Below are 137190 nucleotides of genomic sequence, written 5' to 3'. Positions count from 1 at the left end.
GTCTCCAGCACAGAGTTTGTGCAGTTATTTTGCACATTTCATTTAATTTTGTCCTTACAGTTTTATAAAGATGAGTGGAAAGCTGGAGTAGAAAGCACAGATCTCATGAACTTAATATAAATGAGACAAAGATAGGAGTCCTTAGGCACACCCAAGGAAGACCAAAGAAGCCACAGTCAGATGCTCACCAGAATTAGGCTGATTGTGTTCAAATGCATGCCAGGCACGTTCGCGCCTTAGGGCCCTGTACCCAGAATGCCCTTTCCTTGATTTCCACGCGGCTCACTCCTTCACCTCCTTTCCAAGTCATCGCTCACATCTTAGTGTATCAGTGAGACTTTCCCTGATCCTCCTGTTTTAAATTGCAACCTGCACTCCACCCTCCACCTGCATTCTGGATCTTCTCTCTTTGGCTCTGTTCTTTTCTCCCTTTTTTTCCTCCCCATAGCACTTATCACCATCTAACATCTATGATGTGAACTTTTCATTATCCATCTCCTTCTATTATTAGATTGCACGCTCCATGAGGGATATATTCTGAATACCTGGAATGGTGTCCGGTACTAGGAGGTGCTCAGCAAATACCTGTTGAGTGAACACATGTTGAATTGTAGCAGAAGTAAATGAATGAATATGTTCAAAATATGGTTAGTATATTGCAAAAATTATGCATCGAATGTGGGTATAATTACAATTTTACAATCTTTTTTTAGATCTCTGGGAAAACACACCCCTATGCCATATAAATCTCTGGTTGTGCTTTTGAACGTTTGCTTTTGGCTCACAGTTCGAGAAACACACTAGCCGTGGTTAGTAGGGAACAGCTTTTGGACAAGCTGAACCCAGGGTTAGAGGAGACACAGGGCACGGGCAGAGTTCAAGGCAGGGCAGTGAAATCTGGAGAGGCTTCTCAGAAGAAGCAGTGTGACCCGTCCTTCCTGTGATTGACATTTGGCACGCCCGAGGGCAGATTTTGCCAGATTTAGCAGGGAAAGCATAGGAATTGCGGCCAGGGTCTGTCTAGAACTCTCTAGGTGTTTCCTAGCTGACCTTTGAGGCAGGTAAAGCCGCCTCATACACTGCCAGGAGGGAGCCGGAGCCAGAGGAAACTCTCTCTGATGGCAAACAGGAGACAAGACGTCTGACTGTTTCCCAGGCCAGAGGAGCAGAGGGTGCAGCTCCCAGTGAGGCCTGGAGAAGAAAGGAGTGGGGGAGTTGCTGGCGTAAGGACAGGGCCCTTGCCCCCTCGAAGTTTCCTCCAGTTCCGTGCATCAAACCCTTAATAAGCAGGTTCACTTTCCTGTAGTGAACGGTTATGAAGTGCTAGACCCTGTACAAGCCCCTGAGCTGCAACGACTCAATTCCCACAACTCCCACGTGCTGCCCATCACTTTTCCTCTGTTTCACTGATGAAGAATGGGAAGAACGGAGGGGTGAGTTTGTCCCGGGACTAGGGTAGGAGGGAGTCAGTGTCAGAGCCCAGCTGTTTGGTTCTGGTGCCCACACTCTTAACCACTGTCAAGCCCATGAAGGCCCCAGGCCATGCTGGGGGGGCCCAGTGGGATTCTTCTCACCACCTCTAAGGATTCCATCACCCTGCATTCCGTCCCAGAATGCAGAGGTTCTGTGGGGAGTGGATAACAGAAAATAAACCCTTTAGGGCCAAAGTGATAAAAAGACAAACAAAAACGCCTTACACGCAAAATCAGAGAAAATCTTGTTTTGGTGAACCAGAAGGCTGGTTGCCCACAGACAGCTCCATCTTGGGTTGAGGAAGTTGTTTCTCTCTTTCTCTACGTACAAACCTAGAAAATGTGCATAATTTCACCTTATTCTCACCTCATTCTCAGAACTTTGCTGCAGCCTGGGACCACGGGTCTGAAGAGTGGGTGTCGCTGGCTGGGATGAGTGTGTACAGCTGGAAGTGTCTGTTGGTTCAGTTCTTCTGAGCCCCACCTCCAACCTTGACCAGGGTTGACTTGCCACAAAGCTAATGGAGCTTGAGCTTCAGGTTTCTTCACTTGCCCCTGCCCTTCCAAAGACTGCAAGGCATCCTAGCAAGGTATTTATGTGGTTTATTATACGATTTAAACAGTTCTGTGGAAGTAAGGTTAAAATTATTCTCATATGAAGAAACAAATTGTAACAAAAAATCTTAGATCATACTAAAAATATTAATTCATTAAGAGGAAGACATACATTTCCAATCATTATGATACATTTCCAATGGAAGTAATAAGTAGGCTCTTGGATTGTAATATAACCCAGTTAAAGGAAAGGAATGAATTATACGCTCACGTTGGAAAAAAGATTTTCCTTTTTTTGCTGACTCAACGTGAAATCAGAACATTGACCAGGATAGCATAACTATGGGGCAGACATTGGTGACTGACTGGTTAATGAGTGTTAGCAATTCAAAGAGCATTTAAGATTAATCACTGCATTAACAGATAATGAAAATGTCCTGACATTTATCAGCCCATCTATGAAAGAAACTTGATAGACATTTTCCCAAATTTGGTACCAGTTCTGAAAATGTACATGATGTTACTGCTGATAAGTTGTAAACTTCAGACTTTTCCATATAGGAAAAAAATCTGATCAACCATGTTACAAGAGAAGTTAAATTATCTTTCTCTTTTCTCTATGGAAAAGAATATTATAAAACTTTTGTCACATATGAAGATTATTCAGCCAAAAATGTGGGAAGTAAAGTGTGATAGAGGTATGCCAGGTAGTTAATGCAGCTATGAATATAACGTTATTCCTCCATATTTCCAGACTTTTCAGTGGTATCTATCAGCTTTTGAGGTTTATAATTGGTTGTGATTTATTTTATCTCTAGGTATTTGTACTGGTTTGCTGGGGCTGCCTTAACAAAGCCCTACGGACTTGGAGCTTAAACAACAAGAATTTATTGTCTCACAGTTCTGCAGGCTGAAGTCTGAGATCAAGGTGTTGGCAGAGCTGGTTTCTAAGGGATCTGAGGGAAGGCTCTGTTCTAGGCTTCTCGCCTTGGCTTGCAGATGGCTGTCTTCTCCCTGTGTCACCACATGTTCGCCTGTCTGTGTTTGTCTCTATCCTAACCTTCTTTTTCTTATAAAGACACAAATCCTATTGGATTAGGGCCCACTCTTACAATCTTGTTCTAATGACCTCTTTAAAGACACTACCTCCAAATGCAGTCACATTCTGAGTGGTGGGGGGAGGGCTCCAACATACTCATTTTGCGGGGAGGGCTCCAACATTCTCATTTTGGAGAAACACAGTTTCAGCCCATCAGGATACCTAATCTAGTATTTTTTTAAAAAGAGGAGTCCACAGTTTTTGTTTGCTTGTTTCAAGCACCAGAAAATTTAGACCTAGACACATGGAAGTCTCTTTTGTTCTTAAAATCACCTATTCGGAAGTTTATAATCTCTTGTGTACAAGACAAGAAATCTTTCCAATTCAACACACATTATTGAGGGCCTACTCTGTGCCAGGCATTACTGACCCAGGGACTTCACAAGGAAAGCCAGGGATGGTGAGTGCAGGCGGGGAAGCCCCCGCGAAGGGGTGGAGCCACTTCATGGGTGTGGGACCTGGGCGGTCCCGCTGGGTGCTGTGTGTAGAAGAACCCTGAGCTTGGGGTTTAATGTTTGCTGCCACCATGTTGAAAGTCTCCATCATTTATGAATGACCCCGCCTGCATTTGCATTTTGGGCCCTGCAAATTATATGGCTGGTCCTGAGGAGAGGAATTGATTCAGCTTATGGTTATAGCCCAAGTTAGCCAGAGAAGCCTTTTCCTTCAGAGAAAGGGAGGGCCACCAGGAAGAGGAACAGTATGTGGCGAGACACGCGGGCAAGAGTCAGGGAGCACGGCTCATGTGTCATCTAGCGCTCTCTCCCTCTGCTGAGGGAAAGGAAACATGCTCTTCATGGAGAGCGTAGAACGCTGAAGCTGGAGCGCGTGGATTTGAATGCCAGCTCTCCTGTTTCCCAGCTGTGCCTTCAGGCAGGTTGCTGACTCTCCCTGGAGTCCAGCATCCTCATCTGTCAAGGGAGGAAAGTCATACATTCAAGACTCAGGATTTGATAGGTGTGCATCACTTTTGAGTCACAGTAAGGAGAGGCAGTTGTGTGGGTTAAAGATGGTGGTCAGGAAAGGATCTCTGGAGGCATGAGGATGGGGAGCAGCCCACGTGGAGGCTTGGAAGTGGGGATGTGCAGGTCAGGGATGAGAAATACAGAGGAAGGCAGTGGGGCCGTTCTCAGTATCAGTGAGGGAGAAACAGCCAGAAAAGAGGCTGGGGCTACTTTGTCAATGACCCCAAATGCCCAGCCAGGAAGCCTGGACTGTGTGTAGACAGCGGGGAACTCCTGAAAGCTTATGGGTTGGGGTCTGATGAAAGTGGTCTTTGATGAAAATCCCTGTGTGGGAATGTTCTCGTTCAGCTCCTTTAGAAAGCCAGGTCTGGAGAGAGGAAAGCCAGCTATGCCGGGGGCCTCCTGAAGGATAGGTGAGATCCCACTTCTGGTCCCACCAGGCGTGCAACACAAAGGCACACAGCGGGCAGCAAGGAACCTTGTGCTCCTAAGGCCAGCGGCCCTGTTCTGTCTTCCCAGCCACTTCAAGAATTGCAGTGTTGTTGCCAATTATGGTTGCTGGCCTGGAACAGGGCCTGTGGGGCTTGGAGGCTGAGTAAGGCCGCAAGACCCACCCCGAGTATGCTGACTTCATGGGGGTTGACAGTCACACTGACACGAAGCAGGGCTTGTGTCAAAAGTTCAGGAGGAAGCGTGACAGGATAAGAGGGAGAGGAAGCAACGTGGACAGCTCAATTATCCTGGGACCAAGATCCAGCATCTGGATTTCCAGCTGCAAGAGACCAGAAAGGGCAGGGATGGAGCTGGTCCTTCCACCAGGGCAAGGGGGTGAGTGAAGGTGCAGGGCGGTTCTGAGCAATGAGTCCCACCCAGATGAGGGGGAGGAGTGATGAAGCTGCCCCACCTTCCCCAAACCTGCCTTTCAACACAGCAGCATGCCTGTCCAGGTCGCTCCCTTCCATCTGACTTTGAGCATGTCCATTCTCCAGAGGAGACGTCACAGAGGAGCCTGAGGTCTGCACTGGAGGTGCCACATCTTCTCCCTTGTCTTCAGGCAGACCTGGGTTGGTGTGGCCACAAACAAGCAGCAAGTGTAGATAACGCAGCACACCAGAGGGTGGAGAGAGAAGCTCACAGCCCTTCTTGACAGATGAGCCACTGGGACCTATGGTGACCTGTCTATGAAAGGCCACTCCCCCGTGTCACTCCTGCATGGCCCAGGCTTCCTCTCTTTTGCAGGACTAAGTCCAAGCTCTCTAGCACGGCACATGGGCCTCTGTGTGCTGACACTTGCTGTCTTCACTCTTTAAGTTCCAACAATATAAACATATTTGTCAGCTCCCTTGTACTTTGCAGTATCTGGACTATCCTTCTCTTGTTTCCTCACAGGCATCATCAGCTCCAGGGAGATTTCCCATCCCCTGCCCCACTTGGGTGAGGCAAAGAACCCTTTATCTGTGCCCTAATAGCAGGCCTTCATGAAAGGAATGAAAACATCAATCACATTGTATTATAACTGTTTGTGTCTCTCTCTGCAGGAGACTGGGCTGCAATCTGCATGCCCAAAGGGAAGGGTAGGAAAGTCTGACACACAGCTGGTGCCCAGGAAGAAGGAAATGGATGTGGCCCAGAGATGCTTGACTCCCGTGAGGTCATGCAGTGAGACTGGGCTTCTAGGATTCACATCCACGGCACTTGCTGGATACCAGGCTCCTGCTTGTCTACATGATATTTCTCCCAGCTCTTGCTATCCTGCAGTGGCTGATGGGGTATGTGGGCAGTCAGCAAATTAAAGAGTTCAGTGGCAATCAGCTCACCCAGTCTTCACCAGGGGCTGGCACAGACTGGGCCCATGTGAAGCTGAACTGAAAGGATGAGAGCAGGGGGCAGTGCCTTACTCAGGGGTAAGGGCAGGCCTGAGCCCTGCTGAGGCCACTGTCTGCCAGAGCCCCAGGAGGACGCAAGGTTGATGTTGCAAAGGAACCCCATAGAAATCAATAGTCCTCTGCTTTGCGACCTCCTTTCCCATCCAGTTGGTGCCATGCTTTTGGAGCAAAGGGTATTTTTGCAAGCATTTAAGAAAAGTTCCAGATTTAGCCTGGACTTGAAAGTCAAAAGCACTAGAACTGACTTGGGCTACCCTGTAACGAATTTCGGCAAGAAACCAAGAAAGTTCCCTGGAAGTGGAGGTGGCACGAGCAGCAAGGTGTTGCGTGTGTCCGCACAGTGGGGCCGGTGGGCCATAGCATTTCTTCCTCTGGGGGCTGCGGGCACAGGCTCCGTCTCTCACGGGGAGAAAGCCAATGTTATTGAGCACTTCCCAGACGCCAAGCATTGTGCCAACAGCCTTACGTGTTTGTCCTCCATCCTGACAACCTCCCTGTGCAGTAGGCAGGCCAGATGTCAGGCTGGAAGGTGGGCCAGTTAGCGATCATGGCTGTCCCAAACCCTTAGGTGATCTTCTACTACCTGGCTGCCCTGGCCCTTCCCCTGGAGACCTCAGGAATTCCTTATGATCCAGCTCTCCCTGAAGGCCCAAAGGAGGCACCCCAGGACCTGCTACAGCCTACCATGCTCTGCTGGTGTCCAGGTCACTTGTTCCAGCTATAGACAATGTAACTGTCACCCCAGGACCTGCTACAGCCTACCATGCTCTGCTGGTGTCCAGGTCACTTGTTCCAGCTATAGACAATGTAACTGTCACCCCAGGACCTGCTACAGCCTACCATGCTCTGCTGGTATCTAGGTTACTTGTTCAGGCTATAGACAATGTAACTGTTACCCCTGGAGGTAGGTATTATTATCCCCATTTCATAGTGAACTTGAGAAGGAACGAAACCAGGGAACTTGCGCCAGGTCACATGATTATCAGTGGTGGGATCGGGGTTCAAACCCAGCTCTGCCTAACTTTGGCCACTGCATCACAAACATCACAATGTGTTTCCTCCATGGATTAACAATATGTGAATGCAACCTCCTCCAGAGGTTGAGGGTCTGAGAGCCATGAATTAAACCTTCCATGTGCACAAATCCAGGTTTCTGAGAAGTCCCTGGGAATGTAGAGGCACGTGCTGGCAGAGCAGATGCCGGGGGAGGTCTGCAGGGCACTTACAGAAGCTCTTCTGCTGGCCCAGGGGAGGTATCTAAACACCTCCCGTCACTCATTCCTGCAGTTTCATGTCGAGGGTGTCTCTTATGGCCGTGTGGCATAACGCAGGGAGTTCTGGACTGCAGGACAGAAGCTCTGCTTCTCATTCCAGCTCTGCCCCACATATAAGCTCTCTGAAGTCAAGCTGGCTTAGTAGGTTGGGTTTGGAGGTGGTTCTAGTGGCCTTTTGGGGGGATTCTTGGAGCCCCTTCTGTACAGTCTATACTTGATTGTACAGATTCTGTACTTGACTCTGCTTCTGTACAATTGCAAAGCTCTCATCCTTGTCACTCATTTTTCAGGTAGCCGGGGTGAGCTCCCAGGATACATTTTGTCCAATTAGAAATGTTTTTATATCCTCTTTTAAAGCAGAAAAACTGATGGAGGGTTGTAGAGTACAAATGACTCAATTATAGTCCCAAGAAAAGTCCCAAGAGTAGTTTTCTTGATGCAGGCCTGAGATGACAAGAAAGTTCCCTTGGGGTGCCAGAGGCAGAAACCCAGCCCTGGGTTGGGCAAAGCTCCCCACCTCTCCTTGTTGGGGAGCTGCCAGCAAGAGCCAGAGGCACTGGAATTCAGAGGGAGTGGCCCTGCCCATCACCTGCTCCCCGCCCCACCCCCAGTCCCCAGGCCTTTCAGCATCTGGAGGGGAACCAGAGGGCCCACCCCTGACAGCAGGACAGAGTGACTGCATCTCGTTCCTCTGGAGTGAAACAGGTTTGACAGGGTGAAAAGCCCCTGGAGAGACAGAAGCAATACTCTGCATAATGCCCGCCTCTGTTACGGGGAGAATGTGGCTTAACGTCTAAGGTCTCCGATAAAAACGTGTTACCTAGTGCTGAAGACCAGAGAAATAATTTGTGGATTGGGCTATGTGTGCACTCTTGCTGAAACTTGGCTTTTGAGTTTTGGCTGAAGATCCTCTGCTTTAATTACAGCCATTAATTGCTCAGAGTTTATGAAAATGTGTTTGACTTCCCTTAGGCATACTGAAATTTCATGCCTCGAATTTCACAGGAGCAAGCATTTTAACCATGAAAATATACAACATGCAACACCAGCCCTGCCCTCCCCCAGCCCCGCTTACTCATTCTCTACCCTTTTACCATATTGTATTTCTTCTAGGCAGTTACCACCACCTAAATCATTTTATCTACACGTTTGCTTGTTTCTTTCTTCTTCTTCTTTTTTTTTTTTTAATTTTTATTCCTGTCATACCCTCTACAAGGTAAGCTCCCTTGAGGCATGAGCCTCGTCTGCCCATGTTTGTCATCGTACTAATCAATACCTGAGAAGAGGGCTGGTGCATAGTAGGTTTCGATACAAATTAGTTGAACGAATGCATGCCTGAGTGGATGAATGACAGCTCAATCAAGACATGATGTTCTTAATTTAAGAAGTATAAGCATAGCCCTGGTTCATGACCTTGTATTTTGTTTCCTGTAACTCCACTTAAAAGTTTTCTTTCAGTTTGAGTCCTTTCCCCAGCGTTTTGCCAATGAAATAATGGAGCCGCCAATCTTTGGACTAGAACAGACGTTATGATTCTATACTGAGCCTCTTGCCTGCCCTGACTCTCCGTGGATGTCTAAATAAGTAAACAGCAACCAACGTCCCTCCTCGCTAATCCATTCTCCCTGGGGCTTGACCCAAGTCCTTCTTCCTGTGGTAATCCCCGTTTATCAAGGGGATTCATTCACTCATTTGTACAACAAATTGTTGTTGTACAACAAATTTGTACAACAAATTGTACAACTCAATTTGTATTGAGTGCCTACTGATGGCATAGGCATTGTGCTCAGCATTTGGGATAAAGTTCTGACGAAAATCAGCATGACTTAGTGACTCATGTAGATGACAGCCAAATGGGGCAACAGAGCAAACAAGAATGACACAAATAATCCCACAGCTGTAATTTCAGTTGTGTTATGTGATAGGATCATATAAATTGTGAGGAAGGGTCGACCATAAGTAACGCAGGAGGCCTCAGGAAAGATCCCCTGAGGAAAAGGAAGGCTGAGCAGGTGGGAATCAGACAAACAGAGCCTAGCAGGAAAGAAGAGCATTGAAGGCAGAGGCAACTCATGCCCGAAAGCTCCGTAGCAGAAAGGTGTTTGCCTACTTCCAGGATTTTCTTAAGAAAGAGAAGTCTTTTTTCCTAACAGACCAAGAGGCTTTCAAGGAGTCAAATTAACAACTGAGAAAAGTTCTAGCCCAGAAAATACAACCACGATAAGTTCTTTTTTTGACAAGAATCTTTCGATCTCAGCTTCCCAATAGCTGGCTTTTTCCTTTAAAAGATAACCTGAAAAGTCTCTGAGGGTGGTGTCTGAAGCTGGCTGCTAAGGCCTACAGCCATGCGGTGACACTTCTCTGGAGATGCAGATCGCGTGAGCCTCAGAATGGTCATTTATTTCTCCTCAGCAATTTCCAAGCATTTTTTTTCCCGCAGCTTCCAAAGTGAGCAAGTGAGTGAGCACATAACCCTTCTGAAAGGGAGGCCAGAACCATAGATTCCTACTGGGAGTCCAGTTTCCCACACCCTGATTCGCTGATGGGTTTATGATTTGGGCTTCTACTGAGCTTAGACTAGAACCATTTGTACATGGAGAGACTCATCTGTGCTGGATTATTTCCAAATGAATAAGAGGAGTTCTTTTCATAATTCCAAGCATACTTCTATCTTAATAACCCGCTGTCTATTGGATACCATTATTTTGATGTCCTCTGAGAGCCTCGTGCCCAGTGCCTACAGTTCCCGTCTTCCAATCCACTGTCTTGCTATCTTCATGCATTTGATTTAGAACCATCATGCTTCGAGAAGTGCCAGAGTCATCTTCCTAATGCCTTCCTCTTTTGCCTTCCACATCTACTTGGTTACCCAATCTTGTTGACTGCATCTCAAAAATGCTTTTCTAATTCGATATAGCTCCCTACTCCTATTGTCTTCTCTTTAGTCTAGGCCTTCACTTGTGATCAATATGATTAGTCTGTCCCCAGTCCATCCATCAGTTATACTGCCACCAAAATATCTTCTTACAAAAATGCAGAAAAAAGCCCTTGTTGACTCCTCATTGATGAATAAATCAGTGATTCTCCAAGCGTGTAGCAGTTGCAGTATCCCTGGGGAACTTGTTAGAAATGCAAATTCTCTGGCCCAACCCAGACCTAATGAATCAGAAACTCAGGTGATGGGCCCCAGCAATCAGTTTGAACAAGCCCTCCAGGTGATTCTCATGCAAGCTCAATTCAGGAGTTCCCAAACAATCAAATCCAACTTCATAGCTGTTCCCCTCAGCCTTGAATAACTTGGTCTCAATGTCCCCTGTTCCACAGTCCTAAAGTCCTCATTACCCCAAACCTTTCTTTTTTTTTTTTTTTTTGGGACGGAGTCTTGCTCTGTAGCCCGGGCTGGAGTGCAGTCGCCGGATCTCAGCTCACTGCAAGCTCCGCCTCCCGGGTTTACGCCATTCTCCTGCCTCAGCCTCCGGAGTAGCTGGGACTACAGGCGCCCGCCACCTCGCCCGGCTAGTTTTTGTATTTTTAGTAGAGATGGGGTTTCACCGTGTTAGTCAGGATGGTCTCGATCTCCTGACCTCGTGATCCGCCCGTCTCGGCCTCCCAAAGTGCTGGGATTACAGGCTTGAGCCACCGCGCCCGGCCTACCCCAAACCTTTCACTTTTCTCTGCATACATTAGGCCCTTTCCCCATTCTGCACTTTCCCCCCAGGCTGCTCCTGTCTAGAAATATTCTCTCTATCTTTCCCTACCAAATTCCTACTCATCCATGAATAGCCAGCTAAGAGGTCACCTCCTCACGGAGGCTTTCCTTGACTGCCTCAGGCGAGCATTTAGTTAGTTGAGCTTTGGTTGACAACCTAGTTATAGCTGTTTTGTCTGTAGATTTGGCTTTAACATTGGAAGGGGCTTTCTATTATATGGTAAGAGCTGTTTCACATTAGAGCCAGCTGCCTGGTGAGGAAGTGCTTATTAAGAGACGGTGGGAATTATCTAAGCAGCTATCTCTTAAGGTTCTTAAGGTCTCGTCTTTTCTACTCATTGCTCCTCCAGGAGGGATGACTCCTCAGGTGTAGAGCCCATAGAGTTGAGAAGAAAGTCTGGGGCCTAGTAGGGACTTGACGATGTTCTTTAAAAAGTATCAATGAATAAAGAGAGATCTCTGCCTTGTAAGGAAGGTTAGATTACTGGATCTCAATCAAAGATCTTGTCCAAATTTGAAATTTCTGTCTTCTATCTATTTGCAAAAGCCCCAAAGGGATATTCCAGATGTGCTGATCCTTATATTTTAGGCAGAAGCACAACCACCTTCCCCCTAGCACAGTGATTCTTCAGTTGTTAGGTGGGGAAGGAAGGGTTTGGGGTAAGAGACCCACTCCTCCTCCCTAACCTGCTGAAAATGTCTGCTGCAGGCCGGGCGCGGTGGCTCACGCCTGTAATCCCAGCACTTTGGGAGTCCGAGGCGGGCGCATCACGAGGTCAGGAGATCGAGATCATCCTGGCGAACACGGTGAAACCCAGTCTCTACTAAAAATGCAAAAAAAATTAGCCGGGTGTGGTGGTGGGCTCCTGTAGTCCCAGCTACTCAGGAGGCTGAGGCAGAAGAATGGCATGAACCTGGGAGATGGATCTTGCAGTGAGCCGAGATGGTGCCACTGCACTCCAGCCTGGGCGAGAGAGCCAGACTCCGTCTCAAAAAAAAGAAAATGTCTGCTGCAGTAAGCCAGCTACCCACGAGTCTGGCATCTCCCTCAGGTAGAACAATTGTTGGTATCACTATGGCATTGATCCTGTTCTCTCTTCCTGTGTGCCAAGTGCATGCCACCCTCCTCGCTCCCTCCACCCTACTGCAATTCAGCTGTCAAGGCCCTCTGAAGCACTTAGTGTCCTCTCCACTGCTGTCTTGCTCACATAGTTAAGAGCATGTGCTTCCCAGCCATGTAGACTTCTCGGGTTCCTATCTGTGCATTTCCTCTTACCAGCTGTACAACTTCAGGCCAAAGTCCTCAGTCAAAAGTCCTCAACTGCACAAAAGGCTTGAATCTGCGAGGCTTGTCACTGCGTACCCATGGAGATGTGTACACAGGGCCTAACGTGGAGTGAGCAGCCACCAGTAAGAATGTTTATTATTATTTATTCCTTGGTCTGATCTCATCTCCACCCCTAATCCCAGCACCAGCTTCGAATGCTTTTCCACCAAGTCAGAGAGCGCACAAACCCAACTCCTGTTTTGGCTGCTTGGAGTCTGCTGGATGCCTTTTTTGTCTGTAAATCCTCCACCCCATCAGCCTGTTTTCAAGCCCCAAGAATGTTCACTTTCCATATGCTCCCCAGCTGGCCACCGGTGCAATCTCCTAGAGGTTAACCTTGTGTTCAGGAGCATTCTTTTGCAGGCATTACCTTTCCTTAAAAAAATGCAATGCCTCCGTGGTCAGGATATCAAAGCAGCCATGCACACACACACACACACGCACACACACACACACACACACACGCATGCCCACCCATTCATATGTCTCATGTGAAAATCATCAAACTCATTAGGCTGTGTTTCACAATTTCCCAATAAACGTTCACATTTTCTTGTCACAGAGACTGCTATAATTTACCTGGCAGTGTTATTACTGAACTCTGCAACAATTCAACCCGGCCCGACTCACTGGTGGTAGCCGGTTCCTAGGAGGAAAGACTTTTGACATCCTTGGAGTTTTCCCCTTCTCCACATTTCCTTGCTCCTCCCATCCCTGGCCCCTGCAACAGGCACATCTGTGCTTGTTTCATTGGCCTGCCGTACCCTGCAACCAAACACAGGCCGAGGATTGTAGGAAACAAGCCCATAGTCCCTCGGAGGGCTTCTAACCTGCTCTGCGGCTCTGCCCATTCGAGCTGGGCCAGTCTCCACCCGAACCAAACAGAAACCCAGGGGTCTGTGTCAGCACAGAGGTGTCTGCATCTCAGCTTGCTGTGAAACGGGTGTGCTTTTTGAGAAGCCCAGTCGCCCACTGTAACGTGAGCAGGGCACATGTGAGGAGTTTGGGTCTCCTTAGATTTGGGGGTGGGGTTTTTGAGAAAGAAGGTTAGGCTGGAGAAGGTTCCGGTTGAATCCATCTTCAGTGACTGCAGCTGTTCCTAGTTGTGGAACAGAGCATGTGCGAGGCCCTGGGGCCAGGGTTGTGGAGAGTGGAGTGTTTGTGTGGACAGTTGGCCGCTCCCCAGGCTTCAGAGCACCCTCACTGAGGCAGAGCCTATGGTGCAGCTGAGCAGGGCAGGAGCTTAGTGAGGAAAAGCCGGGCTTCACCGAGGAGGACCTGGCATTTGCTTTGCCAGGTCCTTCAGAGTTTGAAGCCTGGGCAGGAGGTGCGTCTTGCTGGTGAAGCCAGACAAATCTCCAGGTAGCAATAAACTGACTACACAGCCTTCATTCCTGAACACGTGTTCAAAAGCGATAAAATAAATGCAGATGGCTTCTCCAAGCCTCAGTGGAGGATTTTTACATTGACTAAATGAACTATAAAGCACATATAAACACACATGTGCTCACACACAACACAGGAAAGGGAACAGCCACAGAAAAGTCCTCAGAAATACCAAATCCTAAAACACCAACACCAGCCTATAGGAAGCATTGTTGAATACAAGAGAGAGACAGAAACTGAGAGACAGAAACACAAGAGCAAAGCCGTGCTATAATTTGCAAGGAGGAAGCAAAACATACATGCACACTCCTCACACTCACACATGTGCATATCAGAGAAGCACGTCGGAGGAACTTCTCGCAAAAAATTACGTTTCCCTGCTTGGAAGGGTTAGAAATACCTTCCCTGGTTTGTCAACTGAGGATTAAAGGCCTTGTCAGTAAGACTGGGCCAGTGGTTTGGTTGACGAGACCTGCAGAAAGGAAATGCGTAAATGTCACCCTAAGGTCCACCTCCCATAAGGTCCATGATTAATACATGTTAAGTATGACTAATCCTCCACTACGGAGCTTGGAAAGTCCCACCAAAATTCCAGAATGAGGGGTCCTGCAAACCCTGCAAAAGCTCATCGTCGTCATGATAATCAACAGTGAAGGAGGCTTGTTATGTGTCAGGAAATGGATGATTTTCTTAGATTGCCCAACAATCTTATGAAGTAGGCACTATCCCCACTTTACAGTCAAGTAGACAAAGGCTCAGAGAGATTAGGTAATAAGCTCAAGGTCACAGTCTGTAAGAGGGGAGAGAATTTTAGAGACTCACATGTGGCTGAAAGGAGTCCCATCAACAGGCAACAGAGTTTCTCACCATAGCATTCATTAAGGAAGTGAAGGTTATCCACCTGGACTCTGCCCCTCTCTGCAATAGAATCTCATGGTGCTGAAAGCCCCAGTTAGGACAAGGGAGTTATTCAAGGTCGTGCAGCTATTGGCAATAAAATTGACCCACAACCCATTTTCTCCTGTGCACTCGAGTTCTTCACACTGCAGTACACCTCTGCTTAATGAAGGCCCTGTAAGAAACTAAGCAATAAGGGAAGATAAGGAGAGAGTGGAGTTTTCCAGGAGCCAGATACTAGCTTTCCAAGCTTCTCCTATCTCAGAGATGGGTTTAATCTTCAACTAACCCCAATGGCAAATGTGTACCTTGGATACAAATAGGCCTCCTATCCACCTGGAGAAGGCTCTGCCCTGGGCCCAAAGCTAACACTTTGACTCTGGCAGCATCTGAATAAAGTTACTGACATGGAACTGGGTAATGCCGCATTGCCCTGGCCTTCCGAATGGGTGAAGCTGAGCCATCAGATGGCCTGCAGCCCAGAGTTCCTTTTGGGAATATTTCTGTCTCATCCCCAAGTCTCTTCTCCTCAGAGCTGCACCTGCCCAGAAGCATGCTGCTCCAGACTTGCTCTGGACAAGCCAGCAAACTCCTTGCATTCCAGGCAGAGCTCAGGACTCAGCTCTACTCTTTAGGGTCAGTGCCTGGCAAGGCTGGGCTCTGGGGTCCTGTCACTGAAGACCATCTCCCTAATCAACCAGACCACCCTCTACCATTCAGAAGTTCCAGAAGAGGACCTTAAGGGCACCTCAACCGTAGGCCTGAGGATAGAAAGGCCATACGATACGCAGGTGAGGTAGCATTTGCTGCAACTCCTCAACAGGTTTCTCCAACTTTCTACAATCCACTGTTACCCAGGGCCATAAAACTGCTTCTTTACGTTTCTGTCTTGCTCCCGCAGTGCTGGCTAAAAAATTGAGACTCAAGCTTTACAGACATGCCTCAGCTGTAGTTCCCTCAGCCTGCTGTTTTAGGGGTGGAGGGCTTACTAGACGCCCAGGGAAAGGGTCACTTTGAAATGACAAGCTCCTGATAACTAGGCTTGGGCTAGTCATAAGACTCTCCTTGTCCTATCAGCTGGTTTATTGTGTTCTTGATGAAGGCTCAGTGAAACAACAGGACAAAAGTTTCCCACACAGAGGGCTGTGTTTTTCATATCTCTAGGACTATAATACCCACTCTGAAATGTGATGCTGCTATGTAGGAGAGGGGAGACTAGTGACGAGGAGTTAAGACTGTGCCATCATTGCCACGTAGATTACAATCTCCACTCTGCCACTTACTTACTAAATGACCATGGGCAAGTTGAACCCACCAGCCTCAGTTTCCTCACCTGTAAACTGGAGATGATACTGGCTCCCTCAAAGGATTTGTGACAATTAATGGTGGCAGGGTTTGAACATGCCTGGCCCGTGATCAACTCCTTATTTCCTTCCCCCATATTTTAGGCATCCAGGATCAAGTGCAGTGTCATGATGTTCCTAAGGCCACTGCTATTTGCTGAGTCTAATTCCAAAGTTCATATCCCATAAAGGACACCGTCCATACAGGCGTGTGCTAAGGAGATGTCAGTGCGTAAGCTGCTTGAGGTAAGAGCATGCGTGGTCCCTAATGAATGCAGGGCAATCCAGGTTGGGCAGAGGGCGGGGCTTCAGGGCAGTACTGGATTAGCAGACACCTTGCACCTCTGCCAAGATGGGAGATGAGCGTCCTTATGTTCCAGCCCCAAGAGGACAAGCTGCTTCCCAATGGGAAATGGGCATCAACAAACTCCTCGACGGACATCCCTGGTGTCCCCTCAGTCCTGCCTGCGCATGTCAGGTGATGCCATCCCCACGGTGACCCCTTGGCTGTCATGGACTCCTGTTGGGACTCAGAAGGCACCAAGAAGGTCCCTTCCATTTGGACGTTTTATATCTCAGGGGGATGGAAGGGAACGGGTGAGGGACTAACATTCTTGAACGCCTGCTCCATGCTAGAAAGTTTCAGGGATTATAACCTGACTCTTCAGGATTCCTCGGACGTAGGCAAGGACCCTTGTCTGACTCTGACCCTAGGAAGCACAGGCTCAGAGAATCTCTAAAACCTGGACATGCTCACAGGGGAGGAGCTGGAACTTGAACCCAGGTCCGACTCCAAAGCTCTAGCACTTTCCAACTCTGCTCACAGCTCTAGAAGGGGCTGCCAGAGGAGGAGGGGTGGTCACAGGCTGAAAGTCGGTCATAAGTAAATTTATCCTCTATGTGTAGATTATTCACGATCCATTTCAGTTTGCTTCTGGGTAGTCATGCAACTCTTCTGTTACAAATAGTTAAAAAAAATTCTTTGTGCCTAAAGATGAAACCACTTGCAAAAAGCAAAACAAAAACCAAAGCCAAAAAAAAAAAAATTAAACCCTTGAACAACTTCAAACCCCAAAACAACAAATTGTGCTGCAAAGGAACTTCCAAAACTGAAATTGCCAGGGTTGTTGTTATTGTTCCAGGACCACAACATTGGAGCAAATCATAATTCTAATTTTCCAAACAAATAGCACAGAATCTGATAGAGAGCTTGCTGGCCAGAGCTACACGGTATCATTTTCAGTGGAGGCCATAACAGTTCTTTTAATTCATTAACCCAACATTAAATGTACCAGAAGAGGGATATAACTGTGTTTATACACAACTCTGACATCATCTGATTTTAACAAGTTTACTAAAACGACAGTCATGGCCTTGACAATACTGAATGCAAAATACTGGTGTACACAGATTTTACAGAGTGACTCCTGAGAGCCAGATCACAAAACAAGTTTCAACAGATGGGAGAGGCCTGAGGGAAGGCAAGCACACTGATTTTATTGAGAAAAAAGCTTATATACTGTAGGGTTGCTGAAGTTTAATAAATAAAGGTCAACTTATAATATATAAAAACAATATAAACATTTATATGCTACATGCATATCATATAATTTAAAGTAATAATTTATATATGGGGAGAGATGCCAATTCATGTTCTTCCGATTTTTCTCGACAAGGCACACACACAGGACGTGTCTATCCGTATCCACCGCCAGCCCACGAGTTTATTGTTTTCTGAAGTCAGTGCTCGGACGTAGGTTTGGGACGTTTTGCACTGAGAGTTCCAGTGTTTATCATCAATGCCCCTGCAACCGTTTTTGACTGGCCTGGCTTCCTTACATCGCGTTTCATAAAAATATTGTTTGACGGGAGAGTTGCCCGTTTTGATCTCCCCCAGCACCGTGACCTGGTGTCCCCGAATGTCGATGGCCGATGACTTGTCGGTCACCCACAGACTCTCACTGTCACATACCGAGTACTCCCCTCGGTGACTCTTATGCTCCGCGTACCGTTTCCGCCGTGATGTTCTGTTCGCCACCACGGGGTTGCCCACGTAATCCTCCATGAGGTACAAGGGTGGGGGCTCCAAGGGGGTGCTGTCGCTCAGCAGGACCCGTGGTGAGTTGTAGCGTCTCTGTTGCCGCAGCAGTTCGGTATCCATTGCAATCACTGGCTGGAATTCTGACTTGGCGGGCTGTCCCCGCTCCGGCTCTCGGGGGGCCCCTGCTTTCGGCAGGGTGCTCTGGTAATTTTCCTTAACGTCCACCATCTGCTTGGAGAGCTTGTTTTTCAAAATATCTGCCTGGATCAGCTTAATAATCAGGGAATTGAGCGAGTCTTCTGGCAAACTCCTTTGATCCATGTTGTTACCTTGGATGCCACGGAGATAAGCGAGAAATATCACATAAAACAAGATGGACATCACCTTGTTCACCTGTAAGATCTGAAAGGGAAACACAGGTGTTAAGAGCAGGCCGTGGCAGCTGAGTCTATGTTATTCTGGCACCAGCTACCTAAGGCTGAGTATCCCTGTGGGGCCCGAGAGAGGATCCCGCCCCCCAGGTAAGCAACGCAACTCCCCTCTGGACATTCTGAAGAGGCAATTTCTTTCCCCCACCCCCAGGAAATACTGCAGAATGCACTCCAGGTCTGCTGACTCTGCTTTTTGCACGGGTTGTATTTACATTGGATGTCTGCTTTATCCTGCAGCCTCGACTTGTGGGTGGATGATGTCCTACCGCTTCTTTAAACATCCCTTGAGCCTGCAAAGATGCATGATTCACTCTAGTCTGGCAAAGCATGGAAACTTCAAACCCGAGAATTGTAAGCATGGAGTAACTTCCCTTCAGCAGCAGCAGCAGCGGTGGCCTTGTAATTGTCTCAAGAAAGAGTTCGACTGCTCCCTAGCTGCAGCCCCAGGAACACACTGAGGCTGAGGACTGGTTCAGTGGCCCCCCATACTGCAATGTCAGATGTGGGGTCATTCCTGGCCAGGTCGCAGCCGGAGCGGTCTGTTCTCCTGCCCTTGGAAATGAACATGTAGGGTCACTACCCACTGTGCGAGAGGGCCTGCGTTCCAGGGTGCTCTGCCGAGCTTTCTGACAGACACACATCACCAACCGATCTGCTCCATCCCCAGGGACCCTCTCTGCCAAACAGAGCCCTGCCACAGCGCGACTTGCGGAAGACAGAGATGCAGAATAACTACCTCACATAAATGGGCTGGACTTGCCCAGAACAGAAGAGTCATTGTTGATTCACTTTCCTCCTTTAGATTTTTAACATTTCTGCTACAAGATGTTCCTGTTAGTGGTTATGCTCCTTCTAATGCTACTATTTCCTTGTTTAAACGGCATTGCAACCCATCGGCGCCCTCATTCTGTTGCCATAGTAGAAGGTTAACACCGGGCTCCTGAGGAGTCCTGGTGGAATTACAGTGCTGATCTCAAGATACCTTCATTGCTGGTCTCTCCCTCACTAGAGCAAAGGAAGCCCAGATCTTCCGAGGGTTAGCACTGGAAGGAGATGCTCCAGGTGGAGAGGGGCAGCTGAGCTAGTGATGCCCCTGATTCCTCCACCTCCTTGAGATAATCACCCCTTAATTACCATCGCCACCACCTCACCGCCTCCCAGGGTGTACATCATTTCCTATTTAAAGTTCTGTCTAAACATGGAAAATGAAAACTCTTCCCCTGGTTCACCTTTGGTATTTTCGGAAAGTCCAGGGGGAAAATAGGGAGGAAATAAACAAAGCCGACACAAGAAACAGAAGAGCAGTCCTGCTAACCAACACCTATGTCTGAGCCCGCCAGTGCTCCCTCGCTCCCAGGACCCACAGAGAGCCTCTTCCCAGCTTGTCTGAAATACGGCTGGCTCGCTTGTCCCTAGAGGTCAGCAACAGTGACGCACTCTGCTCATACTGCCTCCTCTTGTCACTGTGATAAGGAGACCATCTTCTTTCCATGGGAACTAGTCTTGGGAACAGCTGACCCCTTCAAGGTCAAAGCCAAGAGAGGGATTCTAGCTTTGCTGCTCACCCTTAGAGGAAAATGACTATCAGGAATTGTACTATCCTAGGAAAACGGTTCCTCTATAGTGTAAGGAATCTCCCTCCTACTCTGCATACAAGTGACATTATCTTCAATATTACAGGCCCAACAAAATGCAACTTGAACAATACAAAGAATATGGCATACAACTAGGATTACCTTCCCTACTCCCCCCAAAAAGAACAATACAGCTGCAATAAAATCATTTAGGACTGACAGTCTATTGAAAAACAATTTATTAAACCTCCCAAAAGCTCAGCCACCGTAAGCTAAGAATACACAGGGTATCTGCTCTTAAGGAAATAAATCAAGTATGGTTAGTGAGGGGAGGTCCCGGGTAGAATAAGAGTCAAGGTACAGATTAGTGAGGTAATGACCAGGGTGAGCTGAGAGGGAGAATGCTGGCTGATGCTGATGGATTGAGGAGGAAAAAGTAAGAGTCTTTATGGGTGGTGGCTGGAATAGGGAACCAAAGTTTATTAGAAGTAGACAAGCCATATAAAGAGGACATCTAATCTTATTCCTTCATCTTATAGATGAGGAAAACCTAAATGCAGTTTAAAGAAGAGGAGAAACCCACAGGAAAGTGAGAGGGGTTCTCTGCACTCCGGCCCTCACCTCCCTTTTCCATGTGATCATTGAGCTCACGGGCCCCTTGCTCCAACCCCATTCACTACTCACTGCTGCTTGAATCACGACCCACGTGCACTGCCTCTCCTGTTGAAATTTCACCCATTTTTCAGTGCCTGGTTCCAAAGCTGACTTTTCTACAATGCTCCCCCAAGATCCCAACAGCAGCACCTGCCACCTCCTTGCAACCCTAGCCTGCTCTCCCAGTGGCTGACCATTTCTTTCTTACTTGCCATGATACTTTGTAATAAGTAGTGGGAGTAAGTCATCTGCAGGTTGGTGTTTCTAAACTCTTTAGAAGCCTGTCTTAAAGCCCTGAAGACTTCCTGTGGACTCCATTTCAAGAATCTACTTTTAGCTTTTTTCGTAGAGAGCAAGTCCAAGAATGTTGCCACAGAACTCCCCAAAACACAGAGGTTTGCAGCTGGGAAGGACCCTAGACAATCCCCTCATTTATACAGATAAGGGAACAGAGACCTACACTGGTGGCGAAGTGAGCTGTCTAAGGACTGCTAAACAATGGCAGAGAGTGACGGGGGCATTTGGTTCGTAGGTTCAACAAAAGTCACATGGCTTGTGCACCATCAAAGTTATTGTGAAGGGTAAACAAAGAAATCCACATGGAAGCACCCAGCATAGTATCAGGGACAGAGTGAGCACACTAGAAATGTTAGAGAACATGAACCTGAACGGCCTGTGGCCACGGGAGATGGTGCACCTCTCTGCCCTTGATGCACACGGGCGAGGGACCCAGCGTCTGGAGAGCTCCCTTCTCTACATCTGGCTCACAGCAATCTGTACCAACACGGTCCCAACAAGGCTTTCCCCCAGATGCCACAGTGCCCGAGTGCTTGGATCTCAGACCACTTACACCAGTTGCGGGAGAAGAAAGGAATATTATGAACTGGAAGCCCAGAGAACAGACAAATGATGAAAGCAAACATGGGCAAGGGAGAGGTGGCATTTCTGAATACGCTGGGGGCAAGAAGAGATGCATTCTGATCTCTGGTCACTTTTTGGCCACGAGTACCTTCATTTTTCACTCCATGTCTGGGGTGGGAGTCCCCCAGTGGGCCAGTTCTCTGGAGTGGGGAATGGAAACAGGAAGGCAGTGCTAGCTCCACCCAGGCAAGGCACAGCAGTGAGTTCTTCTATTTAGGGGGATGTCTATGCTCTTTCTCTAGGGGTCACTGTCATCTGCAGAGAACTTCATTTAAGCAATTGTCATATTGTGCTATTATTGTTGGTGTGTCTCCTCTTGGACGACAGGGACCGTGTCCTTTCCATCCACACATCCATCCACACAACGCCCAGCACAGGGCTGGACACGCTGCGGAGTTTCGATGTCAATTTACTGAATGAACGCCGGCTACGATATAGACCTACCCAAGGCAGCGCTTACTGGCTGGAGAGCCTGCATGGGCTTTTGCCAAGCCTGGTTTTGGAAGCCAATCAACTCTGCCTTCTTTTCCCAAAGAAAATACAGGCCCTGGCTCTGAAGTCGGCCATGGTCCCCAGGCTCTTCTTGGCTATAATTAGAAAAAGACCTGTTAAAGACCTCAGTAAACCCCCTTTCTACACTCTCCCCGGTGCCCATTTCCCCTGCTCAGAGTTTTCCAAGATCCTGACCGACGTGCATGTGCGATTTTCCTCACTTAGAAACGCTTTCCCACATATGGTGTTTTCTCAGTCCCTGGAGCAACATTCCTACAAGGTTTCACCATCCCTCAAAATACTCAAAAGAGAGCAATTTCTGATTCCTCCTTTTTGGCTCAGTTAACAGCATCCACAGAGGGTTTGGGGGTATTCAAGAAGCAGCGGACATGGAAAAGGAAGCTGGGGTAGAGAATGGCACAGAATCTGAGCCCCCAGCAACCTGCGTCTGCCCTGTCACATGCAGAGACGGGGCTGCAGCCTTCAGGTTCCAATTCACCTCTCCAGGACCAGCTTCCTTATACAGGAGCACCTCCCGACCATGTACCTAAAGACCCCTCTTGCTGCCCATGTGTGGAGTAAATTTTTAGACTGCTTAGGGGTGAGATCATCCAGAATAAAAATGCAAAGTGCCAGGTACTGGCTTATATAAATCTTAAATCCTGGTGACAACCATCCTGAAGTAGGTGCTATCATATTTCTCATTTTGGATGAGGAAACCAAGGCAAAGAGGGGTTCCACAACTAGCTAACAAGCAGCAGAGCCAGGATTTGCACCTTCTGGCTCTAGAGCTCATGTTATTAATGATGACACTGTGCTGCCTCTCCGTCCATCCCTGCTCTCAAACATTCTAGAGAGTTTACTTCCAGAGGAAGCCCAAGCTCCAAGCCTGGAGCCAGGATGGCTGCTGTCAGCAGGCTGTGCCCTTCCCCAAGAAGCCTCAGCTCTAAGCAGAGTTTGCAGAGATTTGAGGCCATCACTCCTATGTCGTCCTCCCCATATTCCCTACGAAAGCACCCGCACAAAAGTAAACACAATCCAATTCCCTCCTGGGCCTGACGGTCTTCAGTGCAGCCCATCTGCAGGTCACCTGTGCCTGCAGAGGCCCTGTGTTGTAGTGGACAGAACACGGAGTGCACCATCTCACATCCAGGGTTTGAGACCAGCACGGAAAATCTGGGCGACTTACAAAGAAAGCAGAAAGGCTCTGTTTTAGCTTTCCTCAGAGAGGAGAAATGAGAGCAGAGGTGAAAGCAGTGTTTAATTTGCCAAATTTTTAATATGCAAATTCAAGAGATTTCATTATTTCTGGTATAACCATATCCTCTGGAGGCAAATTCATTCTCTGGCTGGGGTCAAAGAGGACGCTGGCCAGCTGTGTCCAGAAGGGTCTGACTCTGGAGAATTTCTTCGGCCACGACATGGTCTCTGACTAATGCTACGGGCTCAGGAGACATCCTGCCAGATCACCCTAATGTCTTGTTCAGGGACTGGAAAGGCAGAGAGGTGGGAAAGTGATAGATTTAAAGTAGCATGACAAAAGGGAAAGGAATGTGGTGGAAATATTAAACTAAGGCCATATATAAAAGACTGGCTATGCTTGTTCCCCAAATCTTAATTGCAAAATTAATTCACACTGGCTTTGTTCTGAACATAGGTCTTGAGGCCTCAGAATTAGTCAATGGGGCCACACGAAGATGTTCTGACCCATGGCAAAGCTGGGAGCTGGGAGAGAGAGAGCCTGGTGGAGCCTCCACTGGGGATTGGTCTGGTTTTGGTTAATCTCTTTATTAATGATCCGGAAGCAGGAGGGAGGAAAAAGTGGCAGATTAATTAAAATGCACAGATGACGCTCAAAGGGAAGGTGCTGCAGACACCAGTGAGGACAGACCAATTAGGCTGAAGCACCCGTGGGGGTTGGCAACCTGGAAATAGCATGATTAGATTCAAACTAAAACATGTAGGTTAACTCACCGGGGGCACGGTGGATCCAAAACCAACAAGGGAGGGAAATTCTTGGAAGGGGATGAAGCGGGGGGGCGACTTGGAATTGCTACAAGGAGTAAATGAGAAATGAGCTCACATGAATAAAGCTGTGTGGGTTTCCACGGCACCTTCTTCCCTGCTAGCTCTGCGTCCTCCACCTCATTCACTTCAGCACCTCTCAGGTAGTGGCAACCATGAAACTCCCTGTCTTATGGAGCACAAAAAAGACATAAATTGAGGAACAGAGCCAAGATCACAAAGCAGGCCAGAGATGGTCCCCAAAACCTGCTGACGCGCATGCTCTAAAGTCACGGAAAACCAGAAGCAATCAGGGAGCTAGAGGAGAAACAGCTACTCTCTCTGTTGGTAATTGGTGAGGCCTCATGAGACAATCCCTGAACTCTGAACAGGTCTGCATCTATGTAGTGTCAAACCAGGTGAGAGAAGGGGCAGGTGTGGATTCCTATCCTGTTCTTTAAGATACCTAATTGTACTGTTGTTCCTCTCCTTAAAACTTAGTACTTAAAACTCAGGGCTCTGAAACTGACTAACACACATGGTCAATCCTCGGCCCAAGATCTGAAATAGGACAAGGCCCTCAGTTTTCAGGAGATGCTGGCTTCTCAGCAGAAATGAGACAAGACACACAGTCAACAGTGAAGGCATGCTCTAGGATAAAATAAAATAAAACAGAGAACCTCAGAAGGTTGACTCGCCTCCCTAAGAAAGGAAGTAAGGAAACTGGTCCTTTCGAAGGCCGGAAAGTGAGGAACAGGGACCCCTGAACAGACAAGGAACCTATATCCCAAAAGAAAGCCAAGTGGACCGAGATGGAGGTAGGAAGCTGTGAGTTTCCTTTGCACAGCTGTCAGGAGAGGAATTTCACATTGTTTAAAGCATAGCCTCCTCTGGCCCCGGGCTGTGAAAGATGGAAGGCATGGCACACGTCAAAACTGTGCACCAGCCGCTCCAGGGAGGAAGGTACGACAGTTATTCCCCAGGCCAAGGAAGCCTCTGGCTTAGCCCCGTCTTGGCAAAGAGAGATCTTAAAGGAGCTTGGTATGCCGACCCAAGCCCCAGGAAACTCAGGTTTACTTTATCCTTTGCATATCACAAACTCCCATGTCATGGAGGGTGGACTAAGAAGGATCTTCAGAGAAAATCTGAGTCAATCTGGCTACTAGCCATCATGGTGTTATCCTGCATTTAGTCATCTTTGTTTTGGTAATTCACACTCATCCACCTCTGTGCATACAGGTGTGCATGCATGGGTTGATGGGCCTACACACACACACACACACACGCACACACACCATGTAACTACCTGAGGTGAGGATGGACTCTAGTTGAACTATTTTCAAAGTTTTGAATTTTGAAAAATTTGAAACTATTTTCAAATTATGGAATCATTTAATGTTCAGAAACATTTCAATTTTGGTATCATTTTCTGTGTCTGGATTACTCCAATCTGTAAGTGTGAAAACACACAAGGGGAAGTTGCTTCAGCCACATAGACAGCTGAAAGTGCAGCTGGCATTAAATAATAACTTTGGCCTCAGAGAATAGCTGCCCACGTCAATGTTTTTGTTTTAAATTTATGATTATGTTCAAGTCGAGTTTATGGTCAAGCGTACACGTTGTCTGCAAAATGCTATACAACAGTAAATGATACCATTACAAGGTAGGGGCTGCTGAGTAATTGATTTTCAATAATTATAATTAATAATAATGATGACAATGATGAAAGTATTTATCTTATCCACCCAGACAAGCATGAGTCTCCAAATGGCAGAAGAAATAAGTTGGCTTCCTCTTGAGGGTTGGAGGCCAAGGGAAATCCCAAAGCATCCCTTCCATTCAATTCTTACTCTTCCAAACCAAGACCACAGCTGGCTTGGCAATGGCCAAAACTTTTTTGTGTGCATCAACCATAGCAGCAAGTCCGCGATAAACTCAAACCATACTGGTTTGGCCCCCAGAGGACTTGGTTGCAGAAAGTGTGGTCAGATGGCAGGCTGACTCCTCTAGACTTGGCCATCATGCCTGTGTCAAATATGGCCCCTCATGTCTCCCTGCTGCCACACAGCCAACTGCCTTTCACAAGGATGAGGAGTATTGACTGGTGGTCTGCAGCTGTATTGATTGCTGGTCTGGTCTGGATCCCTTGTCCGGAAAACCATGGTGTCCGAAGACTGTGACAGCTGGGACTGTCTTTTGCTTCTCCAGGTTCCCTCTGTTCCCTGTGACCGTCATCATGCTTCTGAGTACTTTTACAGACTAGGGAACTGAGGCAGAAGAAACATGTGTCTGGTGCTTTCCTGAGTCTCTTCTCACCCACTCATGTAGTGATGCGGCGATGTGCACACAGGAAGAAAACCAATCTTCCATCAAAACTGGAGTGTGTGATAGACACTTAACAAACACAATGACTCCAACCCAAAACACTCCAGTGACTCTTTCTGGGCAGCTGGGCAAGACTGAAAAACCAACCCAGAGCTTGTCCTCTGAAAGCAATTTTGGCACAAACACTCTGAACCCCAGGCTGTCTTTAATCACAGATGCAAGTCATAATAATCGCTTGTAAGAACAGCTCACATTTATTGAGCCTCACCATATGCTAGACTGTGCGGAACACTTCACAGGGATGATCTCAATTAATCCTTGTGGATACGATTATTATCCCCACTTTTCAGCCGAGGAAACTGAGGCTCAGAAGGATTAAGTACTTTTTCTCAAGATGAGACATCAATTGAGAGGCAGAGCCCGGGAACAGACCCTGTCTCTGTGATCCCACAGGCCTAACTCTTAGCTGATATTGCAGAAGATCTCTCAATTCACTCCAACGTCTAAGGCACCCGCCACTTCATTGCAGTGAACTAGGTAGCAAGCAGCATGCTGGTATATGTTTCTTTCTTTGTAGAGTAAGAGACATTCAAGACAGATCCTCTGAAACATAAAGGGGAAATTTCCAGTCTAAGGCTTGCCTCACCGATTCACAGTAACTGAAGAGCATATGTATGTGATATGGGGCTAGTGGAATCAGTTGTTTATGGTTTACTTTCTCCAAATGTAAAGTATTCCTTTCCTCTTCTCTTAGTTGATGGTTAAAAACAACCAAGAACCCAAAGATTCATTTTAAAAAAATGGCTGGAGCGTTGAAGTTGGGACAGATTTCTGATTCTTTTGTTTTCATAGATTGCAGCATATTTGTAGCTGATGATGAGAAACAAAATAATGTAGGCTCTTGGCACATCCCCTGTTTTGATCTGTTAATAAAAACCAACTCTGCCACGAATGAGCTTTGTGGCTAAGGGAGAATCACTGTGCATCTTGGGGGCTCAGTTCCTGAGCAGTGTTTCTTCACAGGGGTGCTACTTGGATTTTGAACAGGACAGTTTTTTTATTGTTCAGTTTTATCCCCCATGCATGCAACTCAAGGCCACACCTACTAAATATCAATCGTGACCCCAGTCATGGTGACAACTGAAAAAAAGGACTCACACCTTTCCAAATGCCGTCTGCAGAGACCCCTCAGTTATGAATCACATAACATGATGCTGGGGTGTTAATTGTTCTATGATCACTGGCCCTTTTACAACATAATCAATGTTAAGGAATCCTTCTGCTAAAACACCACACATGTGCCCATAAATAAATAATATTGCAAACAATTTCAAGGTGATTCAAAGAGTCCGTAAAAATCATCCTAGTGTCCCACAGATTTTAGGTTTAGAATTCTTGAACTAAAGTATTTCAAAGGTTCTTTCTAGTTGACATACCCTATGCTTCTATTATCCTGTGCCAGCCCTGAGTCATTTCTTCTCCAGACCAAATAGGGAAGAAATTATTATTATCAGCCGAATTTTCTGGTCCTCTTTGTTTCTCTGTGTCCCTGTGAAGCCAGGGTGCCAGCAACTGGCATCCAACTCTATTAGGATTGGGGTACAATGGAAAGGTTATGGGGGGAAAGTGACTTGCCCAAAAGTCAATCAATCAATCAATCAATCAATCAGTACAAGAGCCGGAACCAGGCCCAGCCCTCCAGATGACCAGCCCTACGCTGCTCATCCACATCCACACACAGAGTAGTCAGTGTATTTAAGGACACATGGAGGGAGGCCTGCCCACACCTATCAATAGGGCTTCCTGGGGGAGGCACAGGGGTCCCAGGTGAGCCTGTCCAACACAGCATGTCTGACACTATGTGTGAGAGGCCTGAGGCCCCAGCAGCCCTACTCAGCCCATGGAGGCAGCCCACGGAGGCAGACTCTTTCCCTTCTTCCTTTCACAAGTGTCTGTGTAGCACCATCTATTGGCATCCACCTTCCTTATGGACACCAGGAATCAGAGCATTTTCCTTTCTGTCCATAAACCTGCCATCACTCTGGGTGACTTCTTCACCTCCAACCTGATGGCTTTTTCATTCCTTGGTCTCCCTGTTCCTGCACATCCTCAAGACCTGTGTTCTCCATGATGTTTGAAAATGCAAATGCGATTCCTCAAAGACCTAAGCGATTCTTCAAAGACCTAAAAACAGAAATACCATTCGACCCAGCAATCTCATTACTGGGTATATACCCAAAGGACGATAAATCATTCTCTCATAAAGACACAGATGCACACATATGTTCATTGCAGCACTGCTCACAATAGCGAAGACATAGAATCAACCATCAATAAGAGACTACAGGGTGTCATCTGGTAATGCCACCAAGGTCATTCCATTAAGTTTGCTCAAAAGGGGCTGATTCAGTACCTCGGTGAGGAATCTACGGTGGATCTCCAGGACGATTACTGGGTTTACCAACTACTCGGGGCTGGAACCCTGAAGAACATGGGAGTGGCCTGGCACTGTTGGTCTCCTGAAGGTGTGCGCCAGCAGAGGGTCTGCAAGCCCCGTGGGTCTGACTGCAAAGTGGCGAAGCAGAGAGGCGAAGCCACCCACTGCTGATGGAGACTTCAGGTAAGTGGGTGAGTGAGTGCTAGAGAGAGACAGGTAGAGACAGAGAGAGTCATAGGCAGACACAGAGAGAGACTGGGAGAGAGAGAGAGACAGATACAGCGATACAGAGACAGAGAGAGGCTGAGACAGAGAAAGAGACAGAGACTGAGGAAGAGGGAGACAGAGATGGAGGGACAGAGAACAAAGACAGAGACACAGAAAGGATAAAAAGAGAAAGAGACAGAGATATAGAGATTGAGAGAGATAAAAAAAAGAGACATAAAGACAGAGAGAGATGGAGACAGAGAAACACAGATAGGGAGAGAGGGAGACAAAGATACAGAGCCAAGAGGAAGGGAGACAGAAACAGAGATGCAGGGAGACCAAAAAATAAAAACACACAGAGAGAAAGACAGAGGGAGAGACAGAGAGAGAAAGAGAAAGGAGGAGAGACAGATACAGAGATTGAGAAAAAAAGGCGATACAGAGTGAGAAACAGACAGAGAGAGGGAGGCAGAGAGACAGAGAAGAGAGGAGAGAGACGGAGTGAGGGAGACAGAGAGAGAGACAGTGAGTTGGGAGGAAGAGAGAGAGACAGTGAAAAGGGGGGTCTCTTATTGAGCAGGGGGTTTCAGCTGAGCCCAAGACTCTGGGCGGTGGCTCTTCTACCTGGCTGGGGAAAAGTGGAAAGGTGGCAGAGAAGGCCCCTCTGAAGCCAGCATTGCTGCGGGTCCAGAGGACATGTGCACTTCCATTCACATTAGAGATCACTCCACCCTGCCATCGTCCCCAAAGCCAGTGACCTCCCTGCACTAACCTACATTTCTTTCTACTGCCAGGGAAGTGAACATGCGGGTGCTGTAGATGCAGCAGGTGGCCAAGTCCCAGCACCATGGGAAAGACGAAGGCACGGGCACTCAGTGTCACAGAGCACTTCCCGGCTCAGGAATAGGCGCTCAGAACAGGCCGTGATCACACAGCCACCTGTGCCCCGTCCCAAGAGGGGTGGCAGTGCCTGGCACCCCGGCCAACACAGGCTGGGACAGGAGGGCTACAAGCAACAAGCCAGTACCCGTCTTGTGGGAAACAAGTCAGGCAGTGTGTGTCTGTGTGTGTGTGTGTGCGCGCACATGCATGCTCACGCACACACGTCTATGCGTGTCTGTGTGTATGTGTTGTATGTCTCTGCGTTTCTGTGTATGACTGCGGATGTGTCTGTGTGTAGTATGTGTATGCGTGCATGTATGCCTGTGAGTGTGTCTGTCTCTGCGTGTGTGTTGTGTGCATATCTGTATGTTGTGTGTGGTGTCTGTGTATGCCTGTGAGTGTGTCTGTGTGTTTGTCTTTGTGTGTGTGTGTTGTGTGCATATCTATATATTGTGTGTGGTGTCTGTGTAAGCCTGTGGGCGTGTCTGTGTGTTGTGTATATGTATGCATGTGTGATGTCTGTGTATGTATGTGCTTGTGTGTGCATGTGTGTAGTGTGCATGTGTGTGTCTGTATGCATGCGGTGTATATGTCCAGTGGGCATATGTGTGTGGTGTTATTCTGTGTGTGTGGTGTGTGTGTGGTGTTATTCTGCCTGTGTGGTGTATGTCAATACATGTGTGTGCATGTGTGTATTCTGTGAGTATATCTGTGTGTCTGTGGTGTGTGTATGTGTGTGTATGTCTGTGTCTGTATGTGTGTGCGGTGTTATTCTGTGTGGTGCGTGTATGCATGTGTGTGTGCATATGTGTATTCTGTGAGTGGGTCTGTGCGTGTGCATGTGTGTCTGGTATTCTGGGTATCTGTGTGGTGTGACTGTGTGTGCATGGGCGTTATGTTATTGTGTGTGTGATTTATGTCTGTATGCATGTGTGCATGTGTGTCGTGTTATTCTGTGTGTGTGTGTGGTGTATTTGCGTGTGTGTGGTGTTATTCCGTGTGTGGTGTATGTCTGTGTGTGTGCATGTTTCTGGTGTTATTCTGCGTGTGTGGTGTGTGTATGTCTGTGTGTGCCCATGTGTGTGTGGCGCTATTCTGTGTGCATGTCTGTGGTGTGTGGTGTTATTCCGTGTGTGTCTGTGGTGTGTGTATGTGCATGTGTGTCGTGTTATTCTGTGTGTGTCCGTGTGTGTGTGGTGTTATTCCGTGTGTGACTGTGGTGTGTGTATGTGCATGTGTGTGTGGTGTTGTGTGTGGTGTGTGTGCGTGTGTGTGGTGTTATTCTGTGTGTGTCTGTGCTGCGTGTATGTCTGTGCATGTGTGCATGTGGGTGTGGTGTTATTCTGTGTGTGTCTGTGCTGCGTGTATGTCTGTGCATGTGTGCATGTGGGTGTGGTGTTATTCTGTGTGTGTCTGTGCTGCGTGTATGTCTGTGCATGTGTGCATGTGGGTGTGGTGTTATTCTGTGTGTGTCTGTGCTGCGTGTATGTCTGTGCATGTGTGCATGTGGGTGTGGTGTTATTCTGTGTGTGTCCGTGTGTGGTGTTATTCCGTGTGTGACTGTGGTGTGTGTATGTGCATGTGTGTGTGGTGTTGTGTGAGTGGTGTGTGTGCGTGTGTGTGGTGTTATTCTGTGTGTGTGCGTGCTGCGTGTATGTCTGTGCATGTGTGCATGTGGGTGTGGTGTTATTCTGTGTGCCTCTGTTTGGTGTGTGTGTCTGCGTGTGTATGTACATGTGTGCGTGGTGTGCTGGGCGAGGGATGCTGAGAAGGGGAGACGCCAAAAAGCTGAAGGGTCAAGAGCCTGCATCTACTCCCAGCCTCCCCTTTGGCCACTGTGAGTCCCTGGACAAGTCTGTTTTCCAGTCCCAGCCCGGCATCAAATTGCTTCTCTAGCAAGGGCAGGAACCGGAGTAAATCATCCGGAGACCATCCCGGTGTTAGCAGCCTGCTGTCGTCCACAGGGGTCTAAAGCCAGGCAGGGCTCTCGCTCTCTGCGTCCCTTTCAGCACAGAGGAGCGAGTCAGCTCTGTGGGTCCTCCTTACCCACCGCCCACACCCCCAGTGTGGTGCACGTGGAGTCAGGCACAGGGCTCCAGTGGCCTTCCTGGGTCCCCATGAACTGGAAACACGTGAGGACAGGCAGGGGAGAAGCCGTGAGATGGAAGGAGAAACTCTGGGTCAAGTTTGCATTTCTCATTATTTCTCCAACCCTTCTCAAATTCCTTTTGTTTAGAAACCTCCTTGAGTTTCTGAAGGCTTCCCCCTCCCCCACCCCACCCCCTGAAAATCTCTAGGAGCTCCTCCAGCCTGTAACCCTTCCGGATAACACGTTCCATATGTCGGTCACTCTTGGCATGAAACGTTTGCACTCACTTTTCTGGTCACCTCCTCCGTGGTCTCCCCACATTGCCTCTCCCCAGAGTGACCCCGCCAACCTCCTCTGTAGCCCTCTGTTCAAGAAGCAGGGACTGGGATCAGGTTGGAGGGTCCTTTGGTCTCCCTCCTTGGTCCACTCCCATGCAATATTCCTGCAGGTTCGCCTCCCGAGTGCCCCAGAGTGCTCCTGCCTTTGCTCCAGCCCGCCCGCCGCCAACAGCTGCAGGGAGACCCTCCTTTAAGCACTGGGGCTAATTGAGCAGGGCTCTGACTGAGCTTGCCACATTATTTGCTTAGAGCAAGCTTTTACAGCAAGGCAACACAGCGTTCTATTGTCTTCCTTTCCCACCCAGCTCCCCCTCCTGCCGAGGCTACCCACTGTGGTAAATAAAGGCCGGTGGGATTTTTTTTCCACCCTAACTTCCAATGCTCCCTTTGCGAATGCAAATACAAACAGACATTCTAGCCTTCCTTGCTTGACCCTCGCCCCAGGCGCCACCCCCTCCACCCTCCTGATGCATCTTTTGATGACTGAATTTGATGCTGGAAAACCACACAGAGCACAACCCCATGCAAGGTTTTGTGGGTTTCCCCAAAGAGGAAAAAGGTGGCGTTCAACAGCTCTGGAGGGGCTGCACAGGAAGTGATGAAGATGACTTTGAATAGATCAAGGAAGCCTGAGAGCTGCTACAGTTCTTCCTTGAGAGCACAGGAGTCCTTAAAGGCCTCAGACTCCCAGGAATGCTCTGGGGATCAAACAGAGGCCGCCTTGAAACAGGTAGTGAGGCAAGCCCACAGCCTAACACTGGAGTTAGGAACAAGTGGGAAAACGTGAGGCCTAGAGACCAGCCTGAGAGCATCAAGGCTTTCAAAAAAGACACAGAGAGCCCTGTCCAGGACATACATGGCTGAGCCATCAGCTATCTTGAAGGACGGAAGGATGAGAGATTGAACACCTAATCTGTGCCAAGGACTGAAATTTAAAACTTACATCTCCAGCTTTTTGGGGAGAGATGGAGTTAGGAAAACTATAAAGAGAGGCTTTTGCTGTGTTAAAGCCAAGAAATCCAGGGCATAGAGTAGGTGAGGGATGGGCTCAAAGTTGTTACTGCTAGATGTAAAACTACAAGCAGAATCTCTGCTTCCCGACTCCTGATCCCACAGTCTTCCTAACGGATAGCCTTCTCTATTTTCGAAGTCCTAGAGCCCAGCAGGGTGGGCCACATGCCTGTGATCACCAAGTAAGTGGAGCTCCTTCATCCGGCTGTAAACCTAAGGGAGAGCCCTCATATCTACCAAATGCAGACCACGCTTGATCAGCATCTGTTAGATACTCTAACAGTATCTGTGATGCACCAGTTTACACAACATAGATCGTTTCCAAAGTGGAACCACCTCCGGCTGGAAGAAGATCCTCTTGACTAGGGGAGACGGACGGATCCATTACTGGCCCAAGTTCTGCATCCACTTCTTTCTAATTCTAACCAGAGGGAAGCTTCACCAGCCTCACCCGCTATCTCCTCTCTCCGGCAAATCGTGGCTCTATTTAGCCTATAGATGGATTGTGTTCTGGAGATGAAACAAGTGAGGCAAAATTGTATCTAAAACAATCCTCTTTCAACAAGACTGGTATTAAGAAAATGACAACAATAACGAAGGAAAATCTATTTGATGATGAGTTTGGATGATGCACGAGGGCTCATGAGACAACTGAAGGAATGTAATTGAGGTCTCCGACTTCAGAAGCTCCGAGTGTTCTGATGGGCTTGGCAAAGAACCCTGCAATTGGCACAAACGAATGGATTAACACGGAGGATCCACTGGAATCCATTCTGCAGAAATGTGCCCTGACATTGTGCTGGGCACATATACAGTAGGGGACAACGAGGACCTGATGAGCTGAAATAGAAAGAGATTAGAGCCCTCCTAAGAGGCAACAGACGAGCTCCTCTGCAAAATGTTAGAGTCGTTTATTTGGGGATTTATTTCAATTTGCTGCTAACAATGCTGTAATGTTTCTAGACGTGCAGTCTAAACGGCCACGTTCAAACCGGGTTTAATAGAGGAAACTCCAAAAAGTTCCTTCAAGACCTGAGGGTCTGTGATCCTAAGCTGGTGTTGAAAAGGCTAAATGCTGCCCCACAGGGAGGCCTGTCGGGCCACAGGCCTGTGTAAGCCACGAGTGACCCTCACCACAATGGAAGTGAGTCACATGGCTGCTGGGGCGGGGATCCCTGCTGACTGTAGTCAGACGGAAGGGTCTGGACATTCTTTTTATGCTGGCAATGGTTCAGAATGTGAAACTTTTGATCCTACAACATGATACATTTTAATTCCTCCTGGTGATGTTAATAATGCAGTTGGGGGATGCCACACGAACAGAATTTACAATGCACGGACGCTTCCAAGCACAAGGAGGAAGAAATAACTGTAGTCTTGCAGGTGGGCCTCAGTTTGCCTCTATTTAGGCTTCTGAAAATCGTGGAAGGCAAATCAATTTTTGTGAATTGAATAGCATTTGAAAGATACTAGGAGGGTTTGCAATGAAAAAATCTTACTGTGGATTCCTATGGAAAGCAGTAAATAGCCACTTTTCAATTAAAAACACATCTGATATAAGGCTAGTTTTAGCTTAAAGCACAGTAAACCTTTAAATGTACAGCAACTATGGTGTAAATACATTCCCATTTTATGATGAACACATGTGCTTTGAGACTAAAGCAGTCACCAAGGGAGTAAGGCTTACTCTTCCATTAGCTCCTCCAGTGTTTGGGTGTCCTGTTAATGTGCAGTATGTCCTACAGCTAATGCCCCAGAAAGCGAGAAATCTGGAATAAGAAGCAGGAGAACGTCTCTGCTGGAAGTTGCCATTTTTGCCCTCCCGTGTCCTAAACAACAGCATCCTAAATTCTCATTATATGTGATACTTCCGTCTTCTCAAGCATCCTAAGAAAGAAAGAAATGGAGGGAAGAGAGGCGAGCAGCAATCACACACTCCTGAAGGCTCACGAATAATTATAGCACCAATAGTGATGATAACTACCTCTGTCAGTACTTACTCTCCGGCAAGAACTGTGCTGAGAACCCTGCAATCACAACCCGACTTCATTCTACCATAACCCTGTGAGGCAGATCCTGCAGTTCACAACTTACCTGAACCCTGCATATCACCTCACACCCTCTGTAAGATCTGAGCGAACATCCAATGATGAAACCTGGTAATATTTCCACTGCAAAATTATATTCACCGAAGTGAAACCAAGACCAGCTCAATTCAGGTTAGGCTTTACGGCCAAATGAATTTGCTGTCACTTTAAGAAACGACTCTGGGTTTTCAGGGCTTTTTGGGTTTTAGAATTATAAAGAAGAGACTGGGGATGTGTATTATTCTATTTCGTAAATAAGGGTAGCCTGCTTGAGATCACACCATGGCAATACTATAGCTCAGCTTAGCAGAGCTGGAGCTGGGATTCAAACCCAGGCATGTCTGATTCTAAAACCCGTGTTTTCAAACACTAGGGCCATGCTGCTCATATTCCCCGCCCCGGGGAAACTAGAGAATAAAAACTCTCCACAGTGGTTTTCTGAGAAGGCCCAATTAAACCGTGATTACATACACCCTTTTTTATGTTTATTTTTGCCTTAAATAATTTTTCCTAGAGAGATGATTTTTCCTTATTATAAAAGTAATATGATGAACTTGTTGAAGAAAAATTTAAAAATACAAAAATATATCGTGTATCGGCTCCCACAGGTATCATTATGGAATATTTGTGCCCAACCTTTTAAAAATACGTCAAAAATTTCTATGCATTATAGTCGAGATGGTTTAATATACATCATTCTGTAACTTTCTTATTTCACTTACTACTACAATCTAGGCTTTCTCCCCTTGTATTACAATTCTACCTAAACAAAATCCTGATGGCCACATAATATTCCATCACATTCCTTTGCCATAATTTACTGGATGACACCCCCTTGTTGGACATTTCCTATGTTGAATCCTCTGCTCCCATAAACGATGCTGCAATAAGTATCTCCACGTGCGAAGCTTACTATGGGTGTGCTATTCTCATGGTCCACCACTCCAGCCACTTCCTTACGCTCTGGCCACATCTGCCCTGTGCAGCCCCAACCTCAGATCAGTTTATACATCTATTCTCCCAGCAGACACCCAGGCTGCTAAAGACGGGGAAACGTGGCCTATGAACTATTTGGTGCCCAGCAAATTGATGTTCTCAAGGGCTGTCTGCTCAGCCCTTACTGTAGATCAACAATTGGCTCTTTTTCTCATTTTAGGTCTTCCCTCCCCTCACAGCAGCTCCCATCTCCTCAAGCCTCTTGGAACATCAGACAGAGAATCCTGCCTCCTGCTGCACAGAGTCCTTCAGGTAGGCGCTCCCTCAGCTGTCTGACTCTACCTACAAATCTCCTTAGATGTATTCTCTTAAGGTGACCAGATACTTTATCACCTAAACTTTCGAAAGTGAAAAGGGGTGTAAGCAATAATTTTGCATGGTAGGACTGCCCTGGGTCAACCAGGAAGTGCGATTGCTGTGAGTATAACCAAAATTTTCTCTGAGTGGCAGGGCCGACCCTATCATACCCGCTCTCCAGCAGGCCCTGTACCAACACTCTGGGCTCCACACCCATTTCCTCAGAAGCCTTCTTCCATCAGGGCCTCCATCCCAGATGTATTTTCTCTTTCTTTTATTTTGTTTTTCTTTTCTTATCTTTTTTCCTTTTCTTTTCTTTCTTTCTTTCTTTCTTTCTTTCTTTCTTTCTTTCTTTCTTTCTTTCTTTCTTTTTCTTTCTTTCTCTCTTTCTCTTTCTTTTCTTTTTTTTTTTTTTATGAGGCAGAGTCTCATTCTGTCGCTCAGTCTAGAGTGCAGGGGCATAATCACAGCTCACTGCAGCCCTGACCTCCTGGGCTCAGGTGATGCCTCCTACCTCAGCCTTCCAAGTAGCTGGGACCCCAGGAACGCACCACAAACCCAGTTAATTTTTTATATTTTTTGTAGAGATGGGGTTTTGCCATGTTGCACAGGTTGGTCTCAAACTCCTGGGCTCAAGTGATCCTCCCGCCGAAACCTCCCAAAGTGCTGAGATTACAGGTGTGAGCCACCGCGCCTGGCCCAGACATATTTTCAACCTACCCCTCCTTAAAGGTTTTCCTTCTTCTGTAGATAGTGTTCAGATGTTGCCAGTATGAGAGACATAAAATAAAATAGTTCTCCTTTAATTTTGTAATTATCTGATCCCAGCCACATGCTGTCTTCCAGAGAGCAGCATTCCCTATGTCCATCATCACCAGGTCCCTAAAGAAACAGCCCCACCTAGAATACCATTCCTCATTTCAAAGTCAGGCAGGTGTGCCACAGCCCCTCCTCCCTCGTGCTCTCTGAATCACTGGACACCCCGATCCCTCCTCCAGACGGCACCTCTCCTGGTCTTCCTACTGCCACCACCAGCACTTCCCTTGCATTCTTTCCATATTCTTCTCTGACATTCTGCTATCCCTTCTCATCTGAGGATATGATTGTACAATCTCATCCACCCTGCTGATGTGTGGATACGTCTACGCTCACATCTCCAGGCACAGACCTCCGTCCTACACTCCAAACCCATAGACACCCATGGGACATCCATGGCCCACTAGACATCTCCACTTGAACTGCAGAGGAATCTCAAGGGTGCTATATCCAAAGCTGAAGTCACCATCCTCCCCCAAACCCTGCTCCTCCTCCGGCCTCTTGGATTTTCTCTCTTGGGAAAAGGCAGTACCAGAAATCATGTTTGAGTCCTCTTTCTTCCTTTCTTCCCTGCCCCTCACATCGAATTGATCTTTAATAATTCCAGTTGACTCTGCCTCCTCCTATTTTTCAAAAGGCACCCTCCTTTTCTCTATAGCCCATGCTACCTCTCTTGCCTGGATTACTTCAATAGACTCTTAAATGCTTTCTGAGACCCTATTTTGCCCTCTCCCAGCCTTCCCTATCATTTCTTCCCCGCACTGGAATGGAATTGGGTCATTCCTCAGCTGGAGAAATTTCTGTTCTTCTCTATAACCTCCAAGATCAAGCTAAAATTCCTCAGTATCGTCTGCCCCGCATTGTCTGGTTCCTGGGTGCCTCTCTTGCCAGCCTCATCTCTGGCCAGCCCTCCTCTCTCTGTGCACATCAGCCTCAGTGAGGGACCTGGGTTTTCCAAACACACCATGTACACTCTCACCTCTGCCAGGGCTCCCCTGACAACTCCCTGTGCCACGAAGGCAATTTCTCCCTCTCCTTCCCTGGCTAACTACTATGTAACTGTCTGACCCTGTTCATACATCAGGTCTCTGAGAAAGACTTCTCAGCACTTACCGCATTCTTTTACAACCATCCTTTTTCTTGCCTGTCTGCTCCACTTAACTGTACGCTCTCTTTTGATGTGTTTTGATATCCTTAGCACCTGCAATGGTGCCTGGCTCATGGTAGGTACTCCATAAAAGATTCCTAGAAACAAAGTCACTGCATCAAAGGGATGAAGCTCTTAAGAAGCCTGAAATATGCTTTTGTCCTGGAATCATTATTGTCAGCTCGCCCTTTCACTCTCAAGTGTCCCACTTTGGATAATAAATTCCATGCTCACTCTTCTCCGAAGGCCTTCCACATGGATACCTATACCCTTTAAAGATATTTATCCACGGCCAAGAGCAATAGACCAACTAGGGTGAACCAGAAGGGGACCAAAGATGCGTATGCGAGGGTGAGAGAGGTAGGAGGAGGAGTTTCTGGGTGTCCTGAAGATGATGGATGACATGGGTGATCTCACACAAAACTGCATGTCAGCAACTGCAAAGGAAGGATGCAGGTGCCAAAGAGAAAAATAAAAATCTCAATTCCAGCAGCCCTTGCCCACTGCCCAGAAAGGCATGGTTGCCTCTCTTTGGGAAGGAGAGACAAGAAGGAAGGCAGCTCAGTAGGACATGGGGAAGGATAGCTGCACTAGGATGGGAAGGGACTTCCTCAGAATTCAGAAGCCGCTCTGGACCAGAGTCTCCTCTCTCTCCCGCACCACCTAGTAGACCATGATTCCCCCAGCAGGGCTTCCTGGCCCTACCGTTCTAACACAGGATCAGCATTAGATTGGAAATTTTTAGGAATAAGAGAGAATAAGAGAGAATGCGTAAGACTGGAGAACCTGCAAATAAAAGAAAGTAGGAGTTAACACCCAGGGACTTGTAAAAACTAGGGCAGGGCCAAAATGCCCCTTAACCACCTCTGTGAAGACAGCGTCTAAGCACGGACAAGGCCCTGGGAGGGCTTCCTACCACGTCAGGGAACTCAGTGTGGCCCTAGGTAACTAGTGGATTTCAAGTTCCTGAGGGCAGGGCCCACATTTCATTGCTATCCACAGCTCCAGTGCCTAATGCGGTCCTAGCACAAGTTGCACAATTATGTGTGTGGAGTGGAAAGAATGTACTTCCTAGGAGATGCACAAGGATCTGGGGAGGGCTGGGCAGGCAAAAGTCAATGAGAAAAGAGGCATAGGTCTCTCACAGTGGCAGAAAGAGAGGACAGCAGTCTGAAGCTTAAGTTCAGGTCTGGATGGGGAGGAGATGTTTTTAGCAAGACCATTCAGAGATGGGCGAGGAGCTGTTTTTGAACTAAACAAGACAGGAACTCTGCTGCTGGAGCCTTTCAAGAATATATCTAGCTTGCAAGTAAAACACAGAGAAAGTGCTCTCCTGGCCCAAAGAAAGAGAATGCTGGAGAATGTTTTTCCCCTTAGGAAATTCACTGAATAATGGCTCTGGGGATAAATTAACACAGGCGTCAACATAGATATCTGTGATCACCGGTTCCCTAGAACAATGCCAAAAGGCTAGCTCTGAGGCCAACTCCTGCAAACTTGTGGTCTCTGACCCTGCCACTTCCCTCTACCACAGCTTTCTCCCTCAGTGTCACCCTCCCAGGAACACTGAGCCCAGTGGGGAGAAGACAGGTGCAAATGAGAAGAGAGACCAGTAGTGGCAGTCAAGCCAGCCTTGAAAACCCTCCTTGTCACCCGGCTTGAGGCAGGCCCAGGCTGGAGTAACAGAAGCTCTGACCCAGGAAGAGGAACAGAGAGTGAGTGGCCACTGGAGGGAGAAAGTGAGGGTGGCAGTGGAGGTCCCGAATGTCGTGTAACTCCTGACATTTATACGGTTCGGTGTATTTTCAAGTTGATCCATGACAGTAACCCAATTCATTTCAATATGAGGACAGATATTTTCTTTATTTTAAATATAAGAAAACTGAATCTCAGGAAGGGTAAATAATTTGTCCAAAAACAAACAGCCAGTAGGTGACAGAGCTAGAATTAGGCCTGCCATTCTATAATTTCTGCTCTGTTTCCCAAATGCTCAGGTGCACTAGCTGCCTGCTTATAGTTTCCTTCCCCGTCACACCAACCACTGCCCTTCTTTCATCCAACAAGCCTTGAGATTCTTATCCATTCCATGAGGGAAATGTCAGTGTGTAGAAATGTCAAATTATTCCCATGAATAAATTTACAAACAAAGCTTTACGCAGCCTAATTACATAGAGATGGTAACCTTACCATTGGCCAAATACACTTCTTGCCAGGTGATGCTTTCTCGCCCAGGACCTCAGAACACATAATTATCAAAATGAAACCACGTGAAAATGGCCGATGTGCAGAGGAAGGTCTTGGAGCCGCCAGGCCTGCTTTCTATGTTGAACGTAAGACATCTCTGCATGAGACTCGCAGGCAAGATGCACATGTGGGAGATTTGATTCTCCTCTCTCTCCAAGCCTTTTTATTACCCACCAAGAAAGACAAGTTCCAGGATGCCTGAAGCCCACTTTCTACTGTCTGCTAGGAAGAGCTCTGTCTCTGGGAGACAGCTATGCATGGGGAGAGCTGTCCCTGAATTCTACAGAGATCCAGAAATAAATGCCCAGTGAGCAAAGTCAAGCCACTGTCCAGAAGCCTTCCCCTCTACACAAACCTCTTCATGTCAGGTTCTCACTGTTCTTCACGGCTCTCCATCCAGAACCCTTTCCTTATCTCCAAAGAAGAGCCCCTGAACGCACAGACACAGAAAGAGATGCATGCAATCCACAGCCAGCTGCCTCTTCTGAGAAGCTCCAGGTAAGGGCCTGGCTCCCCTCAGCAAACCCTGCTCCAGTGCATCCAGCCATCTCCTCAAAATCTTCTTGCAATGTCAGTTCCTTTGCTTGATGTATTCTTGGAGGGAACAGAATATCTGTGCTTTAATATTATTTTGTACATTTCGACATAGTATTGGTTTCCCAAACTCACGCAGTGCTTCTGTGTGACAGATAAGGGAACTGAGGCCTGACAAGGAAAGTGACATTTCTAAGGTCACCCACTAGTTGACGCTAGGAGAAATATGAATCCAGGTCTCTGGGCCCCCTGTGGATTGCTGTTTCTAAAGGCCGTCTGTTCCACATTAATAGCCCATGAAATAGTCTATAAAAACCGGAGGAATTTCTAGTGCTAGAAGAGACCCAAAAGTCGGTGAGCCCCATGTTTCTCAACAGAAATCACACTGTGGACAAATAAACGATTTCAAATGTTTATTGTAAGATCTAGTAGTAGGGGAGAAGAGAGGAGACCAGTAATGCAGAAAATGAATGGAAACTTGCATTGCCAAAAGGAAGGGTGGGAAGGAAAGGAGCTCAAAGCAGGTGTTGACAACATGTGCAGCTTCTGCGGGTATCAGTGGCTGAGAGACATACATATGGATTTCAAAATAATAGACTTTATCAGAAATCATCTGGGCTACACGTTTGTCTTACGAGCCGTATTTTATTGGAGAGAGCCTGCAGGCTGGGTGGCATGTTCCACACATGCATTTGACTTCATAGGTAAGGGGAATGCTCTGTCTTCTGGTCTGACTGCTCTGCTGGACAAGTACGGGCAGGTCGAGCAGAGGGGAAGGAAAGACGGTGCTGAATCCCATGTGAAGCCACCGGCAGTCCCCTTCTCCAGCCGCCACAGCAGAGACCTGGGGGAAGGCAGGGGGCACATTCACCCAGGGACAGGAAATAAGGAGGAGGGCATGGCCCCCTGCCCTGCAGCCATGAGAAGAAGAGGTGGCAGGAAAGACTTAGCAACAGGAACTACATGGATGGCTACAGCCAGGACTGCAAGCGGAATGCCCCAGGAACACGGATGTCCCCACTTCTGCCTCAGCATTCAGACTGCGACACAGGATTCAGGAATCAAACTTCAGGGTGAGGGGGGTTTTCCTGCTGCAAAACGTGGACGTACTAGGCACTTGCTGCTTGTGGCAGTTCATCCAGCTTCCTGCTCTTGGCGGAGATGAGTGAGAACTCCTGTCCTCATAGCAGAGAAAGGGAAGAATCCCAGCTGTACAACTTCTTCTCATTCAAACCTGTACTCCAGAAGTGTCTCTTAAAACGAGTTCAGGAACAAGTAACAGTGTCAAAGGGAAACGACGTCCCTCTCCTCGCTTTTTTTTTTGTTGTTGTTGAGACGGAGTCTCGCTCTGACGCGCAGGCTGGAGTGCAGTGGCCGGATCTCAGCTCACTGCAAGCTCTGCCTCCCGGGTTCAAGCGATTCTCCTGCCTCAGCCTCCCGAGTAGCTGGGACTACAGGCGCCCGCCACCTCGCCCGGCTAGTTTTTGTTTTTTTTTTTTTTTTTTTTAGTAGAGACGGAGTTTCACCGTGTTAGCCAGGATGGTCTCGATCTCCTGACCTCGTGATCCGCCCGTCTCGGCCTCCCAAAGTGCTGGGATTACAGGCTTGAGCCACCGCGCCCGGCCCTCTCCCCTTTTTTTTGTTTCAATACGGGGAACCTTACTGAATCAAACATGTGGGTAATTAAAAACACAGTGGATGCCATGAGTCTAAAATTATCTCAAAATCAAAAATTAAATGTTAAAAAATACATAGTTCAAAAATTGTTATTATTTTGAAATGTGAAAGAGAGACGCATTCCGTAAGATCTGTGACCTTCGAGGAAGGTTTGGTCAGGGTTCCTACATTTTTTCTACATTTGGCCTTACTGGTCAGGGTTAGTTCTAGGTTAATCATGAATTCTTACGTCCATATGTCACCTATATTTAAGTGAAGCTGTGCAGTTTTCCCCATGAGGCTGTGTACTGTGACAATCACTGTGCCCTGGAGACTGTCCACCGGCCCCACATGGTGACCTGGGTCCCTAAAGATGCCTGCCAGTGCAGGTCTGTCTTTCTCATGGGACTCTACACAGGCCACCTTCCTGCCCCCACTTCTCTCCCCTCCCAGCATGTGTCTAAGCTCTGCCGCCACCCATTCCAAGCCCTCCCCTTCTAGTCTGCTGTTTGGGAAAATGGCTCTCATGTCGTTATGGTCTGACTCCTCCTGACTTCAGTGTTCAATGAATACAATTACATTTTTGGAATTCACAAAAAGACTTTTCTCTCTTAAGTGCCCAGCTCTGGCAATTAAAAGCCACAACTTGCCATAATTTTCTGTTATAGATTTATAAGATGGATTCGGCAACTTCTCTCTCTTTTTTTTTTTTTTTTTTTTGAGACAGGATCTCACTCTGTCTCCTAGGCAGGAGTTCAATGGCATAGTCATGGCTCACTGCAGCCTCGACCCCCTAGGCTCAAGCGATCCTCCCACCTCAGCCTCCTGAGTAGCTGGGACCATAGGTGTGCAACCCCACGCCAGGCTAATGTTTCTGTTTTTAATGGAGATGGGGTTTTGCCATGTTGCCCAGGCTGGTCTCTTACTCCTGGGCTAAAGCAATCCACCCGCCTCAGGCTCCCAAGGTGCTGGGACTATAGGTGTGAACCACCATGCCCAGCCGCTTTCTCTGTTCTAGGTGGTATCCCCCCTCCCCTCTGAGTGATGAGTGTTGATGACCCACCTGGTCGGAGGAGATCTTCCCTATTCCCCAGCACAGTGTCCTGTGTCACTATATCCCAGCATAACCCGGGCAGCATCGGCGTCAGGCTGGTAGAATTCAGCACGTGGTGAGCATCCTGAGATGCTACCATTAAGCTCTAAGCTACCATTTTTTAGTTTACATTTATATTGTCTTTATAGCCTCCATCAGAGCTTTCCTGGGCTACCTCATATCTTTTCTTTCAAATACAAGAAAGGACTCGTAACAGCATAGGCATGAAGACTGAAGAGAAAACGCCATGGTACTGGTGAGGAGTGTATCAAATGGAGAAGCAAATGTCCCCTCATTGGATACAACTCCATTACCTGCCCTCACTTGATAACTAGTTTTTGGCCCAGAATTAGATAGCTGTTCTTGAAAAGTAAAAAAAAAGGCATCAGTGTTCTCAAAACGAATCCAGTTTAGGTGATATGCATTAAGATACTGATTTGGAGGAAGATAAAAAGTAATTACAGGCACGGTAGAAAATGTCTCTCTCAATACATCAAATACATACATCCTATGTAATATATACACATATATATGTGCACTTAAGTGTGTATATATAAAACAGCCTGAGGAGGTGGAGGACGCAGCATGAATCTCACAACCAAATCAAGGCAGAGTTGATATCATCGAACAGACTGTGATTATGTTGATTGAAACCAGATTTAAAGGACCTGGGGAATTTGTTTGGGAACAGAGAACAGGACCAAAATATTCCCTCAGAGAGGAAATCTCATCAGAGGGAAAATGTGGGGGGTGGAGGGGCAGGCGTGGTAGGGAGGTGGGGAGTGGTGCTTTAGGACAGAGTTTGGGGAAAGGGAATGAGAACTGTTCTCTCTCCACTTTCAAGGGTGTCCAAGGAGTACAGCAGGATAAATCCAGGGGAGATGCTGATGGGACAAAGGGAAGGAGGGAGGAGAACAGGACAGGCAGCTGAGGAGGGCTGGTGTGTTTGTCGCTATGCTGGAGTGCTGGGAAATACATTCATTCCGATTTGGAAATTGGACAGTGAAACATACCTCATCTTTGTCGGAATTCAAGGATGGACGTTCATCATGTGTAGGTTTGAAAGAGGTAAGATTAATGGACAGGTCTAACAGGATGCATCAAAAGAATCTCTTTAGACACAGCCATGTGAGGAGGGGTGAGAGGAGGGAGATGGAAACATCTGGCATTTGGCCCATCCCTTGGAGAAGAAACCAGCACATTCAGAATCCCACCCTCGTGAGCTAGCCAAAGCCACTGGCAGCTGTAGGAAGCACAGTCTTTCCGAGTGGCATGACTAAACCTCTCAGATACAGCACAAGGCCACATTCACCTCGGGGATCCCCATGTATGTGTTTTGAAATGACAGTGGCATTTAAAAAACAATAATCACAGAGAAGCAAGATTTTAGCACTCAGAGGAACCCTCAACTTTCACTTTATAGCTGAAGAAACCATGGTCCCAAAAGTGCAGGGGAGCTGCCCAGGCCACACAGCTGGTTAATACTCAAGCTGGAACTGGCTTTTGTGCCCCCAATTAAATAACAGTTTCTACCTGTTTTATCTTCCTTTCAAAATTTCTGCTGCTTTTGTAACAACTTCGTAACCCTCAATTAATCAACAAAATAATAGAAGATACTCAAGGGAATATGTCCTAAGAACAGGTAAGTTAGATATTGGGAGGAACCCCCAGCACTCTAAAGACGTCTGCCTCCCAGGCACTAAGATGTCCACATCTGGGGAATCACTTCTCTTTTAATGCAATGTTATCATTCCCATCGCTGACCTGTGGGCAGGACAGAGGAAGAGGTCTGATAAAGATCACAGAAACCAGCTCTTAAAATTTCCCTGCCATTGCCCCAAAAAGCGAACTTGGCAAGCCCCCGACTTTTTTTTGTTTTGAGATGGAGTCTCGCTTTGTCACCCAGGCTGGAGTGCAGTGGCGTGATCTTGGCTCACTGCAACCTCCGCCTCCTGGGTGCAAGCAATTCTGTGCCTCAGCCTTCTGAGTAGCTGGGATTACAGGCGCCCGCCACTACACCCGGCTAATTTTTGTATTTTTAGTAGAGATGGGGTTTCACCATCTTGGCCAGGCTGGTCTTGAACTCCTGACCTTGTGATCCACCCGCCTCGGCCTCCCAAAGTGCTGGGATTACAGGCGTGAGCCACAGCACCTGGCCAAGCACTTGACTTTTTAAGGGTAGGAAGGAGAATTCATGGGGTTAGCAGGTCCCTGTTGCTTCCTCCCTTCCTTCACCCCTCCCATAAACAACACTAACAAGTACACAGAGTTCAGATTCGACAGTCAGTCTCAGGGCAGATGGCTGTCAGTCCCCCCCGGGAAACACAGCCTACAGCATTTCTTGCCTGTTCATTTTGAAGTAGAGGAATTTTCATTTTCAAGTTTGAACAGGAAATTCTACTCAGGAAAGAATAAAAAAAGCAAATAGTATTTTGGTGAGTAGGCAGTACTTTCTGGATATATTTCTTTACCACATTTGAGCAGATTTCGAGTTCCCATTTCCCCTCTTATCCCCTTTGCTTGTCCCCCCTCAAGCATGAGTGTTTGCACACACATGCCACTTCTGGAATGAAATGATGGCTAGGAAAGTCTGGATCAAAAGAAGAATTTGTCAGAAGAATTATGAGGGAACAAGAACTTGTTGTAAAAGACACCCTTGGGGCTGGCAGGACATTCTTATAGCATTATCCTTGCAGGCTGGTTTTAGAACTCAACGGTACAAAATGGGACAGGCTGTAGTTTCATTTATACTCAGTTTACCTCTGGAAACAGCACGGAAGCAGAATGCCAATAGCTGCTCTCACCACAGTGCATCTCACTGTAGGATGCAGCAGACAGACTTGGGTTAGCCATTTAGGAAGAAGTTCCTCAATGACACTGAGAGGTCGTGGAGCTGGCCTCTCCCAAGGCTGGACGTAAAGCTCTGGTGAGATGACAAGCTGGAGGCAGCTCAGCCTGAAGACTGTGCCATGGGCTGCATGACACCCACACATCCCTTCCAGGTTCCTCTTCTGGCCATCTTGGTCTGGATATTCCTCAGGGATGCTGAGACACATGGGCACGAGGGAGGCTGAAAGTTGAGGGACCTGCCTTTTAGTCCCAGCTCTACCACTTATAAGTTGGGTGGTCTTGAGCAATTCCTGTCAGCTCTCCGAGGCTCGATGGGGAGCTAGAAAGAGAAATTTCTGGTGGAAATGTTTCTTGGGTAGCTACTTCTGGCGCATGGTTCCATTAGACAAGCATGGATGCTGCAGTAAGATAGATGCCAAGTCCTTTGTGGAGCTGTTACTGCTATGGTTTCCTTGATGGAGGAGCACAGTAGGATCCCTGGCCTGGGACTCAGAGGATCCAGTTCCACCAGGTGAGCTGGACAGCACAGTGTGGTGGGGATGGGGGCCTGGAAATCAGACAAGCTCAAAGCCTTGCGTGGCCATCAGTAGGCTGAGTGCGCCTCGGGTTTGCCAAATGTAAAATCAGGCTACAGTTATGAGGAATAAATGAGGCATTTCATGATATATGCCTGCCGTGCACACTGCTTGGCAGATGGGAGGCATCCAATAAATAGTAGTTCTCTTCATTTAGGAAAGTCCTACCTTTGACCTCAATTTCCCACTGGTAAACTTGTGGGAAATAAACTACCTTCTCTCGGCTACATGTGAATACTGTGCAGATGAAACAACACAAACACACGTTGTCATGGTGTTACTACCTGAGAATCCAGATATAAAAAACCTCATTCTCAGCAGCAGGAATCATTCCAGATCAAAGCTGTGTCAGCTGCCCTATTTTTGGCAACAGCCTGCAGCCAAAGTTCTCTACTGCCTTGAATCTGGCTATCCCTGAAGCTGTCCCCTACAACCCAGCCCACAATGGCCTCTCCCAGCTCCAGAGCCTACTGTTCTGGGGAGGAGGATGCTTCTCCCATGAAGTGGGGAGAAGCCCTGGACTGAGGACAGGAGATGTGAGCTTGAACATATGGATTCACCTCTCTGAGCCTCAGTCTCCACATCTGGAAATAAAGAGATAACAACACCTGACCTGCCTGCCTTAGGTGACTCTTTTCAGTCTCTAGTGATAAAATGTGAGTCTTAAATGAATGCCAAAGAGAAAAATGAAGAAGATGACCATGATGTCATTTCACACGTGAATGACTTGCCTTCCTAAGGAGGCTGCCAGTTGTTCGGGTGCTCAGAAGTGAAGATCTTAACATAGTCTGGCTTATATTCTTCATCTCTACCCCCCCAACTCTGGGATGTAAACACCTATATCAAGCACATAGGATACTCAATAAATTCATATAATCATAATTTACTCATGCAATACCAAATTCATATGAATTCATGTAAGTGCAAGTAAGAGAGAACATGGTCACTCTGAGCAGTGATAACTGAGAATCTTCTCTAGATCAAAGGTTCTGAAGCTTGGCCCTGCACCACACTCACCTTCAGCAGTTAGTATGCAGATTCCCAGGCCCCAGCCAGGCTCACTGGATCATCACCATCAAGGGATGGGGCTCAGGAATCTGCACAGATACTCTTCAACCTATGACCTCTCCTAAGTTGAAAATACTGTAAGTCAAAAGTACATTTTTGATCGACAGTATCTTCAGTTAATGATGGGTTTATTTCACATAACCTCATTGTAAGTTGAGAAGCATACTGGATGCACATCACTTTGGCACCATTATAAAGTTGAAAAATTGAAAGTCCAACCGTTGTTAAGTTGGGGGCTGTCTGCATTCTAAAAAATTCTTCCACGGTGACTCTGAGAAGCATCAGGTCTGGAAACCACTTCCCTGTCTACCTGTTAGCCTTAGATTGGCAGGCATCTCCACCCCCACATAAGCCCAGCACAATGCCTAGCACAGGAGCCAGTCAAAAGTGTTTGCTGAACTGAGCTGAAATTCCAAGTTGGTGGTCCTGCAATGTAGAATCTATTCGGGCCTCTCGGATAGGAAGGGACAGTCGTGCTGTCTATCTGCATCCCTTTCGATGGAGTTAGTTACACCAGTGTAAAGGGTACTGGGCCAGTGCAGAAAAACAGACAAAGCACAGCTCAAGCCAAGTCCAGAATTGGCCCCCTGGCTTTTATTTTCATGTGGAAACAAATACGACTTTATTCCCACTCCCATTTCAAAGAGGCATGATAAAGAAGTAAAAATAAATAAGTGATTTATTTTTATTTCCTTTTCATTATTATGCAAAGTCATAATTCAACCTCCTAATTTCATAGATATGAAAACTGAGGCCCAGAGAGAGGCAGTTGCTTGTCTAAGGTCACTCAACAAGTGGGTATCTCAGTAGTGTGGTTGAATGGAAAGATGGCCGAGCCATCTATGCAGTTACCTAAGCATTCTGCAGACACCATACTGGGGTCATTTTAGTACTGGGAAGCACCAGACTTTTGCCTCTAAAACCTAATTTCCTTAAAGAAGAGTCCTTCTTAGGCCACATCCTTTACATAAATCCATCCTTAATGATTCGCACCCTTCAGTGCTCTTTGTCTCCATATCCTCATTCTTGTGGTTCCTTCTGTCTGTCCCTCCTACCGCCCACCCCCAACCATCTCTGCCTATCCACCTATAACCCTGCTGCAAGATGGATCTCAAATGCCACAAAGGCTACCTCCTCCATGAAGCCTTTTGTTATCTGCCACCTTTGAACTCCCAGGATATTTTCATGATCTCTTTTGTAGTCTTCTATTTTACCTTGTCCTTTGTGTATTTGTTTACCTCTCATGACAGTTTCTAAGCTGTGTGAGGGCAGAGATTACACAGCTGAACAGAAAAAAAGATAGTTGATTCAGCAGGCACTATATGTATATTTTGAGAAAGGCATTTTGAAGTCACTGATATCTCAGGATGTATGAATTCATTATTTTAAGGATTTGATTTGCTCAAAACATGTGCTCTGGTGTTGCTGCTCTGAAAATAACCCTTTAGTAGTCTGGAGGCAGGATCCAATGCTAGTCTAATATTGTCTTGAAGAAGGCATCCCATGGGATACTCTGCAGACCACTTTCCAGTCTTCCAACCCGGGATTGAGGTAATCTATGGTGAAGCCTCTTCCAAAGAAGCATGTCCTCCTGCCTGCAAATCATCCTAGCTTTCTGTCATCTCCATCAGTGAGAAACATTCTGAAAAGCTCTACCAAGACCTCTTCAGTCACAGTGAAGCTGCTCTGAAGAGCCAAAGAGCTAAGGCAGGCCTGGCCTTGGCACATGGCTATGCATGCAGTGTGCACATAAAGAATATCCATCATGTCATAATACATGGGTGTTAACTCTGTCCTTTCAGGGTAACAAGGGAGCATTATACTAGTTCAGGAAAGAGAGATTTAATAAGCATCTTAAGAATGTGAAATTAAAGTCAGGTAGAATTAGAGGGTCCAGCTGTTCTCCATCTGCCTTCACTGAGGATGTTAAAAGCAGCAAAGGTGAATGAAATCCTATCTATTGTTCCATACCTGGGGTGTGGCATGATGGATCCATGCCACTGTAAATTCATACTTGGCTATCACTTGCTGGGTGCTTACAATGCACCAGGTACTATTCTAGGAACCATCACAGAAATTATCTTACATGTTATATATTATCTTATTTAATCCTTACCTTCAGCCTCTGTGGTAAACATTATTTCTTATTATAGAGAAGGAAGCTGAGGTTAGAGAATTATTAAAATTAATTATTAAGTAGTAGGTCAGTAACTTGAATTCAGGTATTCTGACTCTAATCCTAATGTTCTTCCCATTAAACTAGAGATGGCAAATTGGTTACAATCCAAGTTCTAAATCAAATTAATTGGTATATAGCTACTTAGAGACCTATGTTGAGGATTAAAAAACCTTCTAAATTCAATGGGAGAGAGTGCTGTGATTGATTAGTGATGTCTGCTGTGGGAAAAGGCATGAGGGTGGAAAAGAATGTTGTAATTGATTAGTGATGTCTACTGTAGGCAAAGATGTGAGAATGGCAGCACAGGTGCTGTATTTATTTGTCATCCCTGCACTAAGACATAATTCAATGAAAGAACAGGCTATCCTGTGACAACATTTTACCACAAATCCAGTTTTCTACCACATTCTTTTAAAATTTCCCATACACAACATACACATAACCTTTGGACATTTTCAACATTCTCTAGTTTTCTTTTCCAAGTCTTATGAGTTCTTCACATTTCTTTTTAAATAGCTATTCCAAAATAAGAGTTTTGGATCAGCATGGTTTATGGCCACAGGTTTCCCTTCTAAGGGCTTCTTCCTGTAGGTTGTCCCAGTTCAACCTTCCTCATTATCCAGAGAGCTCCTTTGGGGATAGAAAATCTTGTCAACACACAGAGAGGACATGTTTTATATGACCCTTGAATACGCTTCCCCGGGACAATCATTACTGACAGAGGGCTGTTGCTGATGGAGCATGAGGAATGAAGTCAAGGAGAGGCAGGTGTATGAGGACATGGCAGGAGGGTGGTGAGTAGACGGGGACTGGCGTGGGCATCAAAAGGCAGAAAGCAGGCAGCAGAGAAGTCACTTTCAGGGCTTAGGCAGGCCAGTGCAGCCTGTTTTGAGCAGAGAGCTGAGGAGAGCACAAAGAACATGGGGAATGACCAACAGCCCATGTAGTCAACTATTTAAAAACTAATAATAAGAGGAAAGAATAGGGAAAAAAATCTCTTCCTCACTTTAAGTCTGCTGTCTTAATCATCTAAGTCATCTGGATGTTTTGCTGCATGGAGGATTGACCACAGCTGAGAACCTAGAGACCAGATCCTACCCAGGGCCTCCTTTAAAGCGATTAAACTCGTATCAGACTATGCTGCACCTCCTGACAGCACAGACGTCATGCTTGGAGCAGCAACCCTGGGAAATGCTCATTGGGCAAATCAAGACCTTAAAAAATAATTACGGTTCACACATCCTGAAGCAATAATGACTTCAAAACCCCCTTCACATGTGATTTATACATAAGTATAGTTCTCCCTTGAACCTTCCCCCCCAGTCCCACTCTGCACACTCCACCCAAATCCAAGTGGTTAGAAAGTCAATATTCATAGGCCTTGCTAAAAGGCCCAGATGGAAAAACCCTGGTCTGTATCAGGAGGAAAAGAACTGCTAACACCACCTGCCATTAAAATTCTCATACACCCAATTGTGCATAAATGCGAATATGTGTGTGTGTTCCAAGATGTTCAAAGAAAAAAGGAGAAAAATTAATTAAGCCTACACCTCTCTGCCAAGGAATCAAATGCTCTCTGGGGCCTGGTATTAAGGCAAAGAAATGCAGTCTTACAGAGCTGCTGGTTCTGATCCAGTTTATTGTGGAAAGAGGGGAGAATGAGGTTAAATCTGGGATGGGGGCTCTGCTATTGACATAGCTGGTTTTGTTTTTTCTATCCCTGGGAAGGTGTCCCAGGTGGTGAAAGGGAATGTTCATTAAATGGGTACCTATTCTATGCCAAGCAGAGGCACACACAGAACTAGAAAGGAACAGACAGAGATGGAGAAATTCCTTGGATGACTGACCTTGTGGTGATAAAAGGATGAAAGCAAAGTTTCCATAGAAGAAACTTAAAATGCATATTGCTAAGTAAAAGGAGCCAGTCTGAAAAGACTGCACACTGTATTATTCCAACTACTATGATATTTTGGAAAAGATGAAACTCTAGACAGTCAAAAGATTGGTGGATGCCAGAGGTTCGTGGCAGAGGAGAGAGGAGGGATGGGCAGATGGAGCACAGGAGAGTTTTAGGGCAGTGAAACTCTTCTGTATGCTATAATGGTGGATACATAACATTATGCATTTGTCATAACCCATAAAACTGTATAACACAAAGAATAAACCTTAATGTAAACTACAGACTTGAGTTAATAATGATGGGCTAATATTTGCTCATTAATTGCAACAAATGTACTGCACTAATGCAACATGCTAATGATGGAGAAAACTGGGGGGTGAGGAAGAGGAGTTATATGGTAACACTGTAATAGCTGGTTAATTTTTCCACGAACCTAAAACTGTTCTAAATAATTAAAGACTATTAATTTTAAAAATTGAAAAGAGACTAGTTCTGCCTCTGTGAAGCCCCAGTGGGAGGGTGCTGAGGTGGGACCAAGAAAAGTGAAAAGGCCAGAGGACAATCTGGCCCTTTAGGACAATTTGCAAATCAGGATGAGCATCTGGAACGGCAAATCAGATATTTGTTCAATGTCAGACTTAAAGGCATGAACTAAGAGCACAGATCTCACATGCTAGAGAAGAAAGAACTGGAGGTCAGAGACCCCAAAGAGAAAACAGCTAAAGGAACGCAGCCCCTCAAAGGTCCTGCTAATAAAATCTGCTCTGGGACCAAGGCCCTTTCTGGGAAACAACAGCCACAGCACCTTGATAACCTGCGTCTAGGACATCCGCTGAGCCCTGGCCTTTTCTCTCTCATATTGCAACTGCAGGTGTAAAGAAATGGAAATGAAATTTCACAGCCAGGCAATGATCCAATATGCATGTTCCTCCCTGAAGATAACTGAAATAAGAAAACAGCACAAGAGAAGATGAAATCTGCTTATAAGACCCCCGGGAAATAGCCTCTTGCTGGGGTGTGAAAGGAAGGAGCCAGTGCAGTATATCACCCTAGCAGGGGAGCACTGGCAACATCTTTGAGAGTGAAGGACAGATGTGTCTTTAACTGGGGGACCTGGGGACAGACACTGAGCCTTGAGCTTCCCAAGCCCTCTTTTCAGACACTCTTCCATGGGTAAGAATTGGCTGCCTCTCGGTATAGGGGTTTCCAAGAAACTTTATCGGGGTCAAGGAGGAAGGGTGTGGTTGGCCTCCATCCTCTGACGTCATCTCATTTGAGAATCCAGCAGAGGAAGAGAAGATGAGCTCTCAGTACAGAAAGAACAGGTTTTAGTGAGCCAAACCAGGCATTACTTTGGGAGGAAGGAGAATACAACTGCAGCACTCACAGGGGAAAAACGGAGACAGAAAGGAAAGTCAATCAGCAAAGGGTAAGCTCCAGGCTTCGTTGGTATAGTCAAACCTACCCGGCCCCCAGTTCTAAGGCGAGTGGGATTTTCCATGGCACGTCAAGAGTCTAAACTAAAGAGTGAGTTACCATCATATAAAACAGAAGAAGGGTTTAGGCATGCCCCTGTGAGTGAGCAAGGTTATCTGTCAATGTGTGTGTGCGTGTGTGTGTGTGTGTGGTGTGTGTTATGTGTGCTCGCTTTCCCTACTTACTGGTCACAGAGAAATGAGGACCAGTTTGTCTACCTGCCAAAATCATTTCAGAGCTTGTTTAAAGGACTTTCAAAGAAGGAATAAGTTCCATGTGGGAAGGGATTAAACCTCATTCAACTTTTTGCCTGGTTGCGTGGCATAGGATAAACATTTGCCAAAGTGAATGAGGGTTAGTCACCTGTTCTGGGAATTCATAGGGCCACCCCAAGGAAGTTTTTTCCTTAATCCCTGTTCTGATCTTTGATCTCATTCCAGATTTCTGCTAGGCAAACACCTTTTGTTTTCAGTCATTCATTCATTCATCAACTCTTTATTGGCTACTTATTATAAGCCAGACACTGTCACGTGTGGTTCGGAATGCTACTAGGAACAAGTCAGAATTGTTCCTGCCTTCAAGAAGTCCAGAGTCTCTTGAGAAAGGTGTTGAATCAGGAGCTACAATAAGGAATGCTGGGTGCTGGGGATGCTGCAGCATGCAATGGGAGTGTGTGACAGGGAGCCCCAGAATACGACAGAGGACTAGGGACAGCCTCCCAGAGGCGGTCATGCTCAAGTGGCCACTGCTGGGTACTAACAGTCAGGCAAGAAAGGTGTGGTGGCAGGGAAGAGCAGAGCTGCAGTAGTGGAAGCAAATTCCCAGGTGCTGTGACTCAGAGGCCAGAAGGTGCATTGTGCATTCTGGGAAACAAAACCAGCAAAACCCAAGATGGCTGGTACATGGGGTATGAGTGAGACAGAGGTGGGGAGAGTGTGAACAGTTGAAAAAACAAGGACTCAGAGGCACTGGAGAGCCATTATAAGATTTCAAGTAGAAAAATGACCCAATTAGCTTTGCAAAGTGTGGAGGATGGCAAGAGATGATGGTGGCTTTGATTAGCGTAGCAGCAGTGGTGATGAGGAGATCTGGACAAACTCCAGAGGCATTATGAAGGTTAGAATGATGAGGACTTGGAGGCTGCCCGATCCTGCGGATGACAGGGAGACAAGCTGAGGTGACTGGACCACACACTAGAGTCGCAGGTGGTTCCATTTATTAAGGTGAAAAACAATGGAGACAGACTGGAGTTGAGAAAGTTTGGGGCACAAAAGGAGCCCCTGTTCAGCTTGGCATACACTGAGTTTTAGGAGACTACAAACATATTTGGGGTATCTATAGGGAAGCTGGATATATGGGTCTGTAGCATTTAACACAAAGTAATTGTGCATTTGAGATATAAGATATAGGAGACCTGGGATGCTTGGAATTGGCTACGGAGAGTGTACAGAGAGAGGAGAGCCCAGGTCAGATAAAGGAGCAAAAGTCAGCTAAGGAAAGTATGCAGAAACAGCCAGAGAGGGAGGACAAAAACCAGGATGTCATGGTATCCTACCAAGGAAAGAGTTTCAAGAAAGAAGACATCATGGAAGCGCCAGGCAAGACAAAGCCAGAGAAGGGTCTGTGATAAGGCGATGGTGGAAGCCAGACTGCAGGGGGTTTAAGCACTGAACAGGAAATGAGGAAACGGAGCCTTCACTAAAGAAGTTAGGTGTGAAGAGGAGGAGAGAGTCAAGGTAGGAGCTGGAATGGAGGAACAGAGGAACATCAGTGGCCACCAGTCACAGAACCCCGAAACTTCCTGGCAATGACAAGATTCGGTTAGTTTCTAACTTCTGACCATGCGTATCTCAAATCCTAATATACGTGACTTTATACAGTTGCTGTTCTTTCTGGAATGCAAAACACTTCCTGTTTCCTCTTTGTTCTCATTTTATCCTGTGCAGCAAAAGGAGCGAGATGTTGTGTTCTTCCTCTTGCTGGTGAGCAAACCCAGGCACAGACTGTGTCTGCTCTGTGAGTCTGTGGACCTGTGGACAAACGGCGGAGACGGGAGGCCGCTCTGCAGGCCCCCTGCCTCCCTCGGCACCTCTCTCATACCTGCCCCTGCGGGCCACTCAGCACACTCATGGTAGCTACACAGCAGTCATTTAGGGACTCTGGGTCAACACGGGCCCAAATCACTTGACCTACGGGAGCTTGCTCTGCTTCCCTGTCTATTCCAGGAAGCCTGGTAAAAGTCTTGGCAAATATCAGAGCCCAGAAACAGAATCTGGTCCTCGTCACCCCATCTGTGCTGAGCTGTGGGAGGGAATCTTACACAAACCTCCCCTCCCAGAGCCAGACACTCCGCAGAGCTCTGACCCTGAGTGCCGGCTCCAGGGTCTGGGGGTGGGGGTGGAAGTGGGCCCCCAGAGCTCACAATCAGGGCTGCAAACAGAATGTAGACCCTTTCTCCCCTCTGTCCCAAGAGCTCTCTGAGGAGCCAGGTCCACCCTGCCTGAGGTGGTTAGGTGCCATCAGTCCCACAAGTGGGGATGGATTCAACACTCTTGGATGGATTTCCCCTGGGTCTGAGAGGTACACAGCTCCCAGGGTCCCACTGATTTCTGGGGTGAGTAAAGAAAGCTACAGGCCACTGCAAAAATCACAAAAGCAGGCTACCATCCATTTGTTCTTCACTCATCAATCAATGAGATTCTATGTGATTCTCAAAAGAGCTGTTACTGCCCTACTAAAGGGCATTTGGAAATGTGTCAAGGTGTTTCTGGTTGCCATGGTGACTAGAAGGGGATGATGCTGGCATTTAAAGCTTGCAGTGCATCCTGTACCACTAAGAACCAACCCAGCCCAAGTGACCAGTGTTCCTGCTAAGGAAAGCTCAACCCCAGCTGATGACTGACAGCCCACCATTGACTGGAGGTCCCAACATGCTTGGAGGAAGAAGTCACAGACAAGCAAACACTTGACTCTCCTGCCCCAAAGATGCCCTCCTTTTTCTCTAGTGGCCCACACAGCTGTGAGGGTTATCTGGGCTGGGGTGGGTGAGCGTGACCCCCAGCCTGCCAGAGAATGTCTTGCTTTCTCAGACTCTGTGGACTGCCTGATTCTAACCATTGACCCTCACTCCTGACACTTCTGCCTGCGTATCCCTCACCATCCAGGAAAGGCACTTCAGCCAAAAGAAGGATAGAGCCAGCTCCTTGCAAGGCAGCATCTTGGAGTCAGCAGCATGTTCCCAATCAACTGCTGTGTGTCCTGAGCAAGACATGAACTTCTCTGAGCCACACCTCCTTTCCATTGTCCCCAGCACCCATCTAAACAGGGAATAGACCTTGGTCTCTCACTGTCAAGGGTGCAGGTGGGCTATCCTGGAGGACACGAACAGGAATTGGGGTCCCTTCAATCACAGGGGCTGTGTGTGTGTGTGTTGGGGAGGGGTTACTGAGGCCAGATGGATAGGGGACTGTGGGCTCTGTTAGGACAGGACTCCTGGAGTCCAAGGGGAGACCAGGCCCAGGCACTTCTGCCCCAAGCCCTGACTTACATGCATCGTCCTCCTGCCTCCTGGACAGCTCACAACACCTAACCCAGGCAGTCATGGGTTATGCTTGGCCTCCCAGAGCTGACAACGATTGAAGACAGATGTAATCCGTCAAAGAATACTACTGGGGATCAAGAAAAGGAGTAGCACGCTTGCATGTGCAGAGAGACAGAAGCTGGGAGGGGAGAAGTGGAGGCTGTTTCAGGAGTGCAGGCAGGCAGCAGATGTGTGCCGCATGACCCTGTGGGCAGGGCAGCCCCACTGGAAGATGTTTCCACAGGAAGAGGTGCTGTGCTCGCTACAGGAGGCCAGAGCCCCGTGCTCCCATTTGCTCCACATGTTAAGCTCCAGCTGAGAATGCTGTTCTGGCCAGGATGGGATCATAGAGAGCGCCCATCTACCTCCCACTTGCCTACAGTGAAACTGAGACCCGGAGAAGTTAAATGCCTAGGCCACAGACATGCAGCCTCATGGCAGGGCCAGGGCGAGAACTCTTGGCTGCCAAGCAGCCTCTGCACCTCCCCACCAATGCGCCACTCTGCTCACTATACCTTCCTGGCCCCTCTGCTTTCCAAGACCCTCTATCTACTCCCCCTTTTCCCCGCCGCTGTCCTCCTTGCTTTCCCTGCACAGCTCCCAGAGACTCCCAAATTGTTGGAAGAGCAAGGTGCTAAAAACATAAAAAGCCGAATTGAGCCAAGGAAAATGAGATGCTTTCCTCCCTGGTTGTTATTGTTGCTGGCGTGGACAGAGAACCCACATTGCGGCCTTGCCCCTAGGCCTCCTCACCGCAAAGAAAACTGACTGTGTGTTAGCACACAGCTCACCCTGCACTCTGTGGGTGTTTGGAGGAGTTACAGGTGCCCAACATCTTTCCTTCCCATCAGGGGTTGAACTGTGTCTACCACCAAGATATGCTGGAGTCCTAACCCCCAGTACTTCAGAACGTGACCTGATTTGGAAGTAAGGTCTTTACAGAGGTAACTAAGTTACAATGAGATCATTAGAGTAGACCTTAATCCAATTGGACTGCCGTCCTTATAAAAAGGGACATCTGAACACAGACATGCACAGAGGGAAGACAGTGTGAGACAAAGGAGAAAGCCATATGAAGACACAGGATTTGACAGATGCATCTACAAGCCAAGAAATGCCAGAGGCTACCAGAGGCTAGGAGAAGGCATGGGGCAGCTGCTTCCCTGGGCCTTCAGATGAAACATGGCCCTGACCTCAACCTTGGTCTTGGATTTCTGGCCTCCAGAACTGTGAGACAATACATTCCTGTTGTGCTAAGCCACTCAGTTTGTGGTGCTTTGTTATGGCAGCTCCACGAGACTCATACACTTCCCAACTCTCACGGGTAGTCTCAGGCTACCTGCCATGCCCCAGGGCCTCACTCTGTTGTCTACAGGAGACAATGGAAGTTTGCGTTTCTGTTGACGTGCCACAGGCACAAGCCAAATCATGTATACCTTGGATCAAAAGAGCTCCTGGAACGTGTCTAGGAAACTCTAACTGTACCCTACACAGTGCTCTAACATCTTCCTCTCTCCTCCCCCTCACTAAGCCCTTCAGAAAGTCTTGGTTGCTGGGCCATTCCTGGTCTGCTGGGCCAGGGAGACCTTCACGACAGATGGCCCCCGTCTGCGGTCAGCTGGCGAAAAGATCCCGAACAAGTGGGAAGCATGAAGGGGCATGAGGCTAGGCAAATGTGAGAAGAAAATCCTCTCGCTACCCAAAACATCTGTTGGAAGAACAAATACAGCTAAACACGGATCAAAGAGATTTCTAAGCAACAGAGAGAACAGTTTTACAACGCAGCGCACAGCTAAAGCCAACTGGAAAAGCTGCCGACCAGGTTCCAGTTCTCCCCAACTGGAGCAAATAAACTTTATCAGTTTATTGTACTTTATCAGGAGAGAGAGTCCAACAGGGACGGTAAAGAGAAATGTGCACATGTGGGCAGATCTGGAAGCCAGAGGAGAGCCTACGCTCTGTAAAATAGCAATGTTCTTCGGGAAGCGGAGGCAGGAGGGTAGGAAACACTGAAGGTAAAGAGAAAGCTGGTATCAGGGACTGGAAAAAAGTCTGCAGAAAGTCACACATACACCACAGTGCTAAATATGCTTGCAACTGGCTTTGGGAGTCAAAACAATAGGAAAACAGGTATCGAAAATATTCATCATTGTTATTAATGTATTCTTTTCCAAATTAATTTAATACACCACGTATTAAATGCTTCATATGCCAAGCATTGTTCTAAGCATTCCACGTGTTCAGTCATATAATCCTCATACATTCCCAGAAGGCAGTTACATTATTATCCCCATTTTACAGATGAGAAGCTTGAGGATGACGGACGTATAAAGGATCTTACTCAGTCCCCTGGCCAGTAAGTGATGGAGCTGGGATTCACAGTCAAGCCAGCCTGGCTCCTGCCTTACAGTTCTTTTTCATGTGTGCTTCTCTGTAATGTCGGGCGGGGAGTAGGGAGAGAAAATAGGAGAAGACCAATCTGAAAATTAGACCAAGAAAGCACATATGCTTAGCGGATCAGCTAATGAAGCAAAGGCGAGGTCTTTCTCATAATCCTGGGTGCTCTTCCCAAGGCTGCCCCGGTGGGGAGGGGGGGGATGCGTGGGCACACACGGGCCAGCCAGCATGCCTTTCTGCTATCCTGTGGTAACCATCAGCCCCGGCTTCCCCCTTAGAGCTGTCAGGGCTTTCAAGAAGAACCACCTTTCTTTAAAATGTTAACGTCTTCAAGCTTGGAAAGGTAACTTCTGGAAATCTATTCTGAGAGAATAGCCAAATATGTGTATTCAAATGTATATAAAAGGATGGTAACTGTAGTATAAAAAGTGTGACCAAAATGAAAATGTGCCACAGAAGCAAAATCGTTAAAGAGTGGTACATGATGGAATATTATGCAGTGAAAAATCATCTTATGCAAGAATAATTAAAGACCTGGAGAGGGCTGGGCGTGGTGGCTCACGCCTGTAATCCCAGCATTTTGGGAAGCCGAGGAGGGTGGATCACAAGGTCAAGAGATTGAGACCATCCTGGGCCAACATGGTGAAACCCCGTCTCTACCAAAAATACAAAAATTAGCCGGGCGTGGTGGCGGGCGCCTGTAGTTCCAGCTACTTGGAAGGCTGAAGCAAGAGAATCACTTGAACCCGGGAGACGGAGGTTGCAGTGAGCTGAGATTGTGCCACTGCACTGCAGCCTGGCAACAGAGTGAGACTCCATCAAAAAAAAAAAAAAAAGACATGGGGAGATATGCACAATGCAAGCAATAACGACTGGAAAATGCCAGGTAAAAAGTGTTTGTATAGTATGGTGAACCCCTTATTTATAAATGGGAGCTGGGCATGGTAGCTCACGCCTGTAATCCCAGCACTTTGGGAGGCCAAGGTGATAGGACTGCTTCAGGCCAGGAGTTTGAGAGCATCCTGAGTAACATAGTGAGAGCCGTCTTTACAAAATTGAAAAATTAGCCAGGAATGGTGATGCATGCCTATAGTCCTAACTATACAGGAGGCTGAGGCAGGAGGATCGCTTGAGCCCAGGAGTTGGCGGTTGCAGTGAGCCATGATTGCCATGCCACCACACCCAAGTATAGAAGACAAAGTAAGACCTTGTCTCCAAAAATTAAATTAAAGTAAAAAAATAAATAAATAAAGGAAAGGCCGGGCGCGGTGGCTCAAGCCTGTAATCCCAGCACTTTGGGAGGCCGAGACGGGCGGATCACGAGGTCAGGAGATCGAGACCATCCTGGCTAACACGGTGAAACCCCGTCTCTACTAAAAATACAAAAAACTAGCCGGGCGAGGTGGCGGCGCCTGTAGTCCCAGCTACTCGGGAGGCTGAGGCAGGAGAATGGCGGGAACCCGGGAGGCGGAGCTTGCAGTGAGCTGAGATCCGGCCACTGCACTCCAGCCCGGGCGGCAGAGCGAGACTCCGTCTCAAAAAAAAAAAAATAAATAAATAAATAAATAAATAAAGGAAATACATATATACAGACACAGAAACAAAGACACACAAACATACACACACACAGAGAAAGAATGTCAAAGGGTATTGATGGTATTTCTGGTCATTGTTTTGCTCTTTATTCTTTCCCCATTTTCTTAACTCTCTATGTGGAACATGCGTTAGAACAGATATTTACTTCATAATCAGAAAGAATGCTGGATGTCATAACTACTTCTGGAAGGACCCCCAAAGCCTTAGCTGTTATTGTTCCACTTCCCACTTATTGGGTGCAAGAGAATGGTACTTCTAGCAGCCTCAATCCGTTCTGTGGTACTTCTTTGGCTTTAAGCTTAATTAGGGAAAGCCAAAAATCTTGAATTAAGGAAGCAAATGCTTTGTGTTTCAGATTAGATTAAAAGAACTAAATATAGTAACTCTACCTGCTGATTTAAAGGCCATGGTTAGGAGGCAGAGTAGGATGAGGCTACCATGCAGAGGGGTACGATCCCATAAGGTAGTTACATTATATTATCCCCATTTTACAGATGAGAAACTTGAGGTAGCTCACTGCGGCTGTGCTTAAAATTACAGAAAGAAGGTGTAAGGCACTGGAGAGGGATTGAAGAGAAGGAAAATGATTTAAAAATAAACAAGAAGGTAGTGTGGGATAGTGGTTAGGACTATCTGGACTCTGGAATCAGAAAAGTCATCCTAAGCTTGGTGCCACCACTTCCTAGACATTTAACCTTGGATGAGTTACTCAGTCATTTGAAAAACCTTTACTAAGTAACCACCAGGTGCCCTGTAGTAGTCCAGGTGCTAGAGATACAGCAATGAAGCAAGGATACAAAAAGCCCTGTCCTCACAGAATCTACATTAGAATAGAAAGAACAGATCATACATTAGGAAAACAAGTACAACATGGTTTCTCAGATGATCTTAGGTGCAAAGTAGAAAATGTGTGGAAGTTTCAGTTGCTTCATCTGCAAAAATGGAATAATAAAATTGCTAGTTCACCGAGTACTGTGAGGATTCCTGAGATCACATACAGAGGGCTGAGCATGGTTCCCAGTTCAATAATTATTAATCATGACCATTATTTTGAGATGAAAAGGGCCAAATCTATTCTTGTTGTCTGAGTGGCACTGCAGGGAAATGTTAAGAAATGGCTGCCACCATTCAGAAGTTGCAGAAGCAATGTGATGGGGAAAATGTAAACCAATAGCACTGTAGCAGGGTCTTGAGTTTCTAATGGCTAAAACAAAGAGCAAAAATTCTCTTCACTTTGGGGTTTATCCAACCCTACAAGAAGTCAGAGAAATCCACAACCATTTCTATCATTTAATAAAGGTAATACTTGCTCCTCTGGTATCTCCACTCCAGGATGGAATTTAACAAGGTACTAGGTCTGGGTTTCACCTGCTTCCATGCTGCTCCACCATGATTTCCTCTGCCATGTTTCTCTAAGGTTGTCTAGACACCGAACTGTGTTCCTGGAGAGGCCCAGAGGAAGGGCTGTCTGTTGCTCTTCCAAATCCACACAGTTTGGACCATCTGGGAGTCAAGAGATCAGTGAAGGTACTGGAGTGGAGCCAGACTACAGACTCCAATGCAGAGTCCCACCGAGCCTTTAGGGACAAACCCCAGAATGCAAGGTACCTCTGATCCTTGCCCCAACCACTAGGCCAGTGGCCAATGATTCTCCAGGGGAAGGCAGAAAAAAAATGATACCCTGGTTAAGCAGAAGGAAAAACTTTCCAGAAGTCATGGTTTGTAAGCCTCGGATTCCTGCCTCCTGGAGGAGAAGAAATCATCAGAGGCTAAGAAAGGGCACAAAGAGAGATATGTGTATATTTGTATGTACATGAGCCAGCAAATGCATGTGCAAGAATGTTCTAAGTGACTAAATGCAGGACTGAAATCAGATGGACTATCCTGGGATTTCACAAACCAGTAGCTTACTGTTGGCGGCCCTCAGAGGGGCTAAGTGATTTGTCTGCACTTGACACCAAAGAGGATGGCTTGTTAGCGCTTTTCTTCCTCCCGCAAGGCCGGGTTTGGCAGAGCTCTACAAACTCGGGAGTCAGGAATGTTAGGGCTTTCTCTGAAGCCCTGCCCATACTCCAGGTAAGTTGTTCCTTTGCTGAGACTGGGATGGCAACAAAATAGCTAAACCCATACCAAATGCTAAATTCAGAGAAATAGTTTGGGAAGGCTGGATCTCCACACTACCTTCTTGGTTATTTAAAAATCATTTTCCTTCTCTTCAATCCCTCTCCAGGGCCTTACACCTTCTTTCTGTAATTTTAAGCACAGCCGCAGTGAGCTAAACGTAGAACCCCAAGAGATGAAGCACAGTGTTAAACGAAGAACAGGGGAAGTTTCCAAAAAGTTCAAAGAACAAACTGAAAGCAGGAAAAAAAGGAGAAAAGCCGGGAGAGTAAATGCTCTGCGTACACTCCCTCCCTTCCAGGCATACTGGTCAAGCTCCGGACACTCCACGCTTGTTTCCACCCCTGTGCTGTCTGTGCTACCCCTATCCCTTCAAATTGCTTACTTGATCCAGGGCTCTCCTCAATCACCCATCAGAAGTCTTAGGAACTCCTGGTACCCTCTGTGTGCTACACTCCATTTCCTTCTTGAGTGTTACTCAGTAGGGATTGTCTTATTTCCTTACATGCACTATAAGTTCTTGGAGGTGAGGAACCATGCATTTTTGTATTCCTCTCCAGCACAGAACACAATACCTTACCATATCAAGAACTCAAAAGTGCGTTGCCGAACGAGTGGCTTTTTTAGAAACAGAGTTTATGCCCATTAAATCACTGGGCAGAGTTCATTTTTCACATTAGATAAATGAAGCATACTGAACATTCTGACTATTTTTCTTTCTCTTGTGCTTCTAGCAACAGCACACACAGTTCTCTCAGAAACTGTAAAGTCAGTCAGCTCTTTTGGGTCGGCTTAGGAATCCAAGAACAATGGGATAGCTTCCTTCTGGGGCTTTGACTGCCCCTTCTTCTATTATATCTTTCTTTCTCTCACTTTCCACCATTCGTCCATTAGCAAGTCCTTCCACCCTACTCCCAAAACAATGTAACAAAAAGATAGCTGTCTAGGTTTGACAGTAAGAAGGGGGACTTTCATTAGCTAGAAGCTGTGAGAAATCCCTGAAAGAAGGTAAACATTCAGGACATGAGAGCCCATATAAAAAGCTAAAACCAAGCACAGAAGCCACATCTGAGGCAGCACGTCGGGGAATCTGTCACAGAAAATAAACTGGCCGTATGTATTAGCAACCACTCCACTCAGGAGAGCCAGCACCATGAAAAGAAACAGCAGATTCCACCAACTGAAAAGCCCAAGCCCAAAGAAGAGGTGAAAAGAGCAATCAGAAAGGAGCGTGAGTGTTTAATAATCTCAAAGACATAAAGCACCGTATCTACAAAAATGGGAATATGGATGTGTCAAGGTATTTTCATAAATGAAGTAAACAAAAAAGGCAGGGGACATTGTGGTAGGGGAATCTATTAGATTTGCAATCAGATCCATTCTCATGTAAGAGGAGGAGCTCTGTTTCACTGATACAAATGTAAGTGTGTGCAGAGAGCTCAAGAGCAGCTGGGGGTGAAGCAGGTGACTGGGTTGGCAGAAGTGTGGGCAACTCACACTGAAATAAACCCAGGTTTCCTGGACACCATTTTTACAGCCCAGTGCATTCCCATGTCCCTCACTAAGCTACCCTGAGTCTCTTCTCCCAAGATGACATTATCAGAAATAGGAAGACTGATACAATGTTACTTTTTCAAGCCCTCGCTGTAACATTTATTCCATTTCTTATGGTGCTTCCTCAAGGTTCCCAGGAACAATGTTTGGGGAACACCTAGGTAAGGCAGTGTCTTGTCAGAGAACATTATCCCAGCCTGACTTGGAGAAGAGCCATCTTCCAAACAGAGCAATGTGCTATTCGCTTAGGAATGTACCAGTTGAAACCGTAACATATATTTGTAATTTACAGCTTGCCAAGCACAATCCTATGCATCATCTCATCTGAAACCCCACATTAATTGTGTTAAGTAGGTAGGGTTTATTATCCCACTTTACAAAAGAGGAAACTAAGGCTTTGAGAGGTTGTGCCTGCAGTGATTGACAGAAATAGAACTAGAACTTGGTTCCTCCTGCTTAAAGATTACTTCTCTCTCTATTTCACTGTAATGATGCTTAGCTCTAAGGCAGAAATAGCCTGAAGAACGTTTTTCCTTAATTGTGCATAATCCCACAGGGGAATTATTGAAGGATCACTCTTAACTCCTCTTTCAGTCGTTGTACCTAACAGTCCTTAATACGATAGTAAACTTTTTACTCAATTCACGGTCTCTTGCGAACACGTTCTAGATTCGACTTTGAAAAACAATAAATTGCCCAGTGTTCACACATAAATGCTTCTGTTCATCACTCTTCTCCTTCCTAGAAATATTATTGTCCCTTAATCAAAAAACAAAAGCCACAGCTGAAAGTGATGCTGTATATTTGGGGTAGAATGGGGCGACGGTGGCAGGTACACATAGCCAACAGGGACTTACTTACATGATAGACACAGAGATAGGCCTGTGTTTTTCTGCTTCTACTGCTCTCGGCAGGGCTTGTCTCCGTGATGTACAGTTCATGGAGTAGTACCTGGTGCAGAGGAAGCCTGTGTCCACTCCCCTGCCCACCTCTGCAGACCATGGTTGTCCCACTACCTGGCCTGCTCTCTCCGGCTACCATTCGGTCCTCACATCAGGTCGGCGTGGCTCATTCCAAGCGTTATGCTGCTAAACTACACGTAGGTCACTCAGCAGTCTGGAGAATCCCAAGTCCAAAGCTCTTACCAAAGCATGCACTTAGCAATGGGTGCTAGACATCCGGCTCCAGCAAGCCTGACAGCATACATAGTAATATCTTTTGCAAAAGCTGTAAATGAGAAACCCAGGGATTGCAATGATTCCATATGGTCCACTCTACAATTTGGGAATATATGGTTGGAAACTTAACGTTTTCAGGTCTTGTTTTTTTTAGCCTCCTTCTCTGAACCTCTACCCTCTGGCTGTCCTGCAAGCCATGGCTTCCTAACAGGGAAATGGCAAGGAAGAGAACCACTATTTTCTTAATATAAAGGCCTGTTGGTTAAAGCATGTCCTCAGGTTAGGCCTCCTGGAAGGACCAGCCCAAGACTGCTGAATCCCACAGAACAGAGAGAGGAGATAGGTGCTTTCCTTCCCATTGAGCCATCAGTAGCAGAAATCAGCAGCCCTGATCATAGCTAACCCTGGAGGAGGGTATCTGGCTGATATGCAAATTATCAGGGAGAACCAGTGTAGGAAGTCTGATCATTCCAAGGTCACAAACCACTTTGCATTATGAATGCATTATGCAAACTGTGCCCTCAAGCCTGGTAGAATATCTGCCTCTGGGAGTTGTTGGGGGAACTATGGAGATGACACATGTAAATAGGTGCCTGCAAGCCTGGTATATCTGCCTGGTAGAATATCTGGTCCTGGGAGCTGCAGGGGGAACTAGGATGACACATATAAATAGGTGTCTGCATCTTGTTACTGCCCTGTGGATGCTGGTCTTTCTCCCCGCTGTTCCCCCGCACTGCATCCTCAATACCCGCTTCAGCAGATGAGAGATGATGAGCGCTTCAGAATCTGCTATGAACCTGTCTTGTCCTCCTAGCCTCCAATTTCTGAGGTAAATGCTGGATTTGTAGGGGATAGGAGGCCTTAGCCCAAATTAGCTGAATATCCTTAGCAGAACTTCCTTAACTAAGTGAGTAGTTCTCAGCACACTCAGGTGAGGATGGGACAGATATCGTGGCAAAGCTGCCAAAAGGCAAGGAGGAGGGCAGAGTAGGTTAACAGTGTCAGCTAGTGGTTCTCAACATGGCTGCACATTGCATTCACCTCGTGAGCTTCTATCCCAACCCTAGACATTCAAATGTAACTGGTCTGAATGACATCCTGAGCAATCACTGTTAGCAAAAGTTAAAAGATCTCAAAATGCAAGGTGAAATTGGAATAGTCAGGACATGGGAGAGCAAAGACACTAGAGGTCCTCTTTGGCTCCCTTTGGCTTTACCAAGGAGTATTCCCAACCCCCCTAGTCAACTGGATGGCATGCTGGATGTCCATCTGGGTCTCTGCCACACACACTTTCCTTATACATGCTAAACAATGTGACCTTGAAAGAAATTATCTAGATATACACCACCGACAAAAAAAATGTTCAATGGCACTTGGTAATTTTCAGGAGACTTTGAAACTTTAAACACACACACACACACACACACACACACACACACACGTCATTTAATCCACAGGAATCATGTATGGGTGAATCTGATGTCCAGAAATCTGGGACCCCTCTGTATGCCCAAGAAACTTTATCATCTATCCCCGTTCCATGATGAGCCTATGAAAAAGTCTCCCTCTTTGGAGCACGTCATTGCCATAGTTTCAAATTTTCTGGGATGTAATTTCAAAAGCCATCTTCGTTTTTGCTCCTGAATGAAATCAAATTAGGATGGAAATGCATAGAAGAAGGAAAAAGTTTCAGAAGTCCTCCCCACTATCAACCACCCTAAAATATCAGATATTTTAATCCATGCGTCCTCACAGCCAGAGCCATTCCAATCAATGCGTTTCTCCCTGGCCTCCCAGGCTGAGATAATCGCCCCTGGAGCCAGTACTGGTCAAAGTAACCAGAGATCAAATCAGGCTTGCTGTGTTCCCTCTGCATCTCATTCACTCATTTGCCCATTCATTAATTCTTCCATCGATCCAACCATCAGCTATTCCTTCCTTCACTGAACAACTCTTTATTAAGAGCCACGTTGCAGCCGGAGGGATCTTTTTAAAAACAAAAGCTTAATTGTGCTCTCAGAGTCTTCCATAGCTCCCATGCCTCTGGGAAAAAAAAGTAACCTCCCGGTTGGCTCCCACCCACCTCTCCACCATACGGTCAACATTATCCATATGGGATATGTGAGATGCTCTCTGTTCATCCCCTCCCTGGGCTTCTTTCAGTTCTTTAAGTCTCTGCTTTCCCTCACCTTGGGGTCTCCTCCCATGGCACTTACTCTACCTATAACTCTCCTCTACTCCCATCTCCTCCTCCTTTCACCAGTGATGACAAAACACATCTCAGGTCACCAGGAAGTTTCCCAGTTACTTCCCAGGCTTGTTTGGCTCCATGTCTATTGCTGGGGACTCCTGCTCTGTCTACACATTGGTTGCTTTTGTCTCTGTCCCAGCCCCTGCTCACGTGCTCTTTCTGTGGACAATAGTCACAGACGTCAGTATACCACAAGAAAACACATGATCGACAATTGGAACCTTTCTCCAATTCCCCAACATACTTTTTTCTCTTTGTCCAAAAGCTGACCGTCTCTAATAGCTCTATCCTTGACTGTGCCTCTGTCGAGCAGTCCCCAAAAGAACTAAGGAGACTTGCTGCAGACAGATAGTAACTTTATATAGCTGCCCCAAAAGGAGATGTAAACATGGAAGGGGGAATGGGAAGATGTATTCTTGATTCACACAAGAGCCAACAAGTAAAAGGGAAATGTCAGAGGATTACAGTGACGAGCTGAGGTCTCTCAACCTGTAACCCAATCCAAATTCAACTTGATTTCCTAGACTTGCTAATAGACCACAGTCTAAAATATCTTTCTCTCTTGTACTCTCTCTCTCTCTCGCCTCTCCTCTCTCTCTCTCTCTTTTTTTTTTCTCTCTCTCTCATGCACACACACACATCAAAAGGCAAGAATACGCAATAAACACCCTGGAGGTTTCCTTGCTGGTGGTTTAAATGCTAAGACAGACAGAGAAAAAGAGACAAGGAGTGAATGAATTATAGAGTTATGGAGAATGAGTTACATGAGTTTTCTGCATTTTAATCCACAGCCACCAAAAGTCTCAAACACTCAAAGAAAACCTCCACAAAAACAATCATGGAATGAATTCTCATGTGAAGGAATCTTAGATTTGAGCTATGAACAATGCTGGAATACTAAAACAATTTCTTTTGGGGGAGCTATCTTGGACTCAAAGCGCCATGCACATATATTTTTGGAAAGAAAGTCCAGGAAAGCTCTGGAGAGGAGTAGCATGCAGAGGCTGCATAGAACATTTCCCCCCTTTGTATTTTAACAGCACCCAAAACTCCCCTGTGGAAATTCTCCCTCTCCCACTGTGTGTGGGGTCATCACCAAAGGGCCCTGCATCCAGGTATCCTTCCCACACGGGATCCAATGGACTCTATTGCTCTTGACAAGCTGAAAACCAGGAGAGCACCTCCCACTGCATGCAAGAGTGGTACATGATGCAGGGTTGGGGATGTGAGGGCCCTTACGTGACAAGAAGACCAACAGCCTTGCTTTGCGGATGGGGAACCCAAGCCCCTGGGTCACAGGGCAGGACTGACAGGAGCTGGACTAGACCTCAGGCCCTCCAGGTTCCTGAGTTTCCAGTTCACAGCCTGTCCCAAAACATCACGCAGCTCTTAGAAGACTCTTTCCAAACACTGGGGTTGCTAAAAGGAGACCCATTTTGGTCTTTCCCAAATCCCCCAGCCTACAAGGGTTCCTCCTTCCTCCAAACCCCCAAAACCTCTGTAGTCCCTACCACCCAGATGCCTCTTACCAAATACCTACTGCCACATCCTGTAGTCTGCTTCTCTGCAAATCTACCCTGTATTCCCAAGTAGACTGCAAGGCTGTTGAAGGTAAGACCTTGCTTTGTGTCTCTTGGTATCCCACATGGCACCTCGCACAGCGGCTAGGAAGACTCAGTGGCAGCAGAGTGGCCCCTTTGTAAACAGATAAGAGAACCACCTGACAGATGTGTTATGTTTTTTAAAGGCTCCCTTCTAAATTCTAAAAAAAATTACGAAATAGGACTCCATGTCTGTTTCTCCTGGTGTCTAGACCTATTAAAAACAGGATAAGAAAAAAATAAATGCCTCCTTGAGCAGGAGGGACTCAGAGGACAGAAGTGGACAGTAGATGGCAGTCTGTTCCTGTGTCAGAAGTGGTCACAGAGACAACATACTCTGTGTAATTAAGCAGGAGGTAGAAGTACAGCTTAGGGGCCTGAGGTGGACTCACCCCCACCATGCCATGAGCAGGGATACTTCTGAGAAGTACTCCCATGAGCACGCACACCTACGCCCCCTGCAAGCCCCAACACCTGTACAACATGCATGTTCCCCCGACTCTCCCCACAAGAACCAACGGCTTACGTCACAATGGTCTCTGAGTATCCATCACCCTAGCCCTGAGAATTCAGCGACAAGAAAACCACTGTCATGTGGAAGTGGAGACCATTCCTGGACCCTCCAGCTTGCTCCTGAACCAAGAGGATTCTCAATCATGGTTCGTACTGAAAAACAACACCTGAAGTGGGAACCCTGCACTCCATCTTCCTTGCTTCCCTTGTTCTCCCTGGAGCACTATGATCATAACCTGTCTGCCTCCTTCACCAGCTTCCAGACCCCAAGGCCAGCAGCACTACATTAATCTCTGCATCTTCTCCAACATCTAGCACATGACCACCAACAGGATGCTTAATGAATAATCTGTAAACATGTGTTTTGAGTTGCTTTCCGAGTGTCTAAGGAGGAATTACCCTAATGCATGTGGAATGACACCCAATTCCCCATGACCAAGAGCCCCAATTTGCAGGAGAACTATGCAGGCTAAGACATGGGGAAGAAGGGTCTCTAAAAGGGAGTAAGAACAGCCTTTTCTGGCCAGCAAGCACTGAGCATTCATGACCTTAGCCTTGGGACAGGCCAAAAAGGTAACACTGTTTTAAAGCCCTGGCAAGGTACACTACCTCTCTGAGCCCAGTTCCTGGCATGTCACATCGCTACTGCACATTCTGAGCTCACAATGATTGGTCACACATTCGTTCACTCAACACATTCCTGTGGCTGTCACTATTCAAGGTGTTGGGGGACACAAAAATGAAAACAACAGATACCTTTCTCTGTGAAGTTCATATTCTAGGAATGCAAATTAAACACAGGCTGCTAAGTGGTATAACATCGGGAGGCTGGGAAGGGAGCCCCGGGCTCTCCAGGGAAATGCAGGGAGGCTTCTCAGGTTAAGCAAATATGTGAAGGATGATTTCAATATCATTGGTGATGATGGAGGGGTATTTGAAACACAATACACGTACAGAATATATCCTCCAGTGCTATCTCCAATTCAAGAATAGGCATATCACTCGCACAGAACATTTCCCTCTATATTTAGGCCATTTGAGGTATCCCCTTCTCCATCCATGCATTTGTCCAGATTTTTCTGCTAGCCCCCAGTTCTCACAATTTAATTAATGATAAGTCAAGAAAGACCTTAGAGATAATCAAAGCCAGTAGCTCTTAATAGATGAGGAAGTGAGACCTAGTGTGGTTCGGGGACTTCCCAAAAATGTAGTTAGTCTCTGTTGGAGTTAGAGGTGGGGTCTGATCTCTCTGCTCAGAGTTTGGGATCTCTCTGATTTAGCTTATTGAATTCAGCTACCCACAGGCAATTTTAATCCCACATAAACCTCTCCCATACTCCCAACTTCCAATCCAAGATCCGCCACAAATCTGGCAAGCTTGTTCCTTCAGTGCTTCATAAACATGCACTCATCCATATGTTCAATGACTTATCTGGCATCACATAACTTAATTTCCTCCTCCACCCCCTCCAAATCTCTCTACGTAAGTCCTCCAGGCCAGCAGAGATACCTGAAAATCACAGGCATGGGCCACAGTATGAGGCCGAGGGAGCAGCAGAATCGTGGAAGATGTGATCTGTCACACTGGTAGTGTCCTTGTGACCCTCTAGTGAGTCCAACTCCTCCCTTCTCCGGGAAAAGAGGGGCCCATGGAGGGAAAGTGATTTGCTTAAAGTCACACAGCTAGTCTGGGCTCTCTGCAGGGAGAATGTGGCAAGCTATTTAAGGTAGCCAGGTGGGTGTTAGGAGGACTGGGCTTCTCCACACCATGGGACACACCTGTTGGGAAAGCAGGTGATTTCTAGGGCTGCATCTTCCTCTTGAACCCAGTTCATAAGGAAGTACCTTATGAACCATTAGAAGCAGGTCCTCTAGACATGAGATGGAGCTAATCTCAGACTGAGAACATGAAACAAACGCCCTAAGGGATCCCTTAGAGCTAGAGAAGGATATTTTTAAATGCTGGGGTCTTAGATCTAGAACCAGAGGGAAGAGGGAAGTAAATTGCAAGAACCTGGCTCTCAGTCTTTAAAAGGCTATATACTCCATATAAAGGAAATAATTATCACTCTACACATGAAAAGTTATTTCAAGCAAAGTAAATACATAATTTTTGAGTACCTAGGGTTTAATAGGCATTAGGTTAGTGTTCAACATTTATTTGTACATGCAAATATCTTTAAGCAACAGAACAAAGTCACCTCTTCTTAACTGTCTTGATGATGTATACGTGGTAGTGATGGTGGGGAAATCAGTGGAGGAAGAAGGAATGAGCTTTTAGTCACAACCTTCAAAAAGTGCAGCATCCACCCCAAGAACGTGTTTGGCTTCTCTACTTCCGGTACTGCCCAGAGAATGACGTGCAGTGGCAAATCCTCCGCTGGAGGTCTCTACAGCTGCTCTGCTCTGCATCAAACACAGCCTGGGGACCTCAGTCTTTAGCAGCGACCCCTGCCCCCCAACCTCCCAGCAAGAAACCTACCTTCACTACTTTGGCCCCAGTCTAAGTGGTGTGAGTTCCCTAGCCTATCAAAGAAAGTTGTCTTCCAAATTCTAAAGAGACCTCATGCTCTCCATTCATATTCTTTTTCACTTTGATTCTGTGCAATTCCAGGACTCAAGAATGCTGGGACCTACCACCTCTCATGGGCGTGTGGATCAAAACCAGATGTCCAGCTCCAATTTTATAGAATTTACAAGGAGGCAATTGTGGCTTAAATCAATACCCGTGTTCTGTAAGGGCAGATTCCCTTGTCAACAGGACAAGAAGTAAAGGGGGAGGGCCAATGGAAGCTGAGACAGATCTGACACATGCTTGCCAGCAGGTGTCTAGAAAACCTAAACATTTGTCTTGCACATGAAAAGGAAGCTTCCGGGGGCGGGGAGCAGGTTACCCTATGGGGTGACCATCTTTGCAGAAGAAGATGGACCCAGCTCCCATCTGGATGACATCACAGAACATTAAAAAACAGAATCTGACTGGCAGGTGACGGGCTTGTGATGCCACAGGCTTCAGGCTAGAAAGCCAAGAACATCAGCATACCCCTTATCCTCACATAACCTCAGTAGCCCCATTTGTAATTGAGATTATTTTGAGTATTGAGGTAATGCCATGTAATGGCTGTAATAATGCCTGGCACCCAGTAAGTACTCAAATATTAACTGTCATCATCATCATCATCCATCATCTTAAAGATGGATGCTTACCTTAGTCAGAGACATTGCCACGAAAGACATTCACGTGGAAGCTGAATGATTAGCACCAGACCTATCAGAAAGCCAAATCCCACCCCTTTCAGCTCTGGACACCCTGTGTAGGCTAAGCCAACGTCAGGAGCATTCTTGGCCAAAAGGAAACACTCTGGCAAATTCTTTGCATGCCTTTCTGCCTTTGACTCAGCCATTCCCCAAAGATAAAAACAGGAGCTCATTAAGGGCGTGCCAGGGTGCACTCCAAGTGAGGTAATTAGCACTGATTAGGTAGGAGGATGTGGCTACTGTGGAATCCTACAGTGACAGAGCTGGAATGGGACGGGGATATCTTCTAATTCAAGCCCTTCGTTTACAGATGGCAAAGTCATGTCCTAGAGAGAATGTCCAGGGTCACACAACAGCAGGTAATTAGTAACAGAGCCCAGTCATTGAACCTGGTCCTCCACCTCCAAGTCAGGCAGCTACCTGCTGCCTCAAGCTACTGAAGGTTACCCTGGCCTGGGCTCTTGAGATTATAAGCTACTGTTTCCTCCAACATCTCCGGCCTTGAATGTTTGAGAACCTTAAATCTTCCAAAAATCTCTGACTGAACAAACCCACACACACACACAAAATGGGGCTCAACAAATATCTTATCTGGAGATGTTACTAAAGAGTGAGCAATCACAACAGACCACACCAAATTTCATGTCAAAATCTGTTCTGTTTCAATGAGACCATAGTTAGTCATAGGTTTGTCCTGTGAGGACACCCAGAGCCGCAGCAAGCCCTCAGTGGTTCCCAATTAATACTATTTGAGAAGGACTACGGCACAGATGGGGACATGCATTCTGACCATGTGGGGGTGTGTGCAACCTCTAGCCTCTCGGTATTTGTAGGTAAAATAAAAGACTGAGTTATGGAAAACTATTAACAACAACAACAAAAATACTTTAACACTCTGAGGCCATCTACATGTGTCCTCACAGGTTCTAAAATGAGTCCTCTGAATGACTTTTATTTTTTTTTTGTCCAGCCTCAGTCTTGTTAGAAATCCACCCAGGCAAGAATGAGGTAATATCTACAATGGCTTCATACTTCAAAGTTCAACATGCCCATATAAAAAAGATCTGAAAGAAGGTGCCCCCAACTTTTTTCTCAGGTTGGCCCACCTGTAAGAAGCAATCCAATGACAATCCAATCTGAGCCAAGCATCCAGATACCTGCCACCCATAACATAAGCTCTACAAATGCTCCCTGTCTACCCAGGGCAGTTCCTGTGCTCACGTGTCCCCCAGCACGAACGCATGCACATCCCGTGGTCTCCTCTTACTCCACACACACCTGTCCACGCACAAAGTACATCCACAGACTTTATCAGCAGCAACACACAGGGCTTAGGCTTGTCTCCAGTAAAAGATTTGGCCCTTTTCCAACAAACTCAATTTTAAATAAAACTAAATCTAAAACCCTAGCAACGGTCATTAGTTCAACATCCCCAATGCCAGAAACTGCCTGCCTTGTTAAAGAGTAAAATAGCAGCGGCTTGAGGCAGGGTGGTGGGTTTTGAAGATCTTCTGTGTCAGCCCCCATGTCCTCTCTGGCTTCCAGGCAATGCACAGATTTACATTCCCTCCAGTTGGGGTGGGAGTGCTGTAACTGCTTGGGAAAAGGTTGGAGAAGCTTGCAGCAGAAGCCGCCTGCTCCATCAGGCATCCTGAATGTAGGGGAAGAGGAGAGGCCTGAACATCTGATACATCTGGGAGTAGAGCTGCAGAGATGGGAAATGTTATGTAATTAAACTTTGCTGGCCTGTCCCGCCTGGGGAATGTGAGACCCATCAGCAGTGACCTCTTCCAATCAACTTAATTGGCCCAATCTCGCCAAGAAAAGCAACAGAATTAGTTTAGTGCCTCTTGGAAATAGCTTAGCTCCTATTTATGGCCACTGAACTCAAGGATGGGAGCCTGACTCTGAGCCAGGAGTTGACAGCATGTGCTAACTTCTGGGAGGAATTGGAGGTTTCAGTGGGTTTCCGTGCCCCCCTGCGCCTCCATCTTCATCTCTGGGGAAAGCGGCTGTAACCAACTTGCTGCACTGGGCACAAAGAATTGCAAAGACCCAAAGCCCAGGCTTTCCTCTTACCAGGCAGGCTGGACTTTGCTCCTCTTTTATTCAAATGGTGCCTATGTCAAGGACAATTATTATTTTTGCTGTTCTCCAAGTCACATTTGTTTTGGTGCTGTGGTCTGCATAGCTGATGTTAAAGATAAAGAAATGTCTGTCTCTGATCATTAATAACATTGATTCTTAGACTACCTTTCCTCCGAATAACTCAAAGATCTTAAAGATTTCCATCATCTATAATCTAGGCTTGGTTGCCTCCAGCTTCTGGATTAGTAAACTGAGGCAGTTATAAAAAGTTTTATTTACACAGCGAGTGAGCAGTAGAGATGCGATGAGCATCATGACTACTGATTAAGTTGCATTGTGAAGAGAAAGAGGTCCAGATCCTATTTTCGCAATGACCTACGTACATGCTAGCACCGGTATTTAATTACATTTCATCTTTGTACAGCTGTATACAACTAAACACACCAAGTTTTGATGGGAGAAAAGAGGAATGAACTTTCCTCCTCCTTGAATCATTATATTGCCACTTTACAAAAAGAGAAACAGAGTTAAAGAGATTAAAAAGTCCCCAAAGTCACACTTTTCCCAAATGATAGAACTGAACTAGAACTAAGGCATTCTCAATCCAAAGTCTTCCACTTCACCACCCTGCCCTCAGAAATATCTGTCCCCCATCTTCTGACCAATAGTCAAGCCCTGCTAAACTATCTCTTATACAGATGAGTTTCCCCCTAAAAACTAAGGTAGACCCTTAAAATGGCACAGCTGTAACTTCATGAATTCAAAAATGTCATGAGTCAAATAAAGTCCTCCCAAACATACGCCCAACCATGGTCAGAACCTAATCAAATGGGGCTCCCCATCATCTAGTCCAGACAGATAGACATGTGCATCACGAAAGCACAGCCTTCACTCTGTTCCTATCCAGTTGCCTCACTAGTCATCTCAGGGTATGGACTCGATCAACTACACCTTTCTCTTATTCCCCAAAGTCTACGGCCCTTCTTTTGTGTACACCTTTTTTCGCTAGAGATGCACATCTGAGTATCCAAGACAATTTTTATCCTTCCTCAGACACACAGAATTCCTGTAAGAACACATACTGGCACCCCCTTCACCAGAGCCAGAATATCCACACCTCCTATCCACCTGGCTAGTTTTCTCCCAGTTACATTACTCCAGGCCAAAGTGCATATGCACACACGTGCACACACACCACCCCTCAAACACACACTCAGATTAGCTTTACACTCATAGTCCGGAAAACACCAAAGATGACAAACGTCCCCAGTCCATCTCTTCCCTGATCATGACTTCACCATTCTCCAGCTCCACATAACAAGTCTCATTCCAGCTATGAAGGAGGCTCTGTGTACTCTTAGAAACTCAATCTTCAAAGGGATCTGGACCTGCATTCTGACCTGAAGTGCAACACCCTCCAGTTCCCAACCCACACCCCACACAAGAAAACACCATCCAGCTCCCTTCTCAATACACAAAAGTCTACATCATCCCTATCTTTATGCCCCACTTTTTACAAAACCAGAGATGTATTTCAAGTCAGCTTCCCTTTGGCTCCCAAGATCCATAAACATCTCTAGAAACCGAAGTATAGACCTTGAAGAAACCTCAACAAGCATCGAGCTCTGTCTATTTCTGGCAAAATTGCATCAGTTAGCTGAGCCTGGAGAAGGAATTTTTCCAGGGCAGCGTGCCATGCTCCAGTACCCAGCAATGGGCTGAGCATCCAGTAGGCACTCCATTAGCTTTAATTGATTATCAATATGAACTGGTGATAGTGAATTCCCCTATTACATAAGAAACCCATTGCAAAACATTATACAACATGCACCCCTGACACTAGGCACAAATAGTGTATTCCTCTACTTACTTCAGTCTTATGCATACATCTCTTCCTGTTCCCACCCAGTGCCAGTGCACAAGGACTTTTCCCCTTAAATGTACATCCCTCATTCTAAGCCTCCTCCAATTCTCTCCTCTCTGGGGAGGAAGGAGGGGGGAGGCAAACACCAACCCCAACCCGGTGTCCTTTCCTTCAAATGCTTTGTCTCTCCATAAAGAGGATCTGAGCTCACACTTTTCTACCCCCTACATGCCCCAATGCCACTCCAGCCAAATTTCCCAGCGCACTCTCATAAAGTTCACACTCCGTGCTCCCCAGATAATCTTCCCCCACCCCCCACACACATCCCTTTGGTAATCCTCAGGCGCCCAACCTTCCACATGCATCCACCTTTCGCTCACACACACAGCCGCCCTCCTACACCACACCCACTCCATGTGTTTGCGCAGGCATGCACAAGCCATCTGTCTTCAACAGGCTGCACCTCTCCTCCTGCTCTGACACCCTTCATAGGCACAGATTTCGCATTAGCTACACCTATGTTCCTGCAAGCTCTGGTCTCCCGCTAAGCACACAGATGCCCATCCAACAGACTCCCCAGAAGCACACACCTCCCAGGCACCAGAGACGGATGGGACTCCGGCTCTTTTGCCACCTCCCCCTACACACACACACACACACTCTCTCTCTCTTTCTCTCTCTGAAAAAAACATCCCCATCCCTCCCTGACCACGCACTCAATGGTCACAATCTGATTCCACAGATAAGCAGATCCCATTCACACACAACCAAACCCTCGAAGTCCAGCTACACTCCAGTCCTCACCAACACAAAATCCCACACACTCTCCCTACGGGAAATACCCCAGACTTTCTACCTCCCTTCAACACTGTTTACAGGAGCCTGCATTATTTTCCAACCCCCTTAACTCCTAACGCGATACCCACGTCTGTGTGTTTGCGCCCAAGGCAGAGGCGGTTGCATTTTATCCTCTACATGCTACCTCTCAGCTTTCTTTGTGTGACATGTCAGAAAGGAATTGAGGGCAGGCGGGAGGCAGGCTGAGTCTGCTGGAGAACTTGAGCGTTGTGAAAACAGGACCGCTGGAAAAGTCTCCTCTGTGTTACAACTTTCTCCCATCCTGACGTTCAGGACAGAGCGCTTCCATGTTTTCCTCGCTCGCGGTTTTGCGGGGTAGGAGCGGGCATCTCTTTATTTAAAAAGCAGGTCGCTCAGTACACTCCATAATCAGCTGAGTTACAAACATCAGGCTCCAGGAGAAACACCCACCCCTGGCAGGCTCCCCTCCCCTCTCAGCAGGCCCCCGCCCCCACCTCTTCACACACATAAACAAGTCCACAGGCGCACAGTCTCCCGAGCTCTCCAGCTCTGAGCCCGGCGCTCCCGGGAGCAGCCTCCATTCGGACTCAGAACCTGCCGCCCGCCGCCAGAGGCCGAGGCCAGACGGTATTTTTGGTGTTTCCCCCACCGGGAATCCCACCCGAGCCTCGATTCCAGCAAAAGGGATCCTTTCTAGTCCACAGCCCCGACACCGTTCGACGCAGGGGTCTCACTGCTATGCATCTGAAGTGCAGACGACGAACGAACGCAGCAGCCAAACTCCCGCAAAGAAGCAGCGCCTCCTGGACGCGCACCCACTCCCGCGGAGAGCAACAAGCAGACTCCTACTCCCCCACCCCATGCCCTCGGCCCTCGCCCCTCCTTTCCCTACCCTTCAACTCCCAAGCGTCCCAAATTGCATCAGGAGCATCCACCACTGAGTAAAGCTCTGGGGTAATGGGGCGGTTCGGTCCGTCGTAGGACCTTCAAACTTCGACCTGGCTGGCTGCGCCGGTGCCCAGATCTCCCAGCCTCCCACGCCACCGCTTCAAAGTCCGAGAACAGGCTGGACGATACCGCGAGGAGATCCCCAGCGATGACCCGGCCCGGGTGCCCGCCGCTGCCCGGCGGGGTCCCAGATGTGCGGGCTGCGTACGGAGTTCCAGCATCTGCGCAAAGGCCCAGGGTGGGGTGGCCACCGGGTGGGCGCTGGCCAAGAGGAGCCCGGGGCGCGAGGTCTTTTCTGAAAAAAACCTTTCGGGGGACTCCAACGCAGGTACGCGGCGCGGGGCGGTGAGTCTCAACTCCCAGAACTGGAACGCGACGTTCCGGGTCCTGAGCTGCGCGTCCCCTCCCCCAGCCCACGCCCCGGCCGGAGTGGCCCCAGGGGCAAGCTGAGAATCAGGCTCAGTGGCCGGCAGGGTGCAGGGCGTGTGCAGGGGAGCTGCGGCAGCACCTCCCCGCCCGGCGTTCTGTCTGCCCGCCCGGGGTTCTGTCTGCCACCCTCTTTTGTTATAGGATGCGCTAGGAGCTTTCCCGGAGGAGCAGACGGGTCGGTTGGGGGTGGTGGGTGGTTGATTCTGTTGAATCCCTTTCCTGCTCTTTCGTCGTCCCCATTTCCCCTCGCCTGCCCCCACCCTTTCCAATCCAGGTCCCTTAAACCTGATCACTTTCCCAGATTGAGGGAAGCTTCTTGGGCAGCCGAGGGACAAGAGGGGAGGAGGTGGAGAAGGGTGTCCGTGTGTGTGTGTGTGTGTGTGTGTGTGTGTGTGTGTGTGTGTAGCGGCGTGGTTGCGGTTGCGCCCGCCTCAGCAGATCCCAGCGCAAACTTCGGGGAAGGCACAAGCCGGGGAAAGTGAGTGAGCGCGGCGCAATGGGGGTGGGGCGGGATGCGGCGTTGGGGCCCCCCGCGCCGGTTCACTGGAAAATCCCTCCCCACGTGGACCCCCATCCCCAAACCTGCCCACCCAACGTGCCCGCCGCCTCCCCTTACCGTGGCAAAAGTAACCATGGCATCCGTGTGGCCGTTTCCAGGGACGTCGACATGAAGAGAAAGGTGGACGCGAGCTCGGTCATTCAAAGTCTCCCCCACCCCGCCGCAGCCACTACCCAGCAGGGGAAAAAGGAGAGGAAGAAAGAAAGGAGAGAGAAGAAAGTAGTTGCGCCGGGCTGTGTCGCGGGGCGGTGCGCGGAGCTGTTCGGTAGGGAGAGGAGCTTCAACTCTGTCTGAGTCCCGTGAACATAATCTGCGCGGTTATAACCAGCCAACCCGGCCAGATGGCTCCGCGCTCAGCGCCTTAACCCCTTCCGCGCCGCGCCGCCCTCCCCCGCCCGGCCCGCGCCGCGCCGCGCACGCCCGCGCCCCAGAGCCCCACGGACCTCGCTTCGGGACCCACCGCGGGGAAGGAGTCTTTCTCCTAGCCCCTCTTGAAAAACAAAACGAAACAAAACAACAACAGCAACAAAAACTTCCAAATTAGTAGTAGTCTTCGGTAACCCCCACCCTTGAGTTCCCTTTTAGAGATCCAGGAAAAAACGAAACATGAAATGTATCGTAACAGGTTACATGTTAGTGTCTTCAGCCTTTTTTAGTTGTTCTTTTTCTTGAAATTTTTCTTGTTCATCTCTTTTCTTTTAAGATTTTCTTGACCAGGCATTAGGGCCTTTTCCTGCCCCTTTCCTCAGGCGGATCAGGTCTGAGGCGTAAACTCCTCCTCCAAACCTTAGACCCTTCCAGCTCCAGATCTCTCCCCACCCCTACCAAGCCCACCCGCCACTCCTCCCCCCACCCCACAACACGAACACGCCCAAGGACAATCGCTCCCCGGCGAACTCGCCGCTCCCGGGCACCCGCACCCAGGACGCTGTGCCGGCGGTCAAGGGAGGTCAAGGTAGAGGGGTGTGGGGGCGGGTGGTCCCAGGGACTAGGGAGGGGCTGTGCACGCGCGCGTTTGCGGGAGCTTGAGTGTGGAAGGGAGAAGGAGATGGATCGCAACCTCCCGTTTCACCCATCCTCCAACTTCTAAACCCCTTCCTTCCAAACTAGGATGGGGCCCTGCAGCTCATCACTCGCCCAGCACCCACCAGTCTGCACGCGGGGACAGCGCGAGAAGCAGGAAAGGCGAGCGACAAGCAAGCGTCTTCGTGGCGCCCCGAAAGTAATGACGCTCACTTCCCCACCGGTGGATTCATTCGAGGAAAGGATAGGGGGAGGGGGGCAAAATATCTTATTTGGAGATAATTTTAGCTGCCCGTTAGACCCCACTTGCTCCGAGCCGTTCTCTCTAAATTTACCAAGTTAAGTCATCTTGATTTCGCCCATTTGCCATCGAGAGAAGGGGGGAAAATACCACCTAGGGATCAACGAGAAATGGAGAGTCCGGGAGCAGAGGTTTGCCCTCTTGTCCCCTTCCCGAGTCCTTGAGTGGTGGACCCCCGCTCCAAGCCCCTCATCCCTTCCTCCCTGCCACTTCAGCCTCTCCTCTCATCATCTCCTTCCAGGACCTTTTGACTCACGAGCGACTGGGGAGGGAAGCGAGTATCCCGTTTCCATCCCTGCCCTGTCGTTCGAGGTGCCTAATAAGCAAGCCGTTCTATGTTTCGGTTAGGGCCCAGGTTCAAAAAATCCAAATACCTTAGAATTGTCTGAGAATTTGGTTGAACCCCGGAACTGCACCCACCAGTTCAGGACCAACCTGCCGCAGAGAGTAGCTGGGGGCTTGGAGGGGGAGGTGGGAAGGGAGGGGGAGTCTGGGGGCTGCGTACTAGATAGATTGTACCTGCCTCATCATTATCCTGGCTGATGGGGGTTGCCACATCGAAAACGGCCAGAAGCGCCCACCGAGGCCCAGAGGCGTCACCTTCTGCGGTCCCTCGCAAGGGTAGGGTCGTCCTTCAGTGGCTCCCCTCTTGCCAAAATATCGACGTCTTCCTCAGGGCCAGAAGAGGCTGCCGAGTCGTTCCCTCCACCCCGCCACACAGCACCATGAAGGTTTGGATTGGGCGTGCTCTGTCGGGTTCTGCTTTTCTCCCTCTCATCTGGCCCGCCTCCCTGCCCTCCCCCACTTCCCGCACTTGCCCCCCTCCTCCAGCTTCTCGCCGTGGTCAAAGGAGGGATTCAGGCCCCAGTTTCAGATCCACTGGCAGAGTTCTTTCCTCAAGCTCCAGGTCCTCCGGGAACCTGAAGATTACAAGGAAAGAGGTGGTTGGCTCCTGCTGCAGCAGAGAAGGGGTTAAATACATGTGCGGGCTGATCTGCAGGCAGCTCCCGGGTCCCTGGCAGTCTGGAGGGACGAGGGGAAGGGGGGCAAACAAACTTGAAAAATCAGAAGAAACGAAGAAGAAGAAAAGGCAGCAAGCCGTGCGTTTAGGACTTGGATTTGTTCTGCAGATGCCTTGCACTGGTTGGCCGCCTCACTTTGCCAGGACTTTCGGGGATCCCAGGAAGAGTTTGTATTGTTTCCAGCTCCAGGGGGTTTTGTCCTGAGCTGGTGGGTCTGTCTTTGCTTGCAATCAACAGGCCTTGTAATATGAGAGGTGACACCTTAATCTTGCCAAATATGTGCTGTGCCTTTGTGGAGAGAGGGGAGGAGGGACTGAGGGAAGGAGAGAGGAAGAGGGAGAGACCCAGACCGGAGCAGAGGGTGAAACATGCACTTTTGCTCAGAAGGATTGGTTTCCCAAAGGGAGAGCCTTAGCTCTTTTCTGAGTAGAAGACCTTTTTCAGACAATCTCCCTTGAGCACCTCCAACTGCCTTTTCCTTTACTGTTTTTCTTTAGGCTTCAGAGCTAAAGATTTCTTCCTTCTCAAACTAGGGACTGACCCCCCCAGGTCTCTGTTGTGGCTTCCAAGAGAGTGGCAAGTGCTGAATGAAGAGGCTGGGCAGAAAAAAAGAATTAGAAAGGTGTGTTTTTAAGAAGACAGAATAAAAAGATTATTATATACAATGTAGAGCCATTTTTAAACTGTAGAATATTGTGACTTCTAAGTAAATCCATGTTTCTAAATAGAGATTTTTCTTTTCTATAGAAAGACCGTAGTGGTATGGATAGCAAAAGCAAAGATCAGGACTGGAAAGTAAGCTGGCTGCGAGCTTGTGCCCTGGAGATAGCCCTGGTTAAGGAAGCATCCAGGATGAGATCTTTTAGGATTCACTAGGTAATTGCCCCTCTCCAAGTTGACTTAGTGGCCGTGACTTTGGCTGTCCATCTGTCGACTATATTTTTAGGTTGCTGAACTTTCTTTTTCTCCCTGCTGCATCTGAGAGTAAGGCCCTGACTCCTGAAAGTGATTTCTGAGAACAGGAACCAGATCTTGTTTTTGAAAACCCCCTTTAAAACTCTCTCCTAAAGCAAATTTCCAGAGCGTGCCTTCTGGTTACCCTTATCTTTTGCAATAGCACCACTCTGTGGTTGGAACACTGAACAGAAACAAAACGGGAATGTGGGATTGAATTTTGCCTTTACCTTGTGAAAAACAGCACTTATCTCCTCTATGTTTGAGCTCAGTGGACTGAGTGCTGGTGGTGGGGGCTCAGCATGTGGTGAGGGAGGGGGTCTTGTGCAGTGGCAGTATGTGGTTAATTCATTGTGACATGTTGACCCAGGAAATGAGAGAATTGGACCGAATGGCCTCCAAGGACCCTTTCCGTGTCAAAAACAAGCTTGTTTTTTTCTTTTTTTTTTTTTTTTTTTAACTCCATGATCACACAGCTAGACTTGAATGTTTGTCCTCTTCCATTGCTTTTCTTTTTCTCTCTTTTGAGATTACTGAAATAAACGCCACACTTTTCACTGATCCTAAAGTATTTGCAAGTTGCATCTTCTGCTGCTGGAGGGCGCTGTGGGGAGGTCTTGCCCTACCCCCTCCATCTCCACCCCCATCCACCCAGACAGCTGCTAGAGCTGATGGAGTCTGGAAGTCTTCGTTTGTCAAACAATTAAAGTGAATGCAAAAGGTGTTTGCACAGGGACTGGGAGCTTAAGGTTCAGGAAAGGCAGCTTCATGCTACCTTTGTGCCTCAGCGCTTGAAAGATTCGTGGCTGCCCACCCATTACTAAATACTGGCAACAGCATTATTAACCAACAGCTACAGGCTGTCAATCCACATAGCAATTCCTCTCGGATGCCCTGGAGTCATCTGTGAGACGTTATTCTTTTCTTTCAAGTTGCATGAAGTTGTCCACAGAAACTGAGTGGCTTGTTTATGTTTATTCAACAAGCCTAGGTCTTCCCCCAAATTTCTATTGTCTTAAGAAAGCACAGCTTTGCTCCAAGGACCAGCATTGATCTCTCTACACAGAACACAGACATCAGAGGTCAACTTCTATCAGCCCTATGTCCCCACTCTGCATTTAATAACTGAGGAAACTCAGAGCAACAAATAACAAAAACAAAAACATAATAATAGACCATGACCTAGAATTTACTGCCAGAATAGATTTTGGTGCCTGAGAAAAGCAGGTTGCCCTCTGCCTTCTCCACTCAGTAGCCATGTGATTTTGGACAGGTTTCTTAACTTCTCAGAACCCATCTGGAATTGGTGAAAACAACACCAATCTCACAGAAGTAATATGAGGACCAAAGGAACTAATTCATATAAAACACTCAACACAGTGCCTGGCACAATGTGAGTGCCAATCCCAATCTGCTAGTCCTTACACTGAAAACACTGTCACAGCACTGGGGGAATGAACTGTCTTTAAAAGAAGCTTGGCTCTGGAATGGCCTGTGTATTATTATTTGTGTGCCACACATACACATTTCATTAATGTAATTTTATGGATGTATATTTTCCCCTTTGGACAAATACAGCAATAAATTAGCAGAATGAAGTAGTGGACATATTTAGAATTTATATAGCTTCCTAACGTGGACCTCAATGTGCACGAAAGGCAGCATTGAAGGATTTCAAAATCTTGTCTTATTCATTATCTGCCTTTCACTCAGAACCACTTCATCATTTAAAAGGAAATTCTACCATATCGTTCAACTCTTAACAGATTGCCTGGTATATTATTGGTTTGTTGTTATTGCTAATTATGTTCTAGGGCTTACATTGAACAATATAATGAATTGCAATGAACAACGGTGAATCAACTCATTTTGTGACATGGCATACATATTCATAATTATGTTTCAAGAAATTACCCGTAATGATAGAGGGAAGGTATGTATTCCTACCACACAGGTGGATATAGAAATCATAATAAAGTCTCCTATTTCACCAGTCATGACATGAATTCCTAACCACCCTATAAATTAACTTTATGCTGCACCAAACTCCACTCATAAAAAAATGACATTAAGGTTTCCTAGGTAACTAATGCATTTCCAAAGGGAATAGGTCTCAGGAGACAAAGAGGGCAGGGAAAAGGGTGGGGAGGGGAAGTGAAGAAAAGAGAAAAAAAATTCAGTGAGACCCATGTGACATAAACAAAATATTTCACGGGGAGGAACCCATAAAGTTTTATTACCTTGGTCTGACATAGATATGACATAGCCATTAATTCCATCTTTGGATGATAAAACACTCGATGGGCTATCCCTGTCATCACATATGCCGGCATTTCATATTTCAGATCCAGTTCTACAAATCTTGAGAGAGCTTCGACCCTTCCATTCATCTACTAAGCTATGTCCACTCACCAGCCAGCCGACTCTTGTGCCCTCTACCAAATGTTGAGATGAAAGTGAAAAACAGGGTTGATTTGCATGTTTCAGAATATACAGATGCTTTTGATCACTGTGGACTCTTAAAACTTTGGAATGAATCTATTAGCCTTAGCAGAAGGCTCGGGCCTGAGAATGGAATTATGGGAATTGAGGCTTGGTTTGCAATCCCTCAACTCAGTGGCATTTTCACTGTGGTTTTCTTTATTTGGGGGAGGGTCTGGATGCAAAAGAACATCTTGGATGCTTTGGACAAAAATGGCAAGTTGTAGTTGGAGCTTAAGGCTGAAATTTACACTGTCAGAACAGAAAAATTCTGACATGCAATGCAATCCAAAGAATTTTCCCTGGGTTAGAGACAGGGAGATGGGGAAAGGAGATCTAGAGTCTTGTCACTGTTTTGTGAGCTCAGGGAAGTAAACCAACTTTTCAGTTCCTTGGTTTTTACCATGTGTAAAGGTACTTAACCTCATTTTCTTTCATTACTGTGAATATACGTAAGAAAACAAATAGCACACTAATGTGAATACAGTTAGAAATTTTGTATTATCTGATTTCTTCTCTTTTCAGTAGTCCCAGAGTGATATCTGGGAGTGAAGTCTCCAACTGGTTACAAGACGCAGCCAGGTGACCCCTATATTCCAAGTGTGGCAGGTTTGCCTGTGAGTCCCGTGGCTGACGAGCTCCTACCCATCAGCACTGGGCAGTCAACGGAGAGGAAAGCCTGCATTTTGCGCTTTCTCGGACCTGCTGGAGAAAGGACACAGGACTCAAGTTCATGACTAGAAAGTCAACTGGAAAACTAGAACTGTTTCCATCACACAGTGTCTTCCATTGGGTTTGAAGTCATTTTAGGCTTTAACTCTGTTAGGGGACTTGGAGTGGCACTAGGGATTAGAAAAGCGTTCTGGCCACACCCTCCATGTACCACTTTTACTGGTAGTAAGGGGCAGGGAATGTCTGGGAAGTACATGCCTGGCAACTCAAGGTGCAGCCTTTCCAGGGATTTGAGATGAGGCAGGATGGGAACCTAGGTCTCCTTACTCCTAATTGAGACCCATCCAGGCTAGCCATGCCTAAGAGCAACACGTGATGAAATGCCCCTTGAGGACTCACCTCCTACACACCTGCCCTCAGAATCCGAGGCTGGGGATCCCGCAAATGTCACTTCATTCATCTTCCTGTCCCCAAGACCAGCCTTCACCTTCCACTGATGGACACAAAGCGGGTGAGGTGGGGTGCGGGGCAAAGAAGGTTCATCCTAAGCTCCACGTTTCCTTGAAAATATTCCTCTCTCTACTCAGCCGCGTTCAGAAAAACTGAAGAAAGAGAATTAGCCGCTGAGTTTTTTACTTTAAAGACCCTCTGTCCAGTGTTCCCATGAAACATTAAAAAGAGGTATTAGTTCTTGGAGGGGCTAGAAAATATGAGTTCCAGTTAAAATAAGCTTACAGACCACTATTATCTCCAACACACACAAACATATACAGACAGACACACCCCATGCAGCCGACCCATCGGATGATTTACTATATTTACCAGTCAATGCGCTGACAGTTCTGCTCCTGTCCCCACCCTGAGACCAGGCTGTCGTCAGGTCCCAGTTCAGAATGCAAATAATGCTCAAGAAGCCAAGGGTGCCCACGCTGGGCTCTCGTCTGTCCAGACCACAGACTCCCAGCACAAGAGGAAATGTTAGCAGGTAGAAACTTTCTCTACAGATAATAGCAATAGGTAACATTTATTGAGTACCTACTGAGCACTGGGTACTTAATAATCTTAGCATTATAGGCCAGGCACTGTTTTGAGCACTGTGTGCATGTGTGTATATGTATATATAAAGGTATATATACACACACATGCAAACACATATGTGTGTGCATACAGATACATATACATATATATACACATAAACCAGCACACACACGTACATATGGATATATCTCTATCTGTATTATCCATGCCAGCATACATATCTATATCTGTATCTATACAAGCATGCACACATGCACACATGCACTGGTTTTAGCACTAGACTAAGAGACAGAAACCTGGTTCATGTCTGAGCTCCTCTGTGTGATCTTAGGCAAGTTACGTGTCTTCTCCTAGGCTACAATTTATTAAATACGTCAAGTGGAAATAATGATGGCACCTACTTTGTAGGCTTTTTTTGTAAGGACTCATGATATATAGGTAGGTACTGTGATTAGCTCCACTTTACAGATTGAGAAAATTGAGGTATAAAGAGTTTATATAACTTGGTCAAGGATACATAGGTAGTGAATGAGTGGCAAACAGAGGTTTGAACCTCAGCTGTCTGTCCCTCTGCACCATCTAACCTTGATAGAGTGACATTTTTCTCTTTATACCTATGAAGAAACTGAGTCATAGGAGGAGATAAGCAACTTGCCTAAGATTACACAGAGGATCTCAGACATGAGGCAGGTCTCTTGTCCCTTAGTCCAGTGTCAAGACCTGCAGTAGGAAGGTTGCAATATCCACAGAGCCAGCCCTCCTGGACCCCAGGTTGTCCTAGGGCATGAGACAAGGAAGGAAATGGAGACAAAGTAGGATAGGATCAGGTGAAACCATAGGCCTTTGTGTGCGCTAGGTATGCACACCTTTCTAGGTGAATGTAGCTCACGCCGGGACACTTACTTGGCACATGGAAGAAGAACTGATTTCAGCGCCTGCCCATCTCTTCAGCTGGTTCCTTCATGCAGACATAACCTATGTAACTCTTTATGACAGCCTTGGGTACAAGAGCTCCCACAAGCAGACAAAGCCACTCAGTGCCAGGTTGTTAAGAAATTTGTCCAAGGGAACAGGCCATTGGCTTTGTTCCAGAGATTAAAAGGCCACTAATTAAAACTACCAGGGTTTGCAATATCAAAATATACAGGAAAAAAGTTGAGCCTCGACTCTTTAGTAAGTATTAACTCTGTAAATGCCTGCTCAGAAACTAGAGGATGTTGGATTAGAACATTATGGGCAATTGATGTTCTGTTACCTATGTTTCATTTGAATCCCATCCAGGCACAAATGTCTACTCATGCAAATGTCTCTTCCATTCGCACAGACATAGACTTAAATGTCACTTAGAGCTCAGAATCCAAAGGCAACCCAGCGTTCAAAACCTGCCTTTGAATGAGTTTTAAAATCTGGAGCTGCTGTCAAGATAGTATCCATGGGCATCGGATTTGCATTTTACTACTTCAGCATATCTACCTCTTTGCCCCCAAACAAAGATGAGAAAATTCCACTGGTCCTTTTCCCACGACATAAAATAATTTTCATCAGAAGTTTTCAACAATAAGTCCAAAAGCTAGAAATTAGTTTCATTGGAGTGAGTAGAGAGAATAACTTTACAAATGATGACAACTATTATCTTTCCACCTATAAGTTAGTCATCTCCCCTAACTGACTGTCTGGATACCTTAAAAATAAAGCAAATAAAAGAAGTGCACAAGAAAGCTGGAGATAAGAAGTGCACAAGAAAGTTGAAGATGACCTTCTAGAAATAAGAAATTCATGAACCAAAAACAATGTATTTTGCCCATGGTTAGCAGGGAGTCTGTGGTTAAGTTGAAAATGAAATCACAACTCGTAGGAGACGCCCATTGTGAACTCTGGTCCATATCTCATATCTCAAGTTGGAAAACAGACTAGGTGCCAGGTAGATGCAATGAATGAACGATATGCATTCACTGGGGGGTAACTCAGATTCCCCTAGTCAAGCCCCTCATTTTACAGAGGAAGTAATTACAACCCAGGAAAATGAACACACCTGCTAGAGACCACACAGATAATCAGTCATCAGTGAGGGTGTGGAACCCACGTGCCCGATTCCCAGGATGCTGCTGTTTGTCTACTCTGTTCATATGGCCCCTGAGAAATAGGCACATCTGCTTTCCTTCTGGAAGCATTTAATTTCCCTCCAATTCCTCCCTTCCATTTCTTCTTTCCTCTCTTTCTTATTTCAGTGTATTTTAATATTTCCTTTATTTTGTTCCTGTTGTGAACTACTGGTCACACAAGGGAACATTAACATGCAGAAGACAAGGTTTTAGTAAGAGCCAGAAAAGAATTTTATGCACAGGTGAGGTTAAAAGACAGCTTTAAAAGTGTGATTACTACTTTCTTATTTTTGATGGCATAAGGTTGGTCTTTTCTGAAGAAACAGGATTAAATAGATGAACGCTCTTTTCAATAATGTTATTATAGATGACCTTATAAGGTTCCCAACTGAGGAAATCTTTTTTCTCCATATCTTTCTTGCCTTTTTTTATCTTCTTTGCTTTGTATTAAAGATGATGAAAGGATCTATTTTGCTGAGGAAATGCTTCTTTGATATAACTTTTTTTTTTTTTGAGACGGATTTGTCTCACTCTGTGGCCCACATTGGAGTGCAGTGGCGTGATCCTGGCTCACTACAACCTCCACCTCCTAGGTTAAAGATATTCTCGTGCCTTAGGCTCCCGAGTAGCTGTGATTACAGGTATGCACCACCATGCCCGACTAATTTTTTGTATCTTTTTTTTTTTTTTTTTTTTTTTTTGTAGAGATGAGGTTTTGCCATGTTGGCCAGGCTAGTCTCAAACTCCTGGCCTCAAGTGATCTGGCTGCCTCGGCCTCCCAAAGTGCTGGGATTATAGGCGTGAGTCACCGTGCCTGTTCCCTAGAACTTTTAATTTTATTTTTCCTGTGATGAAGCTATCAGTAAGTCCTAGGATAAATTCTTAGCTCTTGCATCTACCTGCTAATTACTTTTTCATGAACAACAGACACCCATATCTAGCATTAGCATTGTGGATCCCAGGAGCCTAGGAACATCCAATAAATAGGAGTAGTAAAGATCCTGGTATCTATAGGGTCATGAAGTAAATGGAAAGTGTGACTAATCTGCAAGATTCCGAGGAGTAAAGCTAGGATTGATGGGTAGAATTTACAGGGGTGCAGATTTCAAGTCAAGACAGAGTTGATGGTTCTGACATACAGAATTTCCAAAAATAGAATCCTTTGCCTCCACAGCTGAGGAGTTGTTCTCTGTCACTGGATGAGCTTAGGCATGAGACCACTCTGAAACATTGTTGTGTAGGGGTTTCAGATTTGGATAGGTGGTAGTCAAGATTCCTTCCAAACATGAGATTGCACATATCAGTGATCTGGTCACTTTAGCAAGTATGTACTTTCCCATATATACTTCGCCACTGACATGGAAAATTATTTTTGGTGGTACATGGATAAACATTTTACATTTTACTAGTTGCATTTAATTTGTTTTACTTTATCAAATCTATTTATGGAAATACAAAAATTCCTTTAAAATACATTTATTAGGGATTCTCACTTATGGTTATACAGGCCAATTTGTAATATATCAATTCTTCCATCAGAAACTCCTTAAAAAGCTGGAAAATATTTCTTTTGAGACAGGATCTCCCTGTGTCACCCCGGCTGGAGTGCAGTGGTGCGATCACGGCTCTCTGTAGCCTCAACCTCCTGGGCTCAAGTGATCCTTCCACCTCAGCCTCCCAAGTAGCTGGGACCCCAGGTGTGTGCCACCACATCCAGCTATTTTTTTTTTTGTATTTCCATGTTTTTCAGGCTTACCTTTAACTCCTGAGCTCAAGTAATATGCCCCTCAGCCTCCCAAAGTGCTGGGATTACAGGCGTGAGTCATGATGCTCAGCCTGGAAACAATATTTTAAAAAATCATGTGAAGGTTCCTCTATAGTACAGCTGAATGAGCTCTTCTAGACCAATTCTCTTTCAGACAAAAACTATATATTGGGGACCAAAAGTGAACAAATGCAGGCAGATTCTGGAGGGGAGTTGACTTTTCAAAACCGGGAGGGGTATAGAGATGATTTTGTTGTTTTAAAAATATTTTTTAGTTTGAGGGCAGACCACAGCTGGTACCACATGAGAGAACAAAAACTTACAGATGTAGAGGGAGAAATAGACAATTTACAATAAAATTTGACATTTTAATACCTCTCTTTAGGAAGTTAGTAGAAAAAGTAATCAGAATATCAGTTAAGAGAAAGACAACACTATTTACCACTTTGACTTAATTACTATTTGTAGAATAGTAATAAAATGTGGCATACACTTTATTATCAAGGACCCCTGATTTATATTTACCAAGACAGACCATATGCTGGGCCACAAAACAAGCCCCAGTACATTGAACAAATGAAACCACACAGAGTATATTCTCTGACTACAATGGAGTTAAATTATATATCAATGACAACAAAAGATCTGGAAATCCCAACATAATTGAAAATTAAACAACACATTTAGGCATTACATAGGTGAAAGAAGAATTCACATAGGAAATTAGAAAGTATCCTGACCTTTATGATAATGAAAATACAATATATCTAAATCTATGGGATTCAGATAAAGCATGGTAGCTCATGCCTGTAATCCTAGAACTTTGAGAGATTGAGGTGGGATGACTGCTTGAGGTCAGAGTTCAAGACCAGCCTGGGCCATGTAGTGAGATCCTGTCTCCATAAAAAAGAAAAGAAAAATCTATATGATCCAGCTGAAGCAGTGCTTAGAGGAAAAGTTTTAGCTTTCAATGCTTATAAGTAGAAAAAATTAGAGCAAACCAAAAGTAAGTAGAGCAAAGAAATAACAAAGATAAGAAATCAATGAAATAGAAAATAAGAACTAAAATATATTCTTTAGATGGATCAACAAGATTGATAGTCTCCCAGCTAGACTGGTCTACAAATATGAAGGAGAAAAAACTTAGCAATAGAAGATCTAAAACCTCAGATCCTACAGAGGTTACAAGGAAAATGGGACTTTCATGAAAAATTTCAGGCAATAAATTTGACAAATTAGGTGAAATGGAAACATAATTTGAAAAATACAACTTACTAACACTTATACATGATCAAGTAGAAAGTCTGAATAGCCTTTATCTATTAGCAAAAATTAATTTATCATCAAAAACTTTCCCATCAATTAAACAGTAGAAAAAGATGTTTTTACTGTTGCATTCTGCCAAAAATTTAAGGAAGTAATAGCATCGGTCTTGAGACAACTCCCATGTTGTTATATGTGGCGAGGATCATCCTAATACCAAAACCTGACAAAGAGACAAAGACACTACTCTCCTTAAAAATAAATAAAAAATAAAGTTGTAGACCAACATCTTTTATAAACAAATGCTGAAACTCTATATTTGTCTGTTCTCACAATACTAATAAAGACACACCTGAGACTGACTGCGTAATTTATAAAGGAAAGGGGTTTAATTGACTCACAGTTCCACATGGCTGGGGAGGCCTCACAATCATGGTGGAAGTCATATGAGGAGCATAGTCACATCTTACATGGCAACAGGCATGAGAGTATGTGCAGGGGAACTCCCACTTATAAAACCATCAGATCTCATGAGACTTATTCACCATCACGGGAACAGCATGAGAAAATCCCACCTCCATGATTCGATTACCTCCCACTGGGTGCCTCCCACCACACATGGGGATTATGGAAGCTACAATTCAAGATGAGATTTGGGAGGGGACACAACCGAACCATATCACAAAATATTCATGAATATCATGAATAGAATAGATAGATAGATAGATAGATAGATGATAGACTGACTAAGTTGGGTTTATCCCAGCAATGCAGTCAGTTAACATTGAAAATCAATCAATGTAGTTCACTCTATTGATAGGATAAGGGTGAAAAATCATAGGATCTTTTCAATAGATTCAGGAAAAGCATTTGATAATATTCAGTACCTATTCATGATAAACACACACACACACACACACACACACGCACACACAGCAAAGTAGAATGCAAAGGGAACTTCCACAATCTGATAAAAGGTGCAATCTGATAAAAAGTATCCATAAAACTGACATAATATTTACTAGTGAAATGTTGAATTCATTGTCCCTAAGATCAGAAACAGGGCAAAGGATACAAATATCTCAGGTATCCCTCAAAGGAGAATGAGTAAACAAGCTGTCATGTATTTGTATAACAGAATATTACTTAGAATGAAATAGGAATAAACTATGGATACACAGAGTACGATGGATGAACTTCAGAAATGTTACGTTGAGTTAAAGGAGGCTTACAAAAAATTATACGTTTTATATGATTCCATTTTATGAAGTTTTACAACAAGCAAAACTAACCTATTGTACAAAAAATTATAATAACAGTTGCCTCTGTGGGGATGGGGCAGCAGTGAGGAACGATGGGAAAGAAGCACTAGGGGACTTCCTGGAATGATAGAGGCTTGGATTATACAGTGTATACCCTTGTCAGTCTATGTTCATTTAAGATTTATGCAAATTATTTATGTAAATTTTGTGTCTAATGAAAAATATTTATAAAACAATATAAAACACTAGTTAATGAAATGCAGGCTGAAAGATTTAAAGGGGAATGTCCTCATGTCCTTAATGTATTTTGAAATTCATCAAAAATAAGATTAATTGACAGATGGACACACGGATAGATACAGGGAGAGACATATAATAAGTCAATCAGGATGAAATTTAAATTATAGAATCTGATCTGTGGGTATAAGGCTGTTCACTGTAACACACTTTAACCTATTTTTTATATCTGAAAGTTCCCATAATAAAATGGTGAGTAAAAAGGAAAACATACTTTTGAACTAATTCATCCGTGGCAGCATAAATAAGCGAGAATAAGATCCCAGAGAAAAGGGAAGTACAGAGGAATGAGACTGATATTCAGCTCCATGTTCCTTTTCAGGCATATGTTGATTTTTAAGTGGAAGCTGAGAGGATAAAAAATGGAGATGAACTTTTAGTTATCTTTCCAGGCTTCAGACACAAAAAATTGGATCTCAAGATTCACTGAGGAAGAAGGGCTTTTGATTTGGATTGTTTGGTTGCAAACAATCAAATGGCTACTTCTTATTGCAGGATCTGGCCAGCAGCCCACAATGCAACGGGGCTCTCTCTTTGCTCCCAGGTGGATCAGCAGGTCGAGAAGTAATAGACACACATGAGATAGTGAAAGCTGGGTCCGGGGGGTCACCGCCTTCTGGTCCATGGTGCCAACAATGCACTGGATATGCCAGCATTTATTATTAAGTATAGTGAGGGTAGGGGTAGGTTAGTGAGGGATTTAGGGTTATTTGATTATGAGGTGAGATGGTCACATGGGGATGAAGTAGTTCTTTAACATAACATCTGTATGCAGAAGTACAGTACACAGAGGTAAGAATTTACAATATAGTGTGTGCATCAGTAATTTCTAACAGAGCCTTAAAACAGGAACACAGTCTTTCCATAACCTATGATTAGCAAGATATTAATCAGCAGTAACAGTTGCAGCAAAAGCTGGTCACAAACAATTCATAGAAATGGGATGTGAAGTTAGAAAACCGGTTAGACCAGAATTTCTCAGAAGGGAGTATGCCTTAACCCTAAAGAGGCCTAGAAGAGCCACGGCAAGATGAGGACATTTATAGTCCTATCTTATCCATATGGACAGCACCCCCCATCATGTGTCCTTTTATAGGCTCTTCACAAGGGTCGCATTCCATTCTCAGAGCTATGAACATCTACTTTTCTGGGATAGGAATCTTGGTGATGTGAAACCTCCCTGACTGCACATCTGTTCACAGGCTCTCTGCAGGGGGAAGCACATCACACACTGTTGGCTCATTCTGGCAGTCCAACCTGGCATTGTCTTTACATAATCCTGCATGCAACTTCATATTTACAATAATCAGGAGCATTTCATCTTTTATTCCATAGCAATAGTTTCAGGGGGTCTCCCTACAACTTCTTAGGAGTAAGAGAGAACCAAAAATAGAATCACTTTTGCATTAAAAAAAACCATTTTTCAATCAGCTCAATCAATAGGTTTAAGATGTTTTTTTCTTAGACTAACTGACAGAAGCAAAGGAAAAATGAAGAAAGAGTACACCATGCTTCAAGTTATTTGTACAATGCTCCATACAGTATCTCCATCATTCAATAATAAATTATGAGGAAATATGTCCAAATGATTCAGAAACAAATGAAAAAAATCAGACAATAGAAATAAAACCCAAGAATATCCATATATTGAAGTTATTAGACACAGATTTTTAAATAACTAATTACTATGTTCAATATATACGTAACAAAAGGAATAATTTCATGAAAGACTAACAGTGTACTTAAAAGAGTCAAAAGTAAATGTTAGAACTAAAAACCTACAACAAACTTAAGAATTCAGATTAAATGCAACTGAAGAGATTAGTAGGCCAGAAGATAGATTAGTAGAAAATGTCTAGGCAGAAATGTGGAGTGAAAAAATAATGGAAAATGCATAAAAGAATATGAGATATATGATACCTAAAAAGTTATATTACATATATAATTAGCATTCCAGGAAAAAAGGGAGAGAATAATGAGTAGCAATCAGTGAAGAGATAATGTGAAGAATTTTTGAAAATTGATGAAAGATACTAACCCACATATTTAAGAAGCTCAGCATGCCTGAAACAGGATAAATAGGAAGAAAACACACTAAATCTGTTGAATCACAATAAATCTGCTGAAAATAAAGACAAAAACAAAAAAAGTGCCAGAGTAAAAAAGACACATTACTTTCAATTGCAACAAGACTAATGACTTTTTAACCGAAATTGTGGAAGTCAAAAGACAAGAGAATATCAAAGTGCAAAAGAAAATAACTGTCAATTTCAATTTCTTTATCCAGTAAAATGTCCTTTAAAAATGTCTGAAGTAAAGTTATTTCCAGATCATTAAAATTTGAGGTAACTTTTATTGGAAGATGTGCACTAAAGGAAATATTACAAAGAGCTATTCCTGCATAAGAAAAATGATTTAATATAAAAGTATGGAAATGGGAAAGAAAGGAACAGAAAGCAACGTAAAGGTTAAATATGTGGCAAATATACATGAATATTAACTTTACAAAATCACAAAATATATTATAGAATTAATGACAGAAATAGCACAAAAGGCAGTAATTTGTAAATAGGTAAAGAAGTCTAAGGACCTTTCATTCTTTGGGAAGTAATAAAAATACTAATGTATAGTAGACTTAAAAAATTCAAAGTAGCATGTTGTAGTCTCTATGATAATCACAAAATGAATGGTAAAAGAATGTTTTTTAAGATGCTAATGTGGGAGATGAGAAAATATTAGTTAATTCCACATAAGGCCAGAAAAGAGTGAGAAGGGAACATGGTACAGATGAAGCACATACAAAACCAATAGTAAAGTAGTAGAGAATTAAACCCAAATATATTAGTTATTTATATATTAATAAATAAATATAAAGAAATAAAGTAATCAAATAACTCAATTAAAGCATACAAACCAGATTATTAAAAAGCCACTACATGGTAATTACATAAAGAAAGGTTGAAGGTAAGAGGTTTGTTAAACGCATACCATTAAAACATAAATTTAAAAAGGTGGTACAACTATACTAATAACAGATAAAATCAATAGACAAGTCTCATTACTAGAAATGAAGAAATGAAGACTATTTAATAACAATGAGTTTCAATACACTCAAAATCTAAATATGCATCTACCTAGTAACGTGCACATATTTTACATATATGATATAATAGACACACATTCAAGAATAGACAAATTCTAAATCACAGTTGGGGATTTTAATATACACTTCTCTGTAACTAATAGATCAAGTAGAAAAAAATTAATAACATTATAAAATATTTGTACAACATGATAAATGAAGTTGAACTTATTGATGACCAGTATTTAAAATACTGCAACTTCTGCGGACTAACCTGAGGTGCCCTTAAATTCATATGTTGAACCCCTAACACCCACCCAGTGTGATGGTGTTTGGAGATGAGGCCTTTGGGAGTTAATTAGGTGCTATGGTTTGAATTTTCTCACCAAAACTCACGCTGAAATTTAATTGCCATTGTAATAGTATTGGGAGGTGGATCCGTTAAAAGGTGATTAGGTCCTGAGAGCTCCTCCCTCAGGGATGGATTAATGTTGTTATCCTGGGAGGGGAGTAGTTATCACAGGAATGGGTTTCTGATGAAAAGATAAGTTGGGCTTGGTTACTAGGTGTTGCCCTTCTGCCATGAAATGATCCTCACCAGATACTGGTGCCTGCTCTTAGATTTCCCAGCTTCCAGAATCATAAACCAAATTAACTTCTTGTCTATATGAATTACCAAGTCTGTGGTATTTTGTTCTAGCAGCAAAAAGTGGACTGATGGAGACATTATGTTTAGATGACCTGATGGGTGGGGGCCCTTGAAATGGGATTAGTGCCCTTGTAGGAAGAGACAACAGAGACCTTGCACTCCTCTCTCTCTCTCTTTCTCTCTCTCTCTCTCGCTCGCTCTCTCACTGTCGCTCTCTGTCTCTCTTGCTCTCTCACTGTCGCTCTCTCTCTCAGCTATGTGAGCAAACAAGAACCCTCTCACCAAAACCTGACCATGCTGGCACCCTGATCTGAGACTTTGAGTCTCCAGAACTGTGAGAAAATATACTTCTGGTGCTTAAGCCACCCAGTCTATGGTACTTTGTTATGGCAGCCCAAGCTGACTAATATAGAACCTAACAATAATTTTCAAGTGCACAAGTGACAATTAATAGAACAGATCGTGCACTGGTTCATAAGGCAGGCATCAAAACTTTTCTACAGTTTAAAATCACACAAAATATTTAATTTGACTACAGTTGAGTTAAGCTAAGAAATCAGACTCCCAAATGTTTGGATATTAAGCAATACTCTTCTACATGATGCGTAAGTTAAAGAATTACAAGGTAAATAACACCTCAAACCAGACGATAATGAAATATGATATAAAAAACTTGTGACATACAACTAAAGCCATGATTAAAGAAAACTGTATGTCCTTGAATGTATATATTAGAAAAAAAAAAAAGCTAAAAATTATTTAACTAAATACCATCTCAAGAAGTTAGCAAATGGACCAGGTACAGTGTAATCCAAGCACTTTGGGAGGCCGAAGTGGGAGGATTGCTTGGACTCAGGAGTTCAAGGTTGCAGTGAGCGATGATCACATCGTAGCATTCCAGTCTGGGCAATTGAGCCAGACTCTGTTCTCCTCGTCACACACAAAAAGTTCGCAAATAAAGAACTTACTAAATGCAAAGAAAACAAAAGTAAGAAAACACTGTACAGAAGAGCAGAAAGAGAAAACAAACTTAGCATAGAGGAGTTCACAAATTTTAACATTTTTCAAATGTCTTTATAAATGACTAATATAATTGATATTAAATGTAATTGATCTTGGCAAAGCTAATCAATAAAAATATAGAAGGCACAAATTAACCATAGCAGGAATAAAAAAGGGGAATCACATATTCTAAAGACTTTAAATTTAGATATATAAAAGGATACTGGGAACAAAATTATATCATTATATTTAAAAAAGTATATAAAGTGTACAAATTCCTAGAAAACAACCACTAATTCTTAAAAATGACATAAATTGCTTTTAAAGAAATTGAGTCTGTAATTAAAATCCTCTTGAAATAAATTCCCTAGCCTAGATAACTTCCCCAATGAATTCTTATAAGTATTTAATGAAGAAATAACATCAGCCTTGCACACAGTCTATTAGGGAATAAAATGAGGGAATACATTCCAAATTATTTATGAAGCTAAAACCTGTAAAAGATACTACAAGGAGAGAAAATTACATACCAGTCTCTCTTATAAATGTAGTTGCAAAATTTTTAGTTATTAGTAGGCAAAATCCAAGATACAAGAAATAATAAAATAATGTTCAATTTGTGTTTATTCCAGAAATGCAAGATCGATTGAAAGTTGAAAAAATCAGTTTAATTCAGCACATGAAGAGCACAAAAGAAAGCAAGCATATGATCATCTTAATAGATGCAGAAAAATTATTTGATGAAATTCAATTCTCATTTATGATAAAACTAGCAAACTCAGCAAATTAAAAACAGAAAAAAATATCCCAAGTCTGATAAAGTGGATACACATACACACACACACACACACACACACACACACACACACACACACACACACACATAACCTCTGCACACAGAACACCTACAAACCTATAGCAAACATCGTACTTAAAGATGAAGTATTGGGAGCTTTTGTCTTGAGAACAGTAACAAGACAAGGACATCTGCTAACCTAGAGATCCTAGTCAGGATGAAAAGGCAAAATAAATGAAATATTAGATTGGTGCAAAAGTAATTAAAAATAATGGCAAAAACCGCAATTACTTTTGCACCAACCTATGTGATAAATTGGTTGAAAAGGAAGAAATAAACTGGCCACTATTCATGGATATAAAGCTGTCAAAAGAATCTCCTGATAATGTATTTAGAGAGTAAATTTAGTAAGATCACTGCATACAAAGTAATCACACAAAAATCAATTTTATTTATTAGCAGCAAATGATTAGAAAAATAATTATAAAAATATGCCATTTCAACAGAATAAAAACATTTTGTATCTAAGAATAATTTTAATAAAGGAAGTACAGCACCTCTATCTGGAAGAGTACAAAGTATTATTTAAAGAAATCAAAGAAGATAAATAAGAGATACAACATGTTCATAAATTGGGAGATTCAATGTCTTAAATACGTCAGTTCTTCCCAAACTGATTTATTCATTCAGAATAATGCCAAACAAAATCACAGGAAGATATTTGTATGTGTGTGTGCATTGAGGTATGAAATTGATAAGCTGATTCTAAAATTTATATTCTTAAATTTATTCTGAAAACCACCAAGTTAAGCCAAGTTGATCTTGTGAAACAGCAAAGTTATGTGACTTAGACTACCTGATATTCTGAATCAATGTGAAGCTACACTGGTTGAGACCGTGGCATTCACACAAGAATTGGCTAATAGACTAATGGACCAGTGTAAGGAATCCAGAGCAAATGCATAGTATGTGGGCACTTATGACTCTGCAGAGAAAGGGGAAAGGATACATTTTTAAACTAAATTGGATTCAGTAAAGTATATACCCCACATGAAAAATATGAATCTTGCTCCTACCTCACCCTATATACAGAAACTAACTACAGGTGAATGGTAAACCCAAATGTAAGAGGTAAAATAATAAAGCACATATATAACATATTGGGAAAATTTACTTATGACCCTGAGATAGGAAAATATTTCTTAAGATAATAGGAAAGCACTAGTCATAAAAAAGATTGACAAACTGGACTGTATTAACTTAAAAATGTTTATATAAATGTACCTACCCTTAAGTAAGTGAAAGAGTAATTCCCAAAGTGAGAGAAGCTGTTTGCAATACATGTTATAAACTAAGGGCTTGTGTCCAGAGCATGTAAATAGTTACCACAAATAAGATGACCCAGCCAAAAAAAAAAAAAAAAAAAGGGAGGTGGGAAAATACTTGAACCAGCACTTCACTACATAGAATTATCTAAATATAAAGGTGCTCTACCTCAGTAGTCAAAATGGGAATTCAAATTGAAACTGCAATGCAATACTCTTGCACTCAAATCAGAATGGCTAAAAATAAAAGGACTGACAATAGCAAGTGTTGGTAAAGATGTGGAGCAACTGGAACTGTCATGCACTACTGGTGTGAATATAAATTGGCACTGCATTTTAGAAAACTATTTTGTCAGTATTTATTAAAGCTGAACATACACTTATCTTAGACACAGCAATCCCTTCCAAAATATATACTCAACAGAAATATGTTATACTTCCACACAAAAAAATGCAAAAACTGTTTGTAGTAGCAATATTTTAGAAACAGTCTAACTACTCTCAACTGTAGAATGAATAAATAAATTATAGTGTATTCATACAATGGAATATTCTACAGCAAATGAAAGTTAATGAATTACTGCTACATGCAACAAACTTAGATAAATCTGACTACCAATGTGTTGAAACAAAAAGCCAGGCATAAAAGATTACATAATGTCTAACTTCAAAAGCCAGATGTGGTGGCACATGCCTGTAGTCCTAGCTACTCAGGAAGCTGAGGTAGGTCGATCTTTTGAGGCCAGGGCTTTGAGGCTACGGTGCACTATGATCACGGTAGCCACTGCACTCCAGCCTGCACCATATAGTGAGACCCTATCTCTAATACATATATACATATGTATGTATATGTGTGTGTACATATGTGTGTGTATATACACACACATACATATATACCTGTACATATACACACACATATATACACATATTAAAAACAGAAATATGTATACATATATGTATGTGTGTATATATATGCATACTAAGATATACACATATACAATTTCATTTTTAATAAATTTCTATAAGAAGCCAAACTAGTCTGGTTTTTGAAGTTATGATGGTGATTACCTTTGAAGAAGAGAAAAGAGGTGTTTAGAGGGAGGTAGAACAAGGACTTCTGGGGTATTGGTATTCATTTCTTGATCTGCGTGATAGTTACATAGGAATGTTTACTTTTTGAAACTTTACCAAGTTATATATTATGATTGGGGCACTTCTTTGCATGACTATTATACTTCAATAATTTGTTAATAAAAAGAAAATGTTCCTTTAATTAAGTAAAACCAGCGATATGTATATCTGGGAAAATCACTACGTGGTTTGCAAAAGACATAAAAGTTTGGGAAATATTGAACTTCTAGCAAGTTATGTTCTGCGTAGTCCAGAAAGATGCCTATTTTCCCAGAGATATGCATATTTGGGAAAATCACTATGTGGTTTGCAAAAGACATAAAAGTTTGGGAAATATTGAACTTCTAGCAACTTATGTTCTACATAGCCCATGTTTTTTTCTGCATCTTTTTGGTGTCCAGTTAGGCTGGGGACAAAGAGAGCCTGTCCTGACTCTAGTTATCTCCTACTCCTCACATGTTGTTGTCTTAGGACCATATCACAGTTGAGAAAGCATCTTGTCCAAACCCTCTAACTTCACAAGCAGGGGAAGTATCACATGATGTTACATGTCCCCCATCTCTAAGTCTAGCCTTCATTCCAGTTGACTTCCAATAATGCTTGGTGACTTCAGCATGTACCCCCATCCTGCTCCCACAAAATACCTCTCACACTCCCTCTTGGATGACCTCTATCCTGAAACGGTCTAATAGATGTGAGAGAACATAGGATGATTAAAAAAAAAAAAAAAAAGAGAGAGAAAAAAAAAAAAAGGAAATGGGCTAATAGATGTGAGAGAACATAGGATGATTTAAAAAAAGAAAGAGGAAAAAAAAAAAAAGGGAAAACAAGGGTTGTAGAACCAAACAAACTTGTTTAGAATCTCAACATTTTTAAGCCAGTTTCCAGCTGGAGAACTTGGGCAAGATCTTTAATAGCAGGTAATTGCTTCTCTGAGCCGATGTTTCCTCATCTGTAAAATAAATTGGTGTGATGATTAAATAGGATAAACGTTGTGAGGCCCTTCGTAGTGTACCTACAGTGTAGGCACCACAAAACTGTGAGCTCTGCAATGTCTTAATATTTAATTGCTTCAGCAGAAGGATTAGGAGGGAAGAGGTGATCTCAGGGTGTATTGTGTGTCTCAGCAACAGTGTAATTATTCACCACACACCAGGCAGATGACATCATCATGTGATGGGAAGGGCAAAATTGACTTTCTTGAGGATGTCTTTAATATATCCTTTATGGAGCCTGTAGCTGAAAAGTGTTTGTTGAATGAAGTTCATGCAAAGGCACTGTCTCCAGAAGTCCCCTGTTAAAAAGATATCAACCCATATGGGTAGCTCATTTGTGCTCATTGACACATATCAGTTTATCAGATTGACTAGGGCAGGAAACGAAGGCATGGGCTGTTGAAAAGAGGTGGTTATCCTGATTAAGAGATGCCTGTCTGGATGATGTGCCCCAAGAGCCGTATGTGAGCAGGAGAGAGAGTTTTGCCTAACAGTGAAGAACACAAATTCTGGAGTGATACCTGTTGGATTCAAATCCCTTTAGCAGCTACGCAGATTTAGAGGAATTATTGAATTTTTCTGTGACTCAGTTTCCACATCTATAAAATAAATATGATGATGATAATACTAGCACCTGTTTCATAAGGTTTTGTGAATATTGAATGAATTAGTATGTTAAAGTACTTTGAAACAGCACCTGCCGTAAAATGAATGTTTCACGAATTGCAGTTATCACTATGTTGATGAACTAGGATGGGTGAAGGGAATGTCAGGCAGGAGGGTACAGGGACCATTCTAGGCAGTATCTATGAGAATTGTGTTTTCTTCTATTTCTGGCTCCTTACTTAAATAGTGCTCTTGAATAAAATTGTTCAAAATTGTGTTACTGTTTAGCCCCAATCCATTGCACCACTGATAACTGTTTCGTCTGATATGCCACTCAGGGTTTAGAAAAGTAACCCAGTAAAATGGAAAGAGCCCAGGACTAGGGGTCAAAAAACAGAGGTTTTAAACTTGTCTCCATCATGGATACAGCAGGTAATACTCATTAAGCCACTTTCCTCGTGTGAGATTCATTTTTTTATCAGCAAGATGAGGGTGCTATACTAGATAATCTCCAAATTCCTTCAGGTTCCCAAATCTTACAGTCCTTTCTAATTTGCCAGTCGGCTTCAGGTTCTGAGATGAAGAGCGTGTTGGAGACATGCCGTTACTACATAATGTTGCCAGCTGACCTCAGGAGACATCTTTCCTGTTCTTTGCCTTGTGACCTTAAGTGAATAACTAGAACTTTCTGATCTCTTGACAAACAGATAAGGACGGGGGTTTTCACGGGTGTGTCTATGGTGCAATAAATAGATTCCAAATTTTCTACTTGTGGCCTTCATGGGAGAATAGGCAGAGTCAAGAGGATAGGATGCACTTTCTAAATTCAAACCTTCTGGCTCTACTAAACCACTAAGTGAATTATCATTTATGATCTTAGACAATTGTTTATAACTTTTGAAATATCATGAAAAAAATGGATCAAATATTGGATACGGTCAAATGTTTTAGTTTTCAAAACAGGAGAGAAAGATGACTTTGGGATATTATGGATTACATGGAATATTCTAGAATGTAATATTAAATATTATTTAATATTCTAGAATATTATAAAACATTTGAATATTAGAATATCTAGTATCTATAAAATATTAAATATGCTGAGGCTATTTATAAAGAGAAAAAGATACAAATATTACTAATTTATGTCTATATTTTAGAACAGATCATTGAATTGGTGATTCTGAATTTTTAGACTGGAAAGTAACGGTCTCTAGGGTCTAGGCAGCATTCACTGAAAACATGTCACAGAAGCTGGACTGGCCCATAGGGAATTTGACTGTCTCAATGGGTTGAAGTCAACCTGTAGTCAGGTCACAAGGGAAATCTACAGAGAGCTGTATCCATGTTCCACACTTTTCATCAATGACTTGAAAGAAGACAAGCGTTCATGCTTTCCAGACTTGCAGATTACTCCCTTCTTGGAAATATTTGTTCATATAATGAATGATGGAAATAACATTCAGAAGGAGTTGGAGATTTATAAAGCTGGGTAAAAGTTAGCAATATCAAATTAAAATGAAAGAAAAAGACAAAAACTTCAAGTCTTGTGTTTAGATTCAAAAGACTATGAGGCCAGACTAAGAATGCAGCGATGTGGCTTAAGAGTGAGCAGTTCTACAGGAGTGAGCAGAGGTTCAGTGGAACGCAGACAGAGGCAAAGACGAGAGGCTTCTGTGCAGAAGCAAATGCAACCTGAGACTGCACTGGAAGAACTCCGGATTCCATGTGGAGAAAGTGAGTCCCGGGGAACTGCGCTGGTCAGATGTGTTGGAGGTAGAGACAGATGGAATTGGCAGAGGTCCTTAAAGCCTGCAGTCTCTCATAACCCATGAATGAAAGGGTCCCCATGAGTCTCAGGGCAGAGTTTCATCTTCCTGTCTCGGCTCTGAGTGCAAGGAGTTTCCTTTTCTCTCCACTGGACAGTTTATCTTGTACATAATTATACCCAGAGCACCAGCCCATTAGAATGATAAATAAACACTCCTGAAATTAGCCCAATTTATTGAGTAGTTCCTTTAAAAGCATTTTAGCAGCAGCTGAAAAAAAGCTGTGGATGCAAGCTGCTTTATTACCCAGGGGACATACTCAAGGGTCTTTTTACACTCACAGGATGAAGCTGGATTCTGCAGGGAAGTCATCTCTTTCTGTAAGGTAGCATCAAGGAGGGGAGAATTATAGCTTATCAAAGAGATGAGAGAGGCTGGTAGTTAAGAGCTGGACTCTACAGGTCAAATCCAGCACAGCGACAAAGAGTAGCTCAAGGTCTTACCAGCTGGATGCTCTTGGGCTTCTCTTTGTTTCTGTTTCCTTGTCTGTAAAATGCAAAGCATGCTGACAATAATAGTACCTACCTCATAAAGGGGTTGTGAGTATTAAATGAGCTAATATGCTAAAGTGCATAGAAACAGCTGGCCTTGATCTAGTCACTTAATCTTTCTGATCTTTGATTTTCTTGTCTGTAAAATCAGGATGATCCAAGTTACCTACTTTTAGAGTTTGCTGTGAAGCTGAAGTAAAATCATGTACAAAGTTCTTCCCATAGTGTCTTGGCACTTTGTATGAACTTGATAAAGATTAGCCAGAGGAAACCATAAGATTTCTGTAGTCTTTTGGCCTATATATGCTATTCCAAAATGAGTTTCTTGATTTGGTGCCAAGATCCAAAATGTCATCATGCTTTACACAGAATAGTGACTGACTTTCTGACATCCATTAACTGAGAATTTTCATGATGACAAAAAGGTGCAAATTCAAATCATTCTTTCAAAGGGATGCTTATTTCGATGATCCTAACATGTATATCCACCTAAAAAGTGATAGCCCACGTATGTACACAACATACGTGTCTGTGAAATTCCTCAATGCTGGCCCAGTAAAAATACAAATGCAGCAGTCTATGGACACCTTTCCATGTGCTTAGGTGCAGTGGGGGCATGCTCTGCTCCGGCGCCTCTGGGAAAATCAGGATGGGTGGGCTCTGCGATGGGTGTCTCCTCCCACTCAGATATCCAGGCTTTTGCTTCACTTGCTGTCAGGGATTTTCCCTCTTCTCTTTCTCTCCTTACAAAACTTACCCCCAGAACTCTTGCTAGAGTAGCAAGGAGTGAGGAATTGGACATGGGTTTTGCGTTGCAATGGCTTACTCCATGCTGTCTGTGTGAACTTGAGCAACTCATGTCACCTCAGCTTCTTAACTTGCACAAAAGACCCTTTCAGAATTAAATAGTATATATGAAATACTTAACATGATGCCTGACGGTCAACAGATGCTAACTCTCTTACTCTTCTCTTTCCTCTCCCGTTGTTGATCTTCGTGTGCCCTTCTATACCCCTACAGTGCTCAAATTCAGAAAATTTTACACAATTGGTAGTTAATAGATGTTTGAGTGGTTTAATGGATTGGCTGTCAGTTCTGTGTTTTCATACCTTTTGGATGCTTGGTTATCCTAAATGTGTGAGCTGAAGTCCCAGGTACCCATGCAGGTCAATGAGCCATATAATTGGTCCTATGGTCTCAGTAGATGATCACACTGCATACAACATGATACCCTCTGTCAGAGGACGACAGGCAGTCAGGTGTGGCTCTTTCTCTGGAGTCCTTGGTTCATCGTTCCAATGAGGTATCTATTAGACAGTACTTTAACTCATCCATTTATATTTGCCTGGTCCCTACCAGACAGCAAGAGATTTTGCTGGACCGGGTGACAACAACCTTTGTAGCATCAATGCCTATCATCAGCTTGACACGTACAAGGTGCTTGACAAATGCCGAGTGAGAGAACAAAAAGTTCTAAGAAAAAGAAATCAAGTCAAGTGGGCCCCCTTGAAATAGGCACAATCTCTGCTCTGGCATCTGTAGAAGACAGGATTTGCATTCAGTAGTGAAGAAGCCCCCTCTGATCCAGTGGATGAGACCCACCTTGACTCACCTCTTAAGCAGTCCCCAGCACCCATTTTCAGGACTTGGCCTTGACATTCAGAATTGCCAGACAGTTAGCAGAAGGCACATGTTTTTCTTTCAAGAATACTGTAATGAGAAAGAGAAGCTATAGCTCACTTTTCTAAGAATTAATTAAATTATCCAACAGCTGACATGGTGACCAAGATTCCCCACGTATCATCCAGGAGCTTCTGATTTCATTCCTTTCTTCCCTCAGTATGATCTCAGTTCAAGTACGAGGGAAACCAATGGCATTGTGCCAGCATTTACAAAAAAGCTCTGGCCAATGGCCTTCCCTTGAGTCTGACTTGACTGGCATTTGTCTGTTCTGAGTGATTAAAAGGGCGTTGGGAGTCTTTTTGCGATGCCCCATGCCTTTGCAATGAGGGCAACCTCTACCCCCGACCCTGTGGCTTCCTTACTGTTCCACAAGGGCCCAAACCTCTGCAGTCATTTCCTAAGTGGAATCCCTGTCTGAGCCTCTGCCTTCTCTGGTCCATTATTCACACAGCCACCTACAATCATATGCCTTTAAAATAAGGTCCACTTGCCACTGGAGGCCTGTAGGATGAAATCCAGATCCTTAGCACGTGTGTCCAGCCTTTTAGCCTCTGGGTCCAACCTACCTTTTCTCTCCTCTCCTAACCCTCCCCTATAAGACAACACCTTACACACACAAATTTTTCACTAAGATCTTCCCATGCCTGTGCTTTTGCTTCATCTGTTCCCTCTGCCTAGAATTCTCTTTGCATGTTAAACCTCTACAGAACCTGAAATTGTAGAGGTTTCCGCATACACCCGGGAGAAGGTCATGTCATCAGACTTGTAGGAAGTACCTAGTGTGACCAAAAGTGCTTCAACTGTGATACAGTTTGTTGGACCTTTACACAAATTGAGGCTTTTTTTTTTTCATGCGTGTTGTATTAAGACACCTGTTTTATCATCAGTAAAGGGAGGTGACTTGCTGTTCTAGGCTGAATAGTGTCTCCCCCAAATTTATATGTTGAAGTCCTAACCCATAGTAGTCCAGAAAGTGACTGCATTTGGAGAAAGTGCCTTTAAAGAGGTGACTAAGTTAAAATGAGCCCTTAGAATGGTCCTTAATCCAGTCTAACTAGTGTCTTTATAAGAAGAGGAAATTTGAACTCACGAGGGATGCGTGCACATGGGGAAAAAAGGCCACATGAGGACACAGTGAGAAGGAAGCCATCTGCAAGCCAAGGAGAGAGGCTCAGAAGAGACGAAACCTGCTGACACCATGTACTTCGGTTTCTGTCCTGCAGAGTTGTGAGAAATAAATTTCTACTGTCTAAGTCACATGGTCTACGGTGTGTTGTTACGGCTACCCTAGCAAATGAATACTCTTGCAGGAGGGAAAATTTTATGCATCTTTAAGTTCTTAGCACTTGGAGTTTCTTGGAACAGAAGATAATCAATAAATGTGTATCCAATGACACAGGGTGTCTGGGACTGGCATCATCCAAGGGGAGCTGGATGTAGGTACCACATTCTGAGTAAAAGGAGGCATCTAGCCATAGAGGAGATCTAGGAAATTCCCGAGAGGGTCAGGCACTAATAAAATCGTAGGGGGTTCAAGGCATTGCTGTACATCCCCACCAACCTGGCACATGCTCAGCTACCCTCTGAAGATCTCTTCTCTCCTGAAGTTCTCCCTATCATGTTGAGATGACAGCGAGTTTCAGGAGTTTGGGCTTGGTTTTCCTTTATCATGAAGAAGTTAGAGGTGGTCTCCTTTCATTTCATGTCAAATTTATTAGTATAACTTCCACCCCACATACTGTCTTCTGTCCCTTAAAATAGGACATTCTTCTCTAGTGAAATAACATGCTAGCAACAAAGACAAATGGAGAGCAGCAAGAAAAAGAACTGGGTTGGGGGGCGGGTGGTGGCTGTGAATTGTTTTCTCTCTTTCCCGTATAAATATAGTCATAGAATGTTCGAATGCATAACAGTGCTTTGGGTAAAGATCCCAGCCAATTTTTAGGGGAAGAGTGAGGACTCTGCTGCTTTTTCTTGGCCAATTTCTACTAGAGGGAAAATTTATCTTGGAGCCAAATTATGCCCAGGGTGACCTTTTCCCTCTCTTTCTCCTCAAACCTCAACATTTTCAGATTGTCTTCTGGGGTTAACTTCCCCATTTCATACTACTTGTTGTAATGTTCCTTCACCTACATCCTTATCCCATTTTCATGTGCATACTCTTGTGAGCTCCTCTAATTTATACTCCGGAGTATTTTTAAAATATATTCACGGAGTTTTGTTTTAAGGTATCACTGTCTAGCTTAGTATCTGATGCCCAGTAAGTGTTCTACAAATGTTTGTGTAGTATATGAATGAAAGATGGAGATTAAGCTTCTCTTCCCTACCCCCACCCCGTTCATACATGCACATGCACACACATACTCCTTGACTAGCTCTCTGTACACATCCTTGGTTGACTGTGGCTGAAGAGCCTGCCAACCCGGTTCAGTCTACAACTTTAAGACACACGGGAAAACAGTGAATTGTGATGCTCCCAGGGAACTTAGAGGGTCAAACACTGAATGATAGAACTGGAGAGGAATTAAGGCCATTCTCCAATACTGGCAGAGTCAGAATGAAATCAAGGCCTCTTGACTTCAGTTCTGTTTAAGCACTGGCAGCCCAGCCATCATTCGAGGCTGCCTGCTTTGGAAGGTTGATTTGCTAGCTTGCTTGGTCATTCTGAGATCTATTTAATATGCTTTCATTAAATTCTACAAAGGGTTGGGGGAAGAGGAAATACAGAGGTAGAGTAGACCAGAGGGAAGATGGTAACACTGACTGGCCCTCCTGCAAGCTCTGTTGGGCAGCCTGGCTGGGGAACTTCTCTCAAATAGCTTCCTTCCCTGTACACATACATGCATGTGTGCACACATGTAATTCTCCAATCTTTACTCTTTCCTTGATAGCACACCAGGCTCAATGGGCTGCCAAACTTTCACTTGTCTGACAGGGTGTCTTCACTTACATTTGTCTTTATGCAGGGTCTCATGCACTGCACAGCTAATTCTTTGTCAGTTGTATCAGAACTGCCCCATCTCAGTTCTTGTCTTGTCAATTGCTCCTATTCCAGAAAAAAAAAATATCAGCACAAGAAATGAATGGCAGCATGCCAAGTATTGCCAGAGGCTAATGGGGAAGAGATTATTTTAAGGGAAAGGGGCCCTCTTAGAATATACCACAGGCGTTTCCTGTATTTTAAGCTGGCTATGCTGGGCACATTGGGCGGTAAGCAGCCTGCTGCAGAATTTCCAGCTTGCTAAGAGTCAGAGAGACTGATTAGACCTACATCTTTAGCATGGCAAAAGGAACATCCCATCTACTTTGGAAAACACATTCTCTTCTAGATCTATGCAGTTGCAACATTTAAGTATGCATCAATCTGATCATTTCATATTCAGTCAATAACTCATTTAGATTCTGGTTTATGGTTTCTTAGTGTGCAATTCTTCAAGAGAGCAAGACTGTACCTCCATTTCTCCTTAAGGGTACTGAGACTAATTATCTCAACCCTTCATAAGCTCTCTGGAGTTAATGGCAGCCGGTTTGCTAAAGTAAATTGGACAATGCAGCTGATGAATGAAGCAACATTAATTAATGAACACAGAAGGAATAACTTGTGGTAATTCATTCATTCAGCATATACTTACTTGCAAAGCATCTTTGCTTTGTTTTTCTCAAGGAGACTGCCACATCCTGTGAAATATAGAAAAGTAAAAATGTGTTATTTTCAGAAATAATGGGCTGGAGAAGCAAGACTAAAAATTAGGCTCCCAATTTTAAGTTGCTTGGTCGGAGCATGTCATATGCAATGTAGCACGGACATTAGATTCCACCTTTATTTTTTGTCACCTTCTTCCATGGGCCCAGGAAGTCCTGCTATTCTTTTGTGTGGCTAATACAAGGATTCCTAAGTTTCCTCCAAATTCATATGTGTCTCAAGCATTCGTTTTAGAATGGATTACTCAGGAACCATTGATTTTGTGGAAAAGCTCAGGCTTTTGAATCAGTAAGACCTGGATTTCAATTTTCTAGTTTGGGCCAGTTAGCTCATGTCTGTTAGTCCTGTTTTCCTCATCTATAAAATGGGGATAATTGCACTCACCTTGAAGGGTTGTAAATAGATGTGTGTGCTTTATGCAACCACAAAGAATGGAATGGAGATACAAAAAATGAGTCAAAGAATAAATATACCTCCCTTATAGCAAGTGTTAAAAGAGTCCTTCTTGAGAAGCATTGTCGGGTAAGGAAAGACTCAGGCCTGTTGTCTACACAGCTTGAGCTTCTCAATTTCATGCTTAATCAAAACTCAAAGAAAACTCTGAAGGCCTGCACATCCTAGCCAAGGACAACTGTGCACTAACCACAGTAATCTTCCCCAAATATCCGGCGATTTCCCAGGCTCTCCGGTGAAAGCCTGTTTGGTTTTCACTAATTTAATCAGCCATGCAAAGGAAACAAAGGTGTTGCATTTGGCTTTGGGGAATTTGTGTTTTGCTGTTTTTAGAAGGGAATACTACCTTATGGAATAATATCAGGGCCCGATCATGTAACATCAGACCTGGAAGAGGCCTTGGAGAAAATCCAGTTTAAGCTCAGACCAGACTTTAAAGAACAGGAAACTAAGACTCGGAGACGGAAGGTGCCTTGATCAGAGCTACACCGATGTTGTAGTTGGTGACGGATCATGGGCAACAACCCAGATTTCGAGCTCAAGCTCTGTCCTGTACATGTTGCTGCCTTGTCTTTGTGGTTTTGACATGGCAGTTCTGTGGTCTTTGGAATCCAATATGGTGTGAAGTTTGTATTCATCATTTAGTTTTAAACAGATGTGATTTTTCCTATTACTCTTATTTTATTTATTGATTATCTTATTTTAGCCACTGTTGCTTCAGGGTCACATTGAAAGATAGGGATGAGTGAATGAACCTGGGAATCCAGCTCTCAGTCTGTCATCTGGCTACCTGCACTGGCCTGAATTAACTGCACAGGGGACAACTGTGGGCTTTACTTGGTGCTAGCAAATAGTGATCCTTTTCCTCACTCCTGTGTCTGGGAGAGTGAGCAGTCCGTGCCTCTCATTTAGTAGGGGCTCCATGACATCTTGCTAAAAGATACAAAGGAAGAATGAAGGAATAAATGAGTAAGTGAATGAATGAATTCCCATCTATTAGAGTTCCACTCCATTTGCTTTACCCTTACTTCCTCATTTTTTTTTCACAGTACCTAGAATCACAGATATTTAGAGCTAGAAAACAAACTTTCTAGATTACAGGTTTAGAGAGAGCAAGTGCCTGGTCCATGGGAGCAGAGAGACTCAGTGTCAGGGCTGGGGCTGGGTTCCTGGTCTAGGAACTGTTTTTTCTCTGACTTTATGTCTCCTGTTCTGGTGTCCTCCCAAGGAAACATCTTCTGCCTTAGCTGGAAAAAATGTTCTAGGAGCCACTTCACAAGCTCACAGCAAGGTATGCTCCAGGGTGGCATCTTTAACAGAAAAATCTTAAATAACTAGAAGAAAGGCAAGTGTGCAAAGCACAGATGATCTCCTTTACTGAGAGACAAACATCGGCCTATTCCTTTAACCAGAAGGGCCACCCCAGCCCAGCTGGGACACATGGTGAGTAGACTCCCTCAGAGTTGCTGAGGACTGGAGCCAAGGAATGAGGTGAAAAGCATCAGCAGCATTCCTCAGTGCATGGCACATTCCAGTTTACTGTTCCTTTACATGACACTCATAAGTCTGTAAGGTTGGCAGGGTAATACATTACCCATTCTTAAAGATGTGGAAACAGAGACTCAGAAATTAGAGTGACTTGGCCAAAGTCTTGTAGTTACTGCGATAGAGTGGAGACTGGTGTCTGACTGATGGGTTTAGGGTGAAGTATTAAGGTGGATGCATATCTTCAGTTTCCAAAGCTGACATCACAGAGAACAACCACTACTTTTCACGTCACATTCCTTAGCACCACAGTGTGTGAGAGAGTTCGAGTTACAGAACTGTGATTCTAATACTGATGCAATCAGTTTTTTTTCCTAAGACTGTCAAGAAGAGGCCATATAAATTGCAGCGTTCGCAATAACAAGACAACCTGAAATATAGTCTTTTGTATAAGATAAAGTGTTTTCTCTACTTTATAGCAGTTCAGAGGCGAGCAACTCAGAAGAACAGGGCAGCTTTGCTCCTTGAGGTCGTACAGGGGCCCAGGTTTCTTTCACGTTGTGTCTCCCCCGTTCCCTCAGGTGTTGTCCTCCTCTGCATGACAGAAACTTGGTCTTGAATAAGTCTCTCTTTTAAATAAGAAGCGGAGACAAGCAATTGCCTTTAACCAAGTGACTTGGAAATTGCACCTCTCTTGTTCTTACATTCCACTGGCAAGAACTTTGAGTCGCAGGCCATGTCTGTCTGCAAAATCCAAGTGACATGGAAATTGCACCTCTCTTGTTCTTACATTCCACTGGCAAGAACTTCGAGTTGTGGGTTATGTCTATGTGCAAAATCCTGAGAAATATAGTCTGTAACTATGTGGGAATGTGTCTAGTTAATTTTGTGTGTGTGCTGAGAGGGGGTGGTGGGATAGTGGTGTTGATGATACAACTAAAAGAAAGAAAGAATGTGAATCCTAGGGAGCAGTGAGCCGTCTCTAGCACAATGGTTGAAAAAACAGGTCCTGCTCTGAGCCTAATAAGAAAAATAAGAGTAGTGTATCTTCATTGACCACATACTGAAGGCCAAATGCTGTGCTAAGTAGTTTATGAATACCGTTTTATTTAATGCTCAAAATAACCCTGTAACTGGCGTACTGTTATTAGTCCTGCTTTATGCATAGGAAAACTGAGGCTTGGCTCACACAGCTAGTAAGTGACAGAATCAGGACTGGTATTCCAATCTAGTGAACTCCAAAGCCCACAGTCTTCATTTTCATCTTAATTTTAAAATCTGAATTTAAAACTAATAATTCCTGTTTAACAGGATGGCTTGGGTAACCAAAAAAACTCAAACAAAGAAAATATCCATTGACTGCTGTTCTTCCACGGTTAAGTAGACTTAATATAGAAAAGGAATGAGAATTGCTGTCCCACTGACTAAACCCATGCAATCCAAAGCGGCATTTAGAGACAATTCATTCATTTACTCATTCATTCATAAAGCAAAACAATATTTGGCCCCTTGTAGGCGGCAGGTCCTAGGCTGATCATTGTGTGTTCAGTGCCGAGCAGAAGACACATGGTCTTTGTCCTCCAGGAGCTTATAAACTACTGAGGAGGCCGGGCGCGGTGGCTCAGGCCTGTAATCCCAGAACTTTGGGAGGCCGAGACGGGCGGATCACAAGGTCAGGAGATCGAGACCATCCTGGCTAACACGGTGAAACCCCGTCTCTACTAAAAATACAAAAAACTAGCCGGGCGAGGTGGCGGGCGCCTGTAGTCCCAGCTACTTGGGAGGCTGAGGCAGGAGAATGGCGTGAACCCGGGAGGCGGAGCTTGCAGTGAGCTGAGATCCGGCCACTGCACTCTAGCCTGGGCGACAGAGCGAGACTCCGTCTCAAAAAAAAAAAAAAGAAATACAAAAAATAGCCGGGCGAGGTGGCGGGCGCCTGTAGTCCCAGCTACTCGGGAGGCTGAGGCCGGAGAATGGCGTGAACCCGGGGGGCGGAGCTTGCAGTGAGCTCAGATCCGGCCACTGCACTCCAGCCTGGGTGCCAGAGCGAGACTCCGTCTCAAAAAAAAAAAAAAAAAAAAAAAACTACTGAGGAAGTTGGACATTAAATATCTAACAACAACAACTACTGCTGCTAATACTAATAATAATCCCACAACTACAGGTTATGGTAATTGCTATACGGAAAAATCCATCTCAGAAAACAACCGAAAAAGGCACTTCTTTTAAATCGAGTGATCTGGGAAGACTTTTCAGAAGAAGTAGGGCTCCAGGGAGCAAAGTTTCACAACTGTGTTTGAGTTATTTTTGTACACTAAATATTTTTAAATGTGCCTTTATTAAAATTTGTATATAATTTAGAGGTCATAACTAGTACAGATCGTATTTCTTCTCAGTGAGTTGAAAATAGTGCTATTAAAATGATGTTAAAAAATATTTTATAAAAGAAGTAACATCTTAGCTGTGCTATAAAATATGAAAAAGAGGCCTGAAAAGAGTATGGAAGGGGGTCTCCAGGTAGAGGGCACAGCCTCTGCAAAGGCCTTGGGGCAGGAGGGACTTGGCATGTTCAAGGCATCATAAAGAGAGCAGACTAGCTGGAGCTTAATGGGTAGAAGAAGCCAGGAGGAGCTGAGGATGGTTTGGAAGGCATGGCACAGGTCGCCTAGGGCCTTGGAGGCAGTATGAAAGAGTTTCATTTTTATCTCACAGCAATGGGACCTTTTCAGGCGTGAAACCATTCATTTATATTTTAGTAGGATCTCTCTTGTCGGTGCATGGAGAGGAGCTAGGGGAAACGCGAAGATGAAAAGAAAATAAAAGTTAGGGATCTGTTGGCAATAGTTCAAGAAGAAATGACGGTGGCTTGAAGTAGGGAAAAGGACCAGTTTAAAGTGATGGATTGGGCTGGGTGCAGTGGCTCATGCCTGTAATCCCAGCACTTTGGGAGCCCCAGGCAGGCAGATCACTTGAGGTTAGGAGTTTGAGACCAGCCTGGCCAACATGGTGAAACCCCATCTCTACTAAAAATGCAACATTTAGCTGGGTTTGGTTGTGCATGCCTGTAATTCCAGCTACTTGGGAGGCTGAGGCAGGAGAATGGCTTGAACCTGGGAGGCTGAGGTTGCAGTGAGCCAAGATCGTGCCACTGCACTCCAGCCCGGGTGACAGAGTGAAACTCTGTCCTCCAAAAATTAAAAACAAATTAATAAAAAAATAAAGTAATGAACCAAGGTGTTAAGCAAGAGGCTTAGCGAAGATTTCAACAAGTACAGTGGCTAAGAGACAATAGATTTAGGCTGGGCCTGCTCTGGGTGAACATTCTACTCGCATGTTGCAAGGGCTCAGTGGCAAATCCTACATGAGGTGGCTGATCCTTGGGTGTTAGAGTCAGTTCCCCATATCAACCCAGGGATGCTGCGGACAGAGCGTCTCAAACTGCACCTATTAAGAGACGGCGCTAAATCAGGGGAGAGTTATAGTGTCCCCCTGGGGACAGCTGTTAAAGAGAAAACAAGCTAGAGATTACTTTGATGTCATCTGCTTAATCATGAAAGCTAACATGAGCATTTCTTCTATTTCATAATATATGTATGTATATAATTATATTATGTCATGTATGAATCTAACTTAATAATACTATCATTGTTAATATGAAATTATCTCAAATTACTTAAAATCAAGTAAAATTGACCCTCCAAGAAGAAGTATCTCGTGTAAACTATGGTTTCATGCACCTCCTGGCACAAAGCCAAACATTCCCAGAGGTGTATGTCCCCTTTTCTGGGAAATATTGTCAAATGAAAATTCAAATAGGAATGAGTAGATCGAGCTCCACCATCATCTCAGATCTTGGGTGAGACAGTTCTCCCATCCCTGACATGATGGTAATACTGCCGGATCTATCAAGCCCACAGTGACCACTGATTCGGTGCCCCACCAATATGGCGCAATACGGTCATCTGAGCAGGCATTGTCTGTCTCAACAGGAACCACGGTATCTTTCTGCTCCTAAGCTGTCATTATGTGTGCAGACCAAATTCAGCTAAGCAGTTAACAGCAAAGCTGTGATAATATGCTGTGTTCCTGGAACTGACCCAGGACACACATGCACAGAAAAACTGACACGTGCAGGATTCTTGTCTGAGGAGGAAGCTGCCTCCTCAGTCCTGGGCTCCAATTTGTAGAATGGGGAATGGGAGGCCTGGCTGGGAGGTGACCTTCATTAGCTCTGAACCGGCACTTCTTCCTCTTTCTTTCCCTCCTTAGAGATTTATTTATTCATTTGCCTTGGCGTAGTTAATGGGGACTCAGGTTGGAAATGGCGGGTGGCCAGCAGGCTGCCTTAGAAGGAGGGTGTTATATATTGCTTCCTGAAGGGCGATGTCTGGGGGAGGGAGGGAGGGAGGTGGGAAGAAGATGGGAGCTGAGTCGGCTCTAATTGAATACCCAGTGAGCAAGATGGATGACCCCCGGCCCCCCCACCCCTGAGAGCAGTTAGAACATGAAGTAGCAGGAAGAAGCAAGAGGAAGAAGGCTGGGTGGAGAAGGAGACCAGGAGTCAGGGAGACAAGACCCAGTGGTGCTCAAATCTCAGAGTCAAGCCAATGGGACAGGCAGCAACAGTGGGGCTGATTGGTTGTGGCGGGGAGGGCTGTCTCACCTGCCTAACAGCAGACACACCTGGATGGCAGGGTGGCTGGGTGCCATTGGAAAGGCCCCGTGTTTCCATGTTTGATGATGCATTCAATTCATTATTTAGGTTTAGGATTTTGAGTCCCCTGTGGAAGGCAATATTTTAGGCTGTTGCCATTGTTTTGTACCACAGTGTGAGTAAGCTGTGGGAGTGGAGAGGGAGGGTATTGGGAGCTAGTTCATATTGGGGAAAAGCAAGTTAGGGGATAGGAAGGGGAGGCGTAAGAAGGAGTGAGTGGGATCAAGGACCCTGAAAACAGATCATTTTATCATCCGAATCCTGGTGCTCTGTGGCTGAATCTGGACGGCTCAGTTGCCCTAACAGAAACAGACGTGATGCAGGAAGGATTCTCGAGGTGGGTGGAGGGTGGGGTCGAATGGGCATGGGTGAAGCGTAGGGCTAAAGACTTGGGATCAAGTATGTAGAAGGCTGGTTCTGGGATAACGAAGTACCTAAAGCACAGGTTTTTAGAGGATAATTGATGGAAATTTGATTCAAAAGGAAAATGGGTGAGTGGTGGGCAAAATGTGAAGGGTCTTCCATGTTTGCTCTGAAGTTTGGATGTGATTTTATAGATCTCCAGGAAGAACCAGCAGAGCATTTTGTGCAGGGGGAAGAGAAGAGGAAGTTGAGAGGCAGGGTGAAGAAAGCCAGCATTTTTTCAGTGCCTGCTGTATACCAGCGTTTCATCAAAGCCTGCTGTAAACCAGACTCTGGGCCTTACCACATCTGCACTCCAGAACACCCTGGGAAGGATGGTCTTACTCTCTCTTTTCTTTAAGCAAGAAGAGGTCATGAGGCTATACAGCTTGCCCGAGGACATTCTGTTGAAAGGTGGTAGAGGTGAGATTCAAAACCAGGTCTCTCTGATTCCAAAACGTGTGTTTTTCTGTGACAACAGTTGGAATGTTTTAGTAATAGAGAAATTGTGTGCCAATAGGTCATATTTTCTTAATGAGTGTGTTAGTGTACCATGGCTTCCATAATGAATGACCACAAACTCAGTGGTTCAAAATGACTGAAATGTATTCTCTTACAATTCTAGAAGCCAGAAGTTTGAAATCAAGGTTTCCTCCTTCTGCTTTTTCCAACTTCTGGTGGCTTCAGGAACGCCTTGATTTGTGGCAGCATAACACCAGTCTCTGCCCCTGTCTTCACATGACCATACCCTGTGACCCTGCCCCTTTCTTCTCTCGTAAGGACACCTGCCAAAGGAATTGAGGCCCATCCTAATCCAGGATGGTCTCACACTCAAATCCTTAACCTTAATGTGTCTATAAAGACCCTTTTGGCAAGTAAAGTCACATTCACAGAGACTGAGTTTACGTATCTTATAAGGGCCACCATTCAGCTATAGAGAGCTTGGTGAAAATTACATGGAAACTGGAGGCTCTGAGCCATGCTCCCTCCTGCCACTCACAGAGTTCTTATGCTGTGTGGCCAAGGCATCTTCTAGTACTCCACCATCCATGGTTCTATTGTCTTCTTGTAACTTGCTGTCTTCTCATGGGCTTATTTTCAAGGGAAGGAGATAGAAGGGATGATGCTTGTCCTCTATAATGGGGAAATGAGATCCCACATCTGAAGAGTTATCCTGTGGATTCACAGTAATATCGGAATTGGACTTCTAATTGGTGATTCAGAGGTTCCAGCGGTATGGAGCTAGACTTCCAGAGGTTCACAGTAATATTGGAACTCGACTTCCAGCTGGTGGTCCAGAGGTTCCAGTGGTGTGTGTGTTGGGGAAGTGCAGATGAGGGAGGTTGGTGATTTCCTTAACATCTGAAACAGCTCCTGGTCCCAGACTATCTAAAAGAGTCATAGCATCTTTTCTCCTGACTGCCAAGACCAATTTCCTGTTATCCACATTTTGACCCGGCACCCAGTGGTAAGAGATCTTTAACTTAAAAGACCTTTAGCAAATGTCCACAGTCACATGTTTGCAAGGGAAGAAGAAGAATAACCTTGGCCAATAAGAAAACTTTGGTTACCGGCCTTAAGAGAGTGAACGGGGCAACTCTCTCTTATTCCAGGTGTCCCTGGCTGGCTGGTGCCACAGTTATGAATGCTGAGCTAGTGAGGCCTGAAGCTTGGCCTTGCCAGCCACCTTCAGGGCTCACCAGTTCTCTCTCAGGGTGGCTGGTGTCTTCCATAAGTGAACCACCCACACAGGCCCTGAACCCAAGGTTCCAGTGCTGCCCTGCATATAGTCACAAGGGAGGAGGCACCCCGAGACCCTTGGGAAGTAGTCACTGGGTGGGTCTGAGGGGTGGAGAAGGAGGGACGCATTAGCATGAATGTGCTTTATGTGTCATGAGAGGGATCTGGGAGTATTTCCGAGGCCCTGAAGGTTCCAAGTGAGATGTTGAACCAGCCCTACCTGTTATAACTTTGAGGAGCTGCTTTTCTGTGCTTGACTCAGATGTCTGACACCTGTTTTCTGGGAAGTGGGAGAAGAGCAGGACAGAAATTGGAGCAGAGAAGGGGAATGGGGAGAAGAGGAGGGGAAGGGAGAAGAGGAGAAAGAAAGTGAAAAAGAAATTGATGAGAGAATAGAACTGGGGGAAAGGCAGATAAAGACAAATAAAAGAAAAGGAAAGAAGAATTAATGGAGAGGAAAAAAGTTATTGGTCACTGTGTGATGGGAAATTGGGGTGACTCTTGATTGATTTGTTCTTAAGAACAGACAGCTTTGATCATTGCATCTCACTGACCGGGGGAGGGCTCTTTGAAGCCTTAAGCAGTGAAAAGGGTTTGATGAAAACATGGAAAGATGCTTGCTGGAAAGTCTTCATTCTAATAATAATAAATAATAATAATAATAGTTATTATTAATAATAATTATTATGATGATGATGATTATAGTTAAAAGTAAATTCACCAATTTTGATTTTTATGACTTTTTTTAAAGTAGAAAATATTATTCAATAATATTTTTAAAATAGCAAATCTTATCTTCCAAAAAACATATATTTTGATGATCCTCCTTTACAGATGCTCCAAGCATGGGCTTAAAGAGAGGCTTCTCAGATATTATACACCAAACAGATACACATCTGCAAAATGAAAATGCCATCATCAATGAGATTCCCTATGTTGGGTTTGCGGTCCAAAATTTACAAAGCTCTTTCACATGAACTGTGTGACTTAATCCTGTGAGGAAAGGTAAAGCAGGTTTTTACTTTAAGCTGGAAAAATATATATCTAAATAAAAACAAACTATTTCACTCTGTCTCCCCGACCACTCCAATTACTGACATTTCTTCAGATGTCTAATAATTATGCATATGGAAAGATGTCTATGCAATGTGAAGACCATTCTGCTTCAAAGCTGCCCAAGATTAGAAGATGCAGCCTCAGGAACTTTGTTAATCAAATTGATGTTGTGGATTGAACTGAGACTCCCTTATCCAAAAGGTATGTCCACATCCTAACTCCCCTGTACCTGTGAATGTGACCTTATTTGGAAACAGGGTGTTTGCAGATGTGATTAAGTTCAGGATATGGAGATGACATAATCCTGATTTAAGGAGGGCCCTGAATCCAATGACTGATGACCTTATAAGAATGAGGAGAGGAATATGTGAGACACAGAAACAGAAAAGGAAGCCATGTGAAAACAGAGGAAGGGACTGGAGTGATGCCATAAGCCAAGGAATTCCAGGAGCCCCTAGAAGATGTCAAGGAAGAATTCTCCCTTAGAGCCTTCAGAGGGAGCATGGCTTCTGAAGAATTCTAGCCTCCAGAACTATCAGAGGAAAAACAATTCTGTTGTTTTAAACTGTCAAATTGGTGGTGATTTCTTGTGGCAGCCACAGGCAATGAATACAGAGGGGTTTAGGCAGGAGGTATATGTCCCCTTAGTGAAGACATCTCCTAAGGGACCTGGGGATCAGAAAATAGGTTGTTTGGTAAGGTAACCTTTAAGGTTCTTTCCAATCCTCAGATTTTATAACATAGAGTATTTTTACACAGCTGCACTGTTGTAATGTTCTGCATATATATATATATGTATAATATATATATATATAACTTCATATATGAATTTTGTTCATATGTAATTTCTTTCATATGTAATTTCTTATTTTTATCTTTAATGACTATAGGATATGCCATCAAATGAAAGTATCATAATTCTATTAACTCTTTTCCTACTAGTAATGCAAATTGTTTTCATGCAATGCTGCCACAGCCCTAATTGCAGATACAACCATCTTTCCTTTGATATCCTAGGAGAATGGTTCTCCACTGTGGATGATGTAGTCCTGCAGGGTATATTTGGCAATGTCTGGGGACTTTGACTGTCATAAGTTTGGAGGAGGTGTTACTATTGGCATCTCATAGGTAGAGGCCAGAGATGCTTTTAAGTATTCTATAAGGCAGAAGGCCTTTCCCACAACAGAGAACTGACTGGTTCAAAATGTCAATCAGTAATGATGAGGTTGAGAAAAACCTGCCGTAGAATAAAGTCTTGGGAGTGGAACTATTTGGTCCTTGGGTTTGGCGCTTGATATGTATTGAAGGAATGTAAGCACCTTGGTTACAACAGAGGTCCAGAAAGGTAAATAGATGTGGCCTAACAGTCACATGCTAATGGCAGGGCCAGGGCCACAGCCTTGATCCAAATGATGAGAGCCAGTGCTCTCATCATTCCAGCCTGGCTGCCTCTTCACAGTCTACAGCCCAGAAAGCATCCAACAAGGTGTCTTAGGACAAAGAGCCAAAGAAAGATAAACATAACTGAACTGTCAGTGCTGAGGCTCTTGATAACTTTGAGGAAATAAAGTTTGTTCCTACTTTGAAACATATCCACATATCCCTACAAACATATCCCTCTGTGACAGGAAGGCTTCCCAGTGCCTCACCCTGCCTGCACTGCCCATGAAGGCACTTTCATGCCTTCTGGCACATGGTAGGTCTTAATAGATGCTTAGAAAATGACTGAATGATGATCGGTTTAATAGCTTCCCACAAGCTATCTTGGGTGTACAATCATTGGCCCGAAATGGTGACGGCTGAAAAACACATTCTTCATGAAATGTAGCATGGCAGCAAACCTCTGCACTCTCCTCCATCCCCTCTGAGACTCAGGGGTTGAGTCTCGGTGATGATGACGGGGAAGCCCGTCCCATCAGTACTCACAGCACAGTGCACCTCTGGGCAACCTGACCATCATCTGGTTGCTCACTAACAATGCTGATGGATGCATTATAGGTTTAAAATCCATCACCTCCCTGGAGCTCAGAGTGTGTTTTACTTGTGAATAGTTGAGGGGATGCCCCCCTTCCCCTACCCCAACTGGGGAAGGACCATGAGGTGTTCAATAAAATTGATTTGGGCAAGGCACCATTGCCTGCCAGCAAATGTGATGCAACTGTGGAATAAAGCACAGGACAGGGAAGGGGCAAATTCTCCTTTAACATAATAAGATGATGATGATTATCTTGCAAGAGTTGAAATTAAATAAAAGGAATACAAATTTCTCATGAAGACCAGACAAAGGTCTTCAGAATGATATTAATTCTCATGAAAATATAATGTGCTGGTTTCAGATTATTTCTGGAGAAAAATGGACACAGTCCAGAGTAAAGCCTGCTTTGGCCCAATTTTTCTTCCTCTGCCACCCATACTGTGGATGGAGTCCAGAACTCCATCCCCACCTCAACCATCTCACCCTTTTGAATTAGTCAGCACTGAGATTAGAACGTGTTCCTCCTTTTTACTGAAGCAACAGAAGTGGAGGAATTAGACAAAGTCATTGGGATTTTAAGTGGATGTTTCAGGCATAAGAAGCCTGAAAGGATGGGGGTTCACCACTGGGAAGATGGCACATCCTAGGCGAGAAAAGGGAGATGAGACACCAAAGGGAAGAGGCTTTAAAGGGAGAGAGCCGCAGCAAGTTGGAGAGAAGAGAAAAGAGGAACTGTGCATGGGATGCCTCACCTCTTCGGAAGGTGCCTAGAGGAGCAGGTAGCAAGGCCAGGGGCTAATAGATGGTTAGAAAATGGCTGAATGATGATCAGTTTAATAGCTTTCTGCAAACTATCCTGGGTGTACAATCATTGGTCTGGAATGGTGACTGTTGGAAAATGATTTCTGCTTCCCATCCCTTCTCCTAAGGCCAATGAGAGTGACCAGAACCTTCCGGTGGGGAGCTGCCTCATTGAGACCCAGAGCATATTCAGTTGGAGGAAGGCAAGAGAACGTTTACAGACACAACAAAATAAAGGAATATCCCGACATGACCCTCATCCCTAATGGGTCCTCTAATGGGTATGAACCACACCTTCTTTGTGGCTTTTGAGGTGGCAGAAGTGTCTCAGATAGTGATCCAATTGGAAAAAAAGTAAGTTAAATTCTCAGAATTTGTATCATACTCTGTGGAATCGAAAACAAGGATTCTCCATGCAGGTTATATTCCAGATGAGAAAACTGAGATAAGAGAACTAGAGGAGTGTATTGACCATATCTTGGTGAAATAATTAGGATATTGCAGGTTCAATAAATGACCAATAATCCTGTAACTGTGCTCTTCCCCCATATCTGACTGTCTGTGCTCCTAGGAGGAGAATTGGGACCTGCCTGTATGGTCTCTGGGGCTGGAGATTGTCAGGCAGGGGTGCAGCCCTCTGTCCACACAGCCAAGGGAAGGATGTGAAGTCCCACTCAGTGCAGCACGTGATACTAATGACCCCAACAGGGAATTCACATCACTTACCTTTTCTCCTGCACGTTGCAGTGAAACTGAGAGGGGTTTTGCTCTCAAAAAAAGCCTCAAGAGAGTCTTCAAAAGGCAGTGATAATATAATCAAGGCACATGGCTTCACTGAAAAACAGTTGGGTTGCAACAGAGCAAGTATGAAATGTGCTGTGAATAGAAAGCCCCTATTGTTGGACGCTCAGTCAAACAAGGTACACTTGACCCTTTCAGTGAGATTCTTAATATTTTTAAAGGAGCAAAAATATCTTTCCGGCAGCAAAAAACATTCACAATCCTCTTCTTACCCATCAAAGTTCCATGTAAACTTAACCTCTTCTTTTCTGTTTACATATTTTTCAAGAAGGGAATATATTGACATAAGCCTGAGTTTTCTTGCCTTCTTGCTTTCTTCACTTTTCATTCCCAATTCTGTCCAAAGTAGTGGAGGCTGGAAGGTGGATGTGGAGCATGTAGTCACCATGGTTGGTGAAAGGATAGATTATAAGGAACACTCAAACATCTAACACATATGTATTTATTCATGCACTAAAAGACTAAAAATACTGTTTACTCACTCCAAATATGTTTACTGAGAACCTATCATCTGAAGAGCCCACAAAGTGAATAAAACAGCTTTAATTCACAAGATAAAGTATGTATCCTGATTACTACAATAGGAAGGAAAAAGTTAGTGCCTTTAGATATACATACACAATGACAGAGGATTTGAAAGCATGGAGAGAGAGCTTTCAGCTCAAGAGCTCATGAAAGGCTTTTTAGAGTCTTGAGAAGGCATTTCTGTTGAGCCTAAAAAATAGATAGGATTCAGGCATGAGGAAGTGGGAAGTAGTAGGGATTATTGGCAAATGAAACTGCATGAACGACTTAGCAACTGGGAATTATAGGTCAAATACTAAAAGAAGTAAATCGTGTATGTGTTAGTGTGTTCTCGCAGTGCTACAAAGAAATACCTGAATAAAGACAAGAGGTTTATTTGGTTCATGGCTCTTCAGGCTGTACGGTAAGCATAGTGGCTTCTGGGGAGGCCTCAGGAAGCTTTCAATCGTGGTGGAAGGTGAAGAGAAAGCAGGCAAGTCTTACATGGCCAAAGCAGACGTGGGAGCAGGTGCCACACACTTTCAAAAAACCAGATCTCATGAGAGCTCACTATCATGATAACAGCACCAAGGGGCATGGTGTTAAACCATTAGAAACTGCCTCCATGATCCAATCATCTCCCACCAGACCCCACCTCCAACACTGAGGATTACAACTGAACATGAGAATTTGGTGGGGACACAGATCCAAACCATATCAGTATAGGATGAATGAAGTTTAGAAAAAGCATAAGATGAGAAGCAATGGAAATTATATTTGGAAAGCTATGTTGGTATCAGAGAGCAGGCTGTGCTTGGTGTATTACCGTGGCTGCATATGGGTTGAATCTGATTACAGTAGCACTTCACCCATGCTCACAGACAGACACATGTAAAATGATGAAAGTGAGGGAGAAAGAACAGGTATAGGCTATTTCATTGGCCCAGAAGAAAGATGACAAATACCTGAGCTGCAAAAATCAAAGTTGGGACAGAGAGGAGAGTTTTCTATTATAGATATTAAATTGGGTAATCAATTACAGATAAATTTATAATTGACCATTTATCAAACCAAGGGAGAAGGCAAAGTTCAAGATGACTTGGAAGTTTGCAGGTTGTGAAATAAAAAGTAAGGTGATCTATTGAGAAACAAAAGAAAAGTAGTTGATTTTGTGGGGAGGATCAGAAATTCAGTTTGGAAACCTTGAAGATGCTGGTCCATTAAGATACCTGGGTGAGGATGCACAGTAGCACCTTTTTCTCTGCAAATGAAAGATTACAGATTCAAATTTGGGAGTCCTCAGAATAAAGGTTATAGCTGGAGCTGTGAAGCTGGCTGAGATTGTCAAGAACAAGTTTGGAGAGAAAAGAGGGAAGATGGAGCAGAGAAAAGAAGAATGATTAGGTCAAATCCCTCGAGAAGATGTATTTTCAAAGGCAGAAAAAAGAAAAATAAGTTAAAAAGAAGAGGAACAGAAGGAGAAGAAGGAGGAAGAGGTGGAGGAGGAAGGAAAGGAGGGACAGAGAGGAGTAATTTGAGAAGCTACAGGACAAAGAGAACACCACAATGCATTAGAAGCTAAATCACATAAGATTAGGTTTTCTGTAGAAAATGTAAAAACAAAATAACAGTAGTTTAAAATTTTTGAGGTTTTTTTTTTTTTTTTTTTAACATAGAAGAAATCTGAGGTAAAGAATCCATGGGCTGGCAAGTCTGCCCCATGTTGTCATTAAGGATCCTGGCTCATTCTGTGCTTCTGTTCCGTGATCTTTCACTTAGGGCCTCATGATCCAAGATGGCTGCTGTACCTCCAACCATCGTGCCCACATTACCATAAATGGAAGAAGGACAAAGGGCAAAAGAACTTGTGTCACCATTTTGCAGTGCCTTAAGGGATTCTCCTATAAGTCCTATCAAACAACTCCAGCATTTGAATTATTCATTGCATTTCACAGCAGTGAAGCTGAGAAATATAGCATTTACATTGCTGCCTAGAATGAAATCAGAGTCTGTTAGCAAGGAAAAGGGGCAGTTGATATTGGATAGGCAATCAGTAGCAGTCTCCAGCAAGGAGCCAAAGGTAGAGAGGATTTTAGATAGGAAAGAAGAGTCAGTAGCCATGTTCGGAATTGTGGACACAAACTCAGCCACTTCAGCATCACCTGGGAACTTATTAGAAATGTAAAATCTAGGGTTACAACCTTGGCCTACTGCATGAGAAACCCTGGGGGTGGGAGCTAGCAGGAGATGCTTTAAAAAAAACCCTCCAGGCGATTTGGATTATTGCAAAAATGAGAACATTAATCAATCAGTATAAATGATGCCATTTATCCCAAAGGGTTTGTTTTAACGATCATTTGTTGAACAATTATCATGTGTCAGTCACAGTGTTAGATGCTTCCATCTATATTATACCATTTAACAGACAGTTTATTCATCTTTTATTTTTATTTTTTATTTCTTGAGGCAGGGTCTCATTGTCACTCAAGCTGGAGTGCAGTGGTACAACCATGGCTCACTGCAACCTGGACCTCCTGGGTTCAAGCAATGCTCCCACCTCAGCCTCCCCAGTAGCTGGGATTACAGGTGCATACCACCATGTCTGGCTAATTTTTGTGTTTTTTGTGGAGATGGGGTTTCACCACATTGCCCAGGCTGGTCTTGAACTCCTGGGCTTAAAGATCTGACCACCTTGGCCTCCCACAGTGCTGGGATTATGAGGGTGAGCCACCATGCCTAGCCTAGTTAAAGAATTGTAAGAGCAAATAAGAATGTGTGATAGTAAAATTACATGAAATGGCTAAAGACTTTTTTGGTGATTTCGAAAGGTCTTATTATTACCAAGTGGCATTCTTCTGAATACTGCTTCTTACATAACAGGACTAAACAAAACCTGGTTCTGTGACTATTCTGTTTATCAGAATTTTTAGTTGAAGAGATTTTTGGCCTAAATGAATTATCAATCTATTTGAATATCTGTTCACCTTGGAGGCAGTGTCCCAATAGAAAGCACATAATTATCTGCATTTCCTGTAGAGGAAGAGAGGAGGTAAATTGTAAACCTAAAACTCACCAGCAATCTCATAACTGTAGGGTCATATAACCATGGGCAGTTCCTGCCCCTTATAACTTTTGATGAGATTTGTGAACCAATATACTGAGTTCAGGTTTTCTTTGTTCATGTTTTTCCTGCAAGGAGACGAATTAATTTTAAAAAAAGATGCCAAAGACTATTAGAAAACTGATCCCAAAGATTATTAGAAAGAAAATAGTTCCAGATAATCAGCCATGGAGTTACTAAAGTTTCTGCTCATTCATTTAAGCAACACTTTTAGAGTATCTACTACATGGAGCATGGTACCGAGCATGGGATACAGAGAGAAGCAGGCCCAGTGTCCCTGCGAGGACTGTACCTGCACTCCAAAGAGAGGAGATGGATGGGAGAAACACGTGCAATGTAGAGTCATAGCAGTAGTCATGGGTACACAAAGGTCAGTTCTTTCTAGGGGAGATAGGATCCAGTATTTCACCCTTCTAATTGTCTTGTGCTCTAGATTTGAAGTTTTTCAAAGGTAAATTCTTTACATTACAGACACTCGTCTCTCCCGTTGCCAGGCAGCGGGTCCTGTAAATCTTGAATGATAATGGTTCTGCCAGTGCTTTAGCCAGTGAACTTGCAGACAGCAATGCCTTGAACATTCAGAACCTCCTGCCGTTGTATGATTACTATGGATTTTCAACCCACGTTAGTATCCAAGGGTCAACCCTGAACCATACAACTGCTTTGATTATCTAAGAGTGTGTGTGTGTGTGTTTGTGTGTGTAACATCTGGAGAAAATTAAGAAAGTAGAAAATCCCAACTCCATCGTGCAGAAACACGCCATTGTTATTAAATCCAGGTGCCCCATAAAAAGTTTTCTTTGACTCAGAAAGGAAATATTTGTTCCTACACCTGTTGTTGCCTGTTACCAAGTGACTTCCTATGGTCTTTGGTCAGCTGCATTTTTTTTCTTCTTTTGACATTTTCTTCCCTAAGGTCATTCTGAATTGCTCCCATGCACTGTTCATCATCCACAAAGTATGGTGAGACACCAAGGGGCTGGACAGACCATTTCCAGGGATGGCCATTGCTACTGCTCCTTCTATTCCTATTGTAAAAATGCCTGCTCAGGGAGATGCACTTTAATTTAACTCACCACCCTATAAGGGGATGAAAAATAGAAGATCTGCAGAATAGCTACATTGTGTTGACAAATGAGGTGGTAAAGAGAGTAGCTTGACTGGAGTCCGTTGTTTAAGTTGGATGGGAAGGCAGAAATAGTTGAAGTTTGAATCTAAGACTAAAGAGTCTAGACTTCATTTGTACTAACCAGCCACAACGACCGTGGACACATTTTATCCCTTCTCCGGACCTCAGCTTCTTCTGTAAAATAAGTCAGGTCGAATTAGAAGCCCATTTTGATAGGATATCAGGAAGAGGCACTTAGAGTACTTCAGTGGCATGTTGGAAAGGTTTTTAGGGAGGATTAATCTGGATTGTAGAATGGATGGCATTGAGAAAGTATTGGATCCAGGAATTGACCTAGTAAGTTATTTCAGTAGGTTGAGTTCCTTCTCGCTTGGTGCCTGGGTCCCTGACTGCTGATTCTGAAGCAAGAGACATTGTTCATCTGTCCCCATTACTGTTGTCCCCATCTCCACTTCTCAGAGTCCCAAGTCAATCGTAAGGCTAACTTACTGGTGTAGCCTTTCCTTGGTGTCCACAAGAATTAAGCATAACTTCTCCTTTCATAAAGCTGCAAGATGGGGTCTCAGAAGTGGTGGGGTCAGCTGTCTTCCCCTCTGGTCCTCAGATAGCCAGTCAAGCATGTTCTGCAGAAGCAAACTGCCAATATCAGCACAGAGGACAGACTGTAGTTTGTTCTTGTGCACAATTTCCCCATTGCACCTGCAGCTCCACAAGAGAAAAGAAGAGATGTGAGAAGGCCAGTCTATTTATGTTGTAGCTTTCCCTTCTCTCTGGAGAGAGAGAGGCCTTTCTACTGCACAAAGGCTAGCACTATCTCCTGCCTTTGCCACTTGTATTTGCCTGACTTCTTTACAAAACGTTTGTGTTTGTGCACTAAACTAATCCTCACGAGACACCTACGAATAGGTGGGACAGAGGTTGTTGTGCCCATTTTCTAGATGAGAAACTTGAGATTAGTGTGGGGGCCAACTATCCAGTTCATTGCTGGAATGCCACCTGAGTTTTCCGACTCTAAATCTGTGGGTTGATTCTGGAAAAGGGCCCAGTGAGTCCACTCAATTTGGAGAGACTCTGCTAGTGGGGAAGACATTCTTCGTTCTCGTTTCTCCAAGGACCTCCATTGCCTGAACCCATTAGGAAGCTTGTGGCAAACAAGTCTGGGTGCTATAGGGAAGGACAGAGAAGGGCAGAGAGCAGATCTATGGGATTGAGGCTGTCCAGGACACCTGGCCCCTCACTTACCTCAATCCTTGCCCTTACACATGCAGTAGTTTTCACTAAAAAATGGCATTCTAAAAGCGGCCCACATTTAGTGCCCACTGCTCTAGGGTAGAAGTTCCTAACCTTTTCTGACTAATTCAGGGGATCAGTGAACTTAGGTTGGTAAAAATGACATTTTTGTTTTCACTAAACTCTAAGTGAAATTTAGCATTTATGAAACAGGCAGAAGGCCAAGGTAGAATGAGCAAATTCCCTGTGACATTGTAATCAATACTATATTTTTATTATGCATGTTACAGATTTTGTAGATAGTTGGAAGTATATACTCTTCCCTACTTCAAAGTGGTAGTGATTATTAGACCTGCCTGTAGAGCATGTGTGATGGCGAACACTGAGTGTCAACTTGACTGGATTGAAGGATACAGAATATTAATCCTGGGCATGTCTGTGTGGGTGTTGCCAAGAGAGATTAACATTTGAGTCAGTGCTGGGGAAGGCAGATCTACCCTTAATCTGGTAGGTACAATCTAATCAGCTTCCAGCAAATATAAAGCAGGCAGAAAAGCATGAAAAGGAGAGATGGGCCTAGTCCTCCAGCCTACCTCTTTCTCCCATGCTGGATGCTTCCTGCCCTCAAACATTGGACTCCAAGTTCTTCAGTTTTGGGACTCGGACTGGCCTTCCTTGCTCCTCAGCTTGCAGACAGCCTATTGTGGGTGGGACTTTGTGATTATATAAGTTAATACTTAATAAACTCTCATATATATATCTATATATCCTATTAGTTCTGTCCCTCTAAGAGAACCCTGACTAATACAACTTGTTATTAATATTCAATGTGTTATAAAATAGCACAATTATTATTGACCACAAAATTGTTTCTTTATTATGTTGACAACTATATCTTTTTAGTATTCTTTTTAATCTCCTTCTTTTATTTTATGCACTTAAGAAGACTTTTTAAAGTCCATAATTTCACCAGACTCCTTAGGGGTCCATACACAAAGAAATTCTAAGAATTGCTACTCTTGGAGTCATGACAGCAGAGGTCTGGGGAAGTCCCACCAAGGCTGTGTTTCTATTGCAAAAAAACTCTTTACTATACCTTTGGTTTTAGATATATATAAAAAGATAAAACTCGAAGAGTATTCTGGAATGGAAAGATGATGACAATGAGGAACTGAACCACATAGCACAGGTGTCCAGAGAGGCAAAAATTATTATACTGTCAATCAATTTTGCTTTCACTGGCCACACCATAGAGGAGGGGGTTTGAGTTCAGGGCCCAGGACTGAGGGCAGGGAAGAGGGATACACCATCTGCAGGAAGTCAGAGTCTGGTCAGGGTCTCCCTGGAAGGAGCATGGTTGGTGTGCCTAAGCAGCTGCAATCATCCGTTTGATTTTCCTCTTCTGTTTTATAATCTCTTATGCTCTCCTTCACTCTCCAGATAAGTGTGTAACAGCTCAGTCAGTTCTGGCTTGGAGAATTCACGGCAAAACAGTGCAAGGGAGGGGCAACAGCCTGGAGAAGTGAGACTGAGCCGCCGTTGGATGTCCAGAGAGAGTGGGTCATATCTGTTTCCACAGCTTCAAGCGCAATGTCTTTCTCATAGAATATGCTCCAGAAATGTTTGCTGTATGAACAGCCAACTGGCTGAACGTATTCATGAAAGCATGAATTCGTGAAAAATATGGTTCACTTTTCAAGTGAGCGTATCAAGGTGGGATAGAGAGCCGAGGGAGCCGTCCACCCCAGAGGGAAGGATTGTTTTATCACTGACATCTTTAGGATTTTTAGCTCATGGTGATAATAAAAAGCAGGCCAACTTTTCATTCATTTTATCATTGCTTTTAAATTCTCTGCTGCCGATGCACCCTCTTATTGCTTGCACCCAGGTTAGACCACTTGCCAACTCCTCTTTGTGCAGCTCATGTGAGTGTATGAAGTGGTGAAGCTCCACTTCTCTTTGCAGTGAATCAAACCAGAATATATGTCTGGTTGCTGACTTAAGGAGTCATGGCCTCTCTTTGTTTGAGATTTTTCTCTGCTACCGTGCAGATGCTGAGGAACATGGAGAAGATGCATTGAATGCAGAACTGAAACACTGGATGAACAAGCGTACAGCTCTTACCAGGTATTTCCGTCAGGCCCCATATGCCGTCCCCTCCCCTTTTCACTGTGACTAATCAGCACCACCATTCCCGTGAGAAGTGATTCCCTGCAGGCGCCACTGAGCATTTGCTCCATGACTTTTGTGGGCACCTCTGCTTTTGGCACCGTGACTTGGGAGAAGAGAGTATCTGCATGGGGCTGCTGCCCCTGTGAGCTCCGCCTTCTAGCCCTGCACCCCAGGGCCTGGCCTAGCGCTGACTGGGCCACGTTTCCCAGGGTTGATGGGGGAGGGAGGGAGAGAGTAGCTGACTGCATCCAGGTGGGTTGTTAGGATGACTTGTGAGGCGTGGGGCAGCCCTATATCCATGAGTCACCATGGCTAAGTTTAGTGCTGGCTTCAGTCACGGAACAGGTGGGCAGTCAGGGCAAAGGCATTCTGCTGGACTCTAGCCAAGCATGGCCCTGTCCAGTTGGTGCCCTCGGGCTGACCCACGGCAGCCAGTCCTGAGCTCACACAGACACATGGAACAGTGCTCCCAGGTGCTGGGAATGGTAGGTCAAGGGCAGGAACCCATGATTGCCCATCATTCCTTCTCCACTAATCCATTCAAAAACTTGTATTGAGTGCCAATTATGCAAGAGTAAATACCAGCCCTCCCTCAAAAGGCTTACAATCTAAATGGGAGATAGGCCATATGGAAGATAGCTACCTTGTTACCTCAACAGGATGCACATAGATGGAAAATAGACAGACAAGAAATAATAATTAAAATTTGAGCAGTGTTTTGCAATTAATAAAGCATTCTCTCAAATATTTTATTTGCTTTAAACAGTAGTCATAAGAAGTTGTATTATTAGCCCCAAGTGACAGATCAACTCACTGAGAAGTAGAGTAAGTTGCCCAACATCCCAGAGGGAATAAAGAGAGTCGGCAGTTGAGCCCTTCTCCCTCTTTTCCAAATTTGGAATCTTTTTCATACCACTCTGCCATCACGTCAGTTTCATTTTTTCAGGATGGGTTATGAAGGACATGATGCCCATTTTCTTGGTAGGGAGAGAGTGTGGTTTAAGAAAGTCTTAGTTCAGAACGGCATTGGTAGTTGAATGATCTCAGTGTCTCCTGGCTCCATCACTCTTTCAGCCTCTGTCTCCAGCCTGACTTTTTTTTTTTTTTTTTTTTTTTGAGACGGAGTCTCGCTCTGTCGCCCAGGCTGGAGTGCAGTGGCCAAATCTCAGCTCACTGCAAGCTCCGCCCCCTGGGTTCGCACCATTCTCCTGCCTCAGCCTCCCGAGTAGCTGGGACTACAGGTGCCTGCCAACACACCCGACTAGTTTTTTTGTATTTTTTACTAGAGATGGGGTTTCATCTAGAGTAAAAAAGACCATAGGATGGTCTCGATCTCCTGACCTCATGATCCCCCCTCCTCGGCCTCCCAAAGTGCTGGGATTACAGGCTTGAGCCACCGCGCCCGGCCCCAACTTGACTTTAATTGACTCCTCAAGATACTGTTGCGTCTTTTCCTTCCTAGGTGTGAGTGTGCTTTGTCTTCACCGCTTTTCCTTATTCTTCAGGAGCCATATTTCTCTCTATCCCTTGGAAATCCCTTGGAAATGAGCTGAATGTAAAATACCAGGGCCTGTGTCCCAGACTAGGAGAATGGGCAAGTTGGTGGGAAAAAGCGGATGTGATTTTTATAGAAGTGATAGGAAAGTGCTCTGATACTGTCCTTGGACCCTTCACTGACCCTTTCATTGGAGGCTGAGTTCCTTTGCAGCATCTCTCCAGAATTTTGGTCAGAATTCAGCACGGTGTCATCCATTTCACCTCACGCTCTAGAAACCCAGGCCCACCTGCAATTTCCTCAGGAAAACCCACTTTTCCCCCAGGTAGGGAAATCCCAAGATTATCACCTGATATGGGATCCAGAGGACACATCTCTTTCAAGTCTCTGCTACCCTGCAGATGCTGAGGACCGTGGAGAAGATGCCTTGACCAAAAGTTAATGCTTTCAGACAATAACTGAGACCTTGTTCTAGGATCTGGCATGATCCTCCGACGGCCGTTTAGTGGGTTTTCAAACAAGCTGTCTGGTTTCCCTTAGACATAGCTCTTGCTCATTTCCAAACTCAAACGTTTAACACAAAACAGAAAAGTATCTGCAAGCAACAGACAAGTTCTGGCCACTCTTTTGACTGGGGCCAAGAATCCTGGTGGATGTCACTTCTTAACGAGTTGGTCTTGTCTGGATATCTTTGGGAGTTGGGGAGGGAGGAGGCTGAAGTGGAGGGAAATTGCGTGGGTGGAGTGGTGTCAGGGTGGGGGCGGGAATGCCATTGTGGTTTATTGATAGCCCGCAGCATGACATTCTCGTTTCATCACATGATGAGTGTTTTCAAGGCACTGAGCCAAGACCAGCCATAAACCTGTCGAGAGAAACCTCTCCGTGAAATACTCCCAGGCTCACAAAGCAGATGTCGGCAGAGGCAGCACGACTCACCTGCTTCACGCCTTTGAGGCAACCATAAAACATGTGATCTAGAGAAGGTGGAGGTGGGTGGGCTTCTAACAGTCAGCTGGTGAGAGAGCCAGGCCTGGAACCCAGGTCCGTTGACCCCTAAGTTCATGTTCTTTTTGCCACCCCAGAGTATAGATGCTTAGATGACTGTCATTCTGCTGCGATCTTTGTTATGTTACTTTACCTTGAGGGTCTTCAGCTTCCCCCTCTAGAAGATGCTGTTTTGGAAAAGTTGACCTCTCCTCCATAGGGGTAGGGATGGAATCCCCAGGGCATGCAGTGCTGGCACTCAGCAGGCACAACGTGAATACCTGTACAGGGAATGGATCAATGTTCTATGAGTGTACAAGCATGTTAGCTCTGTGACTTTCTGTCTGCTCTCCACTTGTTTATACTTGATCTTGCATGCTCTGCCTGTTTTATAGGGTGAGTCTTTAAAGGGAGGAAACTGTCTCTAGTGCATCCTATTAGCATGGTGCCCATTGCAACAGAAAGAGATTTGACTTGTTCTATTAACAGTGATGACAGTGGTGGTGGTGGATATATGGAAACTTTAGGTGTCAGAATCTTTTCCACTTGAATGATGGTTCTTTTTTCCTCTTTCTCTTAAGCCTTGGGTGATTGTTTTGTATCATATTAATGTGCGGTTCTTTATACGTTATAGTTTTAGGTGTATGAGAAAGTGTGTAACCA

At 44.9% G+C, this 137190-nt stretch overlaps 1 protein-coding gene across 15 annotated transcripts; it reads right to left on the bottom strand.

Annotated features, from left to right (window-relative positions):
- Positions 1-17250: 17250 nt before the first annotated feature.
- NTF3 (neurotrophin 3) lies at positions 17251-83057 on the bottom strand. Of its 15 annotated transcripts, none has more exons than XM_074005842.1 (4): positions 82837-83057; positions 24110-24216; positions 21979-22121; positions 17251-18356 (listed from the first exon to the last, which is right to left on the bottom strand). In XM_074005842.1, exon 4 carries the CDS (start codon positions 18333-18335, stop codon positions 17562-17564), a length of 774 nt encoding a protein of 257 aa, XP_073861943.1. In that variant the 5' UTR covers positions 18336-18356; positions 21979-22121; positions 24110-24216; positions 82837-83057; the 3' UTR covers positions 17251-17561. The 15 variants fall into 15 exon arrangements, with proteins under 15 accessions (XP_073861943.1, XP_073861942.1, XP_045220507.2 ...); XM_074005841.1 differs by having other exon boundaries at positions 24110-24212; XM_045364572.3 differs by lacking the exon at positions 82837-83057 and adding an exon at positions 81051-81285 and having other exon boundaries at positions 24110-24220.
- Positions 83058-137190: the final 54133 nt, after the last annotated feature.

The sequence above is a fragment of the Macaca fascicularis genome, chromosome 11 (assembly GCF_037993035.2).
Source record: "Macaca fascicularis isolate 582-1 chromosome 11, T2T-MFA8v1.1".
In the NCBI taxonomy this organism is placed as follows: Eukaryota; Metazoa; Chordata; class Mammalia; order Primates; family Cercopithecidae; genus Macaca; species Macaca fascicularis.
This window is presented reverse-complemented; position numbering and strand designations above follow the sequence as displayed.

What these genes read in the sequence shown, in the direction of transcription:
- NTF3 (XM_065523598.2), bottom strand. Translation starts at nt 66,526, where the DNA reads ATGGTAGCCGGAGAGAGCAGGCCAGGTAGTGGGACAACCATGGTCTGC. An exon ending in CCTATCTCTGTGTCTATCAT is followed by an intron (nt 18,357 to 66,346) that starts GTAAGTAAGTCC and finishes TTTCCCTTTCAG; the next exon opens with ATCTTACAGGTGAACAAGGT.